General features: G+C 42.7%; 5 protein-coding genes across 6 annotated transcripts; 2 read left to right on the top strand and 3 right to left on the bottom strand.

Annotated features, from left to right (window-relative positions):
* Positions 1 to 1077: 1077 nt before the first annotated feature.
* Positions 1078 to 11349, top strand: grpr (gastrin-releasing peptide receptor). The gene is made up of 3 exons (XM_048234987.1): positions 1078 to 1748; positions 3282 to 3627; positions 9146 to 11349. The coding sequence occupies exons 1-3, from the start codon at positions 1336 to 1338 to the stop codon at positions 9554 to 9556; spliced, it is 1170 nt and encodes a 389-aa protein (XP_048090944.1). The 5' UTR covers positions 1078 to 1335; the 3' UTR covers positions 9557 to 11349.
* A 29841-nt stretch (positions 11350 to 41190) lies between these two features.
* On the top strand, positions 41191 to 46313 carry smg8 (SMG8 nonsense mediated mRNA decay factor). The gene is made up of 4 exons (XM_048235447.1): positions 41191 to 42787; positions 43068 to 43213; positions 43487 to 44371; positions 45727 to 46313. Exons 1-4 carry the CDS (start codon positions 41257 to 41259, stop codon positions 45937 to 45939), a joined length of 2775 nt encoding a protein of 924 aa, XP_048091404.1. The 5' UTR covers positions 41191 to 41256; the 3' UTR covers positions 45940 to 46313.
* A 387-nt stretch (positions 46314 to 46700) lies between these two features.
* Positions 46701 to 58039, bottom strand: vegfd (vascular endothelial growth factor D). 2 transcript variants are annotated; one of them, XM_048235450.1, is made up of 7 exons: positions 57435 to 58039; positions 53524 to 53749; positions 50129 to 50319; positions 48934 to 49061; positions 47951 to 48057; positions 47349 to 47480; positions 46701 to 47034 (listed from the first exon to the last, which is right to left on the bottom strand). In XM_048235450.1, the coding sequence occupies exons 1-6, from the start codon at positions 57507 to 57509 to the stop codon at positions 47383 to 47385; spliced, it is 825 nt and encodes a 274-aa protein (XP_048091407.1). In that variant the 5' UTR covers positions 57510 to 58039; the 3' UTR covers positions 46701 to 47034; positions 47349 to 47382. The 2 variants fall into 2 exon arrangements, with proteins under 2 accessions (XP_048091407.1, XP_048091406.1); XM_048235449.1 differs by having other exon boundaries at positions 47349 to 47483.
* Positions 58040 to 58753: 714 nt separating this feature from the next.
* Positions 58754 to 73721, bottom strand: pir (pirin). Its single transcript, XM_048234212.1, has 9 exons — positions 73445 to 73721; positions 73229 to 73321; positions 71196 to 71276; positions 67198 to 67404; positions 66103 to 66187; positions 63864 to 63908; positions 62265 to 62347; positions 62006 to 62072; positions 58754 to 58978 (listed from the first exon to the last, which is right to left on the bottom strand). The coding sequence occupies exons 1-9, from the start codon at positions 73535 to 73537 to the stop codon at positions 58866 to 58868; spliced, it is 867 nt and encodes a 288-aa protein (XP_048090169.1). The 5' UTR covers positions 73538 to 73721; the 3' UTR covers positions 58754 to 58865.
* Positions 73722 to 73935: 214 nt separating this feature from the next.
* On the bottom strand, positions 73936 to 86266 carry zgc:113276 (uncharacterized protein LOC553748 homolog). Its single transcript, XM_048234230.1, has 10 exons — positions 86161 to 86266; positions 83342 to 83548; positions 80761 to 80933; positions 77549 to 77767; positions 76767 to 77088; positions 75940 to 76073; positions 75290 to 75529; positions 74602 to 74763; positions 74431 to 74520; positions 73936 to 74279 (listed from the first exon to the last, which is right to left on the bottom strand). Exons 2-10 carry the CDS (start codon positions 83514 to 83516, stop codon positions 74106 to 74108), a joined length of 1689 nt encoding a protein of 562 aa, XP_048090187.1. The 5' UTR covers positions 83517 to 83548; positions 86161 to 86266; the 3' UTR covers positions 73936 to 74105.
* Positions 86267 to 100935: the final 14669 nt, after the last annotated feature.

Genomic DNA, 100935 nt, shown 5'->3' on the forward strand with positions numbered 1-100935 from the left:
TTCCAAACAAGTAGCTGTATTTTAGAAAGCATCTGAAAACATCGGTCTGCATTCAGGAGCACAGTAGGCAGAGGAGACCGAAATGTACCGACTGGATCCACTTCAGACAGTCTCTTCAGACTCCTCTGGGCTTCTGCACTTAAACCCCTTTCTTTCCATTTCATCCTCCTATTCATCGAGTTGTTCTCTCCTTGCTTCGTAAGGCACCATGAGGTCCATGAATAACAGGCAGTTTCATTGTGAGTTGGCATCCTACCTCAGCTCTTGTGAGAGTGGAAAGCTTCACAACAGGAAGGATGTTACCAACACAGTATATTAGTGATTACTTGTATGTCTGTGCATGCCGTGTTTCTTTCCTGCTGTGTCTGACTTAGTCATTTGGCCATGTCACTCTGTGATATAAAATCTTAAAGCCTTCATCTGTTTTTGTGTTACCAATAAATATTTTTGCTATCTATTGAAATCCTTGATCATTGAGATCTATTGAAATATTTAATGCCCTTCATGTTTTATTCAACAAATTTAATTAGGTATGCTTGGCCTGTCTGAACATAATATTTGAAATGCCTTTGGTGTGTGTCAATTACTAGCAATCACGTTAAAAATGCATCATTTGACTTTAACTAGAGGAGCTTAAATGTGTATGTTTTTATACACAGAGATAATGTGCTTCTATGCACATCCAGATCCAGTTTACCATGGCTGTTTATTTCACACACACACACACACACACACACACACACACACACACACACACACACACACACACATATATATAATATATGTCAAATAGCAGAACATGCATATTAGTAGTTAGTGAAATAGATGGTTGATACAGATATATCATATGTGCCCACAGCTCATATTAAATAATCAACACACAGATTGCAATTTATTACAAATACATGCTGCCAGAATACTATGGAACATGTTCTGAAATTCTGTGCTAGCAGTGATTCATCATTATGGGTAAGTGGAGAAGAACCTCCTGTTTGGAATTAGGATGAAATGATTCCTACCTTTAGTCTGTTGCGACTGAGAGAGGAGAGGTTGTCATACCTCACACCAACCCCATGATACACGTGCCGAGAACGCGCCTTTGCTCTTCTCCATACCATACCACGAGGATGCGCAGTGGTAACGCAGGCTGTAGAGGCAAAGAGCAGAAGCGAAATTAACTTTTATAAAGATTGCAGTTGTATGTGTTGTTTGCGTTAAGGTTTGTTAGACCAATCCAGTTGTTCGTCGGCATCAAAGCATTTGGTCTTACACGACTTTCAGTTCACAGAAAAAAGGACGGACCTTCTAATCCAGATGTGAATAGATACCAGGACAATGTCTGAAGAACATCCAGTAAGTTTAGAAGAGGTTCTTAACATGTCTGCTAATGCATCTTCCGCAGATGGAAATCTCATCAACGTTCCTGATTACACCGCGTGGCACCACAACACTGGGATTGTAGTTGCCACAGTTTACGCTCTTATTATTGTCATTGGCTTGACTGGAAATGTCACTCTCATCCGGACGTTCTGCACGGTGAAATCCATGAGAAACATACCGAATCTTCTCATGTCAAGTCTTGCGTTGGGGGACTTGATTCTACTCGTGACATGTGCTCCGGTGGATGCTACTAGGTTCTTGGCTGATGAGTGGCTTTTTGGCAGAGTCGGCTGTAAGCTTATTCCGTTCATACAGCTCACTTCGGTGGGGGTGTCGGTCTTCACTCTCACAGCGCTGTCCGCTGACAGGTAAGAGAAACATGGATGGAAAGCGCTGGGGGTGTTAATTGCGGCGCGGAAAGACGGGGAAGTATTTATTGTTTGCAGTGGTCTCATAATTAAACTGAATCTTCAAGCTTGTGAACAATATTGAGCTAAATTTTTTTTTTTTTTTTTTTTTTAAATGTTAAAAGTTAAATTTAGTCTATTCGTCAACACACTTTATAAAATGTCAAAATGTTTGCATAGCCTACAATTAGTTTAGTAGATAGTTGAGTATCATGGACATTTTCATGTACATCATGATTAAAGCTGAGACGCGAAAAATTGCCATGGATATATTCATGCAAATAACTAGCCTACTATTCTGCTTTACTTGGAATATATCGCCTGCGGCGCTCAGATGTGAGCTAGCTTAGTTATGTAAAATGGGCCAAATTGGTTTTTAATGAAAAGGACCCTTAACCAGACACAGTCTGGCATAGTGTTAATTAAGGTAGTCCTTAAATGAAGCCCATCGTGACAGTGCTCAGCTGTGCTGTCATCATTTGAACTGCACAGTGCAGCAGGACTCCACAGACAGTGGGATATTCACAGTGACCATGACCATTGACCAACACTGATAACATGTTAAGTAGCAGCCTATTCATATGATTTAAAATCTGATATTAGGCTACCAACACTGATTACGTGCTAAGCAACAGCCTTTAATCTAACATCTGATATTACCAATACATTCAGGGTCCCTTAAAGGGTTTTGTAACTTTCTTTCTATTTTCAAACAAAGCTGGAAAAATGCATACTTTTTTCTTACATACAGTAATAATTCTAGTCTTATTAAACATGCTTTCTTACACTCTAGCCATTCGTTTTCAAATAAGTAAAACCTGTTAATTTATTATTTATGTTCAGGAAATTAGAAACATTTAAATTCAGTGGCCCTTTGACAGTCTTCAGCTGTGTGCTATGAATGAATGACTGAATGGATGAATGAATGGATGGATGGATGGATGGACAGATGGATAGATGGATGGATGGATGGATGTGGTTTCTTTTGCACTACGTTTGAAGTGCCAGTGAGTCAGTCACTCCGCATCAAAACCCCTCACCATTAGACATCATGGCAGTGGCAGGCTAATCTTCCCCCAAATGATCCTCTGAGAATAAATTATGTTTTACCCTTATTCTTATTCCAAACTGCTGCAATGACCCAAGCTCTGATAAAGAATTCCATTTTACTTTCTACGTCAACATTATCAAGCTATCCCTTACTGCAACATTTTGAAAGTGAGAATACTGATACTGAAGTAAGGAAAAGGTCTCAAGCATGATTGCTGCTTGTCTGCGGTCATTGGCACCGTGACTGCAGACAGTCATTGTCAAGTAATTCATCCATTGCCACAATCATTTTGTTCTAGAGATCAAAGGAGATAAAGAAGGTGAGTGTAAAAGGACATCTCAGACAGACATGTTTTCCGTAATATGTACAGGACATGACTGCATGTTTATTGTCTTCAGTAAAAAAAAAAAAAAACACTGAGAAATCATTCAATGTTTTGTCAGATACAAGGCTATCGTCAGACCAATGGATGTTCAGACGTCTCATGCCAAGATCTGCCTTCGCGCTGCCATGATCTGGCTATTGTCCATGACCCTTGCCATCCCAGAGGCCATCTTCTCTGACCTGCAGTCCTTCCCCATCGCCAGGACCAATGACACCCTCGTCACGTGCGCCCCCTATCCACAGGCTGGGGACCTGCACCCCAAGATCCACTCCATGGCCTCTTTCCTCATCTTCTATGTCATACCACTCTTCATCATCTCTGTCTACTACTTCTTCATCGCCCGCAGCCTGATAAGGAGCACGTCGGAAATGCCGGTGGAGGGAAACGTTCATGTGAGGAGACAGGTGAGATGGAGGATAACGTTCATGTGAGGAGACAGGTGAGATGGAGGATAACGTTCATGTGAGATGGAGGATAACGTTCATGTGAGGAGACAGGTGAGATGGAGGATAACGTTCATGTGAGATGGAGGATAACGTTCATGTGAGGAGACAGGTGAGATGGAGGATAACGTTCATGTGAGATGGAGGATAACGTTCATGTGAGGAGACAGGTGAGATGGAGGATAACGTTCATGTGAGATGGAGGATAACGTTCATGTGAGGAGACAGGTGAGATGGAGGATAACGTTCATGTGAGGAGACAGGTGAGATGGACTTAACATAAGGAGCTTTGTCGTAAGAATGATGGCTGCACCAGGTGGTCATGGGCTCCGATCCTGGGAGCTCATGTCATTGATAATACATTTGCCATTGCTATAGCTTGATGGTGTTCGACTCCCATGCGGGCTGGATGCAGACATGTTTTGGGGGGACCTCCCAAAATAACATGGCCTGCGGGCTGTAGTTTGGGGACCATTTCTCTAAAGTCTTACGTGTAGTCTAGGACTATGTTATAGAGCTCAGGTTATGATGATAGATTTACTCTAGTCTTACGTGTAGTCTAGGACTATCTTATGGTGCTCAGGTCATGATAATACATTTATCGATAATACATTTACTCTACAGCAGTGGTCACCAACCTTTTTGAGCCCAAGATCCCTGAACTCGCCCTGAACAAAGTCAAGATCTACCATGAAGCGTCAAAAGAGAATCAAAGCTAAAATACTTCCAATTTAAGGTCTTTTATTTAGGCAAGTGTATCAGGTCAAAAATAGCCTATCAATGCCATACATCCTCCACCCCTTATAGGCTACAGGCATCAATGAGATAACAACACATAACATAGTAACTACAGGGCTCAGGTTTTGAGGACAGGCAAGAGTGACATTCCCTGTCGACAATCACCCCACGCTGGGTTGCGAGAATGGGGGTGTTTCATTAATAATACTACAACTTTTTGTTGCTGTTATTAATATGCCTTCAGATGTTCCAGTGTAACAGAGGTTGTTTCGTCCGCCGCTCACGGCCCTCGAACCCGCCACCTCAACACACACCAGCATGGGAGTCGAGCGCTCTAACCACTGAGCTAAAAGCCCAAGCTTCCAACTCAGTGGTTAGAGCCGTTCTTAAGGTTAGGGGTGTGAGGATTTACACACACAACTAGCATCACCAGCTAGCATACACCAGCCCCAGGTCGGTTAACAGTTGATCCAATATTAGTTGTGCAGAAATATAGCCCATCTTATACACACGTCAATTGAATTGAAATAGAAATTGTAAAGATTTGTATTTTTTGTAAATGTTCCATATTTAGTGTAGTTATATCAGAACCTGAAGTAGCCTACAATCCAAATGCAAGCATGAAACTTCAGAGTATTACCTTTCATTTGAGGCCAAGATTATGCTTATAAGGGGTTCATATGCAGTAAGCATTTGATTGCCAGTATGCATTTTGGATAACCCAAAGTCCTATGGTGAGTTTTCATTGGCCATTTTACAAAATGCATGAGCATATCTTGGCAAATAATGGTCTAAAGTACTCATGTTGTCATTCTATATTGATCTCTTTTTGCACACAGCATGACAAGACCTAATGCTAGGACTCAATTCATATCAAGTCAAGACCTAGAGGGCTGAAATGTGGTCAGTTCAAAGATGCTTGTTATCCAGTAGAAAAAGAAAATAATAGCCTATAAATATCTAGCCTTTGTAACGTTGTGTCAGTAGGCTACATCACACAGTTATTCTAATTGTTTTCCAACAGTGTCTCAGCTTTCCAAAAGAGAGCAGGCATTTGATTATTGGCTACAGTATGTAGGAGCAATGCCCTCCTAAGTCAAAATGGGGCAAAAGTATAATTTATAATTGCTCAGATTTGCAAAAGAAAAGATTTGACACATGGCACTGACAATTCAATAATGGGTGTTTTCACCACCTCTGAGCATCCACTAACCTGGACCTTTTAGGGGACTTTCCTCTCAGGGTGAATGAGAGGATGCTTAATTGCTTTTTACCTGACATTTTTTAATACAGATGCAATGATTAATGCATCCATGGCCAGGATATAATTATATAATATGACATGATTTTAAAAGTGACCTATAACAATAGGCTATGCAATACACTTTAATTTGTTTAGGGCTAATAAAATGATTAAAGGAGAATTCCGGTGTGATATTGACCCAAAGTGTATTGAAACATGATACCGAGTGTGAACGTATGTCTCATAGCCCATCTCGGCTTGTCCCCTGCACTCCAAAATCTGGCGCTAGTTAGCCGATGCTACCAACAGCTTTTTCAATAGTGGTGCTTCGGCATCGGGCTAGCCATGCAAATAAATCACTGTTTTACACCCATTTACGTCAATGTATCTCCACACTTCATTGGTAGACTTCCGAGGGCCCTGACATTTAAAACGAGACATTGAGAACTTTGAAAAAGCACTGGTAGTTTACTTACAAGACGATTTATACAGACAGTATCTTCACGAAGTTTAGCGTTTGCAGCCATCTTGAATTTAGTCACGATAAGTCGAGCGACAAGTAAGAATGAACAGGTATGATAAAGGGATCAGATTCCAAAAATAATTCAGTGGAAATGCATGGATTCCAGTTGCTGCTACTGGAAGAAACTGGAATCCATGCATTTCCACTGAATTATTTTTGGAATCTGATTTCCAAGATTTCCAGATTTTGGAGTGCAGGGGACAAGCCGAGATGGGCTATGAGACATACGTTCACACTTGGTATCATGTTTCAATACACTTTAGGTCAATATCACACCGGAATTCTCCTTTAAGCCTATTTGGAGTGAGAGATGTTTAGAATGTGACAATATGTCAGTCATCGTGTGAACGAAAGTAGGCTATGACTAGGCATAGGCTAAACTGCAAAGTGTTGCTGTGCACGTGTGTGTGTGTGTGTGTGTGTGTGTGTGTGTGTGTGTGTGTGCACGTGTGTGTCTGCATGTTCAGTTCAAGTCAGACGTTGGTCCTTCCGGTCCCGCATTAACGCCGCTCCATTATTAGATTAACGTTATCAGACAGCGCTGTAAAATATGTGCAGGAATTTCTCCATTATTAGATTAACGTTATCAGACAGCGCTGTAAAATATGTGCAGGAATTTCTCGCATTATGATGACTGGAGTTGCGGGTTTTGAATAAATCATGCGCTATACCCGCAATCCCGCGCTGATTTTTAGGCCCTGTAAACGTTGGCGACCATGCAGGAATTTGGTGACTGCATTTTTCCTGTTATTCTCGGGATCTACCGGGCAAGTCCTAAAGATCTACAGGTCGATCGCGATCGACAGGTTGGCGACCACTGCTCTACAGTCTTACGTGTAGTCGGTCTCAGCTTTCTCATCCAAGGGCATTCTGGGGAACATTTGTTGTTCAGTTTCTCACTCTGAAAAATGATTACCCCAAATAGGAAAGGCTCATTGGCTCCAAACTGAAATTGCAGATCAGAGGTCATATTTAAAAGCATTGTTGACATTCATTTGATTAGTGTTTGATTAGTCCAGCCTTTCTCCTGCCAATTGTTTAAGAAAGGTGCGCCGCTGGGGGGTGGGGGTTAGGACGATTCTAAGAGCACTGACAAGTTGCCCCCGAGAGCCCCCATTATTAGGGCCCAAATTATCTAGCAGTGCCCCTGTGTTTAAGGCCCAATTCCACTGAACGCTACTGACCTTTCCTGTGGCTACTTGTGTGTCCCGCTGCCACTGACATTTTCCCTGGCCCAAGTTTGGGAAGAGAGCTGTGTGTCCATTTGGTTACAGCCCTGTTATCAGCAAATATCAGTGTGAAGCGCCAACATGAATGTGCCGCACTCCGCTCTCGACATTCGATTACTCAGACAACATGATTCTCAACAGAACCCTGCACACCAGCGTTGAACTCTGCTCTCGACATTCGATTACTCAGACAACATGATTCTCAACAGAACCCTGCACACCAGCGTTGAACTCTGCTCTCGACATTCGATTACTCAGACAACATGATTCTCAACAGAACCCTGCACACCAGCGTTGAACTCCGCTCTCGATATTCGATTACTCAGACAACATGATTCTCAACAGAACCCTGCACACCAGCGTTGAACTCTGCTCTCGAAATTCGATTACTCAGACAACATGATTCTCAACACCAGCAGACGTGGTGGCAGAGTTCAATGCTGGTGTGCGGGGTTGTGTTGAGAATAAAGTTGTCTAAATAACCGAATGTCGAAAGCGGAGTGAGCCGAACACATGTCGGTGCTGGTGTCCACAGCGCTTGAAGCTTTTAGACACGTCTGTGACAGCAGGTGGACTCACTATGTTAGTGGACCTTTACCATGTTGTGGCAGCAAAAGCCTCACACAGCAATCCTACCAACTAATCAAGTGTATCTGTCATGCAATTAATTATGCTGAACAACAGTGTGAATATTTACAGTAGATTGTGAGTGTGTTTGCATGGGTGGCTGTGGGGGATGGTCAAAGGTTCTTCAAATTGATCACAAATGAAATCAAATCATAATATCATAATGTGACAATCATCCATAAAGTAAGAAATCACATGAAGTATGTCAGTCTAAAGAAACAAATGTAGAGAGCAGCCTTGGTACATTCATGGTGGTGGTTTACAGTGATGGAGTTAGGAGAGACAGGGAGATCCAGCCTTAGTGGTGGTGTACAGTGATAGAGTTAAAAGAGGCAGTGAGATCCAGCCTTGGTGGTGTGTGGGAAAAGGCTTTGGCATCCTTAGCTCTGAGGTTGTGTTTTGGTATAGATTAGAAAGTAGACCTTCTGTTGAGGATAAGTGAGAAGGCATGAAGGAGCTGATCTCTCAGAGGTATATAGGGCCTTGAACTTCTATTGTATTTTCTAGAACACAGGTGGCCAGTTGGTTGACGTAATTGGTTGCATATTACACACACAGACACATTTGAGGGACACACAACTAGCACTAAGTGTTGTTGCACCGTAGCCAAAGCTAAAATAATAAACAAAACAGTGGTTCCTGGTCATTATCTGCCATTACCTTTACCTCTACACATTCCTGACAAATCATAACATGTGTGGATCCATTTGGAGATGACAAAAGGGCTGTCTGATTGTTTGTGAACACATTGTATTGTAGGTCTGAGAGGTTTTCATGATGGATGCATTAAGAAAACAAATCGTTTTTCAGACTAACAGCAATTTCAGATGTGGTTGAGTGCTTTTCAAAAACAACAGAAATATATGCACTATATATAGGCAAGCTAGTTGAAGAAGAGTGTGTTTGTTGCAAACCGCACTGTCCTTTGAGTCACCCTGGTAACTTCACCAACCCCCTAACCCAAACAAACTCTAACCCTTAACCCCGAGCTTCCAGTTTTCACCCTGTTAACTTTGCCAACCCTAACCCTTAACCCCGAGGTTCCAGTTTTCACCCTGTTAACTTTGCCAACCCTTAACCCTGAGGTTACTTCCAACATCCTGTCTCCTCACCTCACAGATTGAATCCCGGAAGAGGCTTGCCAAGACAGTGCTGGTGTTCGTTGGCCTGTTTGCCATCTGCTGGCTCCCCAGCCACGTCATCTACCTGTACCGTTGCTACCACTACTCGCAGGCCGACACCTCCATGGGTCACTACGTGGCCATTGTGTGTGCCCGCATCATGGCCTTCACCAACTCGTGCGTCAACCCCTTCGCCCTCTACCTGCTCAGCAAGAGCTTCCAGAAGCAGTTCAACAAGCAGCTGTGTTGCTGCTGCTGCCCGACGCGACGGCGGCTGCTGCCCCCACGGTCACAGAGCGCGGGCCGCAACAACAACACGCGCATGACCTCGCTCAAGAGCACCAACCACTCCCTGGCCAGCTTCAGCATTGTCAATGGCAACCACAGCTCTCGCGAGGTCGGCCCTTGAGGCCCAGTCGTTGGACCTCGGTGTCGTAAACCGTAACGAGAAAAGAGAGAGCGGAAGTGAGAAAAAGAATTTAACTGAATTCTGTTAAAGGAACAAACACGTTTGCCAAACAGTACGTTTTACGTGTTTGATACAAATTAAGAGAGGTCTAAGTAAAGAGACTGAGTTGTACAAAGATAACGAATGCATTGTTTCTCTTCCTCCTAGATTTAGTGAGCAGGGTTAAAGATTGGCATCACTCCATCGGATCCTTAGCAAACTAAAAGACAAAAGCACCGCTAACCAATATGGGAGTATTTCAAATGGACCTTGAGATTGTCAATTTGTTGTGTTTGAAAGATTTATTCCCAATATAGAGTGCTTTTGAGTCAGATATATTTCTAAATTAAGAACAACAATGTAAATCATGACCAAGTGTGTGTTTATACAACGTTCGCTTTTCAGCTTTAGCAAAATGGGAAAACAGCTACCACTGTAGTACGTCTAAGACTAGGAGCTGTGAGGCTCATACACACTCATATTGACAAACACAGACAGGTGAGAAAAGAAAGTGTTTTGTGCATTTACATGTAAGTGGTCCAACAATGACCTTTTCACTCTCATGATTCACAATGAAATCCAAGGCCAGTGCATCATATATAGTGTTGAAATAGTCTGTGTTTGTGCTTTTATGTCTAGATCTCTATCTTTTAATGTTGATCATATGTAAGAGTCAAATGATTAAGAACTGTGTATGAATACTTGTGACCGTACCTTTCTACTGTATTTTGTCATTTGTGATGCCAGTGAAGCTTATGACACAAGAGTGCTACTTTGATGCATCCACTGAAAATTTGTGATGAACAATGTGCTTGTGAACCATCAAAAACGGCTTTTGTGCTTACTGAGTTGTGACTTATCACTAAAATATCATAGCCATTTTAAAATAGAAACACTAACTCTGAGATTAAATCCTATGAAGTTGTTGTCACTTGAAAATACATATTGATTATTGTTTATGTTGTATTTGAGTGTTTTATTTGATTGGTCTTTAATTTAATTAAAAATTGAATTATTAAGTAATGCTATCATTTGAACATACAATATAGGCAAGAGAAAGAGAGAGAGAAAGAGATGTCCTTAATTGAAATATGAAGCATGGTGCTATTAAAATTAAAGTTGACTGGTATAGAGCAGACACTTTTATCCAAACACAAACACAAACACAGACACACACGGGCATCAGGCTCCCGATTATCTGCCAGTGACGTTAACCGTTGCTCCAGCACGCCACCGTTGCTCCAGCACACCACCGTGTAAATCAGTTTATTTCGTGATGATCAACAACACTGTCACTTCACTTCCCAATTATGATGTGGAATTCATTTAATATTTAAAAGTAATCAAATCACATCTTGAATATTCTATCTTTGTCATTTGTTTATTTGTAATTAATGTGTGGATATGATCAACATGTACCTGAACAGTATCATAATTCTGTGCTCTTTCTACACGTCTAAATAAACTCAAGTGGAAATTCTGAATATAATTTGCAACTGTTTGTAGTTTGCCAGTGGAGGATTTGGCATCGGCCCATTCAGGCAGGCACCCACAGCCAAAATAAACACTGTACCCCATTTCCTCTTTTGATGTCGCAGTAATGAAAAAGAGAACACTCCCTCTGCATTCTTCTAAACGTGACTCTTTTGGGGTTAGGCGGTGGGGTGGGGTGAAATTGTTTTATTTGTTTCTTAGATGACCTATTTCCTGCGTTGACAATGTGAATAAAATGTGTGTATTTGTGAAAAAGCTTTGTAATCATCCTTTATTCATACATATAACCTACAAGTGTATTATCATCATCAGTAACCCTCTAATAAAGTTATTGTGAATAACACAGAGCAATCAATGTGGTACCAGGTAATTTGTAATGATGAGATTATTTAGTGATTTGTTTCGTTTTGCCATATTCTCTGACCACTCACAGGGTTGGCAACATTTGAACCATCCCTGCACTTAACCCAAACCTACACACAAATGCAACACTCCACTTGTATGACTCTCTTTACATATGTCAGCTGTAAGATTGCGAAGGCCGGAAACACACGAACAACACAGCCATTACAAGGAACTTCAGGAAGGTCAGTCCTCCATTTTTCTTCATGATTTCTCCTGCTCTACCTCTTTCCTTCTTTCTTTCTCCTTCACTTTCTTTTAACTATTTTTTTCTCCTGGTAAAGTCAAGAGATTTTTTCCATTAGTGTATGTTTATTTTAAAATTCATGGCCAAGAGTAGAGAGATATCTCAACAGGCAAACTCAAGACATGATTTATGCAGTAACTTGGCTATCAGCAGAAGAGGTTGTTTTGTGTTGGCACTGAACTCAAATAAGTTTTTCACATAAGCCGCAGTAAGGAGTTTATATTTGTCAGTCTAAGTATAAACTGTCTTCCATGTTTATAGTGAGCGGAGATGCTTTTCCTCCTTTACCTGATTGGATAGTGCTGACTTGCTGTGCCAATCAGGACTCTCCCACAGCCAACAAGCTGGTGTCCAAATTTGGCAACGTCTTTCCTCCAGGTTTGACGTACTTACTGTAATATAATTCGTAAGAAGCATATTTATAGCACTGCATTTATAGAAGTTTAGCTTTATGGTGACAGAGTGAGGTTTATTTAATGTTGTACCATGACTCCAAAGGAATATGTCCTGATGTGGCGTGAATGTTTCCAGTGTGTTGTCCCTGTTTGCAATTCTGGGCCAGTTTAGCTTGTCACCATTTATCTATCAATACCGTTTGAGCTGCCATAATAGCACAGTAAACACACACTGTGCCTGTGCATCGCACACGTGTGAAACCGCTCTCTGAGCCAAATGAGTTGAATTGTCATCAGTCACTCAAAGACTTATTGATCCAGTATGATGACCGCACTCTCAATGGATAAACAGCTTAGATGCACTGGGCAGGACCAAATACAATTTATTGTATTCAGTGACCACGTGAACTTGCTGTCATTTGCTTTGTCTTATTATTGATGTACCAGGAGATGTTTTGATTACTGTGCACTGTAGCCGATTTCAACAAATATGTCTTCTCCTTTCCTTGAAGCTATGGTTGCCTACTGACATCTTTTATAATGTTAGAAGAACAGGGCCATAATATGACTTCTTCACAATAGGCTACTATGCCAGATTGGGACACATAGAAACATCAATGCAAATCCGTCTTTCATAAGTTTGACGTGAATAATTGCCACAGTCCTTTACACACACCAGAACGGAGAGAGACAGAGGTCTCGGGGCAGAGGCTGTGTTTTTGGTATGCATTATGGGTAATGTGGCATCTCTTCTGTGTTCTGTCACTCTGCAATGGGCCGTGCCTTTCCTGTAAACAGTTCATTACCAGCAGCTGGGTCCCTCAAATGAAAGCGCCGCTTCTCCCCCCATGTCTTGAACTACACAGAAGAAGACAACAAATTGACTACTTCCCCATTCAGGGGCTGATATTGGTTATTTCACACCTCTCACACCTGAAATTAATGCTATGTCCACACGATTCCATTATTTTTAAAACGCTGTTTTAAAAAACTAAGGCCATTCTGGCCTACCATTCAATTCAATTTGAAAATGCTGTGTCGACAGTATTCTAGATCTGTTTCATTCCGAAAAAACGTTTGTTTAGTTTGTGCTTCTCATCTATACACTACTCATGCTACTCAAATGAAGTGCTTTGAAAATGCTGTCGGCCCCAAAACTCTGGCTTTGTGCATTTGAAGAGGCTGAACGTGATGCCTGCTGGACCTAACACTGTGCATGCTGGTTAGGTGCAGCAGGAGGTTGCCAGGATGACACCATATCACATGACCTTTGACCTCGCGGGAGCAAGGTGCAATCAAATCAAGTCAGCTCGTGCTGTCGCTCTCCAGCTGCACCAACATGGAGCCGCCTTTGTGATGACAGAACTGATTGATCCTTGGGCTTCACTGACATATGATGTGTTACATTTTTATTTGAGGAATTTTAGATCCGGTATCCCCTATGCCATTGCAGTTTTTAGGCTATTTTTACAAGCCTGCCTGCAGTGAATGCATTTTAAAAATTAAACAGAATAGCGTTGATTAAGTCTAATACAATCTCCGTCCAGATGCATGTTTGCACAGCTAAACACAACAACACAGCGTGTAGGTCAAGCAAATCACACAAGATGAAACTGCACACATGCTTTTTCTTTTCAGGCTGTTCCAGTAGAGGTGTGAAATGGCCAGATTTGACTTGGGCTGTTTTACTAGCTTCCTTCACATGACAGCGTCTCCCTATAGAGCCTGACACAGAGCAGTCTTGGCATGGTATTCTTCCTTCTGAGAATACCTGACAAGTTCTTCCCTTTGCCTGAGAAAAATCTTCTCGGACATGTACTTGCTGCTCTTCCTTGCTCATGAAATGTTTATTTCGAGGGCGGATGGAGAGAAAGAAGCCACTGGACTGGGCAGTTCTTCTTGCCAGCAAGGTGATACCGACCAGCCTGTCAGTGTTCCCAGTGGGATTCAACCTCAGAAGGAATTCTAGATGTTAAAAACAGACTCCATGCTATTTTTACGCAACATTCATACTCCATAGATACATATAATAAACCATTCATGTACAGTATCTTGTAGACATGGTGAGTGTTTCCCATTAGGTATTAGATTCCCAGTAGGTTCCCATCTTCAAAATGGTTAACTTTTACTGACATCAAGAACATGCCAGAATGGTCTGACCTTGATGATGTTCATAGCTAAAACCCATGACCCCTTTTGCAAGAATGTGAGGGCATTGCTGTAAAAGTGCTCAGTTAATCTACTTTGATTCAGCAATGAATGATGGAATTATGAAAGATTTTAGTATAAATAATTTGAAAAACATTACATGATCCTGCCTAAGGAATCTCAAAGAGTTGTGCCACTGACGGAGACTTGAAGGAGCACAGTCAAAGGAGTTAAAGAAGAGACCAATTAAACTGTCATCCTACACCAGCCAATCAGCCTCTTTGTTTTGATTTTTATCATGAGGCGTGTATTTGAAGAGGCTTGGAAGTAAAAATCCATTGACAATTGCGGTATAAGCCATAAAAACTTAACTGCACGTGGTAGACTTAAAACCAGCTACGGCTGTACTAAGCAATTGTATATGCTCCTATAGACACCAAGAGTTCATGGGGCACTAACCTTGTTTTGAGATAAATGCATTTTATTCGCGATCTCTTGGATAAGTACTTCATTACCCACAATCCTGAATAATCCCACAATCCCACAGTGATGCCTCTGATTGGTGGAAAGGCCGTTATGGTCATAGTTTGAAACTTTCTCAGCGAAAAATATTGACAAAGATGGCGGAGTCTTTTACTGCCTATGGTGAAAATCTTAATGTGATTAAAAACTTTCTTGACGAATATTGGTACTTGTATCAACAAGGATTGGGATTTATACATCACACGAACTTAGTCAGGGCCAATACACTATCAAATAGACCACTGTAAATGTTAGTTTAAACACTCAAACTTTTCAGGTAGCCGACAGGCTAACCTTTAGCATTTCCGACATTGTATGTCATTACATAATGCAGCTAACATTAGCCTACATGCTGCAACACAGTATGAAATATATTATGTTTTAGTGAGTGTCCAAAGGGGTAAAAGCCACTTTAAATCGGGTCACATTATTGACTGTTGTGTGTCCGAGAGTCAGTTTGTGGGTTTTGTAAGGGCCAGCATGAGGGACAAGACCTACAAAGTTGTGGTGAGTTAAGCAGGGAGGTTGGTAACGTTAATGCTGCTAGCAGTGCTAGTTAACATTAGCTAGGCTACTGTAGCCTTCATACTGTATGATTCATATCAATCATTAACCTAGGAATACTTTGTGCATTTAATGAACATTTTGTGTAATAATTCACGGCAAATTAATAAACTGAATATGGTGGTCCAAGAGCAGACCATGCACCAGTCCATGCATCAGCCCGACTGAGCAGTGATGACAGCATAACATCAGGTAACATTACGAAGCACTGCCGTTAACGTTAACCGCTTTCACACACACACGATGATAAATATAAAATACACGATGATAAATATAAAATTCAATATCAAAACACTATTATTTACACGGTTACTCCTGAAATAACTGCTATTAACTGCACATTCACTATATAAAAATCACTGTTTGGAGGAAAGGGTTCGCGTGCTGTCGCCGGTTGGAAATGGCAAAATAAATTGCGCCGATTTTGCCTATATTATTCAGTGAGGCGCGGTGGTTTATGGGATGAGTAGTTCCTTCGCTTGGAAATGAAACTATGTACACAGTCTTGTACCTTTGACCTTTTATGGATTTTCTCTTCGTTTTTTCACTCGAAATGATATGTTGTATGCTTATGAGTTATGCCGTAGCTGGTTAGCCTAAGACATGCTGTAAAACTCTTTAGATATGGATTTTTCCAAACGTCAATGGGACAAATGAATAGGAATCTTACATCCGGCACCTAACCGCATTTTGGCTGTGGGCGGGACTGTGCAGCTCTATTGAGAGTGATTTCTGCAACCGATTTTATGGTACAGCCAATCAGGATGCAGGGCCCGAGTTTTATAGATATGACATAGCGTAGAAGCGACTGTGAGACTGTTATCAGCGTCACGGGTTGGCTTCGATGTGAGTGGTAGAAGTAGCACGTCAATAGATGACGGACAAGTGGCTTATTCAATCATATGCAAGCATTTTTTGATTAGGCCCAGCCTTCTGAAGCAACAGTCCAATGGATTGGTCCCAGATGGATGAGTGGAGCTAGGCGGAATGAAATTCATCTGGCGAGAGTCAGGTTATATGAGTTATGCCGTAGCTGGATAGCCTAAGACATGCTGTAAAACTCTTTAGATACGGATTTTTCCAAACGTCAATGGGACAAATGAATGGGAATCTGGCATCCGGCACCTAACCGCATTTTGGCTGTGGGCGGGACTGTGCAGCTCTATGTCCTGAAAAAGAAACCAAACACAGAAATAAATAGATTTCTATATGGGAGTGTTGAAGTGTAAAAGGGGCTTTGAAATAAGATATGGCAGCGTGATTAGGGGATGACGAACTGGCTTCCCTGGTAAGAAATCAGAAGCTGTACAGGGATTGTAGTTTGCTATGCTTTACGGAGATGTGGCTAACAAGCCATATCCCCCCAGCTAACGTTGAGCTGCCCGGCTTCAGTGTAGCTCGTTTGGACAGAGGCAATAAACTTTCTGGCAAAAAGAAGGGAGGCGGACTGGTGCTATACATAAACAATAGATGGTGCAATCCCGGACATGTTACAGTGAAGGAGACTGTATGCTGTAAGGATGTGGAGTTACTAGCGACTCTACGTCCATACTACATGCTGAGTGAGTTCTCGCACGCCATTGTTGTTTGTGTCTACGTGCCGCCTCAAGCCCTCACGGACACAGCGTGTGACGTCATTCACTCTACAGTCGCTAGGCTCCAAACTCAGCACAGTGATGCCTTCTTTGCGATCTCTGGTGACTTCAACCACATTACACTGGATTCCACCCTCACAAACTTTTACCAGTTTGTTGACTGCCCAACTAGGAAAAACAGGACAATAGATCTCATGTATGCAAACGTGAGGGATGCTTACAGTGCCACCCCCCTTCCCCCACTGGGGAAGTCGGACCATAACCTCAGTCATCTTCAGCCAATGTACAAGCCAAAAGTTCAGAGGCTACCAGTTGCCACGCGCACCTTCAGGAAGTGGACACCGGAAGCGGATGAGGCTTTGAGAGACTGCTTTGAGTCGACTGACTGGAGTGTGCTACTGAATGGAGAGGTCTTAGAGGAGGTCACACATTGCACTACTGACTATCTGAACTTCTGTATGGACATTGTTGTTCCCACAAAGACTGTACGCTGCTATCCAAATAACAAGCCTTGGATAACCAGTAATGTCAAGACCCTTCTCAATAGGAAAAAGATGGCGTTTAAGGAGGGGGGCATGGCAGAGTTGAGGCGAGTACAGGGGGAACTCAAGAATAAGCTGAAAGAGGCTAAGGAGGACTACAGAAGGAAGATGGAACAGAAGCTGCAAGATAACAACAGCAGCTCTGTGGAGGGAGACCTGGACAGGGCGAACCAGCTGAACCACTTTTACAACAGGTTCGATTGCCCATCCCCCAGCCCCCACCCCACCTCATTACCAGTGCAACACTCACCCCCACCATCACTGGATATTGCACCCCACATGGCGACCACGAACAACGAGGTGACAACGACCTCAGTCAACAGCCATCAGACACACAGACCCCAGATGCTGCCCTCCTCCATCATCACTGCTGATCAGGCTATCGCACCTCTCCCCCACATGGTGACCACGAGTAGTGCGGCAACAATGGCCTTCAGCCTTCAGCCATCAGTCTCTAGCCACACGACAACCCTCACAGAAGCACCCCTCCTCCTCCTCACCCTCCACTCCCCTCATCCCCCCCCATCATTACAGCGGATCAAGTAAGTTATCTTTTAAAAAAACTCCATCCTCGTAAGGCAGCCGGACAGACTGTGTCCAAGGCTGCTCAAGGCCTGTGCTGCTGAACTGCGGGAGCCACTGAAGCACATCTTCAACTGGAGTCTACGTCTCGGACAAGTTCCAACACTGTGGAAGACATTATGTCTCACCCCCGTCCCCAAGAAACCACACCCCAGCGAGCTTAATGACTTCAGGCCTGTCGCTCTAACATCACATGTGATGAAAACAATGGAGCGACTGGTCTTAGGTATGCTCAGGTACCCCAGGTACGCCATGCACTAGACCCGTTACAGTTTGCATACCAGGAGAAAGTGGGCGTGGACAATGCCATCACTTATCTTTTACACAGGACACATTCTCACCTAGACAAGGGGAAAAGTGCTGTGAGAATCATGTTCTTTGATTTCTCAAGTGCTTTTAACACCATCCAACCCCTCAAACTGGGAGACAAGCTTTTGCAGATAGGTGTGGACGCTCACCTGGTAACCTGGATTACAGATTACCTGACCGAGCGACCACAGTTCGTCAGACTGAAGAACTGCCTCTGACACTGTGATCAGCAGCACCGGAGTGCCACAGGGAACTGTGCTCTCTCCAGTCCTGTTCACCCTGTACACATCCGACTTCTGCTACAACACCGAGTCATGCCACATGCAGAAGTTTTCTGATGTACAATTGTGGGGTGTATCAGGGACGAGCAAGAGGAGGAGTACAGGAGCCTGGTTGAGGACTTTGTGCATTGGTGCAAACTCAATCACCTTCAACTCAACACTTCAAAGACCAAGGAGATGGTGGTGGATTTCCACAGGTCTAAGCCCGCTCTGCTACCAGTCTCCATTGATGGGGTCAATGTGGAGGTGGTAAGCACCTACAAGTATCTGGATCTCCACCTGGACAATAAACTGGACTGGTCAGCCAACACTGATGCACTCTACAAGAAAGGACAGAGCAGGCTGTACTTCCTGAGGAGGCTGCGGTCCTTCAATGTGTGCAGCAAGCTCCTCAGGATGTTCTATCAGTCTGTTGTGGCCAGCGCCCTCTTCTATGCAGTGGTATGCTGGGGAGGAAGCACAAAGAAGAAGGATGCTGGGCGACTTGACAGGCTGGTAAGGAAGGCTGGCTCTGTAGTGGAAGCTGAACTGGAGTGCATCACTTCAATATCTGACAAAAGGACCCTAAACAAACTTATCAACATCTTGGACAATGAATGTCATCCGCTCTACAGCACTATCAAAAACCAAAAGAGCTTGATCAGCTGGAGACTTCACTCACTGCCATGCACAACTGAAAGGCTGAGGAAGTAATTTGTTCCTAGGGCCATTAAACTGTCCAATGCCTCACTAAAGGGAAGAGGAGAGATAGACTTCTCTGCTTAGTCTGTCTGCCTCTACACCCTCTCCATGTCCATGTTTTGAGTACTGACTGCCCACTACTGCTTACTACTGTTTTACTAATGTACACAGCCTAATGTTTTCACTACTGTTTTACTGCTACACTGTTCTTCATGCTATATTAGCACACATGATCAATGGCTGCGGTCAGGCTTCTGCTACAATACTGAATGGCTATAACCCTATTACCTCAACCTGTTCTTGCACTGAAATAGTTTTTTTTATTTTACCTTGTCTACATTATACTTTACTCTCCTATTTGTCCATATCATTTATGCTGGTCTCTAGACCTTACTCTTGCACTGTTGCACTGTTGGACTAATGTTGGACTACTTTTTGCACCTTCACCATGACACTCACTCTCTTGAGCACCTTGCCAGGCACACATAACTAAGGACTATGGTTGGACTACTGTTTGCACCTTCACCATGACACTCCTCCCTTTAGCACCTCACCAGTCCGGCCCTGTCACTACAAGCGTCTTATCGTGATCACCCTCAAGCACATTGGACTTTCTTAATTTAATTTATATAGTGTATTTAGTATTTAGTTTTGTTAGGTTTCCTATCTTTCTTATCTTCTACTGTCTTTATTGTACAGTGGAGTTTAGTTCAGTTATGTTTATACTTATATTTATGTTTACCATTTCTGCTGTAAGTGCATGTTGTGTGTGATGTCTGTATGCTACTGAGACCCTTGAATTTCCCCTTGAGGATCAATAAAGTATCTATCTATCTATCTATCTATCTATCTATCTATGAATGGCTTTTGGCTGGTTGAGATGTCTGAAAATCGAAAAGACACTTCAATAATAATTTAAAAAAAAAACCTTCAAGAGTTTAAAAAAGCATCTCAGGGAATATTCTAAAATAATTTGTGTATGGCATAGGTCCTTTAAATTGTGAATGCCTGTGAATGCTACTAAAGAACAACCTCCTCATCTAAAGGAGTCAAAGGACTTTGGAGACTGATGCAGTTTGTATCATGATCAATCTGTTTTACAATTAATTTAGTTCAAAGTGCACAGTATAGGTAAAATACATGATTTTTTAAAGTACAATAAAAAAAAGTCAACATCTTTGAAGATTTCTAGTCGTTTGATTATTTCAGGCAGACTGAACTCATTTTTGCTTGTATAGTCTTCAAACGACTTCTCAGAGCGTCAGTGCCAACCTGCCCTGGCATCGGAGCACCAGAACACTGTTTGCCGACGGTCCAGCTCATCAAAACAAACCGCTTGTACTGGTGCCCAGCTGTTGGGTCTGGGCAGAGGGGATTTGGCTGGATCTGAAGTTCCTTATACGCAAACAAATAAATTCCCAACCTCCCAGATCCATCCTTTATTGTCGCTTCCAGCTCCATGTCTGACCAGAGGCATGCAGACCAATGCAGTGAGTTCAGGAGTCAGGACCCCCTCTGTATTAACCTGGCAGACATAAAGGAATATGAGACATAGAAACCCCATCATAGTCATCTATGTTAGCTTATTTAAGCTATACTTATACAAGGAAACGCCTAGGAAACATTTTTGCTGTCATTATGGTGTGCCACTATATTTAACATACTGTATGTCTCCTATGACATGTGTCTGGTTAAAACCATATTGTGTAGATGGTGGCACTCTCTGTAACATCTCTTGCCCTCTCTTCAGCTTTTCACCCTGCAGGAATAGGCTCATGTTAGTTTCAACTAATGCACAAAGTAGTTATTCCATGGTGATCCCTATCTTGTTCTCTCTCTTAACGTCATAGAGTAATTATTTTTGAGGATAAAAATAGGGCCTTGTTTCAGCTTTATCGGCAAAGGCATGTTCTCTGTAAACACTTCAAAAGTAGTCCATTCTCGGAATTCACCCTGCATAGGTTTCTCACTGTGTCAAACAGGACCATACATAATATTTATATAACAGTATCTGGTAACACTCCATAATAAGGTGCCATAATAAATAGCAAACTAGTAATTACCTAACCCTTTGTTAATATTTGTTAATTGTTACTAACATATCTATTTGGCACAAGTTAATATTTTTTAATCATTAATTAAATATTAGTTGTTTGCATAAAATCTGTATGTTAATGTTTTAGCAAATCTATTAACTAATATTGTATTAATATGTGTTAATAGTTCACTAAATGTCTTTTTGGCACTAATAAACAGTTATTTCTTGCATCATTTAAATGTTAAATGTTTATTTGCAAACTATATGCTAATATAAAAGTTAATGACATATTATTATGACCGCCGCGCAGCGAAGCGGCGGTCATATAGGTTTAGTCGGATTTTTTTTTTTTTTTTTTTTTCGATGCCCAAATTTCCGTCAATGATTCCCGGGACACTGAAAGACCGGGGTACATTTAAACTTGGTGGACATGTAACCCCACATGGATAGCATGGAACCATCGTTTTTCGTTTTGATCTGTAGCCCCCGCTGAATTGGACCCCCGAAAGGAGGGTAGGGCAGACACAGTTTTCTGTGAATATCTCGAAAACCGTAGGGTTTAGGAGGACCTTTTTTTTTTGTATGTTGATCTCAAGGGGCCATGTCAACCCATTCCGTAACCACTCATTTCATGTATAGCCACCTAGTTAAACACAAAAAGTAAAAATGAGGTGGTGTAATTGAAGGTATCTGTGACCTAACATAGTCAAAACTGCACGAAATTGGAAGTGTAGGATCATTATGACACCCTCTGTATGCACGCCAAGTTTTGTGGAATTCCGTTCATGGGGGCCACACAATAAATTAATTTATGTTACTATACACCAACTGGCCTGTAGGTGGCCGGAGACAGTTTTCTGTGAACATCTCGAGAACCGTAGGGCCTAGGAGGTCCACCTTTTTTTGTATGTTGGTTTTAAGGGGCATGTCAACCCATCCCATTACCACTTATTTCATGTATATAGCCACCTAGTTAAAAAAATTAAAAAGCAAAAAATTAGGTGTTTTCATCTCAATATCTCTGGCTGACAAGGTCAAAACTGCACGAAATTAAAAGTGTAGGATCATTATGACACCCTCTGAATGCATGCCAAGTTTTGTGTACTTTTTAGTTCATGGGGGCCTTCCAATAAAATAATTTATGTGTACATTTAGTGGCGCATACACCAACAAGGATTCGGGACACTGAAAGACCGGGTACACAAAACTTGGTGAGCATGTACCCCCACATGGATAGCATGGAACCGTCATTTTTCGTTTTCATCTGCAGCCCCCGCTGGACTGGACCCCAAAAGGAGGGGAGGGCAGACACAGTTCTCTGTGAATCTTTTATGGTATGTTGGTCTCAAGGGCCCACATCAACCTGGCTCATAATCACTCATTTGTGATTTGCCCCCGTAAAAATGAAAATCAGTAGGATTAAAAGAAAGCCAAAATAAATATTCATCATCATCATCATGGCTGCATTTTCAGTATTGGCGAAGTAGTCGTTTGTCCACTAGATGGCGATCGTTGCAGTGAGACGTAATTTTGTTGGAAGTTAAAAGTGGGTTGGAAAAACAATGGGCTTCATACGACTGTAATTTACCGCGAGCGAACATCTAATAAGGATAGGACGATGTTCACATGAAGTGTAATTCCCATTTCTTCTTGAAGCGAAATAAATCTGAGGATGTTTATCGGACATGCTTGTTTTTTTACTGCAGGTACGTTAATCTTGTAATATCAATAAGGACCTAGGTAATGTTACCGTTAAGCGTTGGTTGAGTGATGGAGGCATTTGATTTATTGCATTTGTAGAAAACTATAAATGCGGTTATACCAAGCAAATGTATAGCAGCACTGTTTGTATCTTTCGACTGTCATTTATTGCACGCGTGCTACAAAATCATTCTGTGCAATGGAAGATTTACCAACGTTACAACCGGTCTGATACAGTTTTGCCTATACATGCGTGAGACTGAGACGCCTGTTTATTTTGTTTTAAGTGCGTGCAGGGTGTGAGAGGGGAATCGATGTGCTTTGATTACAGCTTGGTAGTTGTAGTCTGTGAAATTAAAAAGCACGTGTGTGTGAAGTATCCAAACAATGACACCTTCATTTCATTATGGCTGCTTTAGCAAAACACCTTAAGCTACTGTGTAGTGGGTCCCATTTAGAAGTGGCTACTTCATTCGCTTTCCTTGACTCATGGAGCTGCGTGAATGTTATTACAACTTTTCGCCGCGATATGACAGTTTAAGTCCGCTTGATACTGTAAGGCGTAAGCCATTGGTTTCAAAGGAGATTTTATTTGTGTCGCCAGCATAGCCTATTGACAATTTATGTTGTCAATAGGCCTACCTTATAATCCTACCTGTAGCTTAGGGAAGCTAACAACTTTCTATTAGGATCTAGTTTGTTAGTTACCGTTTTGTCATAACTCCCTGATGCATTTTTGCATTTAGAATAGCCAGAGCGTGTATATCTCAATCGGGAAAATTAAACAATATCGGGTGCCTATGGACTAGGCTGGGTGAACCCAGCCTGATCTGCCCGCTATTTATTTTTGATTTCTTAAAAGATTGAGCTTGGTCTGATGAAAGCCAGACTAGCCATGGACCTCAGTTAAACAATGCAAGGGAACATGAATCAGCCTATATTTGCACTAACAATAACGGACAAAAGCTCTTCAACTTTGGCCCGTTAAAATGTGTATGAACAGTCTAGCGGCGCATTTCATCAAGGCCCATTTGGACATGTCAGTTATTTGCACCACTGGTTAGATGTAAAACAGCATTTCGTTTCAGACTAGGCTACTGTTACTTAATTTGTGCATTAACAATAACGTTTCAGACTACTGTTACTTAATTTGTGCATTGACAATAAAGTATTACATGAATTAAAGATGACTAAAATCTTATGTAGAAGAAGAAACATTCACAAAAAAATCCATCCATCCAAAAATGACCTTTGTTTTGATAGCTGTTGAAAACGGCATGGAACTGACAGAGATGTTTTTGTTTATAAATACATAAAAATAAATAAATAAATAACATTATGCTGATACCTTTTGCTTTTCCCAAATACAATGTAGCCTACAGGTGTAAGTGACCTTTCATCAATCCAGTTGCAATGGATGAACTGTGATGAACTGCCCTACTTGTGATTGTTTAGAGATTTTAAAGGTTTTATAACAATTCTACATCTTCTTTGGCTATTCTACAATCTATTCACCTTTTCAGCACCAGTAGGGTACTTTCTGTGCAGCCGCACACACACACTCAGGCATGCCAAACAAGCATACACAAAAGTTTCAAGAGTGGGGGATGGAGTAAAATATGGAGACAAATTGAAGTGTGATTTATTTTCGCGGAACGGATGTACAGGACTGAGCGGCGGTCATATTTTGTACCGCTATGCGGTACATCTAGTTATTTATCTAATTGTTATTAAACTGTGCTTCCTGGTAAACTGAATTGCACTTTCCATGCACTCTAAGCTAAACTACACTGAATGCATGGAAAGTTGCTAGCGGAGTTTACAGCTAGTCACGTTAGACTCGGTGTGTATGAACTCGTGGTCATAATGAAAACATTAATAAACGTTCTCTAAGTTGCTAGAATTGCACCCAAATCTTATAGGTATAGGGTGCCTTATACACCCCACAAGACCATAAAGCCATAAACCATAAATGTCATGAGCCCTCTCACTCCACCGGGTTACCACCTTAATTGGTTTCCATTATCTTTCACTCTGCTCACCACTCTCTCTACTCAGCCTAACTAGCTCCACCTGTCCCAGCTCTGCTCTGCTCTAATTACTCTGCCAGCTGCGCTGCATTACCCACTAACCTCTCTCAGTATTTAAAGCCCTTGTCTTTCAGCTCTCCTTTGTCAGATCGTCTGCAAAGCTCACACCCGGAACCTGTTTGCTCGCGCTTTTGGCTGACTCGTGTTTTGTAACCCCGGACCTGCCTGAATCTTGGCTACTCTTCTGCCCCAGAAAACCAGACCTGCTTTCTGCCGTAACGACCCCTGACTACTCTTCGTTCCCGGTAACTCTGACCAGCCTTCTGCCTTGCTACTACGAATTTGGATTTCCCTTAAACGGTACTTCTGCCTCGTTTCATCTGCCCTGTTGTGTCTGTGTTCCCCAGACACAGCACATTGGACGAAACCCCTGTAATCCCTGTTATTCCTGGTAACCCCTGGAGCCTTCACTCACTCCCTACTTCACTTTTCCCTTAAGTTTAATAAACTTTCTGGTGTGACGCAATTGTGGTCCTCTGGTCGTCTGTCTGAACCATGACAATAAATTCCATAAATTATCCACAAAGCTAATCAGAAAAGCTAGATAAATAAATAAAATAAATATAAAGCTAGATAAATATATAATATAAATAATATTTAATTAATGATTGTGCCAAATAGATATTTTAGTAACAATTAACAAATATTAACAAAGGGTTAGGTAATTACTAGTTTGCTATTTATTATGGCACCTTATTATGGAGTGTTACCCAGTATCTTTATTTTGGTTGATCATATACAGAAATGATTAAGGGCACATGGACAATAATATTTGCATTTGTTATCAATTCTTCAGAAAGAAAAGAGTAAAAATGAGAACTATGGGCCAGTGGGGCCACTGTTAAAACAGGCGTGCTATTTTAAAGATTAATCCCTGAAACCTTTGATGTTTTGCTTGGGTATACCACTAAATTGAAGGTAACCCACATGGGATTACCAGGAGACAGAATGGGTTGAATCAATATGATGCACGTGGCATGTATCAGATGAGAGTGTGTGTGTGTGTGTGAATATGATATACGCAGCAAGCCTCAGGTGACAAGCTGTGAGCTTCCCCAGTGTCTCTGGCTCATGAACGTCTGTGTTGTACTGTTTTTTTTTTTCTTTGTGCAACATAGCAGCATGCTAAATTGAGTTTCATTTCTCAACATCTGGGCAGAATGTTGATGCACAGTTGTGTGTGTGTGTGTGCGTCTGTGTGTGTGTGTGTATGTTAGTGCATACGGATATGGAATGTTGATGCCTGCGTTAATGAACTCTGTGTGTGTGTGTGTGTGTGTGTGTGTTTGTTTATGTGTATATGTGTGTGTGGAGGCTGGACTGGTGGATAAACCCGACTCTTGTGAATATGATTAGAGCGTCGGTTTGATGTCTGCAGACTTCATTAAGAGCCTGCACCTCAGGGGAAGGCAACATGGTCTCACTTGACTGAGCAACGATCATGTGGTTGTCAGTCATTGCATTGAAATATATTAGAAAAGCTACGCAAAAGTAAATTACTTTGTAAACTGACATTTAGGTATAAGAGTTTTGTTATTGGACTACATAGACAGAATTGCAATTTTCTATATCGTCTCCACTAATTAGCTTTAGAATTCTGTTTGAAAGAAGAAAGGTTTTCATCTGAGGAACTGTACAAGTTCATTAGCTTGCTCAGTCCACATGAGGACTACCCCCTGTCGACAGTGATGTCCACTACAAACTATAAGCACAGTGAAGAGATATATAGCCAACACCACCCACATGACATGTGCTCAACTGCCTTTCAAAATTCAGTTCTACTAAAGACAGACCAAGCACTTGCAACACTCTAATTCATCCGTCCACATGACCAGTGACAGTGTTCTGTTTGAAACTCTTTCAGTTTGTTCTAATTTGTCTCGTGAAATTTGTGCTTCTGTCCCTCTGTTTCAAGTTGACATGAATGCCATTTTATTATATAATCACAAATGCTAAGAAATGAACACAGAATATTGCAGGTCAGTAGGCTATCTGGTTGATTTGATCGATTATGAATTGTGTCGCAATCATACACAACTGAACTTAACACAGCAACCTCAAACACCACTGTTGAACCAAATGCTTCAGACGTGTAAGAAATAATCCGTTTATGAACTCTCCTTACCTGTTTTATTACAGTTTTTTCTGATTGCTTAAGCACATTTTTTGTAACTATGGCTTTTTTTTGCAAAACTCTACACACAAATAGGAAAACCTTTCATCCAATCAGCAAAACATTGTAGTTCTCTTGCAAAAGCTAACACACCTTGCTTAACTCTTCACACCTTCGTAAAAATGGTGTTTTCGTACTACAGTTTTTTCTGAATGCTTAAACACAACCGTGATTCTTATAGCACAATTTCTCAAACTATTAATACTTATAGCAAAACCACACACTGAGTTCGCAAAACTAAAAGCACAAACACTGCTTTGCACTCAGTTTGCAATTTTGTAACACACACTTTGCACAACTGTAGGCACAATCCACTGCTTTACACTAATTTTCCAAATGATCAACACACTCCTAGCAAATCTATACACATGTATGGCTATTATTTACAGTATTTTGCCAACTCTCTGGCACACTTTCTCATGTGAAAACTGTTTTAGATAATTAGTTCACTTTGCAATCAGCCTAAGCACTATAAGCCACAGGTAATGTACAATGGGTACAATGGAGGGAGCAGGAAGAGTGAGAAGAGTAAGAATTAGAGGAGGCCGAAGAATAGGACGTGGAGGTAAAGAAGTAGGAGGAAGAGGAGGAGAATGAGGACAAGGTGAAGAAGTGAGAGGGAGAGGATGACAAGGACATGGAGGTGAAGATAGAGGAAGAGGACAAGGAGGAGCAAGAGGAGGATGAGGAGGGGGAAGAGCAAGGGTAAGAAGAGTAAGAAATAGCCCTTTTTCAGGCAAATAAAATCAGTCTACATGTGGAGATATTGACCAGGCATCATGTCATGCCTGGATACGGCATTCCAGAATATATTTTCCCAGGTTCCTTGGACTAGAGGACATTGCATGTGATGTAGATGAAATTTTGAGAGAGACTACACCATGTAGACTGATTTTTTTTTCTCAGTGAAATTGCTATTTTGTGTTTTGACTTGGAAAAACACACTTGTGTTTGTTTTTATGTGTGTAAATAAACACCAATACTTGAAGTTTGGATGTTTACACAACTATGACAAAAGTATGACCTTAAACTGACATAGCCTACCTACAAAGCCAGATGTGTTTTTATTCATACCATCAGTGTGTAAACTGTACAGTGAGTACAGTTTGCAAAAATAGCCAATAGTTACAAAAAATGTGCTCAAGCAATCAGAACAAAAACTGTAATTAAAATACAAGAAAGAGCCATCAAATTCTTCAAACATCTCAAGATGAACAACCCCAACTCTTATTGTTACAAAGCCCTAAAAAGCAAAGAGATGAGTGTAAAAACAAGCCTCATCATCCAGCTAGTCCTGAGACTCACAAATACTAATAGTACAACCAAAGGGCGTAGGTTTAGTCTCAGCTTTGGTGGGGACACATCCCCAACTCCTGTTGTCACGATATCAACATTATTGTTTCAATACCAATAGCAAGTGAAAAATCTCGATTTCAATACTTTTGGCCGATTTTTAAAAAAATAAAAAATATTTGGTTTGGGGGCCCCCACCACCTTTGACGCCATCAGTAATATTGAATATTGTGTGATCATTTACATCAGTGGCAATCATAGAATTTGATTGACCCTCCACACACACACAGAAAGTGATGGTTGTCATAGGTTTTCATATTTTGGAATTCATATGAACTTTTTATTGTTATTACTAATAGCTAAATATTTTTTAGTATTGGAATACATCATATTGATATTTAAATGATAACTTTTCTTTAATATCATCACATTTGTGGTCTGTAAGTCTAATTGAGTGCCTGTCACTTTAAGAGGAACGTAACACAATTCAGTCTCACGGTTTTAGGCTAGTGGAAAATAGTTTCGCATAGTGCAAGGATATGTAGATTCAATTCATCATGTTTGCTATGTCATTGGATAAAATTAATGTTCAAATAAACAAGTCAAAGTCAAAGAAAATCTTTCTGGGATGAGATCATAGATGAGATAAGTGTCTCGCGATGTTCCTTTATGAGTATGGAAATGTACCATAGTTTATGTTTTATTTCTTTGCATTGTGCAGGCTACATTCACAAATACATCAGCCTACATAAACAGAATACAGGAACAGGATAATGTCTCGGATCCATTGTTTATTGCGACTGCAAGATTGGTAGCCCAATTAACAGTCAGTGACATGGTGACTTTTATTCTGTGCTTTATGCAAATGCACGGCACATCCTTATTTAACATGACTCTTAACCTTGGTTGAACGATTACAGAAGCTAGGTTTAGCTGTGACAATATCCTGGGTAATATCCTAACAGTTAATGATATTTTCCACAGTAAAATCTGCATTTGAAAGCCTGGTCACCAGTTGCCAGTTTGTATGGCTAGTTACTTTGCCTATTAGACTCTGCATAATGAAAAAAAAAGCTTTGAATGTTCCTTTTCTTCTTTGGTGGCATAGCTGATCTACAAAGCACCAAAAGGGGCAAAATGTGCATGCTGAAGGGCAAAGGGAATATTACAAATCTTTCACACTGGCCTTTTAGGGTTATGTATTGGTAAACATCCCTGATAACTTATACCAACACACTCTCTCACTTTTCTGCCAATGTCACCCCAAAGTGAAGTAGGCCTATGCCATGCTTTGACGCTGCGTGTCAGATAAACCCCCTTCGGTTTCAGCCAATCAAATGACAGTGTTTCTTTTACTGTCGTCCTGGCCGTCGGAATAGCACAAAGGAGTTCTAATCGCTAAAATATTGGTGGGGATATTTTTGTCATCTCAAAATATTGATTAGGACTAGTCCCTAGCGTCCCACCCTAAACCTACGCCCATGAGTACAACTACTGTAATACAACTACTGGTAGTCAGCCTTGTGACCTTGCCACCCTTTTTTCAAACACCTAACTAAATTCTACAGTTTTTTTTCAATCACTAACAAGCGCATACCCATACTTCAGATACTTTTTCTAAACTCTTAACACAGACTCACACCTACAAAACACAATTGGCCAAATGGATAATTTTCTTCTCAAAAACACATTTTGTTAAATATACAGTGATGGCCAAAAGTATTGGCACCCATGCTAAAGTTGACTGAAAAGAGGAATATAAAATCATCTTTTGGAAATTGATCTTAATGCCTTAAGTGAAAATGAGGAAATATCTAACCTTTAAGGACACCAATTTTCTTAGTGAATGAATAATGTATCATAAATAAATAAATGTTCTTCCTTAAAATACAGGGGTCATAAGTATTCCCACCCCTATGTTAAATTCCCATGGATCCAGAATACTGTGCATCCTGATAAAGTTACCTTGGCCTTTGGAATTAAAATAGCCCCACATCATCACATACCCTTCACCATACCTAGAGATTGGCATGGGTGTTATTTCAGTTAGCCTATTAGCTGGTATGTGCTCATTGAGCTCAATGCAAATCAAACCAGCTAATAGGCTAACTGAAATAACACTAAAAAGCACAAAATGGCATTATTCTGTCAAAGAATAACACTGTCAAAGAATAACACAAGGTATATGCAGTCATGCAAAGTACACCAGGTTTAAAAATGCTGGCTATTGTTGACATTACAAAACTAGACTTTTATCTTTCAGTTTTACAGGTATTTACATGCAAAACATGCTCTATCCACAGTTTTTACACTACATTTCTTGGTTGGGAACTGTGTGTCCACATGTAATGTTCACATTCAAAAGCATTCCAGTAAAAAGCAAATCAGTTTTTCCCCCTGTACTGTTTACTACAGGAGGCACAGTAGAAATACTTTTTACAGTATGATAGAACAGTAAAGGTTTTACAGTATTGCTTACAGTGAACAAAATATCCATGAAACACACAAGAGTATTCTGAACAAAAAACAACAGCAAAAAGCCCAGATAAAAAGGGGGGGAACTAAAAAAAAACACAAAATTACTGCATCTAATCTCTGCAATCTTCATGTTAGGCCACATCAACATCGCATCTAATATTATCCAAGGCGATGCACCTGGGATAAAACCATTTGGTAGCAGAAGCAGAGGTTTTTATAGTGTATTTAAGGTTTGGAATATTGTGTTTGCTATTGTGGGATGTTGTGTGTTAACATTCGTAAATACTACAAAAACAATCCATAGTTTTGTTGGGAGGTATAGCTTGTCTATAAAGAAAATGTAAGCATTGTGGAAATGTGTTCACTGACTACATATTGTGTGAAAACGACATGAAATGTGTGAATGGTATGGCCACAAAAGACTGATGCTGTGCTAATTGTGTTTAGAGTTTTGAAAATGTGACAACTGGTTAGACAAACGCTTGTTAGCGACTGAAAAAAACTGTAAATGCAGAGTGTGAGAGTGTGTGTGTGTGTGTGTGTGTGTGTGTGAGTGTGTGTGTGAGTGAGTGTGTTGTGGCAAGGTCTTTATTCACCTCCTAGTTATGAGGACACACACACAAAGACATGGACTGCCACGGAGAAAAACAGCGTGAGTGAAATAGAATGAGACAGAAAGAGTTGTGTGTGTGTGTGTGTGTGGTGTGTGTGTCTGCGTTTGTGTATGTGTGTGTGTGTGTGTGTGTGTGTGTGTGTGTGTGTGTGTGTGTGCGTCTGTGTTTGTGTATGTGTGTGTGTGTGTGTGTGTGTGTGTGTGTGTGTGTGTGTGTGTGTGTGTGTGTGTGTGTGTCTATGTCTGTGTATATGTGTGTGTGTGTGTGTGCGTTTGTGTATATGTGTGTGTGTGTGGGGAAAAGACAAAAGCCTGAGGTGAGAAGGAGGAAAAGGCGTAGACAGAGGAAAGAGTGTCAGACAGGGACACAGGGACCAGAGAGAGTGTGTGAGAGCGCAGACAGACCCAGAGTGTGTGAGAGAGTGAAGGAACAGACGGCATGAGAGAGGAGACCAGACATTCGGAGAGAAGGAGAGTCTGTTTGTGTCACTTCCTTCTAAGCTAAGCCCATTGGCTGTAATCAAGCGGAACGTGTGAGAGTGCTTTAGTGAATGTGTGTGTGTATGTGTGTGTGTGTGTGTATATATATGTGTGTGTATGTGCGTGTGTGTATGTGTCAGTGATTGTGTGTGTGTGTGTCAGTGATTGCGTGTGTGTGTGTGTGTGTGCGTGTCAGTGTTTGTATGTGTGTGTACGTGTCAGTGTTTGTATGTGTGTGTGTGTGTGTGCGTGTCAGTGTTTGTATGTGTGTGTACGTGTCAGTGTTTGTATGTGTGTGTGTGTTTGTGTGCGTTCACACACCCCACCCATCATGCTCACAGCCTATTACCATCAATGTCACTGGCTCAACGTGCAACAATGGTGGCGAGGAAACTGGTGCATGAGGTACAACTCCGAAAGTGTCAAACATGACAGCTGCCAAGACCTGCGGCTGGCTCACCGCGACTTCCAGAGAGAGAGAGAGGGCACCAACGGCTCTCAAGACCCCATCATCAGAGGGCTGTGGAGGCTTAAGACTAGCACATAGTCTCCACTTGTTGACAGGAAATATCCCCATTTTCTCTCTCCAAACCAGGGTGAAGCAAAAAAATAACCAAAATACCGACACTATAGATCTAACGGAACCTGAACTGAAACGTTCCCAGTCACAGGTTTACAGACAATAAATGCCTTGGCACATACATTAGCTACTTGGTGCTTTCACATTTCATTTTAACACACATGCATGTTAACAATTGCGGAATCTTTTAATCATGCTTGAAGAAACATAAAACCACATTAGTAATGAGGGCATAAGAGTTATAGTACATTAGGAGAACTACATCTAAACGGAGCAGTCTTGTAGGGATGGTACTGTAGGTACACTCTGGTCTCCCAGTGGTTTGTATGCCATGAATTGTGTCACATTGAGATTTTCCTAGAACAGGAGATAGATGTGAGGATGTCGCCTCCATCAAACAAGCACTCGGCTTTTGCCATGACGCACACACACATTCGCACACGTTATAATGCTCAGTCAGACACACAAACACACACGCACACACAATATTCAATTTATCAATTTATACTGGCCATTATTGCTTTTATTATTTTCATGTGTGTTGTCCAATCCCATAAAACAGGGTTGATGTGCACATTACAGCATACGTAGAACAAGCATTGAGTCTGATTCAACCATTACCTTGCCCGTTAATTTGACCTTGACCTTTAATTCTATTCTGTGGTTGTTCACTCCATGAACTGATTAAAAATAAACAATTCATAGACACAAATCAATGCTTCTCTATTTTCCAACTCCAAGGTTTTGTCATATAATCAATCTCATTCCCTTTGATTTGTATTTATAATATGATATACAAATAAAATTACGGCTATGTGCAAACAACATTAAACCATTGTAGAGGAAGTGGGCTGGTTTTAATCTGGGCATATGATCATGGGTAAATCTCGTGAATCACACGTATGTCTGTGTTGCATACTCAGTGTGTTTCCTCAGCCATACAGGATACAGGACCAGCCAGTGAGTGAGTGTGTGTGTGTGTGTGAGAGAGAGAGAGAGAGAGAGAGAACGCAGTGTGTTTCCTCAGCCATACAGGATACAGAGCGAGCCATGGTGTCCTGCCTGGGAGATCATGTGTCAGACATAATGCCTACAGGCTAGTCCAACAATCTATAAATTTTTACGTGTTTTTAAATATTTACTCAAGGGTACATGTTTGATCAAAGACAACTGTGAGCTTAGTAACTGACACTCGACACTCTCCTGCTTTGTCCTTCACACACACATAGACACATTCACACACACACTTCCATCCCTAATGCCCAAGTTAATGGTTAAACATGATTCATGGAACAGTTCCACGTGTACTGTCTCTAAACATACACACACACGACACACATACACAAACACTTTTGAAAGCACAGCATGTCATGCTTTATGTTATAGATTAGTTTAGTCTTCTCTTCACCTCCCCTTAAAAGCAGTTATAGGCTATGATACACCACCCACATAGATGCTTCCTAATGTGGCATCAGCTAATCATAAACTCAGTGTATCTGCTTACTTGGCATCCTTAGCAAACACACTCCTGGTGTTAGACATTGCATTTTCAGTTATGTATCTGTGTGTGTGTGGGAGGGGGGCACAACTGAGTCTAGGGGTGGTAAATATGAACATAGTAATACAGAGCTGAATGTCGATGAACCATTTGAATGCAGCAAACAGCTTTGACATACAGTATGACATATTTGTAGTCTTGCCTGGTTTGACTGACATATTTGTAGTCTTGCTAGGTTTGCGGCAGGGAAATATTTCTAGCTGCGGCGCATTATGTGTTTATTTGTAGCAATGGGAGCCACTTGTTTGTCATAACATGTGGTGTATATTACTTTGCGGAATGTATTGTGTTCAGGTATTTTCTGTGCAAACAACTTCATATTATTTCCCAAGCTGATGCAGCAGAACAAAGAAAAAACCAAGGACTTGGAGCTCAACCGGAGGGACAGGGAAAGAGAACTCTGGTTCCACTACAGTGTGTGTGAGCTCTTGGTAAACAGCAGCTTGTCTGTGGAGTCCCTGATAAGACACCAGTGAGCCCCATAGTCTCCCGGATTTAGGCAACAGCATGAGTTTATAAAGTAATCTGGGCCTCAAAGGATCCTCCACACACACACAAACAGGCACACGCGTGCGCACACACAAACACACACACAAACACATACACACACACACACACACACACACACACACAAACACACACAAAGTATCATGTAGTGAGGGTTATGTGCAGGCTACTGAGCTTTGAAACTTTTTCTGCCTTATACTTTCCTTAAGGTTGCACAGCACAGGCACCATCCATCATCCGTTGATCTTATGTGCAGTTTATCTTTTCTGTATGACCTTGCCGACAACTGTATTTTTCTATGCCATAGCGGTCACAGTTTTGTTTCATGGTTTATTTATTTTTTCACCACAAAGGAAATGTAATTACACCTAAGACTAAAACGTACTGTATCCTCCTGTACAGTGTTCATTTTAGGACATCCTCAGATCTCAGACTCAAAAAGAAAAGGCATCAGGTCACAGGCGAATCGGCATCGGAGTAGGCCTAGCCTAAAAGTCACTCAGTCTCAAAAAAACCTCTGTCATCTTCAGACAAAACAGCATTAGGTCTCGGAAAAAATGGCCTCGGACCAAAAGTCGTCAGTCTCAGGAGAAATGGCATCGGAGTAGCCTAAAAGTCCATTGCAAAGTCAAGTGTCAGACCAAAAAGTGTCTCAGAAAAATCTCTGTCAGCTGAAACTGCTTTACTTTACTAATACTGCTTTACACGAGTGAACTAGCTTGCAGAAAACAACTATTTCTTATTCACAAGTAGCCTGTTTGCTTGCTGTGCCAGTAACAGAAACAACTGCATAGCCTCTATTGAAAGGGTCTATAAAAGCTGCTATCTACTTTAGCTAATTCAGAAAGCTAGTCAACACCTCACTCATCTGGGCAACGTTATCTCTGACAACTTTTTTACAGAGGCTGACAGAGGTTTTGCTGAGGTCGTTTGGTTTAAAGCAGTTTCAGCTGAGGGAGATTATTCTGAGACATGATGCTTTTTGGTCTGACGCCGAGGAGGTTTCATCTGAGGCTGTTTGTTTTGAAGCAGTTTCAGCTGACCGAGATTTTTCTGAGACATGACACTTTTTGGTCTGACACTTGGGGGGTTCATATTGTATGCTGCATGCGCTGCTCTCACCGCTAGGTTGCTCTTGGTTGAGGTACATGTAACGTCGCAAAGATTTTTGTTGAGGTTACCGCCGGGCTCAGTGCAAAAGACCTATGATTTACAGCGTGCCATGGTCAAAGTTCACCACATGATCTTTGACAGCGGCACGCGCAAGAGCGGTTAAGGCCCGTTTCACACCTGGTCTGTGGCGTGAACGTTGCATCTCTGTTGCATGTCGGTTGCGTGGCGGCTGCGTGGTGTTTTCTATATCTTTGCTTACCAGAACGCTTCCAAAACTGCCTTTAAGTCAGCGGTGGCAGCGCTGCCTGGAAGACGACGTTGGGGGCATAAAACACCATCGAGCACTTAAGATGTAATAGGGGAGAGTAGTGGGGTGATTGGTGCCAGTGGGGAAGTTGTGGCACCCCCTATTTCTAGGAAACCATAGAAGAAATTGGTTATGTGACCACACATTTTTGAAGACTCAGCCATTGCAATCATCCTGCAGAGAAGAGAGCCTCATTGCATGAGAAGTAAGCACATTTAAGTTTTTTGCCTTTCAAAGTAAAATTTCTATGATCATGTTTTTTTTATTGTTGTGTCAACAATTATAGACAAGTTATAGACTATTAAAAACAGTTATAGACAAGTTTGAAACATTTCACACATGTTTTAGTGCTTTGGTAAGCTACATTATGAGTCTATACAGCTAGCATGATGTTAGCTCAAATCTGATGGATGATGCATTTTTTCCAAAATGGTGGGGTTGGGGTGATTTGTGCCAAAGGGCCTGGGTTAAGTTGTGCCAGTGGCACAACTCACCCCCACTTATAAATAATGTTTTAAATATATTATTTTATTGTAATTGTGCATTTTATTCTTACATTTTATCACTAAAACTATGTGACATTCTTAATATTAGACCAAAAATAGAAATATACCATCATGCCACAGAGTTATAAGAGGAAGACAGGCAGGGCATACTGTACGGAGAAGGAGCTGGCAGAATATATAAAGGCACTAGGAGTAATGTTTCACGGGCTAAGTCCCATGAAATGCTGTGAACTTCACACACACACACACACACTGACCAGAAAGCCTGGGAAGGAGAGGGGGAACATCATCTCTAGGTAGTAGCAGTGGCAGAGTTGACATCTACACAACCACATCCAACCACCTAAATCTGCTGTAAACTTCTCTGATCAACAAAACTTTAATCTCATTTGAGGTATGACTTCCCTCCACACAAGATCTACAACATGGATGAAACTGGTGTGACAATGGAAAATGACCTTTGATGTGCTCGTGTGGCGCAATAGGCTTGTAGAAAATTGGCCTTTGATGTTGTAAAATAACTTTAAATAAACCTTAAATGAGTAATTTTGTATTGAATTTGTCTAGCTTTTATAAAGCATTACAGTGTCTGAGATCAAAATATACTGTTTTACTTCAATAATCGATGGCACAATTTATCCCAATGCATTCTCTTCAAAGGCACAACTTACCCCGCACCGGGGGCAAGTTGTGCCACAAGACCACTTTTTTTCAGAAAGCTATATCTCTTACATACTATATTTCAGATTGAAAGCGATTGTTCCCAGAGATGCACCACATCCTGAAATTTATGTTCATATTGTAGTTGGAAGCATTACTATCATGGCCTCCCTTTAAAGTCACTTTAAGTAAAAACTGGCACAACTCACCCCACTCTCCCCTACTGTTAACATCTTTTATTGAAACACTCACAAATATCACTGACCTCCAAAGCACCTTCTGTCTGGGTTTAAGTCGCCAACAAGGTCTTTTTGATAGGGTGCAGTGGCAAACTTGTTCTAAACTTAATGGCTTCGCCACTATATAGCTTAATATATTTTCATGAATATATACGATTATCAGGTGGAACAAACATTTCTGGCAGGCTATTGTTCCGGATCGGAAGACTTAGAGCAAAGAAGAGAACTCGTTTACTGAAGATGTACTTTCATTGGCTAACCGCCTCGCGTTAACCACTCTCATTTGCATAAAGTTCAGCAGAGCCCAACTTCTTGACGTGCCGCCTCTGTTCGAATGGCTGCACCACCTTCCCAAGGTGCATTGCGGAAGCGTAAACCGCGCCTTGCCGCTTTCATAGGAAATCAATGGGCTATGTGCGGTGGGTTTTGACGCGATAATGGACACGAGCCGTACATAAAATCCAACATAAAAACGGACACGCCACGCAGCTGACACGCTCACGCCACGCATCTGGTGTGAAACCGGGCTAAGTGACAAAGATAGCATTGCACAATACATTGCTCGCAGTTTAGTCCCCCCTTATCGTAAAAGGCCTATCACATTACACGCGACATGTGCTATGAAATGCATTATTGTCAATGGCTTGCACTCGCAAGAACTGGCCTGCCGCTGCGCTGAGCAAACGAGTAGGCCTACTTTCCACGTTCCTTTTTTAAATCTGTAATTTTACTCTTACTCGAGTAAATATTTGAACTAGAATTCTACTTTTTACTCAATTACATTTTCCATTGGGCCTTCATTATAAATTAGTATTTTGATACAGGCCTATTGTTGACTGGAATACAAGCGTAGGGCCTACACGTTAGCAAAACGCGCCCAAATCCATTCTTCTTTTCTTCAATGCATTCATTTTCTGTTGATGACTAGACTAAATGACAGGAGATGAGTTTAAGGCATAAATAGGCTTTTAGACCAACAGCAGGTAGGCTACAAGGGTGTTGGAGGCATTTCAAACCTGGGTGGGACAAAGTAGTGGGGGTCAAGGGGTTCTCCCCCAGGATTTTATTTTTTACTGAGTAGGCTGATTTCCTTTATTCTGGTGCATCAATGTGGGCATATATAGCCTGTAACTTTGCTGCTCCGTGGACTAGAAATCTCCTCGTAGAGGAGGCCCTAACGCTGCATAAGACAGAGAAAGCAAAAGCTCTGGGAAAAGAATACAGTTGCATGTGAATATAGCCTACCGAATACAGATTCTGGGTCAAACAGAGATATTTAGGCATAACAGCAACTCAGATGCTGAAGCTTGCAGAGAAGAGAGGCCCATGCATTTATCCCAATCCGTGAATTAGTGAAACACACTCAGCACACAGTGAACACACAGTGAGGTGAAACACACACTAATCCCGACGCAGTGAGCTGCCTGCAACAACAGCGGGGAGCAGTGAGGGGTTAGGTGCCTTGCTCAAGGGCACTTCAGCCGTGCCTACTGGTCGGGATTTAAACCGGCAACCCTCCAGCTACAAATCCGAAGTGCTAACTAGTAGGCCACGGCTGCCCCTAAATATGAGGACAACACGGGCTTCTGTTTCTGTTGGGTGATAGTTCAAAAAATTTCTAGCATTGCTGAGTTAGGTTGGTTAGCTGGGCTAACACACAGTAGCCTGAAGTTGTGGGTACAATTCCCGGTTTCCACTGTTGAGCAAGGCACTTAACCCAAAGTTGCTCTGGGGTCAATGTAGCTTCTTGTAATTGACATATGTAAGTCACTTTGGATGAAAAGTGTACGCTAAATGGATAAATGTAAATGTACTAACTTTCTGATTTGGGCAGGGGGGCCCTTTTCATGTCTGTGCCCAGGGGCCCAGTGGCTCATAATCCGTCCATCACAACAGCCTAAATTCGAGTAGCCTAGGTGAGGCCCATATGTATCACTGGGCTAATAATAATAGTAGGCCTCCTATAATATCTGTTTTGTGTAGGCCTTAAGCCAGTGATCCTCACTATTTTTTTTCACAAGAGCCACATTGGCAGTGCAAAATCAAAAAGAGAGCCACTTTTAAGACAACATACTAACTCACCTTTGCAAATGTGCATTTCTACATATAAATATCCCACAAAAAAAAAATAACACATCCAAAACAGCTAAATATATACAGCTAATGCTTAATAACTTCCTTTCACCTTCATTATTTGGGTGAAGGAAGAAGTATAATTCAGATGTTTGCGTTTTGTAGTGCAGTATTGTATGTTTATGAAGCACATTTGAAAAAATACATTGGCTGTGTTACCACATAGCCTACAGTGGGTCCCATTTAGAAATCGCCACATAGCACATTCGCGCTTTCCGTGATACACGCATAGACAGTAAAAGATACACGCAGCTGCATGAAATGTATTACAACTTATCGCCACAAGGTGGCAGTTTAAGTCCGCTGTAGCATTGCCGGTAAACAGGGCAACGGATTGCATTCAAAGGCGTTGCAAGTGGCAGTGAGATACTGTAAGCAGAACGAAACTAAAGATCACCTCGTTGAAGTCATACAGTAGTAGACTAGGCTAAATCAGAGCCTACTTTTGTTTTTATCAAGCTGGGGCCAGAGATGATGGCCTTTGGCGAACAGTTTAGGCCTACTCAAAATGAGTAAAACCAAATTTGGCGAAATTTCGCCAAAGCTGCATGCGAGCCACCAATAATAGCTTGATGAGCCGCATGTGGCTCGCGAGCCACGCAATGAGTAACACTGCCTTAAGCTCAAATCAACTTTTGAAGCTTAATTGTGTCAATAAAGCATTTTTGCAAAGGAAATATAATTGTGATATAGGCAGCTTAATAGTGTCAATTCAGACCTGTTTTTTTTTTTCATTTTTGTTTTTATTAGACTAGCCAGTAGCCTATCTTTTCTATTTTCGTGGACAACAAGAGTCCACTTCATTCGTTGTTTTAAATAAAGTTGTTGTTGCTTCTACGTTATCTCCAGTGGTCCCAAGTGTCCTGGAAGTTCCGGGAGTCTCACGCATATTAGTTGGGAGACGGCAGCCTATTTAAGCCCAAATAAGCAAAATTATGTTATAGTACGCATATTGATAACGGCTCCCTGATGCCCACAAAATAGATAAAATCTCCCGGAATCTAGAGCGAGCGACAAAGACCGTGCATGCTCGAGACTTCAAATCGCGTGTGCATCTAGCGCGCACACGCAGAGAGGGGTGGTGCGTGTGTGCCTGAGCGCGTCCAAGACAGAGAGCATCCTGATTGGCCTGTTTCGCTAAATCAACCAATCAGTTTTCAGCGTATAGGTGGACTTTCATCTCTTTTCTTCCGAATTTAATTAATATGATATAGCATATTTAAATGGGATATCCTACAACTGGATTATACAATAAAATATAACGGTATATTATACAAACCACAAATCACGGATTCAAGTTCTTGATATGTATTTTCTCTACAAGGACAGCCACTCTAGTGCTGTTGTTTCAGCACGGTCGAATTTTGACGACACTCACGGAAGTAGGCTAGTCCACTCCCCGTCTGTAATGTTTAGAAGCTTTGGCCATCATGGCTCTGCCAGTTAGTATAGGAGCTTTTTTACAGTCTGAGATTATAGAGGACCCTCTATACAAAGATGAGGGTGTTTGTGTTTTGGGAATATTTGGTAAAAGCGCAATGCAACCCGGATCCCCCAAAGAATCACTCCTCAACACACTGGCTGACAAGCACATTTTCTCTCTGTTTGGGCTAGGTGACACGGATAACCAGGAAAGTGGAGCCGTGATTCAGGCGTATTATAATCAAGAAAGCCGCGTATTATATCTCGTGCTGACTTCAGTGTTTGATAATCGACAGCTTCTCAAAGCATGTGAGACTTTGTGCGCGGGTGTCGGACACGCAGAGGCTCACGAGTTCTGGAAGGGAGCTGAGAAGCAACACTGTATGCAGTTGCTCTACCTTTTCTCATTGTGCCATGTTCTTTTGTTAATACACCCGACCTGCTCATTTGATGTGACTTATGACAAACTGTTCCGCGCTTTGGACGCACTTCGTCAAAAGGTACTACCACTACTAAGGGCTACTTTGAAAGATTCGCCCGTTTCAAAAGAATGGAAGATGAACTGTCGCCCGTGTCCGCCTCGTTTGTTGTTCGTGTTCCAAATGAACGGTACACTCAGAGTCAGTGGTCCTGGAAGTGGGAACGGCGCCGATGGTTGTGGAGGAAACTCGGACAGGCCCAAAAAGCATTCTCCGCGAAGACGCCTGCAACACGCTCTTGAGGATCAAATTTATAGAATTTTTCGTAAAAGTCGAGTCCTCACCAATCAAAGCAGCAACTGTCTCTTTACAGTACCTGCTAACCAGGCATTTGTGTACGTCGTTCCTGGACCCGACGAAGATCCAGTCGGTGCGCTGCTGACTCAGTTGCGCTCCAACTGCGCCCTGCGGGAAAATGACACAGGCACTCCAGCACCAGGTCCAAGGCGCTACAACCAAATGCGCCACTCGTCTAGACAGCCCTCTTTCAATGTGGAGAACACGAACCTCTCCTCCGGGGGTCAGCTCGTGGACTGCACTTTGAAGGAGTTTTTGTGGCAGCATGTGGAGTTAGTGCTGACCAAGAAAGGCTTCGATGACAGTGTGGGTCGCAATCCCCAGCCCTCACATTTTGAGTTGCCCACTTACTCCAGATGGGCGCAGGTGGCCTACCGTCTTCACCAAGTGATGATGACCAACACAGAAGAGGAAATGGCTGAGATCGCCATCAAAGTCCAGGCACAGCTGAAAGTGTTGGAGGGCTTCCTGGACGCCGAGGCCAAGTTCTCTGAGAACCGTTGCCAGAAGGCTCTCCCTCTGGCCCATAGCGCTTACCAGTCCAACCTTCCTCACAACTACACGACCACGGTCCACAAAAACCAGCTGGCCCAAGCACTGCGCGTCTACAGTCAGCATGCTCGTGGCATCGCCTTCCAGCGCTACGCCATGCAGCTGCATGAGGACTGCTATAAGTTCTGGAGCAATGGGCACCAGCTGTGTGAGGAGCGGAGCCTCACTGACCAGCACTGTGTGCACAAGTTCCATCTCCTGCCCAAGCCAGGTGAACTCTCGGCACACACCTCTGTTGGCAGAGCTGAAATAACTGAATTTAGCCGCTTATGTTTACAAAGTATCAAGTAGTGTCCGCAGTAATTGTTGCTAGACATTGTTCACTCTTATTGTAAATAATTGTGTGTTCTTTTTAGTATCTCTAGCTATGAAAGACATCGAGTAGAATCATAGAAACACCTAAATACAAGGGTGCTGTTGTACTGTGTAATGAAGTACTAAAGTCCTGCAGTGGATTGACTAACATTTGGAGTGTGACTGGTTCTTTGTAGGAGAAAAGCCAGAGTTGGACCACAACCCTCCAATCATGCAGCACAACAGCAGGGGGCGCTCTAGCAGCGCCTGTAACTGTGGCAGGAAGCAGAGCCCTCGGGAAGACCCCTTTGATATTCAGGCAGCCAACTATGACTTCTACCAGGTCAGTGAAAATGGACTTTCACTGATTAAAATACGACCATTTCCATTTATCCCTTTCAGTTTCACCAGAGTTTTGGTTTCGGTTTCTGGGTGATACTGAAAGGGATAATTAGTAAATGTGTGTGTGTGTGTATATATATATATTGTACTTACAATTTATCTCTGTCAGTTTCACCCAGAGTTTTACTGGGTGAGACTGACTTATTTCCATTTGACATTGATTGTAATGTAATTGCTGTTGTTTAATGTGCTTGTTTCTTGTTCTGCTGTGCAGATGCTGGAGGAGAAGTGCTGTGGGAAGCTGGAGCGGATCCAGTTCCCAGTGTTCCAGGCCAGCACCCCTGACCCGGCCCCGGCCAGCGACGACACCAGCCGGACCCCTGAACCGGCGCTCCCTGCTGGTGAGGAGGAGGAGGGCGAGCACCTGAAGGAGAAAGAGGGCGCTGTGAGCCACACGCCGGGCGACAGCACGGGCCTGAGCTTGGCCCTGAGCCTGGGCCAGTCCACGGACAGCCTGGGGCCGTACGGGGACGGCACGGAGGGCCCGGAGAAGAGGCCCAGCGTGGTGGACCGCCAGCACTCCACCGTGGAGTACCTGCCCGGCATGCTGCACTCCGGCTGCTCCAAGGGGCTGCTGCCCAAGTTCTCCAGCTGGTCGCTGGTCAAGCTGGGCCCGGCCAAGTCCTACAACCCACACACAGGCCTGGAGCAGCCTGGCTTCCTGCCCGGTTCCAACTTCTTGCTGCCTTGGGATGTGGTCATCCGCTGCCGCACGGAGGAGGACGTGGGCGCGGTGGAGCCGCTGGACGGCAGCTCCTCGTCCTGGCCTGCCCCCAACAAGGCGCTGGCTGGGAAGCGTGGTGGGGCGGGGTACCTGTGGCGCGGCCGTCGCCGGGACGACGTAGCTCGGGCCTTCGTGGGCTTTGAGTACGAAGACAGCAGGGGCCGGCGGTTCCTCAGCTCGGCACCTGACAAGGTGGTGAAGGTGCTGGGTCCGGGCGGTGCCAAAGAGCCGGCCACCAGGGCGCTCAACTCGGACATGCCCCTGTACGTCCCCTCGCCCTCACAAGGCCGCGGCGTCAAGCCCCACTTCGCCCAGCTGGCACGCCTCTTCATCGTGGTGCCTGACGCCCCTCTGGAGCTCACGCTCAGCCCTCAGGTAAATCCCCCTGATCAAGCACTCACGCTCACGCTCAGTCTGCAGGTAAAGCCCTCAGCCTTCTGGTAAAGCCCTTTGATCAAGCACTCACACACTCAGCACTTAGGTATTGAACATTTTCATACATACCTCTTAATCTTGTTCAGCACATAGGTATTAAACATTTTCATACATACCCACTCTTAATCTCGCTCACCCACTCGCTCAGCCCTCAGGTATTGAACATTTTCATACATACCTCTTATAATCTTGCTCGGCCATTACTTCTCTCTTACGGTAGGTTTCCACACAGCGAAACACCTTGTGAATTTCGCCCAACGAATTTTAGCCTGGGGGGCATGTACGGCGAAACAGAGCAAAACAGTAGTGGCTACAAGCGGTGCCAAACGAGGCTATGTGCTAGTTCAAAAGTACTTAATGAAGACATACAAGGATCTTTATGCCTTGACTAAGTTGATGTTGCCTATAAACAACAATGCATGTTCAAAGAAACAACAAGGTCACTAAGACATAATATATTTCATACCTGTGTTGTAGCATGTAGCCTAGCCGCCTAGCTAAACTTACAAATTGTGCAATGTCCGGAAAGGCTAGCGGTTGGCCTGTCGGCTACCTGGATTTGCAAATTTCGCCTCCATTCAACCTCAATGAGAGCAGCGTCAAATTTGCGTCAATTGAAACCATTAATCTCACTCACACAGTCTCTGTCACTCCTTCTGTCTGTCTCATAATAATAATATAAATATAAATAATAATAATAATAATTATGTCACTCACACAGTCTCTATCTCACTCTCTCTCTCTGTCTCTATATGTCTCATAGCTTCTTGTTTGTGTTTATTCTCAGTGGAAGTGTGTAGGAAATGCATGCCTTGGCTTTGCTGTCTACTTCACATGATTTTGACATGTCTTAGCACATACACTCTACTACTGCACTGCCACCCCACACAGTCACTGCATTTTAGCAGCACAGACAAGTAGACAGGTATTGACAGATTGAAGACCTGAAGATGACTAAGAATAGAAGTGTCATTGTGATAACTATTTATAGCATACAAGGGGATGTTTTTTTGGATAGTGTTGTGTGAGACTACATACAGTAAATCACAATATATTCAGTATATATTTCCTATGCACTAATTAGTATATATTCAGTATATATTTCCTATACCATACAGTTTTATTGCACTAATCAGTATATATTCCGTATATATCAGTATATATTCAGTATATATTTCCTATACCTTAAGGTTATATTGCACTAATCAGTATATATTCAGTATATATTTCCTATACCATACGGTTATATTGCACTACAGCATACAGGACTCTGTGTTTTCTCTCCTCCTGCTCAGGTGCAGCCAGGGCTGCCCCCATGTCCGGTGTTCCACCCCGAGCAGCCGGAGGTGGTGCTGGCGCCGGACAGCATGTGGGTCCTGCGCTTCCCCTACGCCTACGTGACGGACCGCGGGCCCTGCTACCCGCCCAAGGAGAACCAGCCCCTGGCCAGCTACAGGGTTCTGAGGGGCATCCTGCGCGCCAACACAGCCAGTCCCCCACCGCAGTGAGCCTGTGCACTCTCTGGCGCCTCCAATTGACTTGGCAATGATGAGAATCAGGAGTGTTGGCTTTGATGGAATCATGGACATTGGCTGACAGTGACTGATTTGGAATTTTTCAGCTGTAACGGTGACCTCAGCCTGAGAGTGACGCTGTGCACCTGGTGTCATCTCTATGTCCAGTTAAGGTTACTGTTGCAGCACTCTTCTGTCCAGCTGCTTGATGTGTTCATGTACATCTTGTTCTGAAATAATAATGTCAGGTGAACCCATTGTTTGGTCTTTCATACTGAAGGAATTGTGACGGTGATGTGCTAGAGACCCATTCACATTTGCTTCGAGGGAACTGTGATTTTCCTCTGAATAAACTAAACATTGATGAATCAGATGTGCCTATTTGAAGGGAGGACACTAGTGCCATTTCTGTTCTGAATGTAATTAGTCCATTGAAAATTGCACTTCTATCTGCCTACCTGTGGCAAACTCAGCCCAACTGAGCCCAATTAGCTATGTGTTGCTGTGCCAACCATTTCCACTTTATAGATACTGTTGGTTTACTGTGAGAACCAGTCCCTTCATAATGATAATCATCTGCCGTCATATTCACTGCCGAACACCAAACTCAGAGTAATGCGGGCCTTGGTAATGACTGCATGTTTTGTTAGAGCTCAGTTGAGATGGCATTTTAACTGCTGATGAAACACTGAGTGCTTCTGCACAATTCAACACTGGAAATGACAACACGGGAAATGGGGAACATTGCACAGGAAATATCTATTTACACAGCTTGGCAAGAAATTACAAAAATATCATTCTTTTAAAGTACATTTTTGATTTGTTTTGCTCAGTGCACAGAAGGAAGGCATGCGTCATATTTACACACTACTCTGAATCGGAACCACTCAGAAGCACATGTTAAAAAAGCCTTTTGCAGTTTTGTTAATGATAGAATCAATCAGGTGATGGTTAAAATGCAAAGGCTGTACAAGGCCATGTGATATAAATAGGGACATTCATTAATAAATTAGAATGTGGTGTTCTGCTTTCAAGTCCAGCAGATTGTCTGCGTTCTCATTCCTCCATTGGCTATTTCTTCATTTGCAGCTGTCGGAGGAAAAGGGAAAAGAAACCAGTGATCAGTGAATATCAGTCAACCGGAAATCAGTGAATATCAGTCAACCAGAAATCAGTGAATATCAATGTAATTACAATGACTACAGGAGGCTTTGGGGCAGGAGACAGGATCCTTATTGGCCTATCTTATCCATATTTACTTTAATACTTTGAGGCCATTATACACCTTCCATAGGCAAACATAATAATTAGAAAATGTTCTTTGATATGCTTGTATTTTCGTGTGACTCCTAGAAGTTCCTGGGGTGCCATTTCTAAGGATTCAAAGTTTGGAGGGATCTCACTTGAGCTACTCCTGGTTGATCCGACGACTTGTTTTCAATTCCTTGGAGGTTGACTTGGACGCTGGTCTCTCGGAATGCACTCGCAGCGATTCACATCGATTTCACAGTGAGCCCTCTGGACGTTGGTGGATGCTACTAGAGCAGGAGGGAAGAGAGGAGAATGAAACGGTAATGAAACACATCTGACAGGACATGCTCATAACAAGCTGCCAAGTGTGACCTAGTGACCGCAACTCAGCAGGTCAGTAAAGCCAAGGCAGTGTTTGTGAAGAGAACAAGGGACGCAGACCTGAGGTATGGGACACACACCTGGTTTTTGTGAGGGGTACGGGGGACACACAACTGGTTTTTGTAAGGGGTACGGGGGACACACACCTGGTTTTTGTGAGGGGTACGGGGGACACACAACTGGTTTTTGTAAGGGGTACGGGGGACACACACCTGGTTTTTGTGCCGGTACAGGGGAGGCACCTGGATTTTGCGTGAAGGGTATGGGGGGGGACACACCTGGTTTTTGTGAGAGGTACGTGGGACACACCTTGATTTTCTGAGAGGTACAGGACATACACCTGGTTTTTGTGAGGGGTACGGGGGACACACACCTGGTTTTTGTGAGGGGTACGGGACACAGCGGTCCTCCATGCAGTCCCAAATCAGCCCGTTGTCACAGAGCCTGTGGGAGACGTCGGGCTGGCCTGCTAGAGAACACCTGCACAGCAACACGCAACACATCAGACACATACAGCACGGGACACGTCGGGCTGGCCTGCTAGAGAACACCTGCACAGCAACACATCAAATACTTACAGTACCAGACTGGAGAATTGTACAAATCAATTGACTTGAATAAGTACCTTAAGTACAGTATCTTGGATAGAAGGAACAGGTAGTGTAGACTAGGCCAGTTACAGGTTACCCATTCTTCTACAGACTCCTATAGTATCAAGTGCAATATCTACTATCTCAGTCATAATTTGTGGCCTTTCATAAAGGACAAAGGGAGAGAAAAACCTCCAAACCAAGGCACTCCTTGAGCTTACTAATAAGAATAAGTTGCATTTCTATAATACTTTCTCAACACTCAAGGTTGCTGACATGTCCTAACTGCACAATTAAAAAAAGCCCATGTGTAGCGGCTTGTGCTGTTAGTGGCTTGTGCTAGGGCACAACACCAGTATTCATTCTTCATTCTTTATCCTCTTGACACCACAGGACACCAGACTTTTTCATTGTCTTTGTCATTTCATATCAAGACAGCATGCCTTCAACCTACACGTCAAATTGGAAATCCTGCTGACTTGTACACTAGTGGAATGGCCATCACCAACTCCTGGCTTTTTTGCACACTACTGAATGACCTAACTTGCTGCACACTAGTATAATGGTAATTTTAACGTAGTTTGGGAGGTACAGAATTGCAATTACATAAGAATATATTGAATACTGCAATCCCCCTAGACTTGTTTTTATCTCTTTTGGGGGGGTCCAGTCCAGGTCCTAATCAGAGGGGGCCAAGCACCCCCATAACTGGAACTGTGGCGTGGGGGCAGTGTGGAGTAGCTGTATTGGCGCTGAGAGGACTCACCAGTTCCTTGTGCGGGTGGCCGTGTGCCGACGGATCATCGGGGGCTCCAGACACTTACACTCCGTGTGATTGGCCACCTTCACCAGCACAGGCTCGGGGGACGTTTTGAAGGGGGTCACACTGAAGAGCTGCGGGAACACCGAGCTGGTCAGACAGTGGGACCGTGTGGGCCACATCCCACCCCTCTGTGCCATATACTGTTGGCACTTCCACGCTACACACAGGCTACACAGTGTGCATTTCATTTGTACATGGTGTCCCGTATGTAAATAATACATCATAGAGTAATATTGGTATAGTACTAATGGTATCATAATACTATTTATATACATAATATTTATAACTAGAAATGCAATTCCATTACCAGTGCATGAAAATGCAAAAAATGTGATAGTTATCATGTATAGTTAATATCTTAAAAAGTATAAAGTTTAAAATAATGAAAAATATATTGCTTAAGTCCTTTTCAAGACCTACATTACAAAGTTTCAACGAAGTTTCTACGTTAAATGGTTGAAGCTGAATTAGACACAGAAATTTTGGTTAGAAGAAGGAGAAGAAGAAGAAGACTTTGGATAACAGAACAGTGCATTTTCATGCACTGTAATTATTAATGAATGAATTAATGAATGAATAATATAATTGATATACTGTATTTAAGTTGCGTTGGATAAATGAATATATGTAAATGTAAAATACTATGCACATTGTCTGTATATTGTGAACCGTCTACTGTCTATATTGTACTATATTGCAGAGGTTTGTGGTTTCAGCGTGGCAATCACTATTTTTTTTTATTTAGTGGTGGATGGTAGTCCACAGGTTGCTTCCTCATTCAGAAGGGTCCAGAGTAGTCCCTGGGTCACAATCAATTGAACACCCTTGGAACATTGCATCAGAGAGACATCTCTCTGTGTGTGTGTGTGTGTGTGTGTCAACATACTTGTCAACATATAGGATTCTGATTCCAGTTCTGAGGCCTATACTACAAAAAGAGGTTACCCCAGTAACTTTGTGAGTAACAAAAGAACACGTCACCAAAGATCTTTGACGTCACTGCATGTATTGCTTCTGAAATGACACTGCTTTGAGATCAGTGGTTACTACCAATTTTACCTGGGTAACCAGTAACCTCGCTCCGTAGCATCCCCCTCTGCATCTGACAAAAGAGCACCCTGAGTGTTGTGGGACTCACAGTTTTGTTGACGTAGGTGGTGCTGGTGTTCCGGCAGGCGACGCCCTCTTTGTTGCAGCAGCCGTTACACCTGAACACGGAGACGCACGGCGGCTTGAAGAAAATGTCTGTCGGTGAGCCCATCTCCGTGGCAACGTCTACACAGGTCTCCCTGGGCATGCACTGCGTCTTCTCCCACTCATCCTTGATGGCTGAGGAGAGCAAGGGGAGATGCCATTTGGTCTTCACGTGAACCTCACTGAGTCTGATTTAATTTCATCCAGTCATGGAAGTTAATGTCACATTTCATTACAGGTAGGTGTCTCCAGGTGAAATGTCAAGCAGGCTCTCATCTTATTATGCTTTGCTCTCATGACTCATCGTGGTTATCATTTCCACACACCTGTCCACCTAGCGCCCCACACACCGGTCCATCTAGCGCCCCACACACCTGTCCTCCTAGTGCCCCACACACCTGTCCATCTAGCGCCCCACACACCTGTCCTCCTAGTGCCCCACACACCTGTCCATCTAGCGCCCCACACACCTGTCCTAGTGCCCCACACACCTGTCCATCTAGCGCCCCACACACCTGTCCTCCTAGTGCCCCACACACCTGTCCATCTAGCGTCCTCATCTAGCGCCCCACACACCTGTCCATCTAGCGCCCCACACACCTGTCCTCCTAGTGCCCCACACACCTGTCCTCCTAGTGCCCCACACACCTGTCCATCTAGCGCCCCACACACCTGTCCATCTAGCGCCCCACACACCTGTCCTCCTAGTGCCCCACACACCTGTCCTCCTAGTGCCCCACACACCTGTCCTCCTAGTGCCCCACACACCTGTCCATCTAGCGCCCCACACACCTGTCCATCTAGCGCCCCACACACCTGTCCTCCTAGTGCCCCACACACCTGTCCTCCTAGTGCCCCACACACCTGTCCATCTAGCGCCCCACACACCTGTCCATCTAGCGCCCCACACACCTGTCCTCCTAGTGCCCCACACACCTGTCCTCCTAGTGCCCCACACACCTGTCCTCCTAGTGCCCCACACACCTGTCCATCTAGCGCCCCACACACCTGTCCATCTAGCGCCCCACACACCGGTCCATCTAGCGCCCCACACACCTGTCCTCCTAGTGCCCCACACACCTGTCCATCTAGCGCCCCACACACCTGTCCTCCTAGTGCCCCACACACCTGTCCATCTAGCGCCCCACACACCTGTCCATCTAGCGCCCCACACACCTGTCCTCCTAGTGCCCCACACACCTGTCCTCCTAGTGCCCCACACACCTGTCCATCTAGCGCCCCACACACCTGTCCTCCTAGTGCCCCACACACCTGTCCATCTAGCGCCCCACACACCTGTCCTCCTAGTGCCCCACACACCTGTCCTCCTAGTGCCCCACACACCTGTCCTCCTAGTGCCCCACACACCTGTCCTCCTAGTGCCCCACACACCTGTCCTCCTAGTGCCCCACACACCTGTCCTCCTAGTGCCCCACACACCTGTCCACTCTAGCTTCCCACACACCGGGTCCATCTCCAGCTCCACACACCTGTCCTCCTAGGCCCCCACACACCTGTCCATCTAGCTCCCACACACACCTGTCCCTCCTAGTAGCCCCACATCCCTACTCCCACCTATACTCCCACTTATCCACCCCACACTCCTCTACTCCACCGTATAGGCTTCATGAGGACTTCTCCACAGTTCTCCAAAGATCAGTAACTAGTGCCTGCTGTGTAGGAGTAGGCTAATCAATTTGACTAAATTTGAGCATAGCAGCATTCATGTGCAAAGTGACATTAGAATGATGCTGTTTGGTCTGCAGCAAAGCCATATCCACTTTATTATTGAGCAATGGGCGTCTTCATGACACTCCAGGATTCCGAAATCCGTTTGTCTGTTTCCGGCCGAAGCTGCGTTGTATTGATTTTAAGTAGTTTCATATGATAGTCTGACTAAAAGAGTGCCTGACGCATCCTAAGCCATGTAAAAGTGAACTTCATATAAAATATCCCCATTCAGTGAAAAATGCTCAACATTTTGAAAGTAATATAAGTTGAAGAATATCCAAGTTAGCCTACTGAGACTGGAACAAAAGTAGAAACTGGAACAAAAGTAGATTTCAGGAATAAAGTGGATAGGGAGCCATACGCATGTGGTCTGCAGCATCTCTCTTTCAGACCCTTTCAACAAGATAAACAAAAACAATGCTTGAACGTTCTATTTTGTTGCCAATCTACTTCCGCTTCATTAAGATAACATATGGAATGTTAAAACGGAAGCCTTGTGGGAACAACTATGATTCTGATAATGGAACTTTCTTGAAACGGTCAACAATCAAAATGGAGTGGGCCAGAGCTGTGTCCAGTGTCGTACACTTGAGTCATAGTTTTTCCATTTACAGTACTCTCAATCTGAAGGTGAGAGTGAAGGTGAGGTGCTAGAAAGCCTTTAGGCCTAAATGTAATATGGCAGAACATTTTGGGTAAATAACTCCTCATCGAGCAGTCTGAGTCATACTGCAATAGTTAATCAATTATTACAGTGAGGGAAGGGAAAGCCAACCCAAAGCCCACAGCAAAGTCAAACCTGCTGAATGTCTGAGTGTTCTTCTGAACATACTATTATGCTGACCTGAAAATTCTTTTATGTGAGTGTGTGTGTGTGTGTGTGTGTGTGTGTGTGTGTGTGTGTGTGTGTGTGTGTGTGTGTGTGTGTGTGTGTACCATTGAGGATCTCCAGGCTGTAGGTGTCAGGTGTGTGTGTGAGAGTGTGTGTGTACCATTGAGGATCTCCAGGCTGTAGGTGTCAGGTGTGTGTAAGTGTGTGTGTGTACCATTGAGGATCTCCAGGCTGTAGGTGTCATGTGTGTGTGTGTATGTGTGCACCATTGAAGATATCCAGGCTGTAGGTGTCAGGGGTGTGTGTGAGTGTGTGTGTGTGCACCATTGAGGATCTCCAGGCTGTAGGTGTCAGGTGTGTGTGAGTGAGTGTGTGTGTGTACCATTGAGGATCTCCAGGCTGTAGATGTCAGGTGTGTGTGAGTGTGTTTGTGTGTACCATTGAGGATCTCCAGGCTGTAGATGTCAGGTGTGTGTGAGTGAGTGTGTGTGTGTACCATTGAGGATCTCCAGGCTGTAGATGTCAGGTGTGTGTGAGTGTGTTTGTGTGTACCATTGAGGATCTCCAGGCTGTAGATGTCAGGTGTGTGTGAGTGTGTTTGTGTGTACCATTGAGGATCTCCAGGCTGTAGATGTCAGGTGTGTGTGAGTGCGTGTGTGTGTACCATTGAGGATCTCCAGGCTGTAGATGTCAGGTGTGTGTGAGTGTGTGTGTGTGTACCATTGAGGATCTCCAGGCTGTAGATGTCAGGTGTGTGTGAGTGTGTGTGTGTGTACCATTGAGGATCTCCAGGCTGTAGGTGGGGGAGGCGTAGCGGGTGGAGCGGTGTGATGGGGCGCGGTCCTCCATCAGCGGAGACGAGTCCAGGTTCTTCAGCTTTAGCTTCAGACGGCATCTCCACAGCTTCCAGTCCGCGTAGTTAGTCAGCCTCAGAACCTCATCAAGACTTGAAGCAGACCGCATCTCCTTGATCCAACGGTTCTGGGAAGATAAGGGGGGGTTCTGCATGGAACCCAAAAATTTTATTTGACGCGCTTAGAACACGTCTTTAGGAGATTTTATAAACTGTCCACACTTCAAGTTATGGACTACACTTCAAGTTGTGGTACAACCTTTCCCGATCAAATCCTTCTTTTTGACTCAACGTGAGAAAAGTTGACACACTGCGGTCACTCCCACTGCAGTCTCTTATAAGAGAGATACTATAGGAATGAATAGACATGAGAATGAGAATGAGAATGAGAAGCACTGTCCAATAGTTCCTATTCCAGCCACAAGGAGGCAGTACAGTCCTCTGCACAAGCTGCTGGTTGTAGTAGTTGTCTATGCTGACACATCACAAAATTTCTTGAATTTCCCCTGGGGATCAATAAAGCATGCGCGGATCTACGGGGTGGCAAAGGGTGGCAACTGCCACCCCTGGGACACAGTCTTGCCACCCCTGTTGCCACCCCATTTATAAATCAGATAATATTTTTTTAAGTATATTTTATGTTCATACATGTTGGACTGTGAGAAGGTGTGAAACCCGCACCAAACTCCTCTCAAACAGAAATTGCCGATTTAGAATCCCCCGCCCCCTCACAATGGTTTCACCCATCACCATCAGCGCAGTGACCCCCGCGAAATTTCACCATTGGCAGCAGATTGCACAGTGCATGCAAAACCATACACTAATTCTCAGCCTTTGACTTTCATAAAAAAAACTTCTTGTAAAAAATCTCTTGCTATTCTTCTCTGTGCTACATTGCTTTCAATGATCTGTTGGCTCACCTGTGTTTAGGACTGATTGTTTAGTTTAAGCACCTAAGTGTCTTCACACCTGATAGTTGTGTTTACATAAACAATTGGTTAATGGGTGTGTATTTTGGAAGGTAGTGCCTTGAAATTGTAAAGAGGAAACATTATCTGAGTTTTCTGTGTCTAAAGTAGAGAAATGTGTTTCGAGTTTTGGAAATCAATGTCCGTACCGTTTTGTGTGTGTGATGTGTGATTCTGATAATGTGCTTATAGTTGTGCAAAACTGGGCTGATGTTTTGCCCCTTGAGTGTAAGGTTTCGCTAACTGCGGGATACTTTTGATTTTAGTGTTTAAGCAATTGTGAAAATCTGTAAGATAAAATCATTCTAAGCATGACCAAACACATCTCTGACCTCTTGGGGTAAACAGACTCAAGTGAAGTGTTGTGTGATTCCTCACAGAAGCTTGTACAACAGCTATTACATGACACTGGCACAGAATGTGTCTCTATTGACAGGGAACATCCTTTGGCAGCGGCACATGTTGAACAGCTGGAGCCCAAGAGACAGCCATCTTCCCATGGACCACCTGTTCAGAGGCTCCGTGGAGCCGGGGAGTGCCTCAGGCCGATGGCGGGGAGTGCATCAGGCCGATGGCGGGGAGTGCATCAGGCTGATGGCTGGATGTTGGAAGGGAGGCCCACAAGCGTGCCCACAGACGATTGCCGTTGTTTCAGTGAGAGCTGGCTTTTTAACGAGCACCCCATGAACTGTAACAGCTGCAGGGCGAAGATTTTTTTGTTTTTGGTTGTTTAACAGCTTGTGGCACCCTCTCTTACACAAACACTCATGGCTGAGCAATGAGGAAAGTTTTCTCATTCTCATTTTCTTAGGTGCCCAGTTTGTCACTGGCGCTGAGGTGATCATTAGTCAGAGTTCTTGTGCAACCCACTCAGCGCACAAGAAACAACAGGAGACAGGAGAATTTTTCCACAGCACCCTGGCCTGAGGCATGGAGTACAAGTGCACCAATCTCCAGTGAGAAAAGAGCATGCCTGTAAAAGCAGCGATTGCGTATGCCTCTATAATCCATACCATATGTGGTCATTAAAATGCTGTAATATTCACGTCTCCTGATTTCAAAAGAACATTTTGAGCAATTACAAACTTTAAATGTTTACTACAAAAAGGGAGAGGGCTTGACAGAGTGCAGGGAAGTGAGAAAGTGGGAGGGGGGGGGGGTTCTCCTCTGATCCCTTTACGAGTCGGGAAGCCGCAGAGAGGATGGAAAGTTGTAGTGTGGAGGCCAGTGCAGGGAAGCCTGTCGTGCAGCAATACACACTCGTCAGCACCAGGGTCTGTCATGCAACAATACACACTGGCCAGCACCAGGGTCTGTTTGCTTGCTTCTCCTGAGTTCAATTAGTGACAGGAGCCCTCTGATCCCATAGAACAGTCTATATAGAACAGTATATATAGAACAGTCTATATAGAACAGTCTATGTCTTATCCCATAGACTGTAGAACTATATATATATAACTGTATATATAAAACAGTCTATATAGAACAGGATATATAGAACAGTCTATATAGAACAGTCTATGTCTTATCCCATAGACTGTAGAACTATATATATATATCTGTATATATAAAACAGTCTATATAGAACTGGATATATAGAACAGTCTATATAGAACAGTCTATGTCTTATCCCATAGACTGTAGAACTATATATATATATATCTGTATATATAAAACAGTCTGTATAGAACTGGATATATAGAACAGTCTATATAAAACAGTATATATAAAACAGTCTATATATAACTGTATATATAAAACAGTCTATATAGAACTTGATATATAGAACAGTCTGTCTGATCCATTCAATATGGAGGGTGGAGTCGCCTGCTTCCACTTAAGACAAAGCGCAACAACAACATGCAAGACAGCAGGGTGAAAAAGAAAAGCATGAGCAAAGAGTTGTGTCTGTGTATTTGTGTGTGTATGCGTGTGTGTGTGTGTTTGTGTATGTGTGTCTGTGTGTGTGCGTGTGTGTGTGTGTGTCTGTGTATGTGTGCCTGTGTATGTATCTGTATGTGAGTGTATGTGTGTGTGTGGTGTGCATGTGTGTCTGTGTATGTGTGTGTCTCTCTCTGTGTGTGTATGTATCTGTGTGTGTGTGTGTGTGTGTGTGTGTGTGTGTGTGTGTGTGTGTGTGTGTGTGTGTGTGTAGAGAGAGGGAGAGAGAGATTAGACAGGAGGAGGAGATGAGAAGAGAATGGGGGTGGCACAATATGCACCCACTCACCCACACCCCCAGCCATGCTTAGTCTTTACACCTAACAAGTCATCAAACTGTTTCACATGGAACGTGTCCTTATGTAAGCAACAGCAAGCGAGAGGGAAGCAAAGCCTAAGGCCAGTAAATGCTGCTGAAATGACACAGGAATCAGTCCAGTCATTCAACCGAGCAACCAAGATTGCATTCCCTTGTACAGTCGGCCCACTAACTTAATTCATTAATAACATTTAACGCCAACAGCTCATCATATGCTCAGAAACAACTCATTTAGTATGCTTCAACAGCTTATCATATGCTCAGAAACACAACTCATTTAGCATGCTCCAACAGCTCATCATATGCTCAGAAACAACTCATTTAGCATGCTCCAACAGCTCATCATATGCTCAGAAACAACTCATTTAGTATGCTTCAACAGCTTATCATATGCTCAGAAACACAACTCTGTCACAAAGATCCCCTTTGTACAGACGTGGAAATAATCTATAGAGTATTTCAAATGCAATTTGAACTCAATATATTAGACAGCCTAACAAGTCACTTTGTGCTAAGGTCCAGTCATCCCTCGGAGGAAAATGGACTAAACTGACTGATGAGTGAATAAGTGATTAAAACCCAAATGCACCCTGTGCAGCTACTCACTCTCTGGTCTTCAGCGGCCGGCGTCAGCCTCAGGAAGCCCAACAGCAGCAGCAACGTGTGCAGGAGAGTCCACATCCTGTAGTGGAGTTGCCAGAGAGAGAACGCTCTGCGATGGCGACAGAGGAGGATCTTCCGCTTCTCATGCAATAATGATGAAAAGGAAAAAAAAAAACTCCCAAAGCCAGTCTCTGGACAACCCTGTGAGACCACACACACACACACACACACACACGTGAAGACCCGGCCCAGTGAATGAGAACGTGGGGGAAGAACCTGGTAAGTTGACAGAGACACCTCAGTAGAAGCCAAATGGAATTCCCTCTTTAAAAAAGGAAGGAAAAATAAAAACACACCCTCTGCTTCCAAGGTCCTGGAAAGGGTCTTTGAACTAGACACAAGAGGCAGGTTTCAGCAGAGAGATCTCTCTTTCTCACTGGCTGTCTCTGACTCATTAGTCTCTATGGCCGCCTCCTTTGCTGAGACTAATGTCTGTCTTCATCATCTCAGCCCAGCTCAAGCGTTCTCAGATCTGTGTGCTTTTGTGTGTGTGAGTATGTGCGTGTCTCTGTGTCTGAGTTTATGCACGCAAGTCAGTGGCGTGGGTGTGTGAATCTGTCAGGGGTGTGTGTGTGTGTGTGTGTGTATCCGGGGTGTGTATCGCGTTTGTGTGTATCCGGGGTGTGTTTGTGTGTGTGTCCAGCTGTGTGTGTGTGTGTGTGTCCGTGGTGTGTGTGTGCAAGCGGCTGCCGCAGGACTCGGTTCCCCTCCCCTCCAGCCGGCTGACTCGTCTGCGCGCCACTCACGGCACGTCCTAGGACGTCTGGTTGCGGAGTGGTCACCGGATTCCCAACCCCCGGTTCACAGCTCGTACGCGCTCGACCCACAGGAACATGTGGTTTAAATGCAATCCAGACCCCTCTCTCTCTCCTCTACTGAGGTGAGGAGCAGGGGAGGCGCAGCGTGGTGAGGCGGAAGGGGGGAGGGGGAGCTTGGCCCTGGCCCGCGTCCCAACCCAAACCCCGGCTGATTGTCTGGGCTGGAGTTTATGGGAGGGTTAGCCACCACTGCGCTGCTGTCCGACGTCACTCCCCAAATGAGCATGTAATGTGAGATGCAACGCTGAGTGGATTAAAACTACACACACACACACACACACACACCACAATCTAATGGTTTGATACCAGGCTAATGAGTTGATGGACTGAGAGCAGCTGATGGAGGGTGGCAGGGTGCTGTTTAGTCATCACTTAGTGGAGCATCTTGTGAACATGTGTTGGAAATGATACTGTAAATGTTGATACTGATAATGCACAAACCACTTCTGATAAATATTTTAATGCTTGAGAGATGACAGCAGTATACACACACTTTAAAATCCCACAGCAGGGTTACACAGACGTTTTAGAGTGCTCATTGCAGGGAATAAAGCAATTACTGAGCAATTTTTGATTGCCAGGCCTTTGCCTTCTCAAATCCGTTGGTTTTCGTTTGATAGTCTCTGATAGCTTGTGTGATCTCCTCCTCAGTGTTCATGACGAACGGACCTACAGATAAAAATAACAACAGTCCATATCAACAGTCCATATCAACACTATCAACACCCACTGCCACACAAAATACTGGTCTAGACATAAAGGTGCAATTGTCGCTAGCTTAGCCACTTTTTAAAGGAACCGTATGTAAGAAAAATATTTCAATTAATCATAAAATGCCCCTGATATGTCACTAGACATTAAGAAATCATGTTCATTTCAAATCACTGACAACAGTAGTCCAGCCAGGATATTGTCATTTAAAAAGGGAAGTTGCAGCCCACAACTGTTGTTGATGTTGTGTTTTGTCATGTCATGTTGTGTTTTGAACTGATGCACCACCCTCCATCTATCTACTAATCACGAAGTCAGTAGTGTTTCGCCATCCGCGTGTGCAACCTCGAGTCAGGGGGGAGGGGGAGGGGATACACCGCTCTTCAGTATTTTGAAAGTGATTGCAGTACCAGTTTTGGCCACAATCTTACATATGGTTCCTTTAAAGTTTAACTCGGTTTTAAACTCGCGTAGACAAATACATCACATGACTTCTTATTCCCCATTGCTGTGTCATCAGCACCTCTGGTTTAATCTGCTACAGTGTTTTAAAGGAACATTTCACTGCTGGGAAGATGAATGTATATTTAAATTGGGTCATTTATGTAGTAGAAATAAGGAGTCATCATTGAAGTCAGTGCCTTCTTGTCCGAGAAAAAGCCAAAAATGTACTTTTGGCTCATATGGATGAAAGCCAACAACTCCCAGAATTCCCTGCCCTTCACTGCTCTTCGCTGCCCTACCAAGCCACTCCCCCAGGAAGTAGCTTAGGCATAAGCTACGAGTACACAGAGGGACTCATTAATGTAACATTTTGGCATTAATAAGGATTCTAAAATTAAAACGATTATTGTTTAAGTTGCACTCAATCATGTGGCCATATATCAAAGGTCCTGTTCTTCATATGGAAGTTTGCAAAAATGGGGTGTCGATTTTGTTCTGCCTCTTTTTTTTGTCAAAGTTCACAAGCCGATAGCGCAAGAACTAAACCAAACCATATAGGAGGCTCACATGTTGCATGCTGGTACATAAATAGGAATAGTATGTAGCAAAATCCTCACGTTTGGTCTGGATGATCCTGCTTGGTCATAGCTGTCCCTCAAATTTGATCAACATTTTATTGGAGTTTTTGGCTAGGCTCTGTTTAGGCCTTCAGAAGACATATTTGTTCTCAACATAGGCTCTTGGTTTATTTTCCTTATTGAGATAAGTACAGTGTAGAAACACTCTCACAAAAAGCAATGAACAAAAAATAAATTCCTTCAGGGTCTGAACAGCAGACCCACAAGTCTGAAAAATCATTTTGGTTCTAATTTTCAGAGCACCCTAACACCTTGTGGGAATATATACATTTTTTTATATTTGTTTCTATATTATCCATGATGACTTGTCTTGACATGCAAATCTTTCTTTTTTATTTTCCACCCTGAACATGGGCAAAATGCACCATTGAGATCAATATGTTTTGGTGGCACTGTGGTAACTCTACATAAAACATTTTAGCCCCATCGTGTCCTTTCACCAAAGGTAATGTAACGTGCATTAGAACCCTGGTATACTCCACACTGCCCAAGCCTTGTTCTGTTTTAGCGGAGTGATTACATCGCTGCCGGTGATTGGGGAGGAGAGCCGATTACGACCGGTGGAGGACTATTACGGGACGGTATTGTGCTATTGGACCACTTGCGGATTGCCGTGCAAGGGACTGCTTGGCTAGGCTGGGCCAACACGGAAGCTGCTAGGCCTGCTCGCTTGTTGCTTGTTGCTTGCAGGATTAGGATTGTGGAACTGCTGTGGGGTACCTGGCGCTGCTGGTGGCTGGTGGCAGTATTGCTGACTGCTGTATTGGCTTGTCTTTTAATTTATTGTATACAGTGTTGTATTCGGTGTACATTTTAACTGTAAATTTATTGTATCAATTGATTTGATCTTATGCCTATTATATTTAATACATTTATAATGATAAGATTGAGCCCCTTTGCCACACTGATTGATTACACTGCCTACTGTCGTTAATCTTAAATAATCAGGTTAAAACCTATATTGCTGTCTGGTTACAGGCAGCCTTACGACTACTACTAATCTGGTGACACTTACTCATAGTCTACCTCAGGGTTGCTTTGCATTGAGGTGACATAGACTTGACGAACTTCTATTCTTTCACACAAACATACGGGTATTTTGGGCCTTTAAGGGCGTTTTTGGGAGATAACCAGGTACGCCATGTTTTTGGAGGTGCAAACACGCTGCATTGCCTTTGAGATCACATAGTAAGGAGCTGCCTCAAGGGTTATAAAAGTATTTTCTCGTGTTTAGTTGTAAAATGAAGGCACAGTTGTTATAGCCAGCGTCTGGCTCCTTGGCTATCAATTTGGTAACGATAACGATAAAGCAATTTGACGTCTTTAGAACACTACACATATCGGAGGTGTCAAATGTTGAGTTACTCCAGTCTAGATTTTTTGACGTTAATCACTCCTATGATGTATTGCTATTGTCTATCTAAAGTAAAATGCCTGTTTTGAAGTTAACTGATGGTTAAATAACCAAAAATCCAATTGTTTGCACCTCCAAATGGGAGGTGACGTACGTCTGTGACGCGATTGTGTGAAAGAATGGTACGGAAATTCCTTACTGCAGAAATCGCAGAGAACATGTTCTTGATTGAAATTAACATATTATTTGACAGCCCTTATTAAAACATTTAAATTATTACAGCAAATGGCAACAGTGGTATAAGCGGAATAATGGACCCCATGGCGTTCGGTTCACAGAAAGAAATGCACTTATGAAAAAGCGTAAAAGCCCCTCCACGGGCGCGTCAGGGCCGTTTTACCACCTGAAACGTGCATTTCTTTCTGTGAACTGAACGCTGTGTCGTCCATTATCCTTTACTTATTGCATCGTCACTTAATAACCAAACAGGCCCAAACAGTTCCCATGAATACAACAACACTAGGCTGAGTGTTAAGTTAAAGGCACTACCATGTTGAACCACTGGTTCATGGATGGGTTCTCCAGCAATCAGTATAAAATGGGAGTCCTCTGTTGCCTGTGGGAAAGGGAGACATGTCTGATGTGTATTGTTCTCTTCTCTTATAAAACAGAAATGGGAGGAAATATGCAGACCAAGCTGTACTTTTACAGCTGAAACATTTTTGTTTTTTATGTTTAACGTATAATTGTTTATACATTTTAGAACAATCCATATCCTGCTGTTAAAGTAAACTGGATTGTTAAGCACCTTATTCTCTACTTGAATGAAATCTCCATCTTCAAGTACCGCTGTGTGATGGGGGTCTATTCGCCGCTGGTCTACAGTTGGACCTGAAAACAAGCACATCACATTGTAAAATGAGTGCTGATACAAAGTCAAATAGCCCGTCCACCTTACGCCAGTACTTGAGTCTCTATCCATTGTATGTGAAGAGCTCTTTTCCAAAATGCTATATTTTAAAAACATGAATAAGTCATCTTCTTTAATTGTGCATTTCAGCTAATATCAATAAAATTGTTGTTTTGATTGAGTAAAGATAAATCGAATAACAATACAGTTTCACTGAAAATTCATTTTATATATATATATATATATCATTTTGGAAAAGAGCTCCCCTTTGAATACCATTCTGATTATTGTTAACTGCTGGCCACCGATGATGTGAAAACCACAGTTCACTTCAAAATACAATCACAACAAACAAGCGGTAGATAATGTTTGCCGTCTTCCTCAAACGGTCTCCAGACTTTCTGTGCCCAGTGTAACACAAACGCCTGAACGCTCCAGCTTTGTTGTGCTGGCTGCTCTGTTTATGGGGTTCAGCTGCTGTTGCGCTTATGCAAGGCCATATTATGTTAATACAGCGACTTCTTAATTTAAAGCTGGCGTCATTTCCATGGAAACGCTTTCCCTTTTGAGGCATCTGAAAACAATTAGGCCCCCATGCCCAAATTCTGAAGAATCATATAGAAAAGTCTACTAAACAAGTCTACTAAAGCATTAGAGCTTTATTAGAGCTCCTTGATAGGAAAACAATTCACAACCAGCAAGATGATGGGAAGGGAAGGTAATGGTGAATATGTCAGAATAACATGTTGACATAAACTCTCAAATGGAGACAGACCCAGAATGTCCAGACAAACAGACAATGCTTGTTGTTATGCCAGGCGAGAAGAGAAGGGATCATGACAGTGCAGACTGACATCGCAGCTCGTTTCCCTCAGATATTTGATTCATTTAGGCCAGACCAGAATGTTACAATGTTGGGATCAGGGACTTTTTCAGCTCTGAAAAGAACGCAACTTCTGGGGAACAAGACTAAACAGGATGGCACACAACCAGCCCAGCTGACCACAGTCAACACCAACATCCAGTGTGTTTTCATACCCACCATAGAGTGTGCTTACATTAACAAACACTACATGCAGAAACACTGCTATGGCCATTAGAAAACAGTAAAGTGTTAGATGCAGCTCAAATGGAGGACAGATTCTCAGCTCTTTAGAGGCTAATGCTAGTCCCTTTTTTTGAAAGTGGGTTTTTTCCAACCATTTTAAACCTGGAAATAATCAAATAGTGACCATAAATTAAAACATCAAGGGTTTGGCTTTTCCAAAGCTGGGGAGTAGCCATTGGCCTGAGATCACAAAGAGGCTTCAACTTTAATGTCAGATTTCCAACAGAGGGAGAAGAAGCAAGTAAAATAATCAAATAAAGACACCTGCTAATTCCACTGTGAAATGTTAACTAAAGTATTCCATGTTGGCTGACAGAGAACAAGGCCTTTGTAGTTGTGAAAGAAAAAGACGCAAACCAGCAAATGACCTCCCCAACTGCAACACTCACCAACACACACTGACCCTGCGAGGGTGTAGATAAAGGCTGTCCATCCTAAAAGAAACATTGAGAAAAACATATTTTAATCACATTGATATCTTAATCCCAGACCCCACAGAACTATACTGTACTACAGTGCATCATCCTTAAAATCACATTGATATCTTAATCCCAGACCCCAGAGAACTATACTACAGTGCATCATCCTTAAGAAACCCTTGACATTTTCCGTGACCAATGCACACTGATTGTGGCCAACCAAACTATCAATACAGATATTTATAATGTAATTCCCTTTGCAAAGTGGACGCCTTCTGTTGCTTCTGGGGAAGTGACCTTTACGATGCTGTGATGTAACAGGATGAATCAATTGCGTGTGTCCAAGCACACACCGGCTTTTTTGTGAGGATTTATGACTTGCAATGTGACATTAGACCACAGCCAAGCTCAAATCTCTGGCCCTCTCAGCCAGTGAATGCATGACCCCATTCATCACTATTCTGAGGCAGAGCTTTGGGCATCACATAGTTTACAGATGCCATTATGTAATATTCTTTGACCCTTGATTCTTTGATCATTTTGTATATATTGAATATATTTCAAAAAGAAGATTAACAGTACAAAAGTTAAAGTATGGTATGCAGTGATGATTTCATGCAGTTGATGATTGGGATAACCTGATGAATGGGTACTGGCTACGTCATCAGGAGGCCACACGTTATTTCTACTGTACTTTCATTGCTGTACAAGAGTTGGAAATGTCATATAAAATTACAAAAGAGAGCGTGTGATGGGGAGTGGATGGAGATCTGGTTTATCCATCTGGTTTATCCATGCACATTTACAACTGAGAGAGGGCATGGCTTATCCATGCACATTTACAACTGAGAGAGAGCATGGCTTATCCATGCACATTTACAGTTGAGAGAGAGCATGACTTATCCATGCACATTTACAGCTGAGAGAGAGCATGATTTATCCATGTACATTTACAGCTGGAAATCTTTGTGCAGTGAAAAACTTCAGACTTCCTGTGCACTGTTATGAAGATTCATGAGCTTCCTTGCCCTGACACAGTCCCATATTAGGCCAATGCAGGAAGAAGAGTGCAACTACAAGAGCTTTATGACCAAACAGGGACTTTGATATTTTGACAGTATTTTATAAGTGCAAAAAAAATGACCAAAGTTTCAATACATCCGGTGTCTTTGTGGACCATGACGGACCGCTATGAAGCACCTGATTGCGCAGCCCAAACTGGATGATGTGTGTGTATTCACTTTATACTAGATAGATAGATAGATAGATAGATAGATAGATAGATAGATAGATAGATACTTTATTGATCCCCAAGGGGAAATTCAAGGGGATTCACATTGATTTGAGATATCCTGGCAAAAGTGATCATTACTGGGATAGCAACGGAGGACTTGGGAACATATCAAATGTATAGCAAGTCCTTGTTGCCTAGTTAACAACAACATGGAGGGCCCTAATTTAAATTGATGGCAAAGTGCAAAGTCTGTCAACAAGGAGCATATCCACATAGTGGGTGATTAATAAAAAAAAGAGTTGAAAGCAAAGGATACTGTTAAAAATCTTGGTGTATTAATTTACAGTGATCTAAATTTCAAAAGCCACATGAAAGCGATAACTAAATCAGCTTTTTACCACCTCAAAAATATAAAACTTAGAGGGCTGATGTCAAAAGATGATTTAGAAAAACTCATTCATGCATTTATCTCCAGCAGGGTTGATTACTGCAACAGACTTTTCACAGGCCTTCCTAAGAAGACTATCAAACAGCTTTAGGTGATACAAAATGCAGCAGCTAGGGTTCTCACAAAAACTAAAAGAACTGACCACATTACTCCAATTCTTAAGTCCCTGCACTGGCTTCCAGTAAGTCACAGAATTGACTTTAAACCAACTTTCGGATGACATTGAAAAGACCCCAACTGTAGCCAGTTTAAAATCTAGACTTAAGACCAAACTGTTCTCAGCTGCTTTCTGCTCACTGAGTTATAATTTCTGAATTTGTCTTGAAAATTATTGTGTGTCTTGTGTCTACCTTGACTTGACTTGACTTGACTTAAACTATAGCTATGATGTGGCATATGGCAGCACTGAGCTGATTTATCTGTGTGTGTACTTCGGATTTTGCTAAGGTATGAAATGATCTTAAGACTTAAGACTTTGCTCTTTGGCGAGTCATTTAAATGAGTGTCTGGAGTGTGATTGGTCTTACCTGTGGGTATTGGCTGCACATGCTGCGCGCCTTGCTTTAGCTTGAAATCAAGATAGATGGTGGGCGTGCGCGTGTAGACCTTGGACTGAAAATGGAAAGAGCACAGGGGAGAACGAGAGAGAGAGAGAGAGAGAGAGAGAGAGAGAGAGAGAGAGAAAGGGAGGAGAGACGGAGGTGAAAAAGAGGCGATGCAGCAGGACGAGTTGGCGTTCATACTCGCATAGCCGCCCTTCTACACTACACGCCTCTCTCTTCCCCACCAGATACGCAGCGACACTTCAGTCATCGCAAGGCCTCGCCAACCCCCATCTCTCATGGTCAGGAAGAGCTGTGAGACAGTCCAGCTGCAGCATGCCGATCTGCACAGCGACAGCCAGCGTTGGTTGTGAGGAAAGCACTGCCTGCCTGGCCTACATCACACCCTATGGTCTTCATTAGGATGCCACGGACTGCCCTAAAGTAACCCAATCCAACCCTTTTGACATTAAAGGGAAAACAGCTCGCCGCCTAACTAAACAGGAGACGAAAGGCATCGTCTCCGGAGAAGTCTGCTCCTCATTTCCTGCGTTTATCTAGCCAGACAGGCGCGAGAGGACGTAGTAGTGGGCGTCATTTATGTGGTTGATCCAAATGTCAAAGCATAAATCAGATGGTTTTGGGTTCCCTGGAATATTACAGCAAGCCTGTCTGAAAGAGAGACTGTAGACTAGTTCTAATGATAGATAGATAGATAGATAGATAGATAGATAGATACTTTATTGATCCCCAAGGGGAAATTCAGGAATGCACCAAACATTACTCTAGTACACTGTAAGCCATGACACACCTGCAAGTAGATGCACCTGCAAGTAGGGACTTGATGAACTGTGTAATAATTCTGAATCCTCTCAAAAACAACAGTACTGTGAGGGACCCTGATCGATATACATGGATGGTGGTATGTAGAAGTAATTACCTGTAAATGTTTTTTTTTTCAAAATTGACATTACAATTTCACTATTTGTAACAATACAATCATGGGCATACAACAGGAGTCACTGATATTAGAACTGAGTTTGCTGTAAACTCCCTATTCCCAGTACACTGTAAACGCACCTTCGCTCCCAGAGCCTCCCCTGAGATGACGGCCACTGTGACGCCATCTCTGCTGGGCCTGAGAATGTCACATGCTTTCAACTCCTGGTACTGCGGCTCCACCATCTTGTGGTCCCTCTTTAGATTCACCCAGAGTTGAAGGCCGTGGATGGGCTCTTCGGATATGGGCATCTCGGCATGGACCACCCCTCGCCCAGCGGTCATCCACTGCAAAGGGCACACACAAACACATAGCAGGGTGGCTTAGTGCACATATTCAACAATAACGTTACCGGGTGGATGAAAGCACCAAACTTTACATGAGACTTCTTTAGGACCTACTGAATGAGTTCAGCCTGGGAGCCCGACAGAGATTTTGAAATTTCCCACCAGAGCACAAAAACACATTTGATCAAAAGGCGATCACTACAGGTGAATAGGACACAAATGTTAACTAATAGATATCACCATGAAACTTGCTCAGTTGTTTACTCACATAAACACAAATATATTTTGTATTTTTATTGTAGGGTTATAAAGCATTTATAAAGCCTTGTGATTACTGACATAGTATATATATATACATATCCATGACTTCACACATAACGTATTATGTGATACTATCTACAACTTGAAGTTTCACAGAATATTATTAACCTTCTTTGATCTCTTGATAATAGCAATGATGAGGTTAAAAAATCTTTATATAGCATTGTAGGCTATAAGAGCATTTTCACATATAGTTCCTTTTAAAAGAACCGAACTCAGTCCACTAACAGGGGACCAGAAAGAAGACCAAAACGAAAGAGAACAAAACAAAAGGGACATTTTATATTCACATTGTAACTTCATTTGGAAGAGGATTCAGATCTCTTTCTGGTGCACTTCAGCTCTGATGGGGCCTCAGTTTTCTTCATGTTCACACTATACCACCTAACTGTTGCTATGTCCAATCTTAGCTCACATCCAAAATGACAAGTGAACAGCAGCCCGTTAACTGCGTTGTGCAGTCTCTCGTATATGTTTGCAATACAAGTTCGACAAAGAGAAAATAGCCTAGCACATCATGGAAAAGGGTGAGCAATACAATCCAAAGTTCGCTGATTTCTACATTGTTAGTTACAAATAGCTTTAATGAAAAGATATTCAGCCTAACCTTAACTCTAGAACCCACTTGTTTGGCTGTAGCAAATTGAACATTACAAATGGCTGTAGGCCTATCATGAGCCTAATGATAATAGTTTATTTTAGGCTATACAATAAATGACATGCCTTCTGTTTTGGCAATGGCAAGTCAAGTATCAACAGTTCACGCCACGCACCCAGTCTGAAACAGCCCTAAGTCTTGAGTGCAGTCACAACTATGTGTGATTGGTAATATAGGCTTATGTCAACCATGACAAGGCATTATGAATACTTCATTCCCCCAAAAGTGTTAATAGTGCATTACAGATACAGACTTGTAATATGTAATAACATATAAGTAATATGTTTTTACGCTTTATGCTTTTTATCATTCCATATCAGAAATACATTTTTTGGGACAAATGGGAACACAGCAATGAAGGCTGGTTTATGAAAGTGCTACTGAATATAATTTATGTCTTCAGCATTGTTTCACAATGTAGGAAATGGTCAAAATAAAAGAAACCCTAAGTATGGACTAAGGAATCAGAGTCATGGATGCCTGTTTGTTTAACAGAGAGAGAAGAAGATCTGATCCCATTCTTTTGGGACTGTTCCCCTTGCAATATGGCAAAGCAATGTTGACTTGGAGAAAACAAAGATTTGGCTGCTTACTTGGAGCTGCAATATTAGACCTCATGCAGAACACCATGCCAAAGCAAAAGGTCTAAAGACAAAGGCAATATGTCCTCACTCAACTGGTAAGTGTGCACCAATCAGATTTTTTTCATTCTGGATACTAACACTAAGAAACCACGTATGCATAGCGGTAAGAACCCTAGAACTGCTATGTAGTGGATCTAAACTGCTGGCTCTTTTACCCCTCGCCATGCTATGCTAGTTGTCCTGTTAGCAAAAGCACTGTTGACGCGTCACCAACATTTAATCCAGCCATTGATAACCAGCCCCCAAGCCCCATTGTCACCATCACGTTGTCCTGCTATTTGAGTCAGTATCAAATAATGAGGTGTAGCCATCAAGGTTGACCCTGATATGAATATTCAGGGTCAAATACTTTACTTTATTAATGTGTTTATAATACCTTATGGACCCTGGGTTCATAGACAGTGTTACCAAAAATTCTCTCTAACTTTTTGAGCAATGTTGCTGAGCAACCAGTTCCATTCATTCTGATTGCATGATCATGACAATTTTCCTACTGATGATTAAAGTTCTCCAGCAAATAAATTTGTTGCCCAGTCTCAACTGGAACATGCCAGAACTACAATAATGAGGAACAGTGCCCAGCAACATTGCTCAAAAAGTTGCCTCATATATCATCAGCTTTATGGAAAGATGTGAAATTTTGTTCCACCAAGCCACCTCACTAACATAGCCAGGTACACATAAAACACAAACAGACACAGGCATCTTTCAAAGGCTAATTACTGTAAGCCCTGTTCAATTGGAGTCCTCTGTAAAATAATTACGTTGCACATAAAACTACACAGAGATGCCGTAACTTGAGCAATTGTGCTGGACCCCTAACCATAAGGACAACAAAAGCAAAGTAACTCCTTCATTTACACATTTCTGAGAGAGTGCAACTCACAGGGCACAATGAATCACTACAACGTAATAGCCCTGCGAGTCTCATGTCTCCCCCACTCCTTGTACTTAATGGAAATTTCCACCCTCTTCTCTACAGGCTGAGAGGCATCACAGGGAGCCCGCCTTCGCTAGGCGCAGTCGCTAGGGTAACCGAAGAAGAAGCCAGGGCCTTGTCAGCAGGTTTTTACACCCTGTTTCATCGGCCCTGTCCAGTCAGGGCCAGATTTTTGCGTGTGTGTGCGAGAGGGAACCCACCAGCCTCGGGGTAGTGCAGTGGCAATGGGGCAGAGGACTACAGACGTCTAGAGCCCATAAAAACCTCCCCTCATTGACCAGGGACAAGGGAAAACAGCTTTACAACAGTGAAAACACAGGAAATAGCCAGCAGACATGATCTCTCATTAAGTCTAGCTGCTTGTATGAGTGTGTGGGTGCATGTGTGTGTGTGTGTGAGAGAGCCTCGAGTGGATGCACTTTTTTTCACTTGAGAGGTTGAAGTAGGTCACACCTGGAGGTCACCTGCACTAAGTTGTGGGAGTCCAGTGCCTGACACATGACACACCTGGAGGTCACCTGCACTAAGATGTTGAAGTCGAACGCCGGACACATGACACACACCTAGAGGTCACCTGCAGTAAGATGTGGAAGTCCAGCGCCTGACACATGACACACACCTGGAGGTCACCTGCACTAAGATGTGGGAGTCCAGCGCCTGACACATGACACACACCTGGAGGTCACCTGCACTAAGATGTTGAAGTCGAACGCCAGACACATGACACACACCTGGAGGTCACCTGCAGTAAGATGTGGGAGTCCAGCGCCTGACACATGACACACACCTGGAGGTCACCTGCAGTAAGATGTTGAAGTCGAACGCCGGACACATGACACACACCTGGAGGTCACCTGCACTAAGATGTGGGAGTCGAACCCCTGACACACACCTGGAGGTCACCTGCACTAAGATGTGGGAGTCCAGCGCCTGACACATGACACACACCTGGAGGTCACCTGCAGTAAGATGTGGGAATCCAGCGCCTGACACATGACACATACCTGGAGGTCACCTGCACTAAGATGTGGGAGTCCAGCGCCTGACACATGACACATACCTGGAGGTCACCTGCACCAACATATGGGAGTCCAGCGCCTGACACATGACACATACCTGGAGGTCACCTGCACCAAGATGTGGGAGTCCAGCGCCTGACACATGACACATACCTGGAGGTCACCTGCACCAAGATGTGGGAGTCCAGCGCCTGACACATGACACATACCTGGAGGTCACCTGCCTCCAGTTTCCCATAGTGGCCACAGAAGTCCTCATGCGCTGAAGTGCCGTTCAGGAGATAAGTGACCTGCACACAAATCAGGACAATGAATCATGTGGTCCAAGCCTTAGCCTGAGAAATGAAATTACAAATGTGACTGAATGACAAGATTTCTAAGAAAGAAATAATTTCCTTATTCCCTTATATTATTATAATATTATAATTAATTAATAATGTACTGTCCTCAACACAAAAGGACAAAACAAATAAATACAAATAAAACTGAAACATGAAATAGCAAGAAACATTTTGAAGAGAGGCTCACAAAAGGCGCCCCCCGTCCAGACATAAGTCAGCTCCATATACGTATGCTATCTGGGTGAAAGGGCAGAGTATATCTAAAAGCTGGGGGACAAACAGGACATGATGTCATAGCTGGAGAAGGCACGTATGGAACATAAAGTACTTTAGCAACATGTGTAAGTTAAATATGTAATGGACCTAACATACGCGTTTCACTAAATACCCAAACACATGTCCTCAACTCCAACTCTCTCTCAAAGGGCTATCATAGTGCAAAAACAGCAGAACCTCAGCCATCTGGGGTCTGGAGAGGCAAAGGCTAAATCTACGAGTGGTAGTTAGTCCCCTCTGTATGACGGAGCTTCTACTTTTGAGGTTTATCACATGAAACTTTGCACTTTCATGGTGGACCTTGCTTTAGAGGACCAAGGCCAGATGACCGCACCAAAAAGTCACATGTTCTCTCCCACGCAGAAGAGACACTTGACAGGAAGAAGACAGTGAGGGAGGTCAGAGGTCAACATCTGTCTCTGGCCAGCCAGCCGCTCTCCAGCTGGGAGGAGTCTGTGATCTCCCAGTGCAGCTGTGATCTCAGCGTCATGTGACCACAAGCAAACACACCTGTGACACTGCATTTTGGGAAGTCTGGCACGGGCCACGGGCTTCTTTCTCTCTCACACACACACTCTTCCTTTCTTTTTTCTTTTGGGTCATTCCACGTCAATTCAACCAGGGCCCACACACTTAGGTCTCAAAAAATTGTGAAAAAAATACCAGGTGTACCTATGTTACCCAGGAGACACACTGTAACATTACTTTTATGTAAAATCAATACTTTCCTAGATACAGCCAGTTTTATGGGGGGAGGGGGGTGTTGATTTTGTTTGGCCTCTTTTTTTTGTCAAAGTTCAAAAGCCCATAGCGCAATAACTAAACCATGTAGGAGGCTAAAATTTTGCATGCTGGTACATAAATAGGAATAGTATGTAGCAAAATCGTCACGTTTGGTCTGAATGATCCTGCATGGTCATAGCCGTCTCTCAAATTTGATAAAAATTTTATTGGAGTTTTTGGCTGGGCTCTGGTAAAAGACCTAAGTGCGTGGGCCCTGGTTGACGTGGAATGACCCTTTTGGCACTGCTCTCCCATTGTTAAAACATTAGAATCTCCTGACATAAATACAAACGTAGGCTATGCTATTCAATTTGATATAGGTCAGAGGTGAATGACAATGCCATGTGAGTGAGAAGATGCTATTTCAGTAGTATTCCTCAAGATACAACAGTGTTTAATGTCATATCTTAACCTTTCATGTCATATCATAACCTTTTATATTTTAAAGGTTAAACAATTCAGAAATTGATGACTGCATAGATTTGTTAAGTGAAAGCAGTTGGTTCTTGATGAGAAACTCTCTCTCTTGCTCTCTCTGTCCCTCTCTCTCTCTCTCTCTTACATGACAGTAGTCAGGGCACCTCTATGCATTTATAGTCACAATTTATTATGATGAAGGAGAATTTCATTAAGAAGTAGGCCTAGTCAGTAAGACTGGACGTGTCATGTGAGATCTGCTATTGTATGAGGTCGACAATCCTCGCATTTTGTTTTACAGAGCTGATCACTTGTGCCCTCCGCTGGCAGTAACAGAAACTGTAATGCTTTGCGCTTGACATTAGCACTTCTGAAAAAAGGACAGGGGCAAGTTGGTGAGATGCTAGTAGAAACCGAAGTCTTACGGTTTCGAATCCTCTGTGTGGATGATCGGGAAAACCGGCAGGTTTGCTTACACGGAATTCATCTAACATCAGAAAGGGGTCTAAATTCTTAAGCTGTGAAGAGAAAACATGTTTGTCATGACTGTTACTAACTTGCGAATATATTATGTTATTGCTTCAATTATATCAAAACCAAAATAGAAAACACAAATGAATTTGGCTGTCTGGGCAACTTACATCCTTTCTCCCGACACTCCTGCGCACACGAGCGCCTACACCCTCAGCCTGCTCCACACTGAGGACGGTTTTAACGACTCTTCTTACATTCATCTTGCTTATTAGCCTTGATACTCCAAGCCTATTCTATCCTGTTCGTATTGATAAAAGTGACAGCTAAATTCTGAAATACACCTGTTACCGGATATAGCTTAACTCCAGCTGTTGCTGTAAAAACGCTGCGTCATACGGTCGCTTAACCTGACATACCTCTCTGTTGTCACATGTTTTGTGTGTTGCGCGGCTGCACTCTGGGGTATTACATGGGGCGGATTTGACGCTGGTCTTCTGTGTCCATACCAGTTTGGTATGAAATGTACCAAGATCAAGTCACGAAGAGTAGAAGATTCCCATTGTTAGCCGCAACATTTTTTTTTATTTGAAATGTGGGTTAGGCCATTACCAGTGTCAAGAACCAAACCAGGAAACACAGGACGAAAAAAGTCAACGTATTCCTTTGGCAATTATTTATTTGGAAATGATCTGCCTCATGATAGATTTTATTTTGAAAAGACTAGGCCCTATTACATGAAAATTGTTACAGTTTATGATTTAGCCAAAGTGTTGTCTAACATTGTATACCAGCGAAAATGCTGAGTCATTCTCACCATGAATGGCTGCGTCAGAGCCACATTAAGCCATGCATGTTCATAATGTAGTCGTCTGTCCGCGCCTTCTGGGTTGTTCGAGGTGCTGTATTTGATTGCTTCATTCCGCTGTGTTGGCTGATGATGTCCTTAGCTATCCGGAGACTTGCTGCTTGTCCACCTGCTAGATTTACCGCATGAGGACCGATCTGCGCCAAACGTTTTAAAATGAGTATCAGGCTACACGAATAACCTATTTAAAATAACCAAACATTGGCTCCTGTCCATAATGTTTGCAAGTCATGTACAGTCATATACAGTAGGCTATAATTCTGACAGGAGAAATAATAAACTTGAGACCTGGAGTGCAGCATATTGGCCCATGAGGTAGAGTGGACATCCAGGATCCCACTGCAGGTTTTCCGAAACACACGGCCAGCCATCAATGACCTGTAGACATCACAGGATTGGTGTCCAGTCAGTATTTCTATATTAGCACTGCAGTCTACCTGTCAGGCAGTGATGGCTCACCTGTATGGGAAACGCCTTCATTGTATCAGACAGCAGTGGGTCTTGGCTCACGTCTAGTTTGCAGCCGGTGGCCAACCATATCTTGTCCCCTGTCCAGTGGTCCCCACCACTGAGGGCCAGCCTCCACATCTGGCCCTGGTAGCACCACTCAGCCTGAGAGACCTGGACACACGGACGTGTTTGGGGGAAGCGTCACTGTGAGTGCATATTCATGGTTTGGCAGAGTATTTTTGGTACTCGCATGAGTAGTTTACTCAGACATGTATCCTCACACAACCACACACACACAACCACACACACAAACACAACCACACACATAACCACACACACACACGTGTACACAACCACACACATACAAACACACACACACAACCACACACACACACACACATAACCACACACACACATACACAACCACACACACACACACAACCACTCACACAACCACACACACACACACACACACGTGTACACAACCACACACACATAAACACACACACACAACCACACACACACACACAACCACATACACACACACACACAACCACACACACACACACACACAACCACATACACACACAACCACACACACACACACAACCACTCACACAACCACACACACACACAACCACATACACACACACACACACTCAGATAGCACTTAAGGAGAGAGGCCGGTCAGCTGTACCTGGCAGTAGGCTTTGATGGTGAGCTGCCCAGTGGTGATGTAGGGCTGCAGCTGAGCGTAGGCCTCCGGGGTGACGGCCCCTCCCTTCCTGGCCTGACGGATCATGGCGAGCCGTTTATGGAGGCTCCGCTCGTTATAGAACTGGCGCAGGAAGGCCAGGCCGTCCATCTTAATGCCGTGCTCAACATGGGAATAGCGCCCGATAAGGCTCTCCACGTCGCCCACATCAAACTGTTTCAACTGAAGATATATCAGGCTTAAACTCTTTTCATCTTTTAAATGTTCTGCAAACAGTATATTCTCTCCTGGATTTAGCTTTGTATGTGGGCTGGGTCCACGTTGAACCTTTGGTCATTTCAACAAATCCTATTGTCAATGAATAGTTGACTCGCATGTAAGATAGCTTTATTGTAAAATACTTGATATGCTCCTGAATCAATATGTTGTTTGGGTGGAGTGCTATACAGTATGACCCACAAAGCCAGGACTGAACCCAAACACTGGAGTCTTTTTTTTTTTATCCCACATGCACTGACGGGTACAGAGGAACGTCAGGAGGATTTGGCTGAATTCTACAGATATCGGCTTGGACTAAGGAAGGACTCCTTTTTTGTGTTTTGAGGAATTAAGTTGCTATTTTGTCTCCCTACCTGTAAGTGTTTGCGCATCAGCCAGGTGACATGACTTGCTCCTTGCTGCAGCGCCATGGAAACAATGTGAGCGCTGGTCAGGCCTCCACCAATCACCATCAGCTTCTGTCCTGGACGACACACGGATGGTGGACCTACAGAAGAACATGTAGGAAAGTTTCAATTCTGCTGTAGCAGTGTCCTCCATTCACAAACAGCATCATCTCCAAAGTGAGACCACTGCTCTCACCTTGGAACATAGAATATAACTAGACTAGACAGACAGGCTAGACCACTGGTTCTTAATCTAGGGATCGGGACCCCCAGGGGGGTCGTCAAAAATATGGGAGGGGTCGCAAAATGATTTCTAAACATTTTTAGACAAACATGTTTAAGAACTGGGATATTCAGTAGCCCTATATGTACGTAGGCATATAATTTACAGTGTTTTCATAATGTTCCTCCAAAAGTGGATGCTCTCTTCACGCAAATCTCTACCTGCACCTCTTTAGCTCGAAGATGCTGTGTGTGAGCTTACCAGTGACAGGACACAATGCAGCCTTTTTTGCCACTGGAGCGCCAGTTATACATTAAATGACTGCTAGTTATCCATTGGAAAATAATTAATCAGATTGTTAAAGGCTGCCCTTTACAGTACCTTTGGTGTTGACATAGCCTAGCTATGAGAAAACACATTTAGTTTAGGAGGGGTTGCGGGACTTGGCCAATGTTTTTTGGGGGGCGCCAGACAAAAAGTGTAAGAACCACTGGGCTAGACTACTGTACTAAAGGCAGGCTAGAGTATTGGTCCTCATCTCCAGATCCTGTAGCTGTCATCTCTGACCCACCTGGGGGTGCTGGATAGTTGTGTTCCTGCGTAGGGCTCTCTGCCCGCTGCTGCCAGCGGAGGAGGGCGAGGTGATGCATGAGCTGGACCGTGTGCTGCAGGGTCTCCTCGGGGTAGTTCTCGCCCACGGCCGACACCCAGGCCGGAATGTTAGCCATCTGGGATCGAGTGGGGCCCGTTGCCACGACCACCCTTTTTGCCTCCAGAGTGTCACCGCTTTGAGTCAGCACACGGAAGTAGAGCACTTCCTTACCGGAGAGCACAGGGACGATTCTGTCCACTGTCCCTTTGATGAGCACACTGTCCAAATTGTATTTACGAACCTGTGCACAGCAGCACCAAAGCAAATCAGTGGCATACTTGTATCTATTACTTAGATCACTGAATAGAGAAATATTCATCTTTGTCAGTATCTTGCTATTTATAATTTCTTGAATGTGTACAAATACAAGTATGTATACAAATGTATACAATACAATATACTATCAAGTATTACTGCAATGATATTTTCAATAATCTATTTAATTAAAATCCTACACCACATGTGGGTTATTTTGTAACTATAACTGCATATCCACTATGGTATCACGTGAGTATGGTTACAAGACGTTAACCAGTCCACAAATGTGTCCATGCAGTCATCACACCAGCAGTCGCCAAACCAGCCATGCAACCTAAGGTGGTTAAAAATGGACAAATAAGAGGATTGTTACTTAGTATTCAACAATTCACCTGGTGTCAGGTGTGCAATGCTCAGACACGGCCATGCGGGGGCGCTCCAACCTGTTCTCTGAAGAAGTCCACACTGAGCTGGGTGCCGGGCAGGCTGAAGCACAGGCCCCTCTGGTGACCTGTACCACTGCTGTTGAGCAGCTGCTTGTCCCTCTTGCCCAGACGGTTGTCGTTGAAGAAGGCGTTCTCATCCTGGATGTAGACACGTTCGGAGAGACCATGCAACTCATTCTCACGACCACTTCCCACCACAAACTCCTGCAAAGCCCTCTGGGGGAACAAGGGAAGCACTCTGGGCTTGGAAGGGTTGAAGACATGAGTTTAAGAGAGTTCATTCATTTGTGTTTTGAACCATGGTGTTTTGTAACTTTTAGAGTTTTAGGTAATATAAAAAAATACTTGAGAAAATGATATATGTTGTTGTATTTTCAGAGAAAAAAGGACTTATAATATTTTCATAATACATTTTTTTGGCTCATATCTCATATGTAGAGTAGTATCTATATATTTTTTTTGTATTATTTTTTTTTTTTGCAGCAGCAGCAGCAGGAACAAAATGGGCTGTTAAGCAACACCTGATGTTTTGGTTGCTGGTGGAGATGGATTGTGATTACCTTGAGTGGATCAGTGTGTGTGATCAGTGTGCTGTGTGTGTGATTGCGATTACCTTGTTGAGTGGATCGATGTGCTGTGTGTGTGATTGTGATTACCTTGTTGAGTGGATCAGTGTTCAGATCGCTGTGTGTGTGACTGCGAGTTGTTGAGTAAATGTAAATCAGGTTTTTAGGCCAAGTATACTTGCAGGAATTTGGTCTCAGCATTTATCCCATCCGTGAATTAGTGAACACACAGAGCACACCGTGAACATACAGTGAGGTGAAGCACATACTTACGCGGGGAGCAGTGAGGGGTTAGGTGCCCAAGGGCGTGGGAAGGGGGGTGCTGAGGGTGCTGCAGCACCCACTGCTGGCAGGAGATAGATTTTTAAAAAATATTATATATATTTTTAAATAATTACTAATTCGCTGTATGACATTATTTATATTTTTGTATGTGAAGTGATGATTAAAATAGCAAAAAAGGGTTATGGATAGGTTCGAATATAGGCTACTAAAAATTAACAGTTATAGAGTTCAGCGTGAACGTGAGTCAGAACCGTAGCGTGGTTTCATCTATGTGATAGCGATCAAGTGTGTAGGCCTACGCAGGGCTCGAATTATCTTTTTGTCTTCTAAGCCAGTGTCCGTGTGCGTTTGTATGTATGTGTGTGTTTGTGTGTTAGTGTGTGTGTGCGTGTAAGGGGGTCTCTCTATCTCATAAAAAGTTGGCACACCCCGTGCATAGCCTAACAAGGCGATGAAATAGCCTAGGCGTACAATATATGCGCACGGTAGGCCTAGACTTTACCTTGACACACGCACACAACAGACATAGATTTTTCATAGAAATTGATTGCTTTTAATTAATTTCAACATATTATTGATTGTAATAGTCCATATTTCATTTCAATTTCACAATACAAAGAAATAGACTAAACGATTTAGTCTGTGCCATTCTGTCTCATTTGAACCAGACCACCGTCTCAGATAGGCTATCCTCAGTGTCAAACACAATAATGCATGTAGTATAACTTATACACAGGGAAAAAGCACTAACTGGCAGAAATTATAAGCCATTGCAGCCAAACTATGTTCTAGTAGGCTATTGTTGAACCGTGGAAAATTAATAGACGAACAATTTTGGAGTTTGCACTGAGATGTTGTCGGGTAGCCATTGAATATTCCGACATCAGAGATTGCTAACAGGTGTTTCAAAATATCTGGGAACTTTCTGGAGCTCTGAATGGCAGAGGATAGGCATTATGGGCCATAATTTATGGCTTTGTCAATCAACATAGAAGAGGTGAAGCGCAAGTTCAACAGCAAATAGGACTTTTCAGCACATATCAAACCATATAGGCTAGCCCAATGAACGCCTATGTAAATAGACTAAACACTTTCGATCAAAGCAGGGTGACTTCTTCAGATTTATGAGTGCTGTCAAAACGATCGTGATACGGTTTGCTCATATAGTCTAGTGGTGTGGTGGTGAAGTGTCATGCTGCGTTCAAGAGCGTAGGGTAGGTCTACGTCCCGTAGTAGCCTATATTTTAATTTAACGTCTTTAATGGTAGATCGCACAGGGATGGACAATGAGCGGTTGTTTAAGATTAAATTGCAATGCCAGACACCTTCAGATATGAGAGAGCCCCTCAGATTTTTGACTTTGTTGCTTTCATGGGAGCCAGTCCTCACTCTACGGGAGCTTGACTCCCTCTGGCTCCCACGTAATTCGAGCACTGGGCCTACGGTTGATATTGGCCTACATATTCTATGCGATTTACACGTTAAAAAAAACCATGGATAAGCTGAAAGAAACTTTAATTGTGTTTTACAGTTTTGCAAAAATAATAAATGCATAGCTAGTGAAATCATTCACTACCCTAGTCGCTAAGATAGAAATTATTAGGACACATACTTGCTGTGGAGATGACACACTTTAGGCTATTCAGAAATTATTTGCGAGATCATTGCAGCCTGATTATTAGCCTATATTTAAAGCCTAACATCTCTGGTGTGGTTTTGACGAAAAGTAATTTTCCTTAGCTATACTGAAATAGGCTAACGATGTCAAGTGCGCTTCTGTGGGGTTAGGGTGGGCGCAGTGGACTCGGAGTGCTGTCGCGGAACATTGGAATTTGTGGCTGCCCAGGACTTTTCTAAAACTTCTCGCTATCACCCGCACACTGCACTAAAATGACGCATTTAGCAGTAAAAATCCTAAACATGTAAATAAACATCCATTATTTTTGTTATTCAGCACCCCTGGTCAAAAATAGGTTCCCGCGCGCCTGTAGGTGCCTTGCTCAAGGCCACTTTAGCCGTGGATGTGGGCATGGGAGAGCAGTGCTCAACCACTTCCCCCACCCACATTTTTCCTACTGGTCGGGGATCGTACCGGCAACCCTTCGGTTACAAGCCCGAAGCCCTAACCAGTAGGCCACAGCTGCCCTGAGTGGATTGGTGTGCTGTGTGTGTGATTGCGATTACCTTGTTGAGTGGATCGGTGTGAACTAGTGTGTGATTGTGATTACCTTGTTGAGTGGATCGGTGTGCACTAGTGTGTGATTGTGATTACCTTGTTGAGTGGACCGGTGTGCTGTGTGTGTGATTGCGATTACCTTGTTGAGTGGATCGGTACGCTGTGTGTGTGATTGCGATTACCTTGTTGAGTGGATCGGTGTGCACTAGTGTGTGAGAGCGCAGGTGAGGAATGTTCAGAGCTCTGAACTGGCTCTCCCAGAGACAGGTCCACTGGCCGTAGGCGTCCATCACACGAAGCTGCAGGGGCGGACAGGGCACCTGCTCCACATTGGCCAGCTCATGCACCTCTGGCTCTACACACAGCACAGAGTCCACCAGAAAACCATGTATTACACACGTGGTAATCTTAATTATGGTCTTAATTGACCCTTCGCTAAGTCCCCCTTAGTTACTGTTGCTTGTCCGACAACCTCAAACCGGAGTTAACTAGAACTTCAATGATAGGTAGTTTCTAGCTGTAAGTCTGTCTGTAAAACTTACATCCCAAGAGACTCTTTTGGTGAGCCACAGACCTGAAACCGTGGAAAGACTCTAGTATGACATGGAAACACATGTATAAAAAATCATATCTAGCTTTGTTGCGTGACTTAGACGGGAAGCAAGTGTGATTCACTGATATTAAAGGAAAATTCCGGTTTTAAAGGAGAATTCCGGTGTGATATTGACCTAAAGTGTGTTGAAACATGATACCGAGTGTAAACGTATGTCTCATAGCCCATCTCGGCTTGTCCCCTGCACTCCAAAATCTGGTGCTAGTTAGCCGATGCTACCAACAGCTTTTTCAATGGTGGTGCTTCGGCAACGGGCTAGCCATGCAAATAAATCACTGTTTTACACCATTTACGAGGCTCAATGTATCTCCACACTTCATTGGTAGACTTCCGAGGGCCCTGACATTTAAAACGAGACATTGAGAACTTTGAAAAGCACTGGTAGTTTACTTACAAGACGATTTATACAGACCGTGATCTTCTAAGTTTAGCATTTGCAGCCATCTTGAATTTAGTCAAACGATAAGTCGAAATGACGAGCAAGAATGAACAGGTATGATAAGGGATCAGATTCCAAAAATTCCAAAAACTTCTAACTTTCTAACCACTCAGTGAGTTCCAGTTTTGAAAACGAACGTTAAGGGTTGTTTTAGGACATGTTTGAGTAGCCTACTACAGTATGCCCATTGCCAGCCACCCTGAGAAGTCAAAGGCGATTCAAAACGAGTCAGAAAAGTCGAGACAGGACCAATCGTCAAAATTTCGGTGTCCACCACTATAGTTCATCCAAAACAAACCAGAAAAGGGCCTTAAAGTGCTAAAAACCGGAATTTTCCTTTAACATTAGCTGTGTGAGATAGACTTGCATGCATACTACAAGGGCACTGGGTCATGTAAGGAACATGGTACTGCAAATAAACGGAAACATAGACTACATTGCAGAGCCACTTCAACTTTATTCATTTATGGTGAATAAATGTTACACTACTGTGTACAGCATGCTTTTCTTACGTGGTTAGCTAACTATGCTAAAGTTACCTATCTACAAGTCTCCTCCAAGTGACAATTATATTATACACAATGCCGGCAATGCTGAGAACAATAAACATCCTTGTTTATCTTACTTACATTGAGTTAGCTGTGTGGCTTAATCTACAGATGTGGTTGTGGAGCACTGTTTTGTTATGGTTTGCTAAGGAGTAGGCTAAGTTAACCCTTTGCTTAAAATAGGGGAGGGCTGGGAGAATAGAATTTAATCTAATTTAACATCACTACAGAAAGCATAATCAAGATTGAAAGCCATAATCCTGTGTATTGATGTTGCCTTAATCCCATACATGTCAATTGGCCGTCCTTTTCAACTCACATCACTATAAAATCCCATAAAACCGGACAAAAATCAGCTGCTCCCAATGCATTTCTATGGAGTAGGCCTAAGTTGTAGCTGTCGGAGTGTGTCTGCCTGTGCTGAGCTACTGAACTGCCATTGGCTCATCTGCGTTCGATGGGCGGGGCTTGCGATCGGTCAATTAGGGGTTTGCACGGACGTCACGTTCTGGGCAGTAACCCAGCTGCATGGCCATGTTAGAGACACTCAACGTAAAGAACTGAATGAAGTACAATGGAGTATTATGCACTTTGGATACCTTAAGTGATTATATCCATGTCTAAACAACAGAAAAGCTCATCAAAACAAGATGCAAAGGCATATAGGGCAGGACTTGGACCACAAGAAAAGGCGCGATATTTCGAGAAATTACGGTTTATTGGCAGCACAGGTTCATATGAGATGGGTGAGGGAGACGGAGTACCAAGTCCAACCACAAGGGCCCCCCTTCCTCTGATAATTTCTGGAATTATGCTCCTTTGTCCCAGGTTTTTTAATAACTTTTGGAAGTCGTTTCCTACTCCAGACGTTTTTCTTGGTCTGACCTATTGGTACAACCTAAAACACAGCAATAATGAACCATTTTCCTTGACGATGTTAGGGTTTTACTTCAGTGCCTAATGCTTTCTAATGAGGCGAGTATCTCCAATATGGCGACGTCCCGATCTGATGACACGCCGTGCAAACCCCTTATTGGGGCCATCTTAATTATCTTCTTAATTGTGGCCATTTTAATTATATGTATTTTTAGCGCATATCAGTAAAGTATGAAGTTACAAGCCTTCTGAAATTTGTATGAAATCTGATAAGATCCATGACACACTTGCAGCTGATCTCTTCTTGCTCTTAGTCCGACTGGGCCGTGGCTTCGCTGTGCTCAGCTGGATGCCGTCCAGGATGGCGCCATCCAGTGGTGGGATGGGGTGGTTCGGGTGGGTGAGGAGAGTGGCCAGCGTCAGGGCATGGGGACCCCCACCAACAATCAGAACGTCCAGCATGTCTGCCCATCACACGCGTATGCATACACGTGCTGACAGACGAAGGCCAGCGAGAGGACACACAACAATGCAACAAACACGAACGTAATATCACCGTATCGTCTACATATTCAACAAGGCGACAATGGAATACACTTCAGGCATATATTATTGGATGAAGTGATTTAACCATTTGTTTTACCACTGCATTTGTTAGGTATTCAGCTATTTACATTTCATTAAAAACAATAGACAAGTGCTATTTCAAGAAAAAGTCCTTGTATATGGCTCTAGAGGCATTTCTACGACACACATGAAGAAAAAAAAATATTTTTGCCATGGTGACATTTAAACTCGACATGTTGACTTTAAAGTCGACATGTCGACATTAAACTCGACATTTCGAGAATAAAGTTGAAATGTCATGTCGACTTTAATCTCGACGTGTCGACTTTTAAAGTCGACATGCCGACATTAAACTCGAAAATACAGTTTAAACATAGCCTACAGTTTAAGCTATAGCCTACACTAACACACAATATGTGACATGAATAATAGGCTTCAAATAGGTGTTATTTCAGATAGATTGCAGATATTAAGATAGATTGCGTCTTGTCTGTTAACTAGGTAGCCTACTCATTGCCATCATCGTGAAGCGCTGTATCTCGCTGTTATGGAATACCATGCACTATGCCATTTATATAGCTAGAATAATACATGTATCCAATGATATAATGTTTCTATACAAAATGTTATTTAACTCTGTTTTACGTGGGTAATGCCACCGCACATCCAAATAACTGCCCTTCATGACCCACATGCCGTCACTCTCCATAGGTTAAACATGGCAAAACCAATTTTTCTAAAACTGCTTTTCCATGTCTCACCTAAATATAGGAGGCTAACACAGATATGTATAGGCCTAAGTATATATACTCTTTTGATCCCGTGAGGGAATATGTGTGCATGTACTTTATTTATGCACTATGTGTGCGTGCATGTAGAATACATGTTGCCTGGTCGGGAGGACAGCTTCATTCGTCTCTCCAGCAATAGGCTGTTTTGCATCCATTACAAACAAACAAGCAATGTGAAAGTCTAGGATTGGGGAGAGCCCTTAGTATGCCTAGTGCAAGCATGAAGTTGAACCTTTAGATGAAAAACACTCTTTAATAATAGCCTACAATAAATAAACCGCTAATGACGTTTACTTTTGACCATCGCATTTATCGCCTGTAACTCCGTGATAAGGACCTAACAGGAAAGTATTTGGCTGAGCAATGGAAGTTAATATGTTCTATGTTTTGTCCACATGATGCCATGTACAAGGTATGCAGTCGTAGGTGAAGAGGGAGTAAAGGAGGGCTCAACACATGCTGGTGTTCAGGGTTGAGGAGGTGAGGTCTGTTGGTTAGGAAGTCCAGAATCCAGTTTCAGAGGGATGCCCAGTTCACTGAATTTGGTGGTCAGTTTGGAGGGGATAATGGTGTTAAATGCTGAACTAAAGTCAATGAACAGCATTCTCACATAGGTGTTGCTATTGTCAAGGAGGGACAGGGCGCCAGGGTGCCGTAGCGACGGCATCCTTTGTGCTCCTGTTCTGACGGTGGGAGAATTGGTAGGGGTCCAGTGAGGGTGGTAATTGGTCTTGAGGTGGGCCAGGACCAGCCTCTTGAAGCACTAGTTATTATATAGTTATTCATCTAGTTATTAATTCACAGGACATTCAATCATTTTACTAACACAACGGTTATGAACAAATATAACACTTTACGGTAAAGGTACATGACAGTGTTTCCCAGAGAACTGAATTCCATTTGTGGTGGTTGGTTTGCAGAATTAACAAATTAGCACAGCGTGGTTATGATGCTAACCAGATTTAAGCACAATTTAGTGCAACCTGGAAAATCACTGTGTGGTGGTCAATGTTGAAATTGTGGTGGGCTGCCACAAATAAGTCAATGTATGGGAAACACTGCATGAATTATCAGCATATCTTATGAATCATCAGGAATTGACATGAGTTACTCTCATTCATAATACCTCATGTATGAACAACATATCAACTAAAGCATTAGGTGTGATGGGTACATCATTATGAATTATGATTTCTTAAGCATGATCATCATGATGCGTTCATTATGTCTGTTGCCCCTCAACTGAAGTGGCGAATAATGACTTGTGTTTAGAGAACTGCAAAGTTGTATTCAAATCAGAATTTGAGCAGTGATGACCACATTTGTGGCAGAAAAAGAAATCATGATCATGCTTAATAAATCATAATTCATAATGATGTGCCCCACCATACCTAATGGTCATGAATGCCCAAAGAAAGTGCCCAAAATTGCCATTTTGGCAACCATTTTGTTAATAATAATTAGACGGTCAAAAACTCAAAATTCAGCTTGGGAACAGGGCTAGTTCGATTCACACCTTAATTATGTTAAAAAGTCCCGTTCCCAACTTTTACTAAAAATTGCCTCTAGGATGCACACATATCTCAAAAATAGCACTTGTCTATTCAGATCCTCCCATTTATTAAACAATTTTGTTCATTGATATCCTGTCAATGACTCCTCTGTTGTAAAGCTACCTCTTACAAACTCATTCCAGGTTTAGTGTAAGCACAAATATGAATGTAAACCCCATTAGTCAAGCAGTCTACCTGGCTCCTTGGTCTCCCACAGCAGGTCAAAAAGTGATTAACAGAGAGAAGAAAAGGTCCGAAGTCCACTGAACAATGTGAAGCCAGTCGTCACAGAAAACCTATCTGCCGAGGTCCATGGATACTCACCTCCTATTGGCTACTGTGGGGGGGTGAGACTGAAAATAACTCTGAAGGAGAGGAGAGGGGCAGAGGGGACATATATTTAGCCCTGACAGAGAGGGGTAGGTGTTGCACAGGGGGCATATTTAGCCCTGATAGAGAGGGGTAGGGGTTGCACAGCGGGGCATATATTTAGCCCTGTTTTCACAACTCTCCACTGTTTTCTAAACACACATGGCTCCATGTGCTGTATTTAAGATAAGATAAAATAATCCCAAAGGAGAAATTTGCATTGTTACAGCGTCCAAGGCAGTGTAGAAAAAAACTTACAAACAAGCCCCCCCCCACACACACACACACACCCCACCCTATACATCATCAAACACGTAAGACATGCAACATGCACACTCCTTGGGCATGCTCCCCTGCACTACACTTATTCACGCACATGCTGAATAGCACAACTGTACAGCCATTTATCCCAGCAACAGACAATCTCATCATCCCAGTCCTGCACTAATGCTAAAACACATAATAAATAAATACAACTACAAGGATAACCTGTTGGAAACCACAGTTCCTAAGAATAGATACATTGTCATTGTATAATGTATAAAAAATAGTGCAGTCATTAAAACTCTAGTAACTCTGTAAAACAGTTCTAGTAGTTCTAAAGGGCACAGGGTGTAGCAGCCTGTCACTAAAACAACTGCTCATTGTTGTCAGAGTGACATGCATTGGGTGGTGCTCATTACCCAGCATAGATGTCAGCTTTAGGGCCTTGACTAGGTACTTACTATTATGCATTCCATTAAATGACGTTGTATGCAATGTTTCCCAGATAACCTATAAGTTAAGCATGCATCGCTATGCGGTACATCTAGTTAGTACAGTGGGAAAACCTCTGTCCACCACCTTTGATGATGTATCAGCACAACACCATCACCCCCTCCCCCTCCCTCATATGAAACTCACACAGATTCTTATGTTTTGGCAGAGATGGGAAGTAACAAAGTACAAATACTTCGTTACTGTACTCAAGTAGATTTTTCAGATATTTTACTTTACTTTACTATTTATTTTTGAGGCTTAATTTTTACTTTTAATTCCTTTACATTTTAACACTTAATATCGGTACTTTCTACTCCTTACATTTTACAAAACTGACTCGTTACTTTAGTTTCAAATAATTTCAGTTGAGTTACCGTTATTATTTTTCGCGTCATCAATAGCGGATGGGAATATAAGCTACCGTACATTGCACTTGACGAACCACTAACAGTGTTACTCAATTTCGCCAAATTTGGTTTTACTCATTTTGAGTAGGCATAAACTGTTCGCCAAAGGCCATCATCTCTGGCCCCAGCTTGATAAAAACAAAAGTAGGCTCTGATCCTAGTCTACTACTGTATGACTTCAACAAGGTGATCTTTAGTTTCGTTCTGCTTACAGTATCTCACTGCCACTTGCAACGCTTTTGAATGCAATCCGCTGCCCTGTTTACCGGCAATGCTACAGCGGATTTAAAACTGCCACCTTGTATGTATAAGTTGTAATACATTTCATGCAGCTGCGTGTATCTTTTACTGTCTATCGTTATCATCAATGAATGTGCTATGTGGCCATTTCTAAATGGGACCCACTGTAGGCTATGTGGTAACACAGCCAATGTATTTGTTCAAATGTGCTTCATAAACATACAATACTGCACTACAAAACGCAAACATCTGAATTATACTTCTTCCTTCACCCAAATAATGAAGGTGAAAGGAAGTTATTAAGCATTGGCTGTATATATTTAGCTGTTTTGGATGTGTTATTTTTTTGGGGGGGGATATTTATATGTAGAAAAGCACATTTGCAAAGGTGAGTTAGTATGTTGTCTTAAAAGTGGCTCTCTTTTTGATTTTGCACTGCCAATGTGGCTCTTGTGAAAAAAATAGTGAGGATCACTGGCTTACAGGATCAAGCGGACTTAAAGGAATTATCCGGAGTAAAATGCACTTTTGATCAATTTACGGATGATTGGGAGTACATACGTTGAGTTGACATCAAAATCATGTCATTCGGATGTGTTTTGAGAAAGTTCGATTTTACCGTTTTTAGTCAAAACTCGTTAGCCTGTTAGTGACCAGGGCATCTGATTTCGCCGCTACAAAACGCTATTTTTATACCTAGAGGGCTGAAATGTGTGAAATGTGAATGTACTTTTACTTTTATACTTTAAGCACATTTCCAAGCATGTACTTTGTTACTTTTACTTGAGTAAAAAAGTTAAATCAGTACTTCTGCTTTTACCAGAGTATTTTTAAACACAAATATTTGTACTTCTACTTGAGTACGGGAAGTGAGTCCTTTTGCCATCTCTGTGTTTTGGTATAAACAGTAAAAGGAGTGATGAGTTAATACTGTGATTAATAGGAAATGCATTTGATTAGTTAGTAGAAAACATCTGAAAACAGTTTGTTTTTAAAGGGACACCAGGCAAGCCTGATCCTTTTTCTCTACGAAACTCCCCCTCGCTCGGTCTGAAACTCTTTTCCTTTTCTTTGCGTCTTCCGTCAAGGGTTTTCGCTGCTTCTTCGCCGGCTCTGCCATTATACACACGTTTGCAACAATCTCTAGCGTTTTGTTAGCCTGCCTCTGTGCTGTAAACTGATCCTGCTTCGGTTGGCGGGTAGGATACACCGAACTTGCAAGTGGGATATTCTTCCTACAGGCAGTAGGGGCGGGCGAGAGAGCCTTCATTCGCCCCGTAATGAGTCATTTAACCATATACCGACTTACGAAGATGATTAATTAACACGAAAACCTGCCTGGTGTCCCTTTAAGCTTAGATTTGAACGTTTCTTGGTGTTTTATGCCCCCAACATTGTCTTCAAGGCAGCGCTGCCTGGAAGGCACTAGGGTTAGGCATGGGTTAAGGTTGGGGTTAGGTTCAGGATTAGGTGCCTCTAAGTCAGCGGTGGCAGCGCTGCCTGGAAGACAACGTTGGAGGCATAAAACACCATCAAGCAATTTGGAACAGGCACAGAGGCATTTCTGATGTCATCCGGAAGTTGGTTGATAAGCTGAACCACCTAGCTAAAGGCTGCTTCACCATACTTCTAAAAGTAGGTCATTCTGTGGTGAACATCTCTCAGAACTCTATCTCAGAAAAATATGAGCACAGCTATGACACATTTTTAATGTTACACAGGATGTGGTGTAAAAAGCACATGCACTGGTTAGGTCCACGAGGAGAGTTAAAAATAACTAACTTGTTTATGTGCCAATTTATGTACATGAGCAGAGGCTCTAAAGCAACTATCATTATACCTCCCAATCTAATGCAGTCACCAATGGTGTGTTTGCCTAAAGAACTGCATCAATCAAGGATACCTACAGTATCTAAGGACATCCTCCACTGATGTTTCTCAACCTTTTTAAATGAACTCCCCTCACATGTCCGCTTGACACCCTGTGTACCTCTCTTTCGAACAAATGTGTTGTCCCTATCTGGACACAGAGATGTGTTAAAAAAACAAAACAATGCAAGTTGTGTTGTATTCAACAGGGACGTCACTAGGATTGTAGGTAAAATTTCATCCCACCTTAAAAGGTCTTCAATGAATTGTAGCTACCCCTTGAGGCCTAGGCTATTTTCAGTGTAATTTTACTTATTATGACCGCCGCGCAGCGAAGCGGCGGTCATATAGGTTTAGTCAGATTTTTTTATTTTTTTTATTTTATTTTTCACACGGCCAAATTTCCGTCAAGGATTCCCGGGACACTGAAAGACCGGGGTACACGAAACTTGGTGGGCATGTAGCCCCACATGGATAGCATGGAACCATCGTTTTTCGTTTTCATCTGTAGCCCCCCCGCTGGACTGGACCCCCCGAAAGGAGGGTAGGGCAGACACAGTTTTCTGTGAATATCTCGAGAACCGTGAGGGGTTTAGGAGGACCACCTTTTTTTTTGTATGTTGATCTCAAGGGGCCATGTCAACCCATTCCATAACCACTCATTTCATGTATAGCGCCACCTAGTTAAAAAACAAAAAGTAAAAATTAGGTGTTGTAATCAAGAGGTATCTGTGACCTAACATGGTCAAAACTGCACGAAATTGGAAGTGTAGGATCATTATGACACCCTCTGAATGCACGCCAAGTTTCGTGGAATTCCGTTCATGGGGGGCCACACAATAAATTAATTTATGTTAGTGTACCCCAACTGGCCTGTAGGTGACCCGGAGACAGTTTTCTGTGATTATCTCGAGAACCGTAGGGCCTAGGAGGACCACCTTTTTTTTGTATGTTGGACTTAAGGGGCCATGTCAACCCATCCCATTTCCACTTATTTCATGTATAGCGCCACCTAGTTAAAAATTAAAAAGCAAAAAAATAGGTGTTTTAATCACAATATCTCTGGCTGACATGGTCAAAACTGCACAAAATTGAAAGTGTAGGATCATTATGACACCCTCCGAATGCATGCCAAGTTTCGTGAACTTTCGTTCATGGAGGGCCATACAATAAAATAATTTATGTGTACATTTAGTGACCGTACACCAATAGTTTTCTGTGAATATCTTGAGGGGCCTAGGATGACCAATTTTTTGCGTATGTTTGCCTCCAGGGGTCATGTTAACCAATTCCATATGCACACATGTGCATAAACAGATATTCACACACATACATTCACAGTAATCATACGTATGCCACATACACACACAGTAGATGTACGCATGCATGCACATGCACACACACAGGCACATCCACAAGCACATGCACGCACGCATGTGCCGGACTGGGCGGCGGTCATATTTTGTACCGCTCTGCGGTACATCTAGTTACACTGTAAGCTCAGTGTAAGGGCCATCTGTTATACTAGGCTATATAGTTTTCAAGACAGTATAGGCTACCTATATCTGGGAAAGTATGATGTGATCATGCTTGTAATAACTAGATGTACCGCATAGCGGTACAAAATATGACCGCCGCTCAGTCCTGTACATCCGTTCCGCGAAAATAAATCACACTTCAATTTGTCTCCATATTTTACTCCATCCCCCACTCTTGAAACTTTTGTTTATGCTTGTTTGGCATGCCTGAGTGTGTGTGTGCGGCTGCACAGAAAGTAGCCTACTGGTGCTGAAAAGGTGAATAGATTGTAGAATGGCCAAAGAAGATGTAGCATTGTTATAAAACCTTTAAAATCTCTAAACAATCACAAGTAGGGCAGTTCATCACAGTTCATCCATTGCAACTGGATTGATGAAAGGTCACTTACACCTGTAGGCTACATTGTATTTGGGAAAAGCAAAAGGTATCAGCATAATGTTATTTATTTATTTATTTTTTATGTATTTATAAACAAAAACATTTCTGTCAGTTCCATGCCGTTTTCAACAGCTATCAAAAACAGAGGTCATTTTTGGATGGATGGATTTTTTGTGAATGTTTCTTCTTCTACATAAGATTTTAGTCATCTTTAGTTCATGTAATACTTTATTGTCAATGCACAAATTAAGTAACAGTAGTCTGAAACGTTATTGTTAATGCACAAATTAAGTAACAGTAGCCTAGTCTGAAACGAAATGCTGTTTTACATCTAACCAGTGGTGCAAATAACTGACATGTCCAAATGGGCCTTGATGAAATGCGCCGCTAGACTGTTCATACACATTTTAACGGGCCAAAGTTGAAGAGCTTTTGTCCGCTATTGTTCGTTGGCAAATATAGGCTGATTCATGTTCCCTTGCATTGTTTAACTGAGGTCCATGGCTAGTCTGGCTTTCATCAGACCAAGCTCAATCTTTTAAGAAATCAAAAAATAAATAGTGGGCAGATCAGGCTGGGTTCACCCAGCCTAGTCCATAGGCACCCGATATTGTTTAATTTTCCGATTGAGATATACACGCTCTGGCTATTCTAAATGCAAAAATGCATCAGGGAGTTATGACAAAACGGTAACTAACAAACTAGATCCTAATAGAAAGCTGTTAGCTTCCCTAAGCTACAGGTAGGATTATAAGGTAGGCCTATTTACAACATAAATTGTCAATAGGCTATGCTGGCGACACAAATAAAATCTCCTTTGGCTTATGCCTTACAGTATCAAGCGGACTTAAACTGTCATATCGTGGCGAAAAGTTGTAATAACATTCACGCAGCTCCATGAGTCAAGGAAAGCGCGAATGAAGTAGCCACTTCTAAATGGGACCCACTACACAGTAGCTTAAGGTGTTTTGCTAAAGCAGCCATAATGAAATGAAGGTGTCATTGTTTGATACTTCACACACATCGCTTTTTAATTTCACAGACTACAACTACCAAGCTGTAATCAAAGCACATCGATTCCCCTCTCACACCCTGCACGCACTTAAAACAAATTAAACTGGCGTCTCAGTCTCACGCATGTATAGGCAAAACTGTATCAGACCGGTGTAGTGTAACGTTGGTAAATCTTCCATTGCACAGAATGATTTTGTAGCACGTGCAATAAATGACAGTCGAAGATACAAACAGTGCTGCTATACATTTGCTTGGTATAACCGCATTTATAGTTTTCTACAAATGCAATCAATCAAATGCCTCCATCACTCAACCAACGCTAACGGTAACATTACCTAGGTCCTTATTGATATTACAAGATTAACGTACCTGCAGTAAAAACCAAGCATGTCCGATAAACATCCTCAGATTTATTTCGCTTCAAGAAGAAATGGGAATTACACTTCATGTGAACATCGCCCTATCCTTATTAGATGTTCGCCAAGGTAAATTACAGTCCTTGTAGGAAGCGCCCATTGTTTTTCCAACCCACTTTTAACTTCCAACAAAATTATGTCTCACTGCAACGATGCACCATCTAGTGGACAAACGACTACTTCGCCAATACTGAAAATGCAGCCATGATGATGATGATGAATATTTATTTTGGATTTCTTTTTAATCCTACTGAATTTGTAATTATGTATCGGCCGTTCTAATACCGATAGTATGTGGGTGCCTGTGTGTGTGCATGTGTATATGTGTGCACCGCCATTTACAGGCCAATGAGTGTACAGTCACTAAATGTACACATAACCTAATTTTTTTAGACCCCCCCATGGATGAAATTCTATGAAACTTGGCATACCCCCAGAGAATGCCAGGTCAATCATACACATAAAATTTGGTGCAGTTCTGAACATCTTAACTGAAGATAGGGGCGATTAAAGCAGAATAATATTGCATTTTCATTTTTACCGGGGGGTGGGGGTGCAAATCACAAATGAGTGATTATGAGCCAGGTTGATGTGGGCCCTTGAGACCAACATACCATAAAAGATTCTTCATCCTCAGTGCCACGGTTCAGGTAGTTATTTAGGAAAAACTGTTTTTTTTTTGCGGTTCAGGGGGCCCAGCACGGGGGGTGGGGGGTGGTGGTGGTCCCCGGGGACGAAATGAAATTTTTCCGTAAAAGTCTAGTGGGGCTACATACCCACCAAATTTCATGTACCCCGGTGGTTCGGTGTCCCGGGTATCAATGACCAAAAATTCAGGGAGTAGATGACGGGAAAAATTCTTGAATTGTGTGCATGTGTGCGTGTACAAATTTGTGTTTATGTGTGTGGGTGTGTGTGTGTGTGTATGTGCGTGCTTGTGTGTTTGCCTGCGTATGTGTGTTTGTGCATGTGCATGCATGCGTACATATGTCTACTGTGTGAGTATGTGTCATACGTATGATTACTGTAAATGTATGTGTGTGCGTGTGTATCTGTTTATGCACATGTGTGCACATGGAATGGGTTAACATGACCCCTGGAGGCAAACATACGGAAAAAATTGGTCATCCTAGGCCCTACAGTTCTTAAGATATTCACAGAGAACTGTGTCTGCCCTACCCTCCTTTCGGGGGGTCCAGTCCAGCGGGGGAGGGCTACAGATCAAAACGAAGAATGACGGTTCCATGCTATCCATGTGGGGGTACATGCCCACCAAGTTTTGTGTACCCCGGTCTTTCAGTGTCCCGGGAATCCTTGTTGGTGTACGTCACTAAATGTACACATAAATTATTTTATTGTAAGGCCCCCCATGAACGAAAGTACACAAAACTTGGCATGCATTCGGAGGGTGTCATAATGATCCTACACTTTTAATTTCGTGCAGTTTTGACCTTGTCAGCCAGAGATATTGTGATGAAAACACCTAATTTTTTGCTTTTTAATTTTTAACTAGGTGGCACTATACATGAAATAAGTGGTAATGGGATGGGTTGACATGCCCCCTTAAGACCAACATACATAAAAAAGGTGGACCTCCTAGGCCCTACGGTTCTCGAGATATTCACAGAAAACTGTCTCCGGCCACCTACAGGCCAGTTGGTGTATAGTAACATAAATTAATTTATTGTGTGGCCCCCCATGAACGGAATTCCACCAAACTTGGCGTGCATACAGAGGGTGTCATAATGATCCTACACTTCCAATTTCGTGCAGTTTTGACTATGTTAGGTCACAGATACCTTCAATTACAACACCTCATTTTTACTTTTTTGTGTTTAACTAGGTGGCGCTATACATGAAATTAGTGGTTATGGAATGGGTTGACATGGCCCCTTGAGATCAACATACAAAAAAAATGGTCCTCCTAAACCCTACGGTTTTCGAGATATTCACAGAAAACTGAGTCTGCCCTACCCTCCTTTCGGGGGGTCCAGTCCAGCGGGGGGGCTACAGATCAAAACGAAAAACGATGGTTCCATGCTATCCATGTGGGGTTACATGCCCACCAAGTTTCGCGGTACCCGGTCTTTCAGTGTCCGGGACTCATTGACGGAAATTTGGGCATGCTAAAAAGAAAAAAAAAAAAAAAAAAAAAAAAAAAAAATCTGACTAAACCTATATGACCGCCGCTTCGCTGCGCGGCGGTCATAATAATATATAATACAAAATACTTTCTGTAACACTTTACTTGACGGGTGAGTTCATAACACATTCATAGCAGCTGTCATAAACTGCACATAAAACATTCATGACTGTTTCATGAGACATGACTCAACATTCATACCAAACCTTTCATGAATGTGGAAGACAGAATGACAAAAATGTGTCAAAATAAAAGTCCAACAATTGCAAAGCAGCATTGCCGTTTTTGTTCCAAACCTCTTACCTGATCACGTCACATCTGAGTCAATGGGCTACTCCAGTGCCAAAAAGACAGAACATGGTCAAGCAAATAATTTTTGTTTCATAAAAATGAATTTGTTTTATGATACCTTTGCAGATGATTTCTCATCTTTTTCTACTGGTAATGTCCAACCGTTCCAGGTTACACAAATACAGGTCAGCTGAATGTAGGCTAGTTAAATTCAGTGATTATGAATACTTCACAACTTGTATGGTAAAGTGACATTCGATGTAGACTTCATAAGATATTCATGAAATATTTACAAAGGCTGGAGAGAAAAACGGCAATGCTGCTTTACGATTGTTAGACTTTTATTTTGACAAGTTGTCATCGTTTTGTTTTCCACATTCATAAAAGGTTTGGTATGAATGTTGAGTCATGTCTCATGAAACAGTCATGAATGCTTTATGTGCAGTTTATGACAGCTGCTATGAATGTGTTATGAACTCACCCATCAAGTAAAGTGTTACCATACTTTCTATAGTTATTTTTTGTAAGGCATTAACTCAGTTAAGTGAGGTGAAACCTGACTAATAGAACACTGACTAGACAATAATCCTCTCTTGAGCCATCGCTGACTGGATGTGAAAGTTGCAGAATACCATGTAATTATAAAAGCAGATTACAGATTTCCTGATCAGTGCTCTTTTTAAGTTGAACTAGGATAGTGCTTATTACAAACTACTGTTAACTTATGTGATCATTCAATAATCAAACAATCATCAATTGCACCCTAGACTAAGCTATGATCCTTTTTAACCATATAAATTAGTCCTTTGAGGTCTAGGATATTTTCAGTGTAATTTTGCTAAGCTCTTTGGTCATTGTAAGGGTTATTATGCTATGCTATATTGTTTTCAAGACAGTATAGGCTACCCATATCTGCGAAAGTATGATGTGATCATACTTATGTCAGCCTATATGTCAAGGAAAAATACTTTGTGTCTCATGATTGTTACATTCATGTCACCTGAAGCATGATGGTAGAATTTGCAATTGCAATTTCAAAAACATGGAAACGGCATATACAAAAGAATGCTTCATCGTCGTGTCCGGGAATGTCTGCTGATTATTCTTATATATGGTTTGCCCTGTATTGAGTGAGGTGAGATAGCCGATACCATCGAGAGTAATGGGTGGAGATGGAGGAAGCGCATTGTGCAGAATGGAAATATGATGACATTTCATTGGTCCAACGTAAATTTAGCCGCAAACCGTTTATCACAGCACCTAGCCGCTAATATCATTATGATTTATGTGAGATAAGTATCCGATTACAAATGGTTAGCTGAGGATGACCGCTTTCTTGTTGTCCCTGTCAAGGGTGCCATGGTCATGGACCCCTGTAAGGAGGTAGAGTGTGTGTTGGGCTGTCCTATAAGGAGGTAGAGTGTGTGTGTTAAAGGGACACCAGGCAAGCCTGATGCTTTTTCTCTATGAAACCCTCGCTCGGTCTGAAGCTCTTTTCCTTTTCTTTGCATCTTCCGTCAAGGGGTTTTCGCTGCTTCTTCGCCGGTTCTGCCATTATACACGTTTGCAACAATCGTTAGCCTGCCTCTGTGTTGTGGATGCAGGATGTAAACTGATCCTGCTTCGGTCGGCGGGTAGGATACACTGAACTTGCAAGCGGGATATTCTTCCTTCTTCCAGGTAGTAGGGGTGGGTGAGAGAGTCTTTATTCGCCCTGTAATGAGTCATTTAACCATATACCGACTTACGAAGATGAGTAATTAACACGAAAACGTTGGCTGGTGTCCCTTTAACTCAATCCATAATAAAAACATGTCTTGCCACAATGCAGTTAACAAGGTACGAAGGAGTTTGCTTTTCTCCACAACCCTGTCTATTACGTCATCTGAATCCAATTTCGTTAGGACCTCTTTCTCTCCCCCCTTGTGTTGCTTGATGCCTGAGATGTTTTTGATCATTATACAGTCTGATTGCTGTGGGCACAAATTATTTATTATTCATCCAATATCAAAATGGAGAATATCCTAACAGATCAGCTTGAATTCAATTCAATCCATGTACAGCTGATGCAGCATAGCTGCACTCAGGGCCGGAGTGGGAAATTCCAGTGACCCTTTCGGGTGCGGGGTGGTGTCATTAAAGTACATCACATGCCTACTAGATAGATAGATAGATAGATAGATAGATAGATAGATAGATAGATAGATACTTTATTGATCCCCAAGGGGAAATTCAAGGGTCTCAGTAGCATAGACATCACACACAACATGCACTTACAGTAGAAATGGTATAAACATATAACCAAACTCCACTGTACAATAGAGACAGTAGAAGATAAGAAAAACTAACAAAACTAAATACTAAATATACTATATAAATTAAATAAATAAAAATAAATAAATAAATAACAAAAAAAACTACTACGCTATCTGTAAGAGAGACAGGTAAGGGGTGATGGGATGCTTCTTTACAGGATAGGAGTTAGGAATAACCTCCCCTGAACTAATACAAAAAATGGTATATTAATAATTACCCTGTTGCTGGCAATGCAATCATGTAATGATCAGTTGCTAGTTTGACATTTTTGAATGTTCTTGTACAAGAACTTTGGAAGACTGGTAGCTACCTATGCGAGTGGAATCTAGAAATAATTTCATTCATAAACTTCAGGAGTGAAAAATTATGACTTGAATACTCATCAATTCCAGGCCATTTTATATCTGCACATAGCGTAGTCTACCCGAGCTAGGCAAGATAGCTTCTAGGCTACCACATAACAGTGACAAGCCCTGTAAATATGCACTTGCTCTACTGTGTGTTTGCCAACAGGGCTTGCTCACTGAAACTGGTAATCAGAAGGCTGTGCATAGGAACTTCATCCTTTTTACACATTTTAATTATATTTTATTTTCGAGGGCTTTTATTACCTTACAGTAAAATTAATTATTATTAGCCTACTGCACATCTCCCACTCTCCCTTGCACACATGACAGTTCGTTAGGGCCGTGTCACTGGAGGAGGGGCTGCTCATTTACTCCCTTAAATTATTGCAAATAGACTTGGTTGCAACTTCCGAGCAGTTTTTGTGAGTGCTATTTTGTTCTTAATATTTGGGAAACTGCGAGTAAGGGGCTGTGACCGCGCAGCAAATGAACTTAAGCTCACGATATTCAGAGCGGCCCAAAACGTTAACGGACTCCTCCTGAAGCTCCCAATTACCCACTCCGGGCCTGGCTGCACTAATGGTAAATAGTGAAGTCACAAACAGTAAATAGATGCAAGTCCCATAGCTGCAATCATGGTTGACAGGGATCACAGACAGGAAATGGATGCCAGATGTTATCCGCAGCTAAGTTGCACATGGGAAAATCCAAACTTACAAAAACAAGAGAGGAGGATCAAACTTAAATCAGCAGGGCGATGAAAAACACAGGCAACAGTTTAATCGCTGAAAACAGTGTGGGACTAAATGGCCTACAAAATGTGAAACAATGGCAATAATTTTACTACCAATTTAGTCATCATGGTTGTGTTTATCTATAATTTCCCTTCATTCAAATTCCTACAATTTACAAATACATCATGGACTACGTAAATTGAGGACATGAAAAACTAGAAGTGCAAGACAATAAAAGAAAGGTACAGTAGTCCACACACAGACCTGCCCTCGAAAACAGTGTGGTGAATTTAACCTGCCCCAGAAAGCAATGTGGTGAATCTAACCTGCTCTTGTGGTTAGACATTCAGAACTACATTCTTGTACAATGTACCTTGGCCTAGCAGCACCAACTGGGCACAGCACCACTAACTGCCCGCAGTGATTGTATACAGCACCTGAAAAACCTTGTTGTAACTGTGTAAAACCAATGTAACGAGTGAGTGGTGAGCAGCTAACTAACTAATTTGGTAATCTTGGCCAACTTTGCAACAGTGGAAGCCTCAGAGGATGCCTACTTTGAGGCAAACCAAAATCCAGAACCATATCTGTTTGAACCAGAGTAGATAGATGAGGAACTAGGCTTGGGGAACTGAGTGTAGACAAAGACAACAAGGTATAAAGTGATGTAGTGTTGGGATTTTCTGAACAAAGCTCATTTCCCCTTTTTTTCTGTCAACGACACTACAGCAGACCACTGTAGCTCATTCCAGCACAAATATCTAATATTTGGCATCAGGGGCCTCCCCCTGTAAAGCCTGGGAACAGCTGTTTACTTGTGCAATGTCAACTTAACGCAATCTAGTCACACTCCGCTGGTGCTTAGCTTACACCTACATCTATCTAAGACAACTTCTCCTTTCTTCAAATAAAAGGGTGGTGATTTTGTGAAAGCAAGTCTGACATCACTGAAGCCTCTGTTTATTTGGTGGGTCTGACTTTTTATGCAAATGTTTTGAAAAAATGAAAGACAACGAAAGACATATTTCCAGGGTGTTTTTTTTATATAATATATACTAACATTTGAAATAACAATAACAACTTATGTAAAGAAGGAAAATATAGACAAGGTAGTTCTAGCAGTAAAACACTCACAAAGATGCACAGTAGTTATAATAGACAAGCTCAGTAAAGCACAAAACAAAATATGTGGCGTAGGCCCTGTCCTCAGTTCAGGATCAGGGGCACAGTTACCCTTACAGATCCTGTTAGAGAGAGACACAGCCTGGAAAACAGGGAGACTAAACTGGTCTTGGGAGGGAAGAGGAAGAGTGAGCAAACATGTACATACAAAAGTTTCTACAAAGTTCCAAGTGAGTATATGATTATGGAATTTAGAAGTTCTAAGTGATTATGGTTATGGAATTTAGAAGTTCCAAGTGAGTATGGTTATGGAATTTAGAAGTTCCAATTGAGTATGATTATGGTTATGGAATTTAGAAGTTCCAAGTGAGTAATATGGTTATGGAATTTAGAAGACACTTTTGTCCACAGCGACTTACAGAATATGCATATGAGTAAAAAAAAACACAAACCCGCACCACAGATCTGTGACAGCAACATCTCTCTGCTCAACAACCTCAACAGTTTCTTTGCACGGTTTGAAGCACAAAATAACATGCTTCCACAGAAGATCCCCTCCCCATGACCAGGCTCTGTGCTTGTCTGCTGCCAGCGTGAAGAGGACACTCTCCACTATCAGCACCCGCAAGGCAGCAGGTCCAGACAACATTCCTGGGGGTCGTTTCTAGAAAAGTTAGCAACGACATTGCTCAACCACCATAGTACGACGCAACTTGCGACCAAACAACGACATTGTTACACCTGTTTCCAGAAAGCATCGTACCTGTGTCGCAATTCGCTATACCTCCGGCGTTCGAACACCATAGTTCCAACAACGTTGTTGATGATGCAGCGATACATATCATTGGTGGAAACAGTGGCAACGTCTAATACCCCACCCCCTAGAAATTCTCTGCCACGGCCTATGTCCACATTTTTCTCATTTAAACCGAGTGATTAATGCTGGCATTGTCATTGCCATCAGCAACAACCTAAACCTATTGCAAGCATAAACAGTTAACTTAAGCCGACCAATATGAGTCATTA

This window comes from Alosa alosa, chromosome 23 (genome assembly GCF_017589495.1).
Source record: "Alosa alosa isolate M-15738 ecotype Scorff River chromosome 23, AALO_Geno_1.1, whole genome shotgun sequence".
Classification (NCBI taxonomy): domain Eukaryota; kingdom Metazoa; phylum Chordata; class Actinopteri; order Clupeiformes; family Clupeidae; genus Alosa; species Alosa alosa.

Bases quoted from the DNA above. Each gene is read 5' to 3' on its own strand.
- vegfd (XM_048235449.1), bottom strand. From the start codon at position 57,509: ATGTGGACTCTCCTGCACACGTTGCTGCTGCTGTTGGGCTTCCTGAGG. The intron at 50,320-53,523 runs GTACACACACAC...TGCTCTCCTCAG, and splicing joins CAGCCTGGAGATCCTCAATG to CCATCAAGGATGAGTGGGAG. The intron at 47,484-47,950 runs GTGTGTGTCCCC...CTCCTGCTCTAG, and splicing joins GTACCCCTCACAAAAACCAG to TAGCATCCACCAACGTCCAG.
- grpr (XM_048234987.1), top strand. From the start codon at position 1,336: ATGTCTGAAGAACATCCAGTAAGTTTAGAAGAGGTTCTTAACATGTCT. The intron at 1,749-3,281 runs GTAAGAGAAACA...ATGTTTTGTCAG, and splicing joins ACAGCGCTGTCCGCTGACAG to ATACAAGGCTATCGTCAGAC. The intron at 3,628-9,145 runs GTGAGATGGAGG...CTCACCTCACAG, and splicing joins ACGTTCATGTGAGGAGACAG to ATTGAATCCCGGAAGAGGCT.
- smg8 (XM_048235447.1), top strand. From the start codon at position 41,257: ATGGCTCTGCCAGTTAGTATAGGAGCTTTTTTACAGTCTGAGATTATA. The intron at 43,214-43,486 runs GTCAGTGAAAAT...TCTGCTGTGCAG, and splicing joins CCAACTATGACTTCTACCAG to ATGCTGGAGGAGAAGTGCTG. The intron at 44,372-45,726 runs GTAAATCCCCCT...CCTCCTGCTCAG, and splicing joins AGCTCACGCTCAGCCCTCAG to GTGCAGCCAGGGCTGCCCCC.
- pir (XM_048234212.1), bottom strand. From the start codon at position 73,537: ATGAATGTAAGAAGAGTCGTTAAAACCGTCCTCAGTGTGGAGCAGGCT. The intron at 67,405-71,195 runs GTATGTGTCATG...TGCCCTTTGCAG, and splicing joins TGGAGGCAGGTGACCTCCAG to TGGATGACCGCTGGGCGAGG. The intron at 62,073-62,264 runs GTGCTTAACAAT...CCTTTCCCACAG, and splicing joins TCATTCAAGTAGAGAATAAG to GCAACAGAGGACTCCCATTT.
- zgc:113276 (XM_048234230.1), bottom strand. From the start codon at position 83,516: ATGCTGGACGTTCTGATTGTTGGTGGGGGTCCCCATGCCCTGACGCTG. The intron at 76,074-76,766 runs GTGGGTCAGAGA...GTTCTTCTGTAG, and splicing joins CAACTATCCAGCACCCCCAG to GTCCACCATCCGTGTGTCGT. The intron at 75,530-75,939 runs GTAGGGAGACAA...ATATATCTTCAG, and splicing joins TGATGCGCAAACACTTACAG to TTGAAACAGTTTGATGTGGG.